Consider the following 139,473-nt stretch of genomic DNA (forward strand, 5'->3'; position numbering starts at 1 on the left):
GTCGAAAGTTTTTAAAGCGCTTTTAATGACGGGGCCAAGCGAGCAACTCGCAAGGCGTTTTATAGTTTTTGCTTCATGCTTTTTCTCTGTGCGCTTTTGTCGCCTGGACACAGCCAGTGGTGGAGACGGCGACGAGGAGAGGGTACAAAGGACATTGAAGCCGACCGCAAATCATAATTGTTGCGGCAGCAACGACAACAACAACAAGATGAAGCTGGAGAGCCAAGAGTAACAATAATACCAACTGTGGCCACACAAAAAGCACATTAGCCTGGCTATCTCGCCTTGACTGTCTGACTGGCTGACTGTCTCCAACCTTCCCTACCCCCACCTCTACACTGAGAGAAAATCATTTCATTAAGTATTTTCGATTATTCCAAATTACTCAAAATGAACAACGACAATTGTTAAATAGTCTTCATATCTGAAAACAGAATCTTGAATCCTTTAAAACAATAGATTACTAAAAATAAGTACGAAAACTCGCTATATAAGTTCGTAACTCGGATTTGAAACGGTTTCTCACAGCGAATACTCACAAGCACAAAATTACAAAATTCATAAAATTGCAAATCAAAAACATTTTCCACCTACAAATTAAGTTTACACTATTTTTATTCAAGTCATGGTCAGCAGTAGGCATAGATCAAGTATTATGTTATTATTTTCAAATGTTTTTGTACTCAGTTACAGAGTTGAAAACTTTTAAGAATTTGGATCAAGTATAGTATAATAGAATTTCCTTAAATCAAAAGCTCACTTTTAAGTTTGACATAATAAAAAACAAATACTTTGATTCATTTTTCAATGTCTAGCTAAAAGATTTTTGGCAGCTATGTTTCACGCAAAATGTATAGAAATCAATGTGAAATTTAAAAATATCCACTTGATAAAACTTAAAACTTTAAAAGATCGGTCCTTAAATTTGTAAACTTTTACAATACTTAAATTAAATTAGGATCCGTGACTTTTAAAATATCTATCTTAGTGGAAATCAAGTTTTAAATGTAGTGTGGATTTCTGTACGAAACGCTTGATTTGTTTTCTCTCTGTGTACCTTTTCCCCTGCCCTGCTGCTTCTTCTCTAATTGTTGTTGTTATTATTATTATTTTCATTGTTTCATGCATTTTGTTTCTGTTTGATGCTAGAGACCCTGACTCTTGTCCTGCTCCTGTTTCTGTTTCTGCTCTAGAACTTCCTTTTTGGTCCTGGCTGGCTGTGTGCGATGCGTATCAGCGAGTTTGTTATAACTTTTGCCGCGCAGCGCCTAAAAGTATGTTACAGCATTTATCTATTGCCCTGAGACGCGACTCGTGTCCTGTGTCCTGTGTCCCGTGTCCTGTGTCCCGTGTCCTGTGTCGCGTGTCCTGTGTGCTTGGGCAATACAAAAGCAATCATAAAGTTACTGCCAACATTTTGACGTCCCCTCTCTCTGCTCGTTAAATGGGCCTATCTATTCCACCTAGGATGACTGGAACTGAAACTGGCGCTCAATAGAAGCGACAAATTTATTGCTTGCTAATAGGAAAACAGCCCCAAAAATGGACAAAGGACCAACTTTGTTAGCCAAGCCGCCAAGCGGAAGCAAACAGTTTTTCGACATTTTTGCCGCTTTTGTTTTCTCTCTCCCTCTCTCTCTCTCTCTCCCTCCCCTCCACCCTCCCTTCATTCTCTCTCGCTCGCTCTCTGTCATCTTGGGACACAAAAAATATGTTTTCAACATAATTTCATTCATTATATTCGAATTTTCATTGTTGTTGCCGGCTTTGCTTGGCCTGCTCATTTTCAGCGGACTCATTATCATGCCACGCCCCATCCCCAGTTCCCCTCCCAACTGGTCCCCCTCACCCACACTTTGCCTATTCCTCGTCTGGTCAGAGCCACCACCTTGGGCGACATTTTTGGCTAATTTGAATTTAATTTCATTTGAAATGTTTTCGTTTGTTTGTTTGTTTGTTGATTTTGCCTGTTTGTCCGTTTGATTCACATTGATTTGATTTGCGACAAGTGCGAATGATGGCCAAGTGCTTCGAGTGTATGTACATGAGTATTGAATATTTGAGTTCGCGTTTGCGTTTCTTAATTGATTTTTAGACGAGCCAACGTTAATTGATTCCCTATCCCTCACATTAATAGAAAACTTACTTCAAACTGCGCTCTGGGCAATAGAAATAAAATTTCTCAAAAAGAATTCAATGGAATATTTAATTTTCTTGGTAAACAAGTTTTCAAAACATTTTAATAAAATGAACACTCATTTATTGAGAGTCTTTAAGTTGATTGCTATGAATTCATTCGGCTTCAGTTTTACAGCAGTTAAGCTGATCGCTATAACATTGTGCTGCCAGATTTATCTCATTTAAAGCTAATTGCTATGCTGGTAATCAGCAAGAATTGAGAAACTAAATGACACAAGAATTGATTCGGTTTCATTGTAAGTTAATTGCTAATAATAATTCAACAGTTTGAGATTAATTATGTTGTTGTTAGTTAATCTGTTGAATGGTTTGATAAAATGTATCAATGAGTAAAACTTGTAGAGCATAAATGATCCTATCGTTGTAATTACCTTCAATACACTTACAAAAACTTCTTTTTTTTTTTATTTCTAAAGACAGTGGCAACTCTGCACACAAATTTAAAATTCATCAGTAATTTTAAAAAGATAAGAAAGCCATCAAAATAGCAATTTCAGAGCATATACATAGATATCACTAGTCATTAAACATAAATCGAAGAAAATCGAGAAAATTTAATAAGAAAATATATTTAAACTTACATTGTTTGGGCGCAGAGCAGAGTGTAAAAATGTTGAAATATTTTTTACCAACGGGAAAAAAATTAAACTAACAACACATGCAAAGTTAAAGAACCGAAAGAGCAACTAAGAGAGCGGGAGAGAGCAAAAATTTCGAATATTCTTACTGAGGTACAGTCACAACAAAACATTGTGTTATGCATTATCTTACGAAAATGCATATAAAGTGGGGGGTATAACACGTAATATATATTATAATATTATATAATAATAACAAAAAAAAAAATAACATTTTTTTTTTAGAAAGTACCTTTAAAATGCAAACTTTAAAACAAACGAAAAAGAATAGAAACAAAATATAAGAAAAAATGAAGAAAGAGAAGAACAACTAACATTAATTTTAAAAATAAATTTAATAGTAAAATTAAATTTAACATTAATGAAATGGTAAGCGGTATACACAGCAAATTGTTAACAAAACTTAGAAAAAATTGTTTAATAAATACAAGAGAAATTATGAAAGATTATAAAACACACTGAAATTAAGAAAAAAAAAGTAAAAGAAAACGCAAACACTAATTGAATTAATTTGTAAGCAATGAGAGGCATAACAAAATTATTAAAAAAATAAAACCAAAAAGTAAGAAAAAAAACCAATTAAACATACTTACACAAAACAAAAAAAAAAAAGAAAGAACAACTAACTAAAAACTATACGATTTACAAAAAAAAACTAAAATTTAATTGTAAAAATCCCAAAACACTTTTTTTGGCTCAACAAATGAAAAATTTTAATGGTCATTGGAACGAAATGAAAAACCAATCTCCGAGTTCTATGCAAATCCCTTGTCCCCGCCCCCTGCACTACAGATAAACACAAAGAATGCACCAACCTCCGTATCAACCTTGAACCCACTACCCCCATCCCGAAAACCAACCCCAACCGAACACACATGAGTATTTTTGTGGCACCCAAAAACGTAAATGAATAACGTAAATTTGTTCGTAAAGCTGTTTGAGAATTTTCTAAAAATGCAAATTGGCATCACAAACGTCTAAAATTAAACAAATGCAAAAGTAAACAATGCCAAAAACAAACACAAAAAAAAGAACAACTTAGCAACTAGTGAGAATTTTTAATGCAAAATGAGGTTTAACACAAAACAACAAAAAGATTAAAAATAATGATTACTATAAAAATACAAAATAAAAAAAGAGAACACGATAGAAAACAGGAAACCGCTAAAACCGAACAGAACTACAAGAAACAAAAACCCAAAAGACATCGATAAGAAAAAACCAACAACAACAACTACTTATTTATAACAATTAATGGAAAGTGAATGAAAACAAAACCAAACGAAAGAAAAAAAAACAAAACAAAAAATGGCATACAAGAAAAAAAATTCAAATAGAAATTCTTTTCAAATATCAATAAAGCAAGAATAATATTAAAAAAAATAAAAATAATAATAATAAAAAAAAAAAACAAACAACACAAAGTCACATTTGTTTCAATTTTCAATTTATTATGCGCTTTATTCAAAATGTCATTAAGTCACAGCGAAAAAAAACCCAACAACAATTTGTTGAGTTAAGGCCATTTTTTTATGGTTGCATAAATTGTACGTATATTCTCATAAGTACATAAATAATTAATTGCTAACGAGCTGGGCGAGATATATAGTACATATTTTTTATAATTGAGAACTAGGTGCTACATAGAGAGCGCTTGTGTATGTGCATGTGTGAATGAGTGTGTGAATGGATATGTGAATGGGTGTGTATGTGTGTGTGTGATGTTTAAGACTTGGGAGGTAGTTTGGAAAGCAGCGCAAGAAGCGCCTAGCCTAGGGCTTTGTCTTTTATAAGCAGAAGAATCAAAGTATTTGGTTTTGTGAAAATCGCAAACAGCAACAATCTTAAGAATCGCCACTGAGCTCCTCCGTATCATCCTCCGGCTCGGCACCACGTCCCTCGCGTATACGCTTCAATTTTCGCTTCAGCATCATAACGCCTATGAATAGATGGAGAGAACACAAAAGTTGAGCTAACAAAAGAGTTGGAAAATCTTAAATAACTTGAGGCTTACACTTAATGGCCTGATAGGTTTTGGCCGAGGCGGATTCCGTGGCTGGCAGCGGATTGGACGTGGTCTTCTCATGGGCGAGCTTCACCTCAATGTATGCTCTTTTAAGGGTCTTGTAGTGTCGATACTCACTAGTATCCTTCAACAAGATGCATCTGCAAAAAGGAAAGTGAAAACATGAGTTATACGATTAATCAATTTGAATGTCAGCTCACTTAGCCGCTGATCCCTCGCCGGAGCAATCGGAGGGCGTTGTATGATAGATCTGATGATAGAAGTATTGCAATACTGGAGAATTCCAAATGGATAGGCCATACCACAGCCAAATGGCCACATTCAGTGTCAGCTTAAAGTTCTTGGCAAATAGCGTAGGTATGAAATAGTTAAAGGGCAGCTGATTGATAAACACCTGCACCCAAGCAGCTATACGCAGTCCCATAAATATCTGATAGATGACGCGATTACGATTGGAGTTCTGCAATGCCACCAGGGACAGGCACTCGGCCAGTATGCTGTACAGGCCCAGTGTGAGATTTAGGCCAACAAAATAGTTCTCATATCTGCAGGTAAATTAATTAGTTATCTATGTATGTGTATATAAATATTTGGACATGCCTGTACACGTCAATGGCGATGAGGGCGACCAGGTAGAGTCCCTTGGATGCAGCCTCCAGAAAGTCAGCCTCCTTAAAGTCCAGCATTGCCCCATGCAGATAGAACGTAATGATGAATATCGAATAAAACTGAAATTTCTCATATTGATGCGAGCGGTAAAAGATGAGATTATCGGAGCTATGGAAGAGCGAGTAGCGTCCCTGGTTCTTCATCAGATGCGGCAGTATCATAAACTCATTATAAAAGTGCAAAAACAGACAGCACGCCGAATAGAAGGCAATATTCCATATTAAGCGAGCAAATTGCTTTCGTTTAAAATACTTGACGTTCGACGACTTGAGAAAGAACTGCAGGGATAATACAGATAAGCATCAATTAGTAAATGATCAAGCAATTTCCGTGTGCAAATATATGCATATATATAATATAAATTGAAATATACTATAGAAGTAAATATGAAATTTGCCTATGGTATTGAAAAAATGTTGTAATCTTTATGTTTATATACTCTTTCAGAGAGTAAAACAATTTTGTCACTACATTTAAAACACTTAAAGAGAGGCGTGTCAGACCTCATAAAGCATTCGTATATAAGACTGCATTAATTTTTTTCACAAAAAAGGTGTTAATCCAAATTCGTAATCTACGGTCAAATCTTAGATGTGTTAATTAAGAAACCATAGCTCTAAAATCAATTTCTAGTCACCGCTTTTTGAGTTAAAAAAAATTGGTAGTCCTTGCATAATCGAAAATAATGTTTGAAAGACAATTTGTTCTTAGATTTGATAAAATTTAATGTCCTGGTCCTAACAAGCGTTTTGATATCAATCTTGTCAGGATAGGACTTAAAACACTTAAGATATGCTAGTAATGCTCACAATTTCGAAAAAATACATTTTTCAACTCAAAAAGCGAAGACTATGAATTGATTTTAAAACTATGGTTTCTTGGTAAGCCCATCTTAGAATTGAACGTAGATTACGAATACCATTTTTTCAATTATTTTGGGCCCATACAAATCGATGCACTCTAATATATATTCTTGATCAGGTTTTAAGGCTATTCTAATAAAACTTGGTGTAGACTTGTCTTTTTGCCACAAGCAGTACATATGTGGAAATCGGATGGATTGGAGAAAGAAAAAATCAATCGTAAGTTGAAAAAACTTTGTTGTTTCTTACGATATCTCACAGATTGGATAGTTACACATCTTGATGAAATTTAGTTAAAATCGGACTATATCATATGGTTAACATGGGAACAAACGGTCAAGAATTAAATTTCGTACTCGGCAAGGGTATTAAATCATCGGCTTGCCAAAGATAACTATTTTCTTTCTTGTCAGTTGCGGCTGTCGGACGGTCAATCGGTCGCATTGTGTTCGCCTTATCGCTCGAGTGCCTTGTTGTGGCTGTTGTTGTTGTTGCCGCTGTCGTCGCCAGCAACGTCGCCTCAGCAGCGGTTTACAACTGGCTGCCGACTATTTATAAATGCCATATGAATTGAGCAGCAGCGCCAAACGAATTGTGATTGTCATACTGCCATATAGCCAAAATAGCAAGTGCTCTCCTCAAGTGTCCCTTGTTTTTATTTTTGTTGTTTTTTTTTTTTGTTTACCTGGAAGACACGTTGAAAGCCATAGAAGCCGCAGGATAACGCCACAAATATCCAGAAGACCGCATTGATCAGGTAATGCAAGTCGATATTCTGCACAAGTGCATCGAAACGATCGTTCGTGATTAGATACTTGAGCGGCAAAAAGAAATTGCACACTTCCGACCAATAATCCGGCGGACCGGCCTTCATATCCAGTATGGACATCTTGTGATTGAGATTTTGATTTTGATTGAGATTGAGATTGAGGCTGACCCTGCGCCTGTGGGTCGCGCGAGCAGAGTCCTCAAGCAATCCACCAAGTTTAAACGTTTGCCATGCACCGATTTCGTTGTCAAACTAAAATAGTGTGCGATTTATTTATAAATCGTTTATAAACAGTAACAATTTTGTGTTGCCTTTTGAAAGATGTTGCCACCTAGCAGAAAAAACGTTGCTGTTTATTTAAACGCTGCCAGACCTTTGGAATTTGTTATAGATTTCAATCTTTTCGAGAGAAAAGTATCTTTTGGCATTTTTGAAGCTCAAGCTTTAAAGAATTTTAATTGTAATTATGTTGTTTTATTTATTACTTAATGTTTGCCAAAAAATATAAAAAAAATTAAAAATGCTCGCGAAAATTCACAATTCATCCCTAGTTACCTGAAAAGCTCCATTTCCACATTCAAATCAAATTTCGCACATAGCCATCGATATATCGATAGCTCTAGATTCGATAGTTAATGGCCTGCCAACTCGTTTGCTGCGCGTGCTCAATTTAAATTTGAATTTTGAATTTTTTTTGCAGTTAATTTTTATAACAATGTCAAAATCAACTGTTGCCCACATAACCAACAATCCGGATGAACCGGTGACGTTTTTCAAGCAAATAACTGAAGCCGCTAAAAAACAGTCGACTGAGGATGTGATATTCATGAATCTGGCCACCATTGATGAGGAATTCGGTGTGCTCAACCGTACAGTTGTATATCGAGGACTCAGCGACGATAACTGTATTATATATGTAACTCAACGTTTTACCCGCAACTTTAAGAATATTCAGGCGAATGCCAAGTGTGGCATTACATTCTTTTTGCCCAATGTTGTGGTGCCCTTACAGGGTCAAGATCCGGCCATCTGGCAGGTGCGTCTGATAGGCGCAACGGCTGAGGAGCTGCCCGAGTCCCAATTGGACGAGTGGTGGAACAAGGAGCTGTTGTCGGCACAAATACGTGATCACATCTTCCCCTGTGGACAGCCGGTGAACTATGTGGAACTGGTGGAAAAGCATGACCGTTTTCTTCACGATCATCTAGAGAGCAAAGTGCCCCTGCAGCGTCCTGCCACCTAGTCTGTTATACCCCGTAATTGAAGGATATATAAAACAAATATTTCCCCCCTCTCCATTACAGTACCGCCTTCAAGTTCCGGGCTCAGCGCTGGGATTTCCTCAAGGTGGGCAGCGGACAGATCGCGGATCGTGTGCAATATCGTCGCCTGGAAAATGGGGATTGGCAATCCATGCATGTGTCCACATAAATGAATGTTTAATCTTTTTTATTCAACTATTATTTGAAAAACAAAACAATCGCTTTCTACAAATATAAACAAAATTACAGTTACAGCAACTTAATGTAAAACTAACTTAATTTGCTTGCTTTTTTCATATTTCATATTTTGTTTAACCTTTAGCATACAATTAAAATAGTTAATAAATATTACACAAAACAGAAAAAAAAGAATTGATCATAACAATACATAATAAGATTAGATTACAGTATAGACAGAATAGTTAGTTAAATTATGATTATGATTATGATTAGGGTTAAGCTTAGGGGTCGAAGGTCACTTCTCTTGCTTTTTACATAATACACGTTAGTTTTATTTTATTATTTTTTTTTTTTACAAAATACACGGCTTTTACACCGCATTCACCGTCTCCCGAATCCAATCTGCATTGGAGGCAATCTTGTCGTACATTCTTGGACGCTCCACGCCCGTCGGTCCACAGGCAATTCGCCAGGATGAGACACCAATTAATGCCCACTGGTTTGTTCCCGGTATGAGGCATTGCACGGGCGCTCCAGAGTATTCCTCTTGCTGAAAATATTAAATATTAAAAAAAAAAACTTTATTATAAAAAAATAGATTAGGAGACATTTTAAAAATGTTGTACTTGTTTTTTCTTGATTTTTTTAATATTTGCAGTCAAGTAAACAACAAGAAATAATAGAAAACCAAAATATATATTGACTTTATCTCAATTAATTTCCCAGTTTATTAAGGCTCTAGCTCGTGTTGATCGATTTTTTCTTTTATCGATTATCTGCTTCTGAACGGAAGAAATATAAAATGGCACAAAGCTAACAAACATTTTTTAATTTATTGTGTTATCAATATCAATTGAGCGTATTAAAAAGAGCACCCTGTTTATAGGCATTGTGACGTCACGTATCAACACTGACTAAACACGACGTGCAGCGACGCGTTCGCAGCAGAAAAAATAAATAAGCAAAATAAAACGAATCGCATGAGTAACGCCAAGCATACAACAACAACAACAACAACAAAGTCACTCTCACGCTCTCAGCATAGCACGAGCGCACGCACTCAATAGGTAACTGCTAGAAACAACCCTGTCGGCAACTACCTAGAAATGGAGTGCAACAGAGAGCGAGAGAGTTAGCATAGGTAATGGAGCCAGCTGCAGCCTGCAGGCAGATCACAACTCAGCCAACTGTTTCCATCCCCCTCTCTTACACTTACACTCGCACTCTCTCGCTCTATCTCTGCAGGGCATAAATTTAACAGCGCGCGCCAACTGCAATTCATTTGAGCGTCAACAAGCGAACGAAGTACAACAAAGGAAACGCGAATTGTGAATTGTGGCATTCTTTAAGAATAAGCAAAATAAAAGAAAACCAAGAGAAACAGTTACTCATTAACGAATTTCAACATGTTGGATATTAAGAGCTGCCTGAAGATCAGTTTCCAGGGCGAGGTGGGCTTCATCATTTGTGAGACGGGCAGCAGCTACGACCAGATTATTGGCCAAGGTGAGTGAATCAGGACTGTGGAATCAGGATTATCAATAATGGAATAATTTACATAATATTTTTTTTTTTTGCTACAGTCTGTGCCCGCTTTAACGTGCCGGCTTCTCAACGCGCCGGATTGGTGCTGACCAATGGACAGGGCTATGTGTTTGAGCAGCAGCTATTGGAATACTTTCTGCTGCTCTTTCCCTGCCCCGAGCTAATTTTCTATCTGCGCATGGATTGGCAGAAGCTGCGACGCGCTTTGATTGCTCCCAGTGTCAAGCGTCGTCGTATCCACGATGAAATCACCGATGCCGATGCAAATGCCGATGCCGATGCCACCAGTGAAACGGACTATGTGGCGGTGCCAGTGCATCGGCAGAATTGTTTTCTAGGCGCACTGCCCAGCAGTGCCTCTGCTTCTTCTGCCGCTGCTTCAGTGCGTCGCCAGAACTGCTTCCTGCAACAACGTCAACAACATCAACCACCTCAACCTCCGTCGCGAGCCTTGCGCCAATTCACCGTTGTTCCTGCCGCACGTTCCTATTCGCAACCGAAACGAATGCGTCTTCAGCTGTGCAACAAATCACGACGTTCCGTTCCAAATGCTGCACCGCATGTGGCACTCTTGGCAGCGGCAACAGCTCCCCGCTCCATACGCATCTGAGGGCCAAGGACAAGGACCAAATTGTACATAAAGCATTAAGGTTGAACCATAATTCCTATCATAGATTCCTATCTATCCAAAAATACTCGTATACTCAAGTGAATCATTTACAAATAAAACAATAAATATTACTCACTCTTTTTGTTATCTTTTTTAGGTATTTTATGGAACTTTCAATAGAAAGTAGATTTTTAAATAATAATTTTTTTCCATTTTAGTTAGCTAGAGATAGTTCCCATATAGACTAATAATATGCAATTAAATAAATTTTAATAATTGTAAAAATAATAATACTCATTCAAATTGATTGTTTTTTGCTAAGCATTTTATGAAATATCCATTACATAGATTTGGTAATCTTTTATTTCCTAAATATTATTTAGATAATCCAAAAATGGAAGAGATATTTTCAAAAATTACTGATAAACAACTGACAATCATTATTCAGATAATCCAAAACTATTCTCAACTAAATAATGACATCATTAGGAAATACTTGATGGGTATAACAATCTAGAAATAATGCCAGAACCGATACCGTTGTTAACCTATATTTGTTTCGATTTGATACCCGGATAAAAATGTAACTCTTCTTTCTGGTATTTTATAGAGGGTATTACAATTTTGTCACAAACTGTGTAGGAATTGCCATAGGAACGATCGGCATAAATAAAGTTTTAGTATGAAAATATTTGTTCATTCGTAAGATATGTATCTTAACCAAGCTTGCAGATTATATATATTATATATATTATAAATAAATCTATATACCACATGATTTATATGTTTTAAGGAACCAATGTAAACCAAGTCAACGAAGCATAAAAAGCTCGACTGTATTTAAAAAAAAAAAACAAACAAATAAATAAATTAGCGATTAGGGTGCTAAAGGAGAAAATTACAACTTCAAATCCAAAAGAGAGGACGTAGAGAAGGGGAGAACAGACAGAGGCATAGAGTTAGTGTAAAAATATCAGGGACTGTAACTGTTACAACATTTAAAATAAAAAAAGTTACGAAAAAACTAATAAATATATAAAACTAATAAAATATAATAAATAATAAATATTATTTTGAATTAAAAAAAAAGAGATTATTAAATTAATAATAATAAAAAATAAGTGTTATTTCGTAAAATTTAATTTAAACTAGTAATATTCCGTTATATATAATTGTTTATATGGATTGAAAATATAAGTATGTTTTTGCAGATTTCGGTAATATGTAGAAAGTAAAGTATGTAAACTTTGCTGTTATCCATATTTAACATTCAAATTAATTTTTGGATTCGCTCAACTGTTATTTTCGATCCCTGATAAATCTGTTTATCGGTCCCTGATAAATCTGTATCTGTCACAGTGGCTTTCAGGTTATTTTTACATGTTACAAATTGTTAATTAATTTATATTAAAATGGAAAGGACAGATCTTAATTTCATTTTTTGTAGATATTATTTTTGATTTAAGGATAGTTATAAATACAGTGGGTCAAATCAGCTGTGAGCCACTGTATGCATGCATGTATTTAACTCACCGTGCAGTCGTACTTCTGGTAGGTAGCCTCCATGCACATGGAGTTCACCGTCGTAATGGAGACATTCTCGCAGGGAGCCATGTCTCCAATTTTAAGCTGGACGCGTTGCAGATGATCGCGTTGCCGGGACCAGCCGAGCGTGTTGCAGTTTGTCCAGATTTGTTCAGGTGCACTGGGTGCTTTGGTGGCTTTGGTTGCCTGCGATGAGGATGACGAGGAGGATGAGGAGGAACCGCCATAGTAATTGACCTGCGGCGCTTTGTCGGGCAGGGGGTATGAATTTAACTGGGATTGCTGATCCAGCGTCTCGGGTACCTGCTGCAGTGCCTCGGCATGCGGCATATGGGAGGCAGCTGCCTCGGCCAGCGGGTAATCATAGTCAGCGGGCTCCCCCTCCTCCTCGGCACTGTTGCCGCTGCCACCCCAGCCTTCCGGCTGCTCCTGCTGCGAGGGTATGAGGAAGAACTGTTGCGTCTCCTGCGCCAGACGACGCTGACCCTGCGTCGGGGCAGATGGAGCTTCCAGGCGTTCCGCCACGGGCACATAGGCACGCCGTTGCATGGGCGGATGCTGTTGCTGGCGCTGCAGTGCATCCGGCAGGCAAATGGGACGCACATGATCCGAGTAACTAACGGACGTCTCCAGACGCACCAGCGCAGCCGTTGAGCCCTCGACAGGACTCTTGATCATGCCAATGATGCGACGCCGTTGGGTCCATGGCGCTTTGGCCGACAGACGCACTGCACCCACTATGGCCATCCAGGTGGCCCTGGGCTGACCCTGGAAACAGCTTTCCGTGGTCAGCACCCAATCGGGCGATATCAACGTACCATCGCAGACATGTATATCCTCGCGGAAAAGTGCCACCAGCCAGGGCCAATCCCCGGGAGCGGACATCTTGGGCAGCGACAAATGCTGCTTGGCATTTGGCAGTGCCGATTGCACTCCGCATCGCAGATCCCCGCAGCCCACATAAAGCACCTGCCTCTTTGGACAGTGCGTACGTATGAAGCTGATCTCTGGAGCATGTGGATCCAAAACACGCACATAATCCGACAGCTGTTCCGTATCATTTTGCACATCAAAGATTTCCACAGACCTGAAAAGGGATTCAACGATACGGATAACGCTTTGCATGTCAATTGGCTTACAACGGATGCACTTACTCATAGCCCAGGGATTTGCACAGGGACTCGGAGACGGTCTGACGCACCACCAGCTTGGCATCACCTTCCAGGCCTTCGGCACAGAGCTTTCCCACGACGCCCTTCTCGGAGAAGACCGCATAGCCGGCGGCATGGAAGCGCGGCAAATATGGAACCATTGGGTCCGGCTGCAGCAGATCCGCGGCCAAGGGAGCAATCGACACTGTGTGCAAATATATAATTGTGTTGTTTCATTCAGAATATACTACAACAAATACTACTACAAATATCGTTCATAGTCTCACATTTTTATAAAACTACAATTATCATTATAAGATTCCGTAATAATACTGGATTTCTTCATTATTTGCTCCTGCTGCTCCGAGTGCTAGTTCCGTTAAACAAAATAAATGCAGTGCTGGCGCCATTCAGTCGCACAAGCAAACTTTTGCAAGCTTCATTGAAGCTCACGCTGACTACCCATTAAAAATGGCCCAAAAACAGGGTATTTTGGTTTTGTTGACTCCTTTCCGTCTGTCTGTCCGTCGGTTTGTCCGTCCGTCTGTTTGAAAGTGTCTATCCCAGAGACTACAATAGCTAGGGACTTTAAACTTGGTTGGTAGGTTCCTGAATACCGGACGCTGATCAAGTTTATTTTTATTTTTGAATCGGAACACTATATTATATAGCTGTCATAGGAACGTTCGGTCGAAAATTAAGTTTTTGTGTGAAAAATTTTTGATTATCGAGATATCTCAACCAATCTGACAGAATATGTATTTAAGTTGGTCGAACATGTCTTGATCGAATTTGGTTCAAATCGGTTCACTATATCATAGGCTCAAAAACTAAAGATTAAAACTGAAAATCCCAACTCTAGTGGAAAATACCAGCGACTGTAATCATTATGAGTTTTATTATAAAACTCAAGATATAATCATTATTCTATGAGATTTATTATTTAACTTATGATTACTTTTGGGCAAAAAATAAAATTTAAGAAGTAATCATTATTATTGAGAAAAAAATAAAACTCATGAAATAATGATTATTTCTTGAGTTTTATTTTTGATTGACTTTAAAAAAAAAAAAATTAAAATTAAATATCTTAAAGTTTTTTTTGGTTTTTTTTTTTTTTAATTTAAAAATAGTTCACTGGCTAGGAATGTATATAAATTTTGTTCATATACATTCAAAAAAAAAAAAAATAAAACTCAAGACATAATCATTATGCTATGATTTTTCCTCAAAAATAATGATTATTTCTTAAGTTTTATTTTTTTGCTCAAGAATAATGATTAGTTCATGAGTAAAATGATAAAAATCATAAATCTAAAGATCATGATGAAATTTCATAGATAATCCTTAAAGAAAAATGTTGGTATATTTCACAAGTGAATGATATTTCAATAGAAAAAAAGGGTCATTATTTACTGGAAAATACTCAATGGATGAGATAAGCTTTCTACTCACAGCAATCCTTCTCGTCGGCGCCATCCGGGCAATCGGCTTTGCCATCGCAGCGCGCCTTGCGCGGCACACAGGCGCGGCCACGCCCACAGTACAAGGCATTGGGAGCACAGAAGGCGCAACTGCGCTCATCGGACAGATCCGGGCAATCGGCATAGCCATCGCAGAGTCGTGGACTCTGCACATTGCTCTGCATGTCGCCCACACAGTGAGGCTTCTGCTGACACGACTGTGTGCCCGTGGACTCCGGGAAGCGTTCGCAGTCAAAGTGCTGACGGAAGCGGGCGGGCAATCGACCGCCACAGCCGGCCATGAAGGCTTCACAATACTCCCGACAGATTGCGCCCGGAGTGGGCTCCACGCTGATGCCGTGCGTTTCACAGGGCGGCTGGAGGAGACGGCAGACAAAGTCGTAGGCTTCCCGGAAGCATTCGCCGTCCACCAGTTCGCGGAATACAATGACATCTTCGGCCACCTGGTCGTAGTTCGCATGCCCCAGCAGATTTGGATACGTGGTCACATTGTAGCCCACATTGCGACAGTAAGTCAGCTGCAAGGATTCACAGCGACGTGGCAATGGACGTGGTGTAGTGCTCGCCGGCTCCGTGGTCTCGTCATTGCCACCCAGCGGTGAGCTGGACATGATGGGCTCCTCAATCAAGCCGGTGGTTTCCTTAATGCTCACACTGGACACGTCCACTGTCATGTTGGCGAAGTGGCGACTCTGGGCATCGCTCAGCTCCTCGTGGAACAGTGCTAGCAGCTCCCCGCTGCTGACCAATCCAGCATACGGATCAAATATCATATTGAAGTGCACGACAATGTTGTTGTTGTCCTCGCTGCTGTAAGAAAGACGACATCAATATGAGGGGAATCTCCTCGAGAAAACCCAGTGTCATCTGCTTACCCATCCAGAGCCAAAATCTCGCTGCCCTCGTAGGCTTCGCGCAGGTCGGAGCGACGCAGTGTGAGATTGATGCGTTCCCTGTAGTCACGGGCCTTGTGTTGGAATCGCAGCGAGTTCTGATTCGCCAGCTCCATGCTCCACTTGTCGTTAAGCACCATGAACTTGCCGCGGAACACGCGATCCGGCAACGGTTCGGGTCGAAAGTATGTATCTAAGCAGAAGAATTGAGCAATTTTAAAGGTCATACTCAAGAATGATAAACAAGATTCATCACAAGATTGCCAAAGGCATCTAAAAGCAGGGAATAACAGCGGAACCGGAACGTTAACCGAAACTTATCATTTCATTTTTAGTACCGGAACCTTAACCGAAAAAAATTCTCTGTCAAAAAACGCATACCGAAACGTTTGTACCGGTACGGTTGTGGTAAAGTTGCTAGCTCAAAAAGTTGACCAACTTCCAACTGTCATAACTTGATCGAAACTGAACCGATTTTCAAGCGGAATGTCATTTTGATCATGATTTGGCCTCTAAATTCATTCTGTATTCAATTTTTGTTTATTTAGAAAATTGAATGATTTTCGCACAAAGATTCGATTTCGATGTTAAGGGTCCCCCCTTTGAAATTTTGAAAATTTAAAATTGTAAATCTCAAGTTTCCACTTTTAATCAACTCCTTATATCGTAATTAGTATAAATCAATACTTTAAACTTGATTCAGAGACTTTTCATTTTTTTGTAAAAAATAATGTGAAATTGGACAAAAATTTAGACTTGTAAAGTGGCTAAATCCGAAGTTTGACCAACTTCACACTGTCATAACTTGATCAAAACTGGACTGGTTTCATTTTGATCATGTTTTGGCCTCGGCATTCATTCTGCATTCATTCTGCATTCAAATATTTTTAAGCTCGTTCAATACATTTTTTGCTTTAGGTCTACTGATACCGAAACCGAAAGTAAAAGACTTAAATAGAACCTTTTACCGAAATAGTTATTTTGGGTCGTACCGGAACTGAAAACGTAACCTATATTTGTTTCGGTTTTATTCCCTGTCACGAAAAATGGAAACTTTCTAGTCCGATCTAATCGAATTTTGGTAACTCGTCTGGTTCCACAGTATAAATCTACAAATCTCTAACAGCGCCAAAGCAACCCAAATGCAATTGTTGACAGATTTGACAAATGAAATATTTATTGAATTAAATTTAATTGAGTAAAAATGCATAAAATACATTTTTTATAATTTTTTCAAATTATATAAAATATTCCTTCTAAAATTTCAAAAACTCCACAGTATGAAGTTTAAATTTAAAAAAAAAAAAAAAATTATCGAATGATACCATAATTATCCAACTCCATAAAATTATTCAAAATATATGAAAATTTTACATTTCTAGTGACCTTTCCCGAATAAGATGAAAAACCGGTTTATTTGCATTAAAGCGTGAAAATACCGTTTCTTTTCTATAAGAAGTGAGAATAATATTTTAATTCGAAATAAAAATCTAAATTAGTTTAAAAAACGCTAAGTACACCACCACAAGCTCCTTCAATTTAAAGCCTTTTAGTACCGAAACTAGCCGTTATACATGAATCGGTTACTCATCGGTTGTTTCGGAGCACAATAGATCCGGAAGATCGCAGTGCAGGTTGCCCCCATTATAATAATAATCTGTTATTTCGGTATACAAAATTTTAATTAATCGGTTTCGGTATAATAAAAATGATTTGTGCCAGTTACGGTTTCAGTTAGGATTAAAAATGTTTATCGGTTAATACCGGTTATTTTTAGGTACAAGTGAGCTGTACCTTTTCGTGCAATGCGCGAAAAGCAAAAAATAAAGTTTATTTTAGAGTAGTATATATACTAAACTGAATATTCTTCGGCACTTAGTTTATATCCGATATTTTTGGAATATAATATGGGCAGGTAAATAGTTTAAAGGTTTTCTGTTTAAATAAGTACTTACAGCCCACATAGACAAAGGCGCCGGCCACCAGCAGGGCAATGAGGAAACCGGCTATAACAGCGCATCCACATTTCTGGCTGTCGCCCAGCTTGCGTCGGGTGAAACGTATGTCCGAGTCGGTGGAGAGCACGGATTCGGATTTGCGACGCAGTCCATGATGTGCATGGTTATGACTGTGACTGTGCATGTGCAGGTGGTGCTGTTGTTGTTGTTGTTGCGGTTGCTGTTGCTGTTGTTGTGGTTGATGGTGGTGCTGCTCCCGATGCTGTACCAAATCCGCTCCAGCTACAGCTGTGGCAGCTGCTACGCCTCCTCCGCCTCCGCCATTGGTGTGAGTGTGATGGGGCTTGTGGTGCCGCGTGCAGCGGGTATTGTGGAAAACCTTGGGTGGCTGAGACACTGTTGATGCCGCCAGTGCTCCATTGCCATTTGGATTGCTTTGGACGAGACCCTGTACAAAAACAACAACAACAACAACATCAACAAAAATATAACGAAAAAGAAAACAAGTTTTTAATTAGTGACAAAGCCGAAACGGATTTTTTTTAAACCACAGGTTGCTGGTCATTGACCACAAAAGCGCCTTAAAATTAGACGCTTTGATTTTGCGCCAAATCATGCCGTTAAATCAGCCATCGAAACGAACGCTCTCCATCACGCTGAAGTAAGTGCCTTGGTAATGCACTTGAAATTGTTTTTAATTTGCTTTGTTTTTTTTTTTTTTTAGCGCTCCTGTTGTTGTTGTTGTTGCTGCTGCTGTGCATGCAAATGCAATAGAGTTTGCATGCAACATGGATGACCACAACATACACGTAAAACCAAGGAAGAGGCGCTTTTAATTGCATTTTACTCTGCATTAATTACGGAACCAAATTAGCTGTTTAAATATATATATTTTCAAATACTTTTCTTTTCGCAAACAATTAGCGATCTGGCAGCGCTGTGCATTGACGTTAAAGGATCAACAGTCCGGCAGCATTGAAATGCTAAGTTGGCCGCGCAGCCACAGGGTGTTTTGACAACAGAGAGCATTATAACATTAATATCATTAATTTCTGCATTTATAACAGTTGAAAATTGGCTGTTTTTTTCTTGTGTGCAATTTAGACCTACCAGAACATTTTCTGGTCTACTCAAAATCTAGTTATTAATTCGATAGCAAATGAAACATTCTGCCGGCGCTGTCGATTGACATTTAAGGATCAACAGGCTGACAGCATTTGAATTGAAACGTAAGGTTGGCTGCGCCACAATTGGCTCACAATGTTAAATAACGGACAAGATGGAAATTCATGCGGTCGGTTTAATGTTGCAATTACGAAAGCCACAACACACGAAGAACATACACACACATATGTATGCACATAAACACACTTTAGAAAATTAATTAAAGCGCATGTAAGGCAAAATGAAAGAGCAACTGCCAAGACGGGTGGGCCGGGGCGGTCCGGGCCGGGCCGCTGGCGGTAAACAGGTCGCGTCGCGGCCTACTTTTCTCTTCGTGATGCTGCCGCCTGGCGTTGCAAAGCGTCATCAGATGAACGTACATATATATACATATGTATGTATGTGCGTATGTGTGTGCACATATAACAATAATAAAATAAATGAGCAGCAAAAAAGCGCAAAATGTAATTAAACATTGCGAGCAAAGAGAGTGCGCGCGAGCGCGTAAATGGTTTCCTCATTTCATAATCAACATGTGCGTTTATTGACCATGTCGCAGATCGGCAGCAGCAACAACAATAAACAGACACACACACTCACAGAGTCATGTGTCAGTTTTGGGTTAAATTATTAACTCCATTTGCATTTGGTTATTGCAGCATTTCACTCACTCGCTCTGAGCTTTTGAGTGCTGTCTGTCTGCGTCCGTCTGTCTCTGTCTGTCCGAGAGAGTCAGTCGGGCAAAAGTCACTCGGCCGCGTCACAAAGAGAGTACGCACGTGCAAACATTTCGTTTCTTTTCTTTTCGTTTCGTTTCATTTTTGTTTTTGTATTACCTAATATGCACTACACGCATTTCCTTCTTTCATCTTTTCCATCTTCTTTAATAATTGCACATCATTGCACAAAACAATGTGAGTATGTATTTTATTACGCTTTTTATGTATGCAACTCATTATTATTACCTTCCAATTGGTTTTGCCTCCATTTGTTTGTATTTCTTTGCTTTTGTCTTTGCTGGCATTGCGATTGCTACAATTGTTGTTGATGTTCTTTTTGTCAACAGCTGCTGCTGCTGCTGCCGCTGTTGTTGTTGTTGTTGTGCCCGATGTTATTGTTGTTGCTGTCGAATTGCCACCGCCAACATTTTTATCCGCATCGCGAGTTGATTTTTTAATCTGCAAAAAAACAAACAGAAATTCGCAAATTAAAGTTTTAAAAACATAATACTAAATACATAACATAATAATAATAATAATAATAACATAATAATACTAAATAAAGTTTAGTAATTGAAATCATTTAATAATGATTAAATGCAAAATTAAATTTGAATTGATTTTAATAATTTATAAAAATTAAACATTTTATAGAGGTAAAAATTTTATATAATTTAAATTTCTTGTTAATTTTTCAAACTACATACTTTATAAATATAAAATTTTTTTAAATAAAAATAGTTTTAATTTCTATGTAGTTTCATTTCAATTTTCATATAGAAAAAATATTCCCTGTTGATAATAATTATAAAAATGTATGAATGAATGATGATATGAGTACATACATTTTTTAAAAGAATATTTAACTATTAATTAAATTTCAAATTTCATATAGAAATAATTCAGTAATAATAATTATTATAAAATTTCAGTTATTGATTATTTTTTATGGTAGATACATTTAAAAAAATTGAAATTTGATTACTATTAATAAAATTGAAATTTTATTATTTCAGTTTTTTATCTATAATGTAGATGAAAAAATCAAACTTATTATTGAGTTTATCAATAAAAAACTAATTTTTATTTTGTAGTTTTTGTTTTAATAGTCTTTTAAGCGTAAAAATCGTATAAAAAAGGTAAATAAACCATTTAAGTTTTACAGATACGGTAATTGGCACAACATGCGCCGGACAGGTGTTAATTGTGGCGTGGTCGCAAATTTAGCACGGTAACTGAACAAATACCCCGGTGGTGGGGGAAGGGGAAGGTCATGACTCAAAGCTTCAATAACTGCTCCAGTTTAGTTTAAGTTACCGAAATAATAACGACACAAAAAAAAAAGAGAATAGCAACAACAAGAGAAGCAGCAGAAATGACGGACCATAAATGAAGCCAATGTCAAGCGATCAGCGTCCCAAGTCGAAGTCGAAGTCGACGTCAAAAGAAAGTTGCGCCAGCGTTTCCCTTGGTCATCTTTATATTTACATACATACATACATAAGCACACAGAAACACATGCATACATATATAATATTGGCGACGTTAGCGTCACTGTCGCTGCCGCTGCCACTGCTGATATGAACTTTTAATTTCGATTCAGCAACTTTTACTTTGCCTTGTTATGTTGCTATCAACATTTTGCATCAACAAAGCTGAGGTGACAACAAAAACAACAACAACAACCTATGCCACGTTTCGTTTTCGCTTTTCTTTCACACGACTAATTAGGAAAATTCATTAAAATCCATCTATACACACACACACACACACACGCTAGCGTCGCGTCGCGACTGCTTGTAAACATGTTTGGGCGCAACATGTTGCCAACGACACACAGTGGAGCCTTGTGCCCAACTTGGTAACAGCAATAGAAAACGCATAGTTAAATAAAATTATGACTAATAATTTACAGAAACCAAGAAAAAAAAAAATGTAAATAAAAATAAAAAACCAAAATGTTAATTTTCAATTCCCTTGTGTGTTTAATAACGTGCATCTGCATTTTAATTTGTCATACGTGGGAATATATTTAATGCCGCCCACTGTGCAGCGCTTGCAATGTTGCCGTAACGTGTTTAGGGGACAACCAACAACAACAACAACATAAACAAAACACTTTCATTTTACTGGCGACGTTGCCGCATTTATTTATTTTTTATTTTTTTTTTTACTTTGCCTTGGCTTTGAATTTTTGACTGCAATTGGCACAAAAAATTCGCTTTCGCTGCGGTAGCAACAACAACAACAAGAAGAAGAAGAAGAAGAAGACGATAAATGCAACAACAACATGTGCTGCAAATGGCAAACAAACAATTCAAAATGCGCCTCTTCCAAATGACACTTGTCAATGGCAAAACAAGTTCGTGGCCTAAGTCTTTTGAACTCTATCGCAAGCTGCACTTTCACAGTTATACTCGTACTCGTACTCGTACTACTTATTCCTCCTAGCCCTCACCTCCTGCTGCCTGCTGCTTACGCTTACGCTGACGTTGACGTCGCGTCGCTGCGCCAGCTGTCTGACCTCTATGCCACAAACGAAAGTCGCAATTGCATTGGGGAAAATTCACAATAGGCCACCATTTTCATATATTTCCAAGCGATGCTTAGCTGAAACTCTTAGATGCTCTTAAAAGGAAGTTTACATGAAATATTTTTAGTATAAAGCAGATTGGAAAATGTCTTAAATTGTTGTAAAATATAAAACAACAAAAAATTAAGTTCGAGTACAAGATGGTAGAGTGTAAAAAATTAAGCAAGATATCCTTATTTTCTAGTTATCTTCCTAATTTTTCTACAATCCACTATCTTTGACTCATGCCGTAAAATTAAAGAGTCCTGAGGATTTAATTATGATATCATGCATTAGATAAGATTGACTTAACCGAAAAACTAAAGATATTTAATATTAAATAAAAGGAAATGTGATATTTCATACATAAAAATACATTAAATGATGATGTATGATGATGTAGTTATATAATAAACTAAAAAAAATTAAATATCAGCTATTTGTTTTAACAATTAATTTATTATTATTTAAAGAGAAGTTTTGTTTAAAAATCAAAAAAACTATTAATGACAATACTAATTAGATCGCAAGATCACGGGTCGCCAAGTTTTAAGATTAAAGAAATCTAATAAAATGTAATAACATGATCAAGATATTGCATAAGCTTTTGTGTTAGAGTATTAATCGGAAACCGTTAGAGGCGGCAACAGCAGCCACGTGCGGCAGCGGCAGCTGTGACTTGGACTCAGATTGGAGACTGGAGACCCGGGACTGTGACAGTGACAGTGACAGCTTTTCACTAATTTCCCTTTAAGCAAACAGCTGCCGGCAACGTCGCGTCGCGTCGCTTGGCGTCGCTTGGAGCAGCAGCTGCCATTCAATCGTGACGAATTAATAACGGCCACAAAATGTTGCCAGCAACAAGCAAAAGCGACCTCAACGGCGAAAGCTTTAAAAACAATGCAACGGGGCAGCCTCAGTCGCCGTCGCTGCTGCGGCTGCACCTCAAGCGGGACACGCCCCCATGACGTGCGTTGCAGCCAAAATTAACGCCTAACGCTAGATGGCGCCCTCTTGCACTGAAAAAAAGACCAACTTCTCAAATCCATAACTTCCAAATTAAGACAATTTTTAAAACAAAATTACTAAAACTACACTGAAAAGAAAGACCAACTTCTAACATCAAGAAAATTATTCTTAAATATTTTATTTTTAAAATAAGAGCATTTTAAGACCACATTTCTTATACTAAGAATACTAATATAAAAAATCAAAGTTTTTAATACGCGAATAAAAAACTAAAATTGTTAGGAAAGTTTAAATATGTCATATTTTATTAAAATACTTAAGTGATCCCGTGGCGCTCTGGTTAGAGTCGCCGCTTTAGATAAAAGCAAGCACGGGTTCTAATGCCACTCAATACAAGGAAAAAAAAACACTTTAAAATAACATTTATAAAATTTACCAAAGCAGAATTAAATGTTAATATATAATATTAAAAATAAAAAATTATAAGTTTTTTTTTACTTAAATTTTAAGAACATTTATTCTTATAACAAGAGCTTTGGTCTTATTTCATGATCTCGACGCCTTTTTTTGAAAAAAAAAATCCTTAGTTTTGAGACCAAAATCTTAGTTTTAGAAAATTTTTTCCATCAGTGTAGGAATATTTATTTTAAAAATCGCAGTTCTCAAGATATGAATAAAAATCTGAAATTGTTAGGAAAGTATCATTGGCCGCATTCACCAGGTGAGTTTGCTCCCTGATATTTTTTGTGATACCTCTGACACTTCTGGTGAACGGGACTGATACCGCATCATGATACCGAATTTTGTGTATCATGATACCTGAGCATGTATCATAAAAAAAGACTGCTACTTTGTGCTACTTTTCTGTTCCCGTCAGATTTTTTAATCGAAATATATGAAATGTTTATCGAAAGTTTTCTTTGTTATCAATGTGCAACTGCAGCAGCGGTTTTTCAATTACAAATAATTTATTTTAATTTGTTAGATAGTTTTAACTTAATTTCCTATCTACGCTGTTCATAACTTTTATTATCGATAATTCGATTATCAGGTGGTGGCAGAAAAATGTATCAAAGCGTTCACCAGGAAGTAACAGTAGCATAAAGTTTTTGTGATACTTGATCAGGGAGCATGATTTCTGCTGAATGCGACCATTATGTCATATTTTAAATGATGCCAATAGTCGCCCCGTGGCGCTCTGGTTAGAGTCGCCGCTTCAGTTGAAAGTTGCGGGTTCGAGTCATACTCGTTCCAAGGAAAAATATAGTAAAGGAATATTAAAAAAAAAATACTAAGCCAAAAAAAATGTATTTATATATCCAATTATAAAATTAGAAATATACCTCATTTTTTAAATTGTTGATTTATATTTTAAGAACATGATGCTTATTATAAGAACTTGTTCCGATTTGAATTGTTTTCAAAACCACGATGGGTTTTCTAACTATACGAATTTTATCAGTGTATTTATTTTTTTTTATTTTAAACCAGACAAAAACGACGTGACTGAGGCATCAACAAATCACAAACTGATTTTTCCAAGCGCCGACAATTGTTGTTGTCACTGTTTTTGTTGCTATTATTGTTTTTGGTGTGTGTTTTGGGTGTGTTTAGAGCAGAAACTAGCGAGTTGAGTCATACCAAACAAAAGCTAAATGGGCCTGGCCAAGTTACACCTACATAAACATGCGTGTTTGTGTGTGTGTGTGTAAGTGTGTTTGTAATATATTGCAAATCAGAATGCAGCACAAACTGCTCATCTAGAAATCTACAGTGGCTCACAGCTTATTTGCCCACTACATGTTAAACTATGTTTGATTTTTATTGTTCAATGGACATGATTTCGGTTTACAAAAAATAATAAGTAGTGAAAATGTTATATAATAGTTAATTTTAAAAAATTTTGATTTAAAAAAGTTCTATTTAATAATGTAAAATCAAAACAAGCTTGAAAACGATAATTACGCCATGAAAACGTAATTGAATTTAACGCTTGAATGAAACGAAACTGTTATACATGAATCGGTTACTTATCGGTTATTTCGGTATGAATAATTTCGGTTTTCGGTTTTGATATAATAAAAATATCTTGTCTCGGTTAGGGTTTCAGTACGGTATCCAATTTCAATCGGTTAATACCGGTTAAGGGTTACGGTTTCGAACACGGTTTTATTCCCTGTAAAAAACTAATTAACAAATTTTAATTTTAATTTGATCTGTTTCCCATTCAAATTCATTTAATATGTGTAGCATGTAAGACTAAAGGTTTAAATAAGCTGGGAGCCACTGTACATACATACACATACATACATACTTTTCACATATAAGCACATTTTGAGCCCACTGTTTTGGCCTCGTCTGCTTCTGCGCCTTTAACTTGTCGACGCTTTTGTTTTGCATTCAAATGAAGTAGAAAGTTCTGCTTACAACAAACAGCAACAATAAATTCACTAGCAAAAGGTGAGCATTCGGCATGGGATTTAAAAATTATACGAATACCAATACAATTAATTGAAATGCCGCCGGGCGCTTTCTTGGCATTTATCTCTCTCTCCCTCTCTCTCTCTCCCCATGTCTCTTCCTTTCAGTCAAATCGGACAGAATGTCTTTTATCAGACCATGTAAATTATTTATTCAGAATGCGACTGAAAAGGCTGGGAATAAATGGATTTGTAGGTGGATACTCATTGGTATGGATAACGAGTGCCTAAAATATCGCTTAAGCAATTTATCTGTATAAATAAATATGTATAGAGGTCGTTGAATTTATGTGAAAAAGTTCAATTTTGTAAGCTTATGAAATGAACAGCATACCAATCCTGCTATATACGGATCAATCAACAGCATACCAGTCCTGCATTTATTACTCGATATCGATACCACTAATCGATGTGTTGTATCTTGTTTGATCAATTGGCGGCTGCAGAACTTTAAAACAGCAATTAAAAAGCTCGCTTAATACACACACACTTAGACCTATACATACATACATACATACAAGTTTGTATATCACATTTGGGGTCATGCCAAGGACGCCACCAAATTGCTTTAATTGTCTGCTCTTGTTGCCTTAAAACATGAATATTAATTTCCGCTGACAAAAATTTGCATCGTTTGTCTATTCAAATTTCATTAGTTTTTGCAAATAATACATTTGTTGCAGCAGGAAAAGCTTAAATGTAAATAACATAAGGCAACAACAATTTGGTTCAGCTACGCCAACGCAATGCGTCGCTGCTGACGTCGGCGCTGGCGCAGTTCAAGGCTAAACGAATTGCAAGCAGCGCGCTGCGGCTGCGCGTAAAACTTTCGGCGCAGTAGCGAAGCGAACCGAAAAGAAATAAGGCAAAACACGAAAGAAAAGAGGAAAAGGTAAATTGGCAATAGGGCGGTCAAAAATAATAATAATAAAGCACTGCAAATTGGAAAGTAAAGGGCGCCGAATGTATGCATGTACATATACATATATATGTATGTAGATACATATGTATGTATGTATGCATATTCACAATCGAAAGGAAATTCAATTTAAAAGACATTCTCAAACATTTGTTTGTATGTACTATATACATACATATGTACAATAAATCGCAGTTGTCGGCAGCAGCGCCTCGGTCGGCGTCTCTGCTTGAAGCTGACAACAACAATAACAAAAAAACATCAGCGATGATGATGAACAAACAAACAAGCAAAGCAAATGAATTGTGCTACTTTCTTTGCCAGCAGCCGCCGCAGTCGCTGTTGCTGTCGCAGTCGCTGTTGCTGTCGCAGTCGCAGTTAAAGCCGCAGTTACCGCGCTGTCGACGTCTTTGTTAAGAGCTGTTGCTGTTGCTTTGCTGTTACTTTGCTGTCATTATTGTAGGCTGCCCGTCATTGTTGTTGTATTGCTGTCTACCTTTTGCTTCTAATTTATTTCAATGACATTTTCAAAATAACAAAAAATGCAAGACAACAGAGATAAAGAGTCAAGCTGTTGCTGCTGCTGCTGCGTGATGTTCTTTCGTCAACAGGCAGAGAAAGTTCATGCATCCATATTTTTGTTAGTATGTGTGTGTATGTGTGTAAGTGCATGGCTTTGCCATTAGCGATCGTTTAGCGGGCGGCAGAATCGATGCAGGTAGCCGCAATGAAAGGTCACTCAAGTTGCCACTCAACTTGTGCACTCAAAATAGCAATTGCGCTCAAAACAGAAAATCACAATAAAATTAAAACGGAGCATGGCTTAGAAAAAATACAAAAAGTAGACAAAAGTAGACAACACTGACTATTATTATATTGTTTTTTTTTTTTCAAGTTTCTGCTGCTGCTGCTTTTGTACTAAGTTGTTATTGTTGTCTGTCGTGTGGCATTTGGCAAATGGCAACAACATTTTATTATGGTTGTTGTTGTTGCTGTTGTTGCTGCTGCTGAACCTGTTGCAGCACATGACTGCAAAATGTGAGTAGAAAACGCGTTGCTATGGAGGCTACAACAACAAATCATACTATGGAAATATATACATATATATATATATATATATATATATATGTACATACATACAATATGTCTAATAATTTCGTATTGAGAAATCTGGATATGTAGCTTTTTTTGTGCATTGTTCACCACCCCCTCTTGCCAAAAAAGGAATTTCTCTCTTGCCGAATACGTCACACTTACATCGACTTGAGTGCTAGTTGTAATCGATATCTTTAGGGACTTGTATCTTTTCAAGGAGTGTTCGATAAAAATACCTTGTAGTTTGTGAAGTGCTATCGGGAAATATCCTATCGAATTGTTGAGTGGGTGGGGGTGGGTGGTTTATGGCGTCAGCTTAGCCGCTGGCTGCTCTTTCGGTGATTGTGCAAAAAAATAAAAAAAAAAAGCAACAATAATGCCAAAAGCAAGATAAGCATAGCTTTAAGTCGCCGCAGACAAACCGACAACTGAAAGTTGTTGCGTTTTTGTTTTTTCTAAGCCAAACGAGTTTGTTGTTAGTGTTGTTGTTGTTTTTGCTGTCGCCGCAATCACTTTTGGCCGTGCGCGACTTTAGAGTCTAGACTAGACCTATTGGAATGTTCATACCACTCATACTCATGCTAAAAACATATGTACATATGTATGTATGTATATCTTGATACATATATACAAACAAATCGATATCGCTGCAGCTTAAATTACAGCGGACGATCAACAACTGCAACAATTGCTCAACAAAATTATTACATGCCCTGCAATACAAACAGCAATTGCAACAAATAACAAAATAACCATAACTGTCAAGTAACAGCAAAATTAATTAATAGGAAATACAAACTCGACAGTGAAATACCCAGTACTTATTATCTAAACAAATCATCTGTCAAATTGCAATTTCGTTAACTCAACTTTAATTCATCCTTTCAAATTCAGTTTGCTACGGCATTCTGTTGAAGCTGCCCGCCTTCTACACTGAGAGCATTTTTTAAAATGGACGATACAATATTTGAAATGGATGCCATCAAATAAAGTGATACTTATGTTGATTAAAAATAAATAATAATTACATGTGATTTTCATTGTTTATCGTTTCAATGTTATGATTATAGTCAGCTTTTTATTTAAAAATTACTCAAAATTAATCATGCAAAGATTTCTTAGAAACAATGTTTTTATTAAATATAATTAAAATATTCAATATTTATTATCTCTGGTATTTATTTTGCAACGTAAAATAAGTGAGTTTATATCTTTGTCGAAAAGGTGCGCATTTCACATTTGAAAAACTTAATAGACCCTTTGTGCTTTGTAAGTACAGGGTCTTAAAAATTTGGTCAGTGAAAACCTTGGTTTAGTTGCTGCTCTCTGCATTGTTGTTGCTGTTAACGGCGACATATTTTTTTGTCTTGGAAAAATTCTCACCGACAGCTAAACAAAAGCCAAAAGTCTCCAACGTTTCATTTCACAAACAAATTTATACACTCATTCATACACACTTATATATGTACATACCATACATGGCATAAAGCTAGCAGTCAAGAAAAAGAAGAAGAAGACGCATTTTGCATTAAAACAGTTGCAAATTAAAATAACAACAAACAATAGATAAAGACAAAACTTTTGTTTTCTTTTGATATAAAACAGCAGCGCAGCAACAATAACAAATAAAAGCAGCAACAACAATACAAGAAGCGGCAAGATATTTAACGGCCATGCGCCCAAAGCTAACACAACAACAATAACAACGGCAACGCATAACAGAGCTGCCAGCAAAAGTAAGTTACTAAGGCAAATTGGCTTGTAACGGGGCGAACTTTCACTAGATTGTGGATGCTGCTGCCTGCCCATCAGCTTTCTGCGGGGTGTGTGACATACCAGTCAGCTTTATAATTTCCATAATTTGTTCGCAGCAGCAACAACAGCAACAGCTCGAATGTACTCGATATATGTATGTACATACAAACATACAATTGCAGAGCGGTTAATTTGTAGCAAATCAAGATGTTATCGATAGGCCAGTAAATAGCATACCGATTGCATAATCGAACATCAAATTGACAGAGGTATTTTTAATGTTGTTGGTCGTTTTTGCGCTTTTACTTTTGTTTCATTAATTATCGTCACAAGCGATTTCCAATTATGTTAAATGACAACAGCGATTGGAAAACCGTTTAAATTGAACAAACATTCCAAAGTTGGCAGCGTCTTGTCTTTGTCGCCACATTCGTTTCAAATGAGTTACTGCATAACAACAACAACAACAACGAATGCAACAGATTACTAAAGGGGAACCCAACAATTTGGTGGTAAATACCTTAAGCCTCGACTGTCTATAAATCAAGCTATAGACCCCCAGCAAACGAGATCATAATTAGTAAACCTATTGCTATTGTAAAAGTGCAACCATAATCGATTCCTATACAAATTTGGACAAATAATACTAAGGACTGTTTTTTCATAGTTCAATTAAGTTTAAATTGAAAATTATTTTTGAATTCCACTTTAAATTCTATATCTTTTCTATTATATGTTTTCTTTATAATAGTTTTGACAAAAAAACTGTTTTTCCATAGTCCAATTGTGTTTTAATTGAGAGTTTTAAATTCGATATCATCTTCTATATATGTTAATTAAAATATCTTTCCTTAAGAGTTTTGACAAATAATACTAGGACCTGCTTTTTCACAGTTCTTTTAACGGAAACTGATAATTTGATAATCAATATTTGGAAACTAAAATTAGGACAAAATTAATTAAAAATACAAATATGAAAAAAAAAATTGCCAGCTAAAAAATTTGATAATTTTGCAAATTTAAAAACTACTATTTAATATATTGTTTAATTCATTAATTCATTAATAATTTAATTTATTAATTTCAGATCTTTCTACTTTTTAGTGCTACGTTTTGCTTAATTTTTGTACTCTAAATTTTTTTTGCTCATGTTTAATTTGTATTTGCTTCTCCTCTATCCTGTCTTAGTCTTTTGTTTCGTGTTATTCTCAAAAATGTATAATAATTAAGCAGGCAACTGTATTGATGATCGATAATCCGGCGAATACCTTCGCGTAGAACTGAATTAGCCAGGTTAACTGGAGAGCAATTTCCTGACACTCACCTGGCTATTACTGCAGTAGTAAATGTCCGACATCCTGGAGCTGTGTTGTTGTCTTCAATGCTTGTCGTTCTGATGATGCAGGTGGTGATGTATTTTTTTTTCTCTTTCATGAAATGAACATGACCGCGTTCTTCGCGACGCAGGTGAAACGAGGAGAAGCAGGAGGAGAAGAGGCAGAGCACGGTGCTTTAGGGCAGCGCATTCAACCAGTTTTTCACTGGTCACTTTGAAAAGTGTCACACGAGTGGAAAATGTAACTGATATTGTGATACTGATAGCGATACGGTTTCTGTTTAGGCCGCCTTGCGCAATAGTTTTCAAGCCTTTTGCAGTTCAGATTTTCCGCATGCTTTTGCCAACAAATAGCAGATAACAAAACAAAAACAAAAACAAATACAACAACAACAAAAACAAAAACACACACGCACACACAGTGCACTTCACGCTTCGTCTTGCAGAACACTCACTCGACTTCTCGACTTTTTCCCTCCCAAACAAACGAGAGCGCACGGCGCACGCGCACCTTTCCAAAATGAAGAAAACAAAGCAAACAAGAGTCAACAACAACAAAAAAAAAAAGCGTTGCCTCGCGAAATTGAACAACGTGAGATGCCGAATGCTAAATATATTAATACGAGTGTTATACGAGTATTATAAAGCTTGCGCGTCAAGCAACCGACTTTGGCCAAGTTAAAATGCTGACTGTCTTAAGCTTCAACTGCTAGCTGTTGTTGGCGAGCAACTTCTTCTTCGACGTTGTCTTCTTCTTCAGCGCAACCGCAACCGCAACGAAAGTTGTTGTAACCAGTTTGACGCTGCCGTTCAGTTGGCTTAAAAACGTCATTGACAGGCGACCGATTAGCGCAAAGGACATTTAAGCATTTAAGCCGGTGATTTATGGTGAAAACTTATTAGCCAAACGAGTCTCACCTGTTTGCGGCCTGTGCGGGAGGATACCTCGCAAGGACGCTGTAGCAAAGCAGACAGTGCCTGTCAGCTATGCATTTTTTGGGCATTTTAAAAAGAAACGCATATTTTTATTTACAACAAAAAAAACCATTTCTTGGATTTTTATTTATTTATTTTTATTCTAAAGTAACAAGATATACGATCTCTTCGTTGCCAAAAACCGTTACATTTATTCGTACTCTTAGTTGATATACTAAAACGATAATTGTTTTATAGTTAAGTTAATTTCAAATGATTAGAGCACTTGTTTTGAAATAAAGCATAAGCATGGAAGCATAGCTTAAAAATAAAAAAGAGCCAAATTTAAACCATTTCTAACAATCTAATTTACCGTTTTTAATTTGTTTATTTTTTTTTTTAAGTATATTAAATATAAGATAAATATGTACTTTAAAATTTGGGGTGTACGAATATGTATTGTGCTGAGTGTATGCATTGAATTTGGTCCTATCAAATTTTGTACAGAAAGCAAACAAACAAAAAAGTTACATATTTTTATCGTGGTATAGCGCCTATATATTCATTTGATAATAATAAATATACCTACTTTTATTCTGGTTTTAGTTATTCACTATTGTGACCTCGTTATTTGAATTATTTTGTTGGCGTTGCCACCTATGGCACTGCAGTGCTGCCAATAACAAATAAGAAATCAGCTGTTTGCACATCGATTGCTTTGATGTTCAGTTGTTGTGCTTATCGATTATTCTTAAGCACCTGGATGCTTTTATTTTGTTGTTATTGGTTTGTTGTTTTGTTGGCACTTGATTTGATTTCGTGTCCTCTACGCTATGATAGCAGTTTATGTCCACTAAGTGACGAATTGTAATGGCGCGCAATGTGCTGCAGAGCAGCCTGCTTGGCGCTGGCTTCAGTATCATCTTTCAGGTGAGGGCTGCTAGACCATCAAATTCCCAGGGGGAGCCAACAAGAAAAATACAAAAAAAAAATAATGTATGAGTCAGAGAATTTGTAATCGTTGTGTCGTTATCTTTTAGATATTGTGCCGCATCCTAACGTTCGGCATCAATGCCTACATTGTACGGAATGTAGGTCGCGAAGTGCTGGGCATTATGAATGTGCGCCTGCTGCTGCTCGAGAGCACGTTGCTCTTCTTGTCGCGGGAGGCGATCAACCGGGCTGCGTTGAGCGCCAACTCTCAGCAGCGTGACAAGTGCTCTTGGGCGCAGCTGATCAATCAGATGTGGCTTACGTAAGTGCTTAATAATCCTGTTTACACACTCTCCCACTCTCTCTCTGTCTCTCTCTTTTTCTGCAGTGTGCCCATTTGTGCCGCTCTCTGCCTTCCCTGTCTTTATATCTGGCTGCACTTGCTCTCGACAGTGGATGCTCCCTATAGTGCACAATATGTGTTTGCCTGCTATGCGGTGGCATTGTCCTGTGTCCTGGAACTGCTCGCCGAATCGACGGTTTATGTGTCTCAGGTCTTTTGCTTTGTCAAGCTCAAGATTGTCCTCAACACGCTCCACATTCTGGTGCGCTCCGTCATCTTTCTGTGGATTGTCACTGGCGATCGCAGTGCTGCAATTACCGCCTTTGCCATTGCCCAGTTGGCCAGCGCCGTTACCATTGTCCTGGGGCAGTATGGATTCTTTTATTACTACATCCGACGTTTCAACGCATTCAAACTCCAACAGCAGCAGCAGCAGGGACGCAAGAGCAAGGCAGTGCCTGAGTCCAGTTCCTGGGAGCGTTCACTGTTTGAGAATATGGATGATTTTCCATTTACCAAATTATCCGAGCTGCTGCCGGGTGTCATCAGTCGTTCCGGTTCCGGCGACGGATTCTTCAACAGAGAGCTACAAACACTGACCCTAAGCTTTGTGAAGCAGGGCGTGCTCAAGCAGATTCTAACGGAGGGCGAGAAGTATGTGATGTCCGTGTCGCCGGTGCTCAGCTTTGGCGAGCAGGCCACCTACGATGTGGTCAATAATCTGGGCAGCATGGCAGCCCGTTTCATCTTTCGGCCCATCGAGGACAGCGCCTATTTCTATTTTACGCAAACGATTGCCCGGGACACACGATTGGCCAAACAGCCGCCGGAGCGAGTGCGTCAGGCGAGCAGTGTACTACACAATCTACTGCTGGGTGTCAGTTCCATTGGCCTGCTGGCATTCACCTTTGGTCAGAGCTACTCGCAAACCTTGTTGCTGTTGTACGGTGGTGAGGATTTCGTTGCCGGCGGTTTGCCACAGCGTTTGCTCCAATGGCACTGTCTGGCCATCTATCTGCTGTCCGTGAATGGCATCAGCGAGGGTTACATGTTTGCCACCAACACCAGTCGAGACATTGACAAGTACAACTATTTAATGGCCATATTCTCCGTAAGTTTCCTTGTCTTGTCCTACATTCTGACGGGTATTTTTGGACCGGTCGGTTTCATCTTCGCCAACTGCATCAATATGCTGGGTAGGATTGTGTACAGCACGTGGTACATACGACAGCAGTATCAGCCGCTGTCACTCAATCCTCTCCAGGGTCTCTGGCCCGGCAAGCTATTTGGCGGCACTCTGATAATTGCCGGTCTTATCTGCTACTGGGTGAGTAGTAATCTCTAACAACTCTTTCATTCCATTCCGTATTTATTGTCTTTGTTTATCCGCAGTACCAAGATGCCATCTTTGCCACGCATCTGGGCGTCGGTCTAGCAGCTGGAATCCTCTGTTTAATCGCCTGGGCACTGGCACATCGCGAACTCGTCCACTTGGCCTGGAAGTATGGCCGTCGCATCAAAATTGAATGAAGTTAATACCAAAAAAAAAAAGAAAACAAAAGAGTTTGTTAATCCTCTGTTGCTGATGTTACATAAGCTCTCTTTCCTCAGCCTGGAACACAAAATTCACTTCCTGTGACCACAAAACGCACACAACACAAGAGTTGAAGTTGGAATTGGAATTGAAGGAGGAACCAACTGTCAACTACATATATTTCTAGTTGAAAATAAATTAAATGCTAGTTAAGTTATTGTATATTTATAATTATTAATTCTTTGGCTACAAATTGTTAAAGACGCATCAAAAGACAACGAAATGAGATAACATTTTAAAATCAACAAAACTTGTAGTTTTTCAATGGGAACTGGGGAAATTTTAAAGTGCTGCCAGTATTTCAAAGGCTTATCGAAACAAAACAAAAATCTATAAATAGCTTAAAATTTAAGAATTAAAAAATGGAAAAATTAGGAGTTGTGTAGTTGCACAAATACATTATACTCTTCAGAATTATGAAGCTATAAATTGTAATATACACAAGTTTAAATATTTGTACATGTTTTTTATATGAAACTAAAGTAACATTTAAAGATTTCAGTAGTATTTTCTCATTTGGCAAAGCAGATTTTTCCATAATACGATCTAATATTTACAAAACTGGTAAGTCTAGCTACTTTAAAGCTAAAGGAGCAACACAATCTGCAATTTAGAATTAAAATACGAAATGTCTTTATTTTTTTATGTATGTACATATGTCATGTGATATACATATGTATGAATATGCAACTTTTATAAATTTAAATATATGCTTGTATCTTGGTCACTTTTTCATATCTTTACCAAATTAAAAAATCGCTGTTCCGGATATTTTGTGATTTGTTAAATAAAGCATTGGTAAAAGTTCTTTATCTTAAAAAAATACTTAAAAACCACGAGGAAAATAACTAAGAATTGCAAATTTTGATTTTGAAAATGTATGTATTTAAGTAAATGCATACATGCATACAATTAGTCAGAAAAGTATTTTGACTAAATAAAATTTCACATTTTCTAATTTTTTTTTAATAGTTAACTTCAAAGAAAAATGCTCTTGTTTTATTAACTTGCATTAAGCCAAGAATAATAAAATAAGAATTTAGATTAAGATGCAACATTTTCTTGACCAAAAGTATGTGTGTACATATGTATGTATTTTATTGTGGCATTCTGCAGAAATTTCAAAAGAAGTACTAACTCGTGGTTAAACCGCGCGTTTCGTGTTCGATTGCCGTAAAGTGCAAAAATCGCACCGATAAGTGGTGCGATAGTTGTTATCGATACCATATTGGATTGTACGTTAAACAAGCGGCGACCGCGCATTGCAACAATCAACAATTTTGTTTGGTTTTTCAACAAAATGAAGCGCAGCAAAGATGAGGATAAGGATGATGCTGTGACGAGCACAGTAGCTGTTGCCAACACCAACAACAACAATAACAGCAGCAGCAGCAACAACAACAACAATGGTAAATTGAACAGCAACGTATCGCCGAACATTAGCAGCAGCAGCAACAACAACAACAACAATGATGCCAACAACGCCAACGGCGGCACAACAGGCACGGCAGGCACTGTGCGTACTACGGGTCGCGTTAAGGTAAGTAACGACTGTATGTTTAGTGTAAATGTATGTTTTCTCACATTTGGCATTTGCATAGAAACCCAAACAAGTTTACGATCCGTCCGATAATTATATATCACGCGGATCGCGCAGCTCGTTGCCGGCACCGACACCAACACAGACACCGCCAACGCCACCAGCTCCAACCCCCACCCCAAGCACAGCCCCGACTCCGGCGTCTGTTCCAGCGCCAGCAGCATCTCCAGCTTCATCAGCACAAGCAGCAGACTCAACGTCACCCGCACAGAGCAGCAGCGTGTCACAGCAACAACAACAGCAACAACAGCTACAGCAGAACCCGCATCAGCAAACTGGACATTTAAATGCCAACGAGATCGCTGCAAACTCAAGTGTTAATGAGGAATCCACGGATGCAGTTGCCATGCCCAGCGCTGAGCAGCTGCGTAACTATGATACCTGCATCAAGTGCCACAAAAGTGAACCCAAACGTGGCTCTGGCTACAAGAGTAACTATCTAGCCTGCAAAGCCTGCACTTTGAAATGTAAGTACTCTTTTCATACTCCTTGAACTGCATATTGAACTCCAGCTCTTGTTTCATCTACAGGGCATTTCAACTGCTTGCCAATCACCTTCGAGATTCTGACTAATGCCCGCAAGCGGTACAAGTGTGAGGAATGTCGTCGTTGTCGCATTTGTGTGTCCAACAAGGCTGACCCAAAGCTCAAGCATCTGGTCATGTGCTGTGTGTGTGTCAATGTTTATCATCTGGAATGCCATTGGCCACGTGTGCTGCCCGCCAAGCTGACTGATCCCAACTGGAAATGCTATAGCTGTGATCCCAGCTACAATCCGCTGGATACGGACGATGATGTCGCCCAAATTGAATCCGAGTCACCGCCGCGCAAATCAAAAGCTGGACGCAAGAAGCGCGCCACTTCCGATCCAGCTCCTCCTGCCAATGCAAAGAAGTTGGCCATTTCCAAGCAGCTGATAACCAAGAATGGCAAAGATGCTGCTGACTGTATTACCGATGACAAGCCCGTCGTGGTGCCAAATCAAGAGAGCGAAACAACTAAAACCACCGATGAGGAGGCTGAAGAATCACCAAAGAGTCCGGCACCTGCGGCATCGATCGTTGAGCCAATTCCGCCGCCAATTACCATAGAGGATAAAGAGAATGAGAATGAGAATGGTGAAGTCACCCAAACGGTTGGAGCTGAAATGCCGCATGGTTATGAGAAACCTGTCCAGTCCTGGACCGTAGATCAGGTCGTTAGCTATGTTGAAAAGTTTTATCCGCAAGAGTCAAACATCTTCAAGGTGCAGGATATCGATGGCGCTGCCTTAATGGTACTCTCGCGCCAGGATATCATCGATCGCTTTGGCTTAAAGCTGGGTCCGGCATTGCGCCTTTATGAGCTCATCCTTAGCTTGCAGAGCTCCAGAGATGATGTAACCCTCGGCTGGTGTAATTAATTCAATAATACACCATTCAATAGTTAATTTGCTTAATTTTAAAAGAAAGAAGAATCGTTTCAGAAGAATCAATACTCCTAAGTTCGTTATTTAGGATCAAAGAAGGTCAACCATTTGATTTCCTCATTACACTAAATCATTACCGCTAATGAAACATACATTAATTTTAATTAAGTCAGTTCATTGTTGCAGCATACTCCTGTTCGGAGTACGACTTACATGCTACTTTAATATTAATCTGAAAATATATAGATAAACATAAGTTAGAGAAATAAATCGAATTCGCTCTAACGATTCCGCAAAATCTAAACCGAAATTGATTCATACTTTAAAACATTTCTTATTTGGTAAATATCTTACATTTCAGCTCATATTAGATTGAATTGTTAATGAGAAACATATTTACTAAACATATTTCTTTTTGGGGAAATGTTTCCCAATTTTGACTCTAGATGTGATTGAATTCGTCTTTAACATTTGAGATTTAATTGATCTTATTTGCTTAATATATTTTAAAACACTTTGATAAATTTTAAAGCGTTTCTCATTTAAGAAACATCTTGAATTTTAGCTCAGAGGATTGCTCAAAATGTCTCTTCTGGAAAGTCCATTTAATTTCAACTGTTATATAAAACACTTTAGATATAATTTTATTTTTTTTAATATATTTAGAAACACTATGACAGACGGCAATCGTTTTTTATTTGGGAAACATTTTGAGTTTTAGCTAAGGTAGAGTATTGCTAAAAATATCTAATTTTCGGAAAATCCTTTTAATTTCAACTGTTAAATAAAACACTTAAGATTTAATTGGTCTTATTTGATATATTTTGACGAAAACAAACTTTTAAACATTTTCAATTTGGGAAACATTTTAAATTTCAGCTCAGTTAGAGGATTGCTACAAATTTATTTTATTCGGAAATACCATTTAATTTCGACTGTGAAATAAAACACTTTAGATTTAATTGTATTTTTTTTTTGTTTAATATATTTAGAAACACTGATAAACGGAAATTGTTTTTTTTTTGGGAAAAATTTTGAATTTCAGCTCAGGTGTAGGAATTATAGATATATCTTTTATTTGAAAAATCTCTTTCATTTCAACTGTTTAATAAAACACTTTAGATTTAATTGGTCTTATTTGTTTAATATTTAAAGACAATGACATACATTTCATTTGTGTGCTGTCGCTGGCAATTAAGAACTATGTAAATGTGTAAATACATAATACAGGCTTGAGCCTATTGCAATTCGATGGAACTAAATGTAAGTGTATGGTATCAGGAATGCATAATGCTTCCTCGTACAATATCAAAAGCAGTACAAATATCTAGTAGTTGAAGTACACAGATGATCAATCACACGGGCTTGGAGTTGCCCCATAAAAGAACGACAATATAATTAAAAAAAAAGAACGAAGAGAAATGAATACTGTTGGCAAACTGTTTTGCTGATTTGCCAATTGATTGGATTACATGCTGATCTCATACACGTGGCAGTAGCTTCTCTGCATCGCCAGATCCTGGTCCCATGTGCGTCGACGTCGTCGGTTTAACCGCGGATCGTGCCGGATCATAGCCGTAAAGGAATATGGAGGCAATGACAAGCATGGCGCCGGCACTGAACTGCAGCGTGAGATTAAAGTTGAATATGTAGATGGATGCAATGCAGGAGATGATGATCGCCAGCGATGTGGCAAAGCCTTTAAGTATATTGTCCGCATACTTGACCACAACGGCCACGATGAGGCCACCGCCTGCCTGGAGCAGCACCAGATACCAAACGAACACATCGTAGCCGTGGAAGAATCCCATATTGTAGATGCGACTGGCATCGTTCACAAAGCACGTGATCAGTCCAAATGGTATGCTCAATAGGCTGAGCTGTACGTTGCGCATCCACACCGAGATCTCGGCACCCTTCAGTATCTTCTCAAAATAGATGCCAGCAAAGCCGGACAGAAAGCAGGCGCCCAATGCCGCCCACAAGCCCAACATGCGATTCTGTGTGGGCAACGCATCTGCTGTGGGCAAAGTGGTTGCTGCTGTTGGATCACCACTGCTGCCAGCGCCGTCACTGCCACCGCCATCGGTCTGGGCCAGCTGGACCAGGACAATGCCCAGCACGAGCAGCAACAGTGCACCCCACTGTGTGTTGAACAGTCTCCGGCGTAGGATGACCACAGCGAACATGGCCGTGGTGAGAATCTTGAGCTGGTATGTAACCTGATACGTTGCCGCGTCCAAATGTGACGCAGACACGTACAGCAAATTGTTCTGCACAATATACACCAGCGATGGCACACACACCTTCAGTGTGTCAAGCGGATTGGCAATGATTGTCTTGTGCAGCGATCTCACAAATCTCTGCGCATCCTTGCCCTCCTCATTGAAGACCAGCACCAGGCAGGTGATCAGCTTGGCAAACTCGGCCATCAGTACGGCTGTAAGAAACCAAACAAGAACAATTAATGATAATGTCCAACGATAACATAGCAATAACATAGTCTGTAAGTCTACTGTGCAATAGCAGTTAGTGTTCTCTCAACAGGCTTGATAAGAGAGAGCACATAGGGATATATTAAATATATAAATTGAGAGCGAGATCATTCTGGATCAAGCTAAGAGCGTGCATTTCTCATTACTACATGAGTGACAAATTGATAACATGAAATTGATAATATAAAAGTATTGTACCCCATTAGCGGTCATTCACTTAGCGGCGAAAAGATTTTAGGTGCATAATTTAAGTTCACAAAATACATTTGTATCTACCCAAAAAAAAACTATTGTAGGAAAATCTACAGTCGAGGAAACTTGAGTGTGGGAGACTGTGAAAAGTAAATAAATACAAATTGAAAAATAGAAATATGCGGCAGCCTATCAGGTTTTTAAAAAATTCTAAAAATGTATTCAAAATTGAATGCAGTCGAAGAAGGCTCTATTGTTGAGTTAATAACGCAGAAATATATTTTTTGGGTTTTCCTGCAATTTCAATTTAAACTTTAGGATTGTATAGAATTAAATGATCTACTTATATATGTACTTTTGTATAAGCTCATTTATACCTCATGTGTTCATGGGTTAAAAATACTTTAATACTAAAAAAAAGTCAAATTTTGCCAAACCATGTGGTAATCGTTTTATGATCACAATGTAGGCTGTTAACCGAGGCATAGGTGCACTTAGTAAAGCGATAAATCAGTCAAAGCGACACACACAAACACACATACACCCGCATACAGGAAGCAAATAACATATTTCGCTTATCAGCTGGAACTGCTTGTTGCTGTTGCTGTTGCTGTCTCGACTGTTGCGAGTCTAATTAAATTAGAAGTTTCTTGCGGTTCCATTATGAATAAAGTAAACATTTAGATAATGTAAAATGTATTTATGCACGTGAGTGTGTGTGTGTGTGTGTGTGCCAACATTGCATCCGCCTTGAGAATCTCACCTGTGGAGCTGAGGAAAATTTCGCCGGGCCGTGTGCGAGCATAACGCATGCTAAGTCCCAGAATTGCATTCTGTAAAGTCAATGTTAGCAGACTTATGTACTTGAGTGTGTTGGCATTCACTAAAAGGGGAATACAAAATGTAAATATATATGTATAATGTAAATCGAAATGAATAGACTCAAATAAAAAGCTAGTGTCCACTTACCGTGTATATTCATCTTGCTGTCATGTGTTCCGGTTGTTGTTGTTGTTGTTGTTTTGCATCCGGCAGAGAGAGAGAGAGAGAGAGAGAGAGGGAGAGAAAGGGAGAGACGTGCGTTGTTAGCAGAACATGAAATGAATATAATTCTTGTTAGTGACCTTTTCTTGCTTCTTAGCCCTACACTTAGCCGGCTTGGGGTCAAGTGTATAGCTTAAGAAATATAACACATTTTCAAAGAAAAAAGAAAAACGCGGCTACCGTATTTAGAGTGCAATATTTACACGTCTACACAGTGGGACGTTTAGTTAAACACAGTGCATTTAATGCAGTTGAATGTAAGATAGTTAATATATTCACGCTGCACATTTTGGGGACGTGTAAATACATTAAAAAAACATTTATGCATAAAAATAACAATATTGCTTTCTGTTTGTTTGCTTTGTATACTTTAATTTCTTTTTTTTCTTATAGATCACTTCAACTTGAGCCGGCTAAATATAATCACAATAAAATGTATTCAATTCAACAAAAAAATAAATAAAAACACCTGTTTTGTAGATAAACAATTGCTTGCACAATACGCGCTGCCTGCTGTGCGCGTTGCGTCTTCGTCTTCAGCGATTTTTTGGCTGTGAGGGAAACGCGGACACGTAAACAAGCTTTTAGGTCATTTTGTCCACAGTTTTATCGGAGGAATTGTTGTTTTTGCTTTCTAATTATTATTGCCCAATGGCTTGTGTCCGATATCGATAACGATTGCAATAACAAATAAGTATCGACTTGTGCTGTGATTTCGAGTACGAGTACGAGTACTTTCCCAACGAACGGCATCGATTACATATTGTTATTTTTATTATAACAACGTTGCCTGCGGAATTGAACCGTGTATCTAGTTTTTCTCTTTTGAACATAATTAAATATAAAAAATGCGGGAACAGCCGTTAAAGGAGGTAACACAGCTAATACACGCCGTCAAAATGGGGTAAGATATACAGATGCACACGTGCAACAACAACAAGAAGAATTTCGTTGATTGACCAGAAAATTGCAGCTTAGTGGAAGGTTCCTACAGCATTACAAACAAAACGCTGGACATTTTCAAGTACATCATCATGAGCAAAAGCTGGCAAAGTGCAGAGTAAGTTGCTGACAAATGTTGTTGTTGTTGTGGTTCAATTGTCAGATTAACACGAGTATTAATTGCAGTGCACTTATGCAAATTGTACGTGCTCAGTCGAGAATCATGCAAGCAGCGCTGCCCCAGGAGACCGTTACGTCGAATATTGCACGCCGGATACTGAAGCTAACACGGGAGGAGTTCGATTTGCTGCAGGCAAAGGTTCAACACTTTGCCGACGACTCTCAGGCTTCGTTGTCGCTGCACAAGCTGGTGACACAGACCAGCGAGAATAGTGTCAGTGTGGATTACTCCTTGCCACAGCAGGGATTGCGGGAGGCGCTGCTCGATCATCTGCAGGAGGTGGAGACGGAACTGGAGACCAGTTCGGAGAACATCAGTGTCCAGGCGGAAGAGCACATTCACTCCTCGGAGATAATATTAACACTGGGACACTCGCGCAGCGTTGAGAATTTCTTAAAGCGTGCAATTAAGAAGCGACAATTTCTTACCATCATTGTGGCAGAGTGTGCGCCAGCCTGTCGCGTGAGTTGCCACACAATCCACCTGTTTGTACTATGTTAAACAATGCATCTTTTTGTGCCACACACAGGGTCATAATCTGGCTGCCACGCTGGCGAATGAGAAGAATGTGGAGATTATTGTAATACCGGATGCATCCATATTTGCGATGATGTCGCGCGTTAACAAGGTCATCATTGGCACACACAGTGTCCTGGCCAATGGTGGCCTGCGAGCCGCATGTGGCGCCTACACCGTTGCCCTGGCCGCCAAACATTACTCCGTGCCCGTCATTGTGCTGGCTCCCATGTACAAACTGTCGCCGTTGCATCTGTGCGAACAGGATGCCTTTAACATGGTTGGCTGTGCTGAGGATGTCATTGCCTATGATTCGTTGCCGGCTCGCGATGCCAAGGTCTACAGTCCCAAGTTTGACTATGTGCCACCGGAATTGGTCACGCTCTTCATATCCAACACGTAAGTCACTCAAAATGTTATTCTCTAAATTGAATTCTAATTGCTAATCCATTTCTAATAGTGGCGGTCATGCTCCTTCTTATGTCTACCGGTTGCTCACTGAGCTCTATCATCCCGAGGATCTGGAACTCTAAGATACATTTTGCATCAACTGACTGTGTTTACATATATATAGATATATTTTTTTTAATTCAATGAAACTGGACAACACGAACAACAATAAGTAATAAAGTTGACAGCTATGCTGAATTCGCTTTAAGTCTATTGTACATTCTTCAGCAATTGGACAAAATCGGCCAGACTATCGGCATAATAGTCTGGCTGAGCTTCTGGTGGCGCCGCATCCATATCATCTTTGGTCAGGCTGCCGGAGAGCACAAGCAGCGATTGGAAGCCGCAGGATTTGCCAAATTGCACATCCTGTACCAACATATCGCCCACAAATATGCAACGACTGGGATCCTCAATGTTGTACATGTTCTTAAGCATCTCGCCGAGAATGGGCGATGGTTTGCCAAGAAAGGTGGCCTCCCGATCCGTATAACGCTTAACATGCTGCAGGAAATCATAGAAGCCAGCCACATTAAGATTATCGGCCAGTGGCATAATGACATCACTACCACCGGCTATCAGCTGGCAGTTCTCATTCATCTGCAGATGACGTATGGCCTTGGCCAGCTCCACGTATGACAGATCCAGATGTATATCAAAGAGCACTGCATCCACAGGCTCCTCAATGGTCAGATAATCCACCAGCGTGGCCGAGGTTAAATGCTCCTTGATTTGCTGCATTTATATGTACATAATTCAAAGATTAGATGTGTTCAAATATAAGGAATATTTCTTAACCCACCAGTGATTCGTACTCAATCCCGTGCTTACGCAATGTCTCATTGGCCTCCAGGGACATGAGCGAGTAGACACGTTGTCCCGGCTTATTTTGATGCAAATAGCGAACAATACTTTTCACCGGATGCACAATGTCATCGTGTTGCACATTGCGGGCACCAATTTTATCAAATTTCTCCATGTACTGTTCATCAGTGCGGAAGCTGTTGTTGGACACGAATTTGATAGATTTACCGGCATTTTTAAGCGCATTAATTGCCTCGCCGGTACCGGGTATCCAACCAACCAGGAGCCAAACAACTCCATCGCAGTCACTGATCATCAGATCGAAGGAGTCGATGAAGCGTCGCTGCTCATCCACACTGAGTTCAAGTATATGCCTTGGTGCCATGATTCCAACTGAGACTCACTCACTCTGACTGTGACCGAGCAATGTTTCTGTTATTATCAATAACGTTTATTACCTAGATACGAAGGCGCTGGTGCTGGTGGTGGGAGTGGGATGCTGCTGCTGCGCGCGCAGGCCAATTAGCCACCATTTAACCTTGAACGTCACATTGAAGCTCCTCCACATGCTGTCTCATGTCTCAGTGACTGCAATAACATATATGTATACACGTACATGTACATACATATAACTATAATGGTTTAACTCGTATTTGTTTAACGTTAACTACTTGGACTATAACTGATAAGATTCCCTTATATAGAAATGAGTAACGGAGATGTCTTGCGAGCACATGCAACACTCGTGCATTTGACACGACGTTATGTGTTTTTTTTACGCGTTTACATTTAATCGCAGTTAAATTTATAACGTGCGACATTTCGTTATACGCGCTTCAAAGTCTGAGCGTTGCCAGATCGTCATAAAACATTCATGCCAAGCCTTGCACTGTTGCATTTTAATTTGCAGGCTGCACCGTGCTGCCACAATTTGACCGCTCAAACCGGAAGAAAAAGTTTGAAAAAAGTAAAATAAAACAAATAAAAATGTTAGATGTTAAAAGATATAAAAAATGTAAGGCACTCAAACACAGAACAATTTGTACTTTTAGTAAAAAAAAAAAATGAATTGGCAACGGCAGCCAAAAGATTTTAATTGACGGTTGACTGGTTGCATTTAAAAAAAAGGAATGAAGTTAAAATATTTGTAACTTTGCCTTTTTTAAATTTTGTCTTTCAATTTATGTTTCCCTAATTATTATTTCCCAATAAAAACTTCCTAATTTATGTCTTTCCAAATTTTGATCTTCCGAATTTTGTTTACCTAATTTTCGCTTTCTAATTTTTATTCCAAATTTATACTTCCTAGTTTTGTTTTCCAATTTTTTTTTCTCTGAATTTTCGTATTCTGACATTCGACATTCGTAGAAAAAATCCTTAATAATAACTAATGTATATAAAAAGCGATATAAGTTTTTGATTTGCTTTTTTTATTACATAAAATATTGTAAAATTTGTTTTCGTAGTATAAATACGAAAATTTTATCATTGAGAAATTTGATTTTAAAGTGACTTTTATTCCTGGAACATGGTAGTTTTCGGAAAAAGTAGTAAAATTATGTCTGTAGATAAATTGGGCATAGAAAGCATTTATTTTGAATGATTGACAATGTCAGCTTGTCAGTGATCCATCAAACAAACAATCTATAGATATGAATTTCTGTACATATAGGGAAAATTATAAATAGAACAGTTCCCAGTTCTATGGGGCTCTACTTAACTATATCATATCTACATATGTACATCTATATGTATATGGGCTTAACCCGCAATAACCCAAGTAAAAACGACAATTACCTTGACATTGGAAATGATTTCCACGGCTTTTCCGGCCGCAAAACAAATGCAGCGATAATAGGTAGAAATGCTAAAAGCAGCTAACGAAGAATAAAGAAAGAGAAACGTGGCAAAATCGGGTATGACAATAATTGACAAAATACATTTCCATACATATATGTGGCGTAGTTGTTTCCAATATATAATTGACTGCAGACGCAAGTGAGACGAGCTGCTACTAACTTTATTAAAAACGAGTACAAACTAAGCAATTGTGGGTTGCATTCTTTATATATTTACACTCAGCCCAAAGGTTATTCGTACACCCGAAATATTGAAAGCTTTTCTTTCGTATAAAGAGTACAATTGACTTATACACATATTTTTTTTCTACATGATTAAGGAGTATTTACAAGTAATTTTTGAAAATAAACAAAAAGATTTTAAAATATGTAAATATGTTTGAAATTGGTGTACGAATAATATTTGGTCGTTTTTTCGCGCTCATTTCATGGTTTTCATGCTATACCGTTTGTGAATGTGAAAAAAGTGGTTGAAAATGGTGAATTCTATATAAAAATAACTGCTCTCAAAGTGAGTGTAAGGAAATTTGTTGCTGAAAATATACGCTTACTTCGTTTTTTTTTGTTAAAACAGTTACTTGAGTAACTGTACGTGTACGAGTATATGTAGGTATATCAAAAATCCAAATCGATTGGCCGCCTAGTTAGGCAGCTCTGATAAGATAGAAGAAACACACAGAGTGTTATACACACACTGTTATACAGGCAGTGATATTAGCTTTGTATATAACTGGACTGAGGCGTCGAGAGCTGTTTTTGCCTAGTTCTAGTCGCGATTACACAATTATTAGGCAGCAAGCAGGAAACATGAGTGACTCTGTTGTCATCAGCAATGGCCATACCACGCAGGAGAACGGCAACTCCTCCGTCTCCGCCTCAGTCTCCGGCTCCGCTTTCTCCCCCACGACAACAACAACGACAGCAATTCCCATCACAGATGATCTGCCTGCAATTGTGGGACAGCTGAAGAGCATTGAGCAGATAAATGAACAACGTCGCCTTTTTCTCAAGAGCACCATCAAGGAGATCCAAGAGGAGACCAGCCCTGAGTTAGATACGGATAAGGATAAGGATACGGAAGCGGAGCCACAACTAAGAAGACAACAGTTGCCGCCCAACAGTCTCGCATTGAATGTGAAATATGCAACGCTGCCGAGTCCATCTGTGGTCACATCATCCATATTGCGTTCGCCGCTGTCGCCGCCACCCAAACCGCCCATGTTGAGCCGTACACGCAGCACCGGCTCCGGCGATGGACGCACTCCGTTAACCAATGGCGAGACAATCGCACAGCGTCACAGTGTTGCCGAGACAGCCATCAAAGCGGAAGTGGCCACAACTGAAACCACATGCGGAACAACTGAAACACCAACAAAAACACTTAGCGATGAACTGCCTCAATCACCGCCGGACTCCGTATCGGCCAAACACTATGAGAGCCTGATTGAGGAGCTGCGTTGTCCCGGCTGTGCGGGTCCCATGAAGGCGCCTGTCCTGCTCTGCAAGAGTGGTCACAGTATCTGCGAGCAGTGTACACGCATTCTCCTCATGTGCCCACTGTGCAAGGTATGTGAATACAACTACACTGCAAACACAAACGAGCTGTTTTTAATAATTAAAACAACTTAAAGACAATAATATACTGTTATGTTCCGGAATTGTTAACAAAAAACCCATAAATTGTTCTTTGGATGTCAGTTGATTAACATTTCTGGAACACCCCTGATAAAAAACACAGTCTTACAATTAAAAAACTTTCTCGTATTTTAAGATTCATCTTTTTCATCTTAAAAATGCGTCGACAACAACATTTTCTATTTTATTTAATCAGTGTAGACATTCATTGCATAATTTTTATTCAATTTCCAATTCATTTTATTAAAAACAACTTATTTTGCTAAAAATTAGTTGGTTCCAATTTTGGGCCTCAACTGGGGTAAAAGTGTAGTTCAACTCAATACAAAAAAAAAATTATATGTATATATAAAACTTTAGCACTTCGTTGGGTCGTTGACGTCAGCGTTAGGTAAGCGTTATCTAAACCCTGATCTTCACCGCACCCCGTAAGCCGTTGTGTCCTCTTATCGCACCGGGCCGTGACGTGATGGTGGCAGATATCACAGTGGAACTACATACATATATGAAACTAGCTTTCGTTTCGAATATATTTTATCTAATCGAAATTCATAATCTATTTTTGAAACACTCGTAGACAAGCTAAATCTCTTTAAAAACAAAGAGAAAGTATGAGAAAGTAATTTATTTATTTAAAGCCGATTGTTTCTACGTGTATAACTGAAGTTTTTTAACTATCTTTATTTTTATTATTCAAAGATGAAGTCTTTGAGCGATTGTTCCCATGATAGTTAGTATTCCAAATCGGTTTAAAATTATCTATATGTTCCACTTTAAATACGATTTGTTAACTACATTTTTGCTTAAAAAGAATTTGTATAGGCCAGATACTGTTACCATACTATTACAAAGCTAATGTAGATAAGATTTCTCATAGCAAAAGCAATTGAATTACTGTTTATACCGTGAATTTGTCTATTCGATATTCTTATTATAAGACTCTCTTTCTCTCTTTCTACTTTAATGCTTTAAAAAAAGATAGTAGAAATTCGTTACAGTTGACTACACTGAAAAAAAAACTTCTAAAATCAAGAACAATCATCTTAAAAATGTTGTTCTTAAAATAAGAACATTTTAAGACCATATTACTAATACTAAGAATATTAATTTAAAAAATCAAAGTTCTTAACACAAGAATAAAAATCTTAAATTGTTCGGAAAGTATAAATATGTACTATTTCATATCAAACAAAACGGTTTGAATCCCACTCGTAAGAAATATTATTAAGAATAACACAAAATAAGCACAAAATCTACATAAAAACTAAAAAAAAAAAAAAATAGAAAATTAAGAAACAATTTTTAATTTTTTTATTTTTAGATTTTAATTTCAGAAACATTAATTCTTAAAATAAGAACTTGGTCTTATTTGTAATGTTTTAAAACCAAGATGTGATTTCTTAATTTAAGAATTTTATGTTCTCGACGCATTTTTTAGATTAACAAAAATGTTTTTTAACAGTGTAGTTTTAAAAAATCATTTAAAATACAAAATTGAATAACTTGTTATGAATTCTTATAAGAAACCATGCTAAAATTGTTGCGTAACTTTCAGGAGGTATTCACCAATTCACGCTCGCTGACGATAGAAGCGTTGTGTGCGAAGGCGCACTTTGGATGCAGTCACTCGGCTGGAGGATGTGCGGTGCGGATGCCGGTGGCATTGTTGCCGTGGCACGAGCAACAGTGCATCTACAAGCCGATGAAGTGCTTCATGGGACGTGTGTGGGGCGATTGTCGATGGCATGGCAGGGAGGTGCAATGGAAACAGCATCTGGAGGATCAGCACATGGACAAGTTATTTCAGTCACCGAGTGCGGATCTCGTTTGGAATATGGGAGTGCGACGCAAACCGCTCACGGGCTATTATGTATTCCAGGCCCACGATGAGATGTTCAACTTTTATGAGATTTACGACAAGCAGAGAATTCTCTTTACCATGACATGCACCTCGAATCGGCGGGAGAGTAAATACAATTACGCCTACGAGGTGACACTGCTGCAACCGGACAACGAGGCGGTATCCTTGACCCAGAAGTTTCCGGTTCACAGCGAATACGACAGGGACATCCTGATGGAGGGCACCTGCGTCTCAATTGGACTCAACGAACTGGCGCGATTCGTGGACGATGATAAGGTAAGTGAGCCAATGCAGAACATTTTTTTTCTAAGAGTATTTTTTTTTTAAATTATTTTTTCTAAAATTCAAAATTTTTCTAAGACTAAGGTCGATGTCACTCTTTAAAATTGAACCACAAAATAGATTTCGCCACACACAATTTACCATGACTTTTTTTTAGTGCAATGGCTTTTAAGTTTTAGAAATATGTTACTCAACTTGATCCTAATTTATATTTACAAGGAAGACCACATAAAAATAATTAAGAAAAACATTCCTTTGCTTGAGTTAACTCGATTTAAATTTATTAAAACGTATTAAAACTATATACATTTTCTAGGTTTTTTTTATAAAGCAATGGGCTTTAAGTTTTAGAAAAATGTTACTCAACTTAAGCCTGATTTAAAAAGAATTAAAAAAGGAATACCAATTGAGAAAAACATTTCTTAGTTTGAGTTAATCCGATATAAATTTTTGATAAATTATATTTATATTCAAAGTGCCCTAGAACTCTTAAAATTCTTTGTAAATCTAAAATCTTCAACCTTAATTTTAAAAGAAAATCATTCTGATTTTTTTATAAACAAACTTCATTGCATTTTGCTTCTTTTTTTTAAAAGCGATTTTCTAAATATTTAGTGCCTTAAATGTATTAATGTTTGCTCAAACCTCATTTTTCTTCTCCTCCAGCTACTTCACTATCGGGTGAGCGTAATGGCGGTCAAATCCCCGCGACATTTGAAGCCAGCTCGACAGAGTTTGCCGGTGAGCGCGGATTACCAGACGAGGAGCAATGGCGTCAATGCCAAAAGTGTGCCTGCTAACATGATCATCACAAGAACCTACAAGGAGGCGCTGGGCGAGCCTGTCACACCATCCACACCGGATGCCGAGGAGGAAACCGGCTCTGGTGTGGATCTGGAACGCAAATGGGGCACACCGCAATTGCACTTCAACCGAAAGTACTTGAGGAACACGCTCAACGCCGAGGGCAACGTTGTCGATTGCAAGGAGGACGAACTGCGTCCGCTGCAGGAGACACGTTCATCTGCTGGAGCCAATGAGGATAAGCTCTCCCTGTGCAGCAATAGCACCAGTTACACCAAAAAGGTTTCGGATTCACTGCGCAGAAGTTTCCGCTCGCTTAAATCCGATCTCATCGAGCTGCGTCCATTTGCCAGAAAGAAAACTCCAGTATATACAACGACAACAGCAACAGAAGCAACAACTGCGACAAAGGCAACAGTAAAACTGTAGAGCGACAACAATTATTTCGTCTTTTACACTTTATAATGGGGATTCCCAAAACACATTGTACGAGAATCTTGTGATCAAACGTCTTGGTTCAGATTGATGCCCTATTTAAAAAAACAAAATTTAACGAAAGAAGCCTCCTATAAACCATTTAAGCCGTATATTGAAATGAAAAACTAAATAAACACAAGCAAAATGTATGTACCTAAATACAATTCTGTTCATTTTTGCAGTACATGTGGGCAAAAAGTTGCACTTTTTTAGACACTTTTAATTTTGTAAACTCAGTTTGAGACGTTAGGATTTGACAAAATTACAATTTAAACGTGAATAAAACGAATCAAAAAGATGTATACTACTTTCTCAATAAAAGAATAGTGCATTCAACAAAAAACACAATTACCTTTCAATAGAACTATTCCCTTTTTTTTAATTTTTGGTAACTACTTTGAAACTCAAAAAAATGTTATAATTAGCAAGGCTGCAAACCTCCTAATTTTGTTAGGGGTTTGGTTCGGCGGTTCGAACCATAGAGCAAGACATTGGTTTGGTTCGCGAATTGATTTATATACCCCCTGAGCACAAGCTTCGGGTTCGAACCTTAAGTCAATTTCATACAAAAATATATTTATATTATACACTTTAAAGTTTAAAACAAATAAATTTTTTTTTAAAAGAAATCAAGTTTTGATGATAATTTAAAGTTATTTGAAGATTTAAGTATGACTTATTTTAATCCGAAGTCTCAAGTAATGGCGTAATACATATTAGAAAACCATAAAATTTATGTAAATACCTTTTTTTTTGAGCCGAACCTTTAATTTTAGAAAGAGGTTCGGTTTAGGTTCGGGTTCGCAAAGTAAATAATTTCATGGGTTCGGTTCATGATCCGGCTCAGGCTGCTTAAAAACCCAAACCGAACCGGTTCTACGAGATTCGGTTCAAAACCGGATGGCAGCCTTGATAATAAGAATACAAAAAATTGTTATTTTAAATATATTTGAATGTATTCGTAAATTTATTTATTCATTCATAAAATTAACTGCAGAAAAAAAGGATATCGACATTTACTCAGGACTGAAAATTAGTAGTTGATTATGTATTTAATTTATGTTAGTAGAGAAATTGCTAAAGACGCTTTGAGCTCGTTAATTTTATATTTCCAAGTTTTCAAATAGCACACGGAACACACAGAATAGAAAATAAGTTTTCTTTGCATCGATAATATCGATTCCTCACAAAAATGCAGTGAGGAAATCATATTAGTGCAAGCTTAAAGCTGAGCTCACATAGAAGCTTTCAGCACTGAGCTTTTTCTGCCACAGCATCAGCTAAAGAATGTGCGCACAATGAACTTAGTTAAAGATCTTTTCACTTTCATTCGTTCAGTATCTTTTCTTTTCTCTTTTTTAATTCAATTTGAACTTGTTCTGAACGAAACGACTTAGCTATCAACTTAGTTCCAATCATATATTCAAGCGTTACATACGTTTAGTGCTGATTGAATTTAGGGGGTCTTTGGTTCTGCTGCTCCTAGTCAGATCAGCGTAACATAGTATAGTGCCAACCCTCGAAAGTCCTCTAGCAAAACAAAGTACGCGAGTGTTGTAAAATGTTTGTTGCATTAGCAGCGCTGCTACTGCTCTGCTGCTGCTCTGCCCCATGTGCAGCTGCCGATGAGTTGCCACACAAATTGCAAGATGATTCGAAACATGCACAGGTGAGATTGAACAGATAGAACAAGACGTTTAAGTAAATAATGTAACGCAAAGATGCCGAACCATGATCAAAATGACATTCCGCTTGAAAATCGGTCAAATTTTGCAAAAGTTATGACAGTTCGATGTGGCTCAAGCCTCTGACCTAATAACTTTACAAGTCAAAATATTTCCTAATTTTGACATGATTTTTTACAAGAAAATGATAGTGCTTAGAATCAAGTTTAAAGGGTCGTTTTATACTAAATACGATATAAGGAGTTGATTAAAAATAAAAACTTGAGATTTAAATTTTGAATTTTCAAAATTTTAAATGGGGGAGCCTTACCATCAGCATAGAACCATGGCTATGATGGTCGAAAAATAATAAAATTTTCTAAATGCGAAAAATTTAAGTGCAGTGAGAGAGACCGAATAATTATCAATATGGCATTCCGATTGAAAATCGGGTCAGTTTTCTTCAAGTTATGTGGGAAGTTTGTCAACTCTTTGGCCTAACAACTTTACCACAACCGTACTAGTACAAACGTTTCGGTTTTCGGTTCTTGAAAGAGAATTAATTTCGGTAACGGTTTCAGTTCCGGTACTAAAAATGAAACGGTTAGTTTCGGTTAACGGTTGCAATACCGGTTACGGTGTTATTCCCTGATATATAGTCGATCAATATCAACAGCCGAGTCGATTTAGCCTTGTCCGTCCGTCTGTTTGAACTCGTCAATCTCAGAGACTATAAGATTCTTTGTTTTTTTGAAATATCACAACCAATCTGACAAAATATGCACCGAGGCTAGTCTTATACATCCTGACCAAATCGGGTTCAAATCGTAAAACTATATCATATAGCTAGCATAGAAACGCCCTGTCGAAAAGTAAGTCTTAGTACGAAAACTTTTTGTTTCTTGAGATATCTCAACCAATCTGACAAAATATGTATCTATGATATTATTTATACACATCCTGACCAAATTTTTTGAAAATGTAACAGTGTTTTGCAACTCTTGGGCGTGTCAGACGTCATCAGAGTGCCTGGGCACAGGGTATCTTACTGTCGAGCGTGCTCGACTGTAGACGCACTTCACCGCGAGGGAAGCAAGCCGGGGGTTGGCGAGAAAAGCGAGAAGGGCGCACATCTCCCTTGTTTAATTTTATTCTAAGCAGCAACTTTTATAAAATTAGGTAGATTAGATTAGATTATATGTACATACACGGATGTATATGCTTAATATACAAATTACCTCTCCTCTCTTTTTTCCATATGCGGGTGCTTAACTTCTCCTCTTTGAGCTCCAAGGTTGACCCCGAATTTAAATTCAATTTAATTTAATTTAAGATTACAATACCCCTCATACAATTTATCCATATGAAGAGGCGTGATATGGAACGTCTAGTAGTGTTATATGATCTTCGGAATGAAGAAAGAGGCCTTGATTGTGAATGATTGTCAGACATCAATTGAACGGCAACATAAAACTATGGTATATACGAGATGCAGTACAGATCAAGAAGAGAATGCTCAAATTAGGAATTACGAAATGATCACTGATCAATTAAAATATTATTCATTTTAGGAGATCCCATCTAGTAAGCCAGAGAATCCCAACCCGCTTCTCGCCATTCCCAAGTGGATAAACGAAGACTATTTTCGTCCAATAATTGAAAAAGATGTGACGGACTTTGTGAGGATAAAGAACTTTACATCCATAGCAGCAACGAAAGCAGGTGACAACTTCTCCTCAATCATGGTGAGAGTAATCGTTGACATTGAGCTTAAAGGTAAGTCGGGATACATTTTAAGCTTACTCAAATAATATTCAGCTAGACTTTTAATTCTTAGATGGCAGTGAGCAGGAAATGTCCTACATTCTAAAGACGGTTTTAGAGAACAGTAAAGGAGGTAGTATGTTTCCCAGGGAAACGAATATGTATCAGACCCAAATACCCAACTTTATCAGGCTCTATAAGGAGGCAGGCGTGGACGTTCAACTCGGACCCAAATGTGTCCATATTGATGAAAATCCGGATGGTATAACAATCGTGATGGAGGATCTGAAACGACAGAAATTTCAGAACGTTGATCGCACCAAGGGACTCGATATGGAACACATGCGTGGGGTTCTACACAAAGCGGCCGAGTTGCATGCCGCCTCTGCGGTAACCTACGAACAAAATGGACCCTTTAACGAGATGTACAATCATACCCTGTATAATGAAAACCATCGTGAAAGATGGGAGAAAGTGCTTAAACTTCGAAATGTGCAGTATATTCAGGCAATGCGGGAATGGCAACTTCCGGATGTGGAGAAATATATTGCAAAGGTTTTATCTCCAAGGGAGACGTTCGATATTGGAAAAAGACTGTCGAAAGTCGACGAAAATGAATTCAATTGCTTAAACCACGGTGATCTATGGTGTAACAATGTAATGTTTTCTGAAGATCGCACTTTGCTTATCGATTTTCAACTTGTAAAATGGGGATCTCCTGCCCATGATCTTTGGTATTTAATAGCATCGTCTTCCTCACTGGACATTAAGATCACGGAATTTGATCATTTCATTGAAATCTATCACACGCGTTTGGTGGAATGCCTCAAATTACTAAAATATTCCAAGCCCATTCCCACACTGAGGGAATTACACATCATGATGCTCAAATACGGCGATTTGGGTAAGTTAATTGTAAATAGATTTCAATCAGTATAAGTAGAAAACTATTGTTTTTCAGGTATGATCACGGCGACTGGTATTTTAGTGATTGCACTTTTGCCACATGATAAGAATTTCGATATAAATAATTACTATGCCCAGGGCCCTGAAGGCGACGATTTTCGTTATAAAGCTTTTTCTAATCCCTACTACGTGAAAGCTATGCTCCAGCTAAATCCGTTCCTCAACAACAAAGGGCTTCTATGAAAAAACCGTCGTTATATTTTTTCGGAGGATTGCAAATAAGAGTTATTTTTAATTATTAAAATTAATGTCAACTTTTAATATAACTCTTTTTTTATTTAATAAAAACAAAAATAAATGTTTATTTTAAATATTTAAAACAAAAATAAAAATACCAATTATTTTAAAGTTTTTATTACGCTGAATGTGTCCTTTAAGGACATGAATGCATCATATGAAAGGTATTGAGCTACACATAGTAAATTAATAATTGCAATCAATTTTAATTTTTAAAGATCTTGTTGGCTGGGAAAGCATCCGAAAAATAGCTAAAATTGCGGTGACATAGAAAAAAAAAAACAAAATGGCAGTCGTGATTTCGAAAACAGTGTGGCAGCCTTGAATACAAAAAAAAATAAATACCGAAGGTTTGAACGTCTATCAAAAAATAAACTTTCGATAGATATATCGATAGCGTCATCCATAGTTTGGGACATAGCACGCACTTTTTTGAGCACTTTTGTGTGCGCATTTTAAAAGTTGTGACATTGTTTAAAGCGTGAGGTTTCGTTCGTTACATCAAAAGGCAATCAAATTTTTTAATTCTTCATTTTGTAGGGATATTTTGTTAAACGTAAAACTGTGCAATTTTGTTATATACAAATACAAATTTTTGCGCTGTTTTCCTACTGCAGTTTCGCAGATACTATAAACAACCGTTAGGTCGGCCATTTTGGGTTGCGTATTTTCTTTACACCGCGTGTTCTGTTCATTCATTCTTGGAAACGTCTGATTTTTGTGCAACAAATGTCTTTGGAAATGAGTAATATGCCGTGCGTTAGATGTGGAAATTTATCCGGATTGATGTGTCAACGTTGCGGAGAAAATTACTGCAATGATGCCTGTCAGACGAAGGACTGGCAACGTCATAAATATTACTGCATCCCAATGCCGTAAGTACTTAATTGTTGACAACAACAACAACAACAACAATGACAACTAAAGCACAAAAATGCAAAATAAAAGAAAACGACGAAGCAAACGCTTTTTGACAAATAATGTACATATGTATGTATGTGAATTTATTAATATGTATAGTCATATGACTAACTGTATGTATTTGTGCGAATTTCTAAGAATGCGTTTTTTGTTGTCATTTCATCCATGTGCACAAATAAGTAAATATGTATTTAAATGTGTACCAACCACGGATCGTAACTGTTTTACATAAGTTTAAAAAATTAAAATGGGACTTGACAATTATTTCCAAACTTTTATTTAAAAGTTACGAAATAACACTTATTTTTGATTTTTATTTTAAACGTGCAAAATAATAATAAAATAACAATTTTTATGTAAAAGTTGAAGAATAACACTTATTTTTAATAATTATTTTTTTTTCAATAAAAATTTAAAATAAGAGTTATTTTTGATTTTTATTTTAAAAGTCACATATAGGAGTTTCCTATAATTTTTAAATAAAAATAAAAAAAAAAAATAAAGTTATCTTTTGATCCAATACATATGTATTTCTATCATATTCATTTATTTAGTAAAAATTTGCTAAAATAACTTATTTACGGTCCCTCGTACCAACTCTTTTAAGGCCGTTGGTGCCCTTGAATTCAGGAACTGCTTGCGTTGATGCTGTCTCTGATATCGCGCCACTTTCACTGAGAGTTGCAACGAAATCGATGACCAACGATTTATCGATACATGAGGCAAAAACTGAAGAATTGGCCGTTACAAAAGTCGTGTTGAGTTCGGAATGGCGCGAGCATTTGACTCCAAAAACAAACGAATTCTTCGATTGTCGTGTCACGCACGTCGAGAAGGATGGTTCCATTTGGATCGTCGAGAAGGTCAATGCTGATCGCATAAAGCGTCTAAGCGACAACATGGCCCGCTGCATGCAGAAGAGGGAGCCATGTAAGCTGGAGGAGATTGCCATTGGCGACCTGGTATGCGTCGCTTTCGATGAGCAAATGCATCGTGGCGAGATCATGGACCTCAAATCGAATTCCAAGCGTGTTGCAGTGCGTCTCATTGACAATGGCACTGTGAACACCATCGATGTCCAGGACATTTATTTGGCGGTGCCGCAGATGGCCGAGACCAAGGCTTATGCCGTCCGGGTAATCTTATCCTCGAAGACTGGCATGGATCTGAACAAGCTAACAAATGTAACATTGCGTCTTGTGGGTGACAAGACTGTCAATGGCATCCATCAGGCTGAGCTGAGGACCTTCAAGACGATTCCCCTCGATTTGCCGATTCAAATGCTGTCCAGCCATCCGGAAGTGATCCTGCTCAAGGCCTTTCAGCACAACGTTACGCTCAATGAGCCGCAAGTAGCTCTCGTGCAAATAAAAAAGTGGAACAACCTCACCGACGATTTGAATCCGAAGAATGTTATGAAATTTATCGAACCCTTTCCAAAAACGGTGCGCATATTCTTTCTATTGGCCCGCACCGAACGAGGCTATCGTCGTGCTTTCTTAATTGACTATATCGAGGAGGCATCCAAGTTTTTGGTTTATGAAATGGATGAGGGTCGCATCACCATCACTGATGAGGTTCGTCGCATTCCCAACCATCTCCTCGAACATCCACCTCGCGTGTTTGCCGTCTCGCTCACACCTGGCAACAAACTCTCCCTGCGACAGACAATATCCAAATGTGGTCGTCGTTTGTCTATTAAATTTCAAGACAATTCCAATATGGAGAAGCAGCGCTCGGTTCAGGCGACATTATTGGCCAAGGACAACAAGGAGCAAGTGTGCGACGTGCGCGTTGACAAATTTCTTGGAAGGATCGCCGAGCTGGGCTTAAGGTACTGGCAGGAGCCCATTGAGAATGGTAGCCTGGTCTACATCACGCACGTCGTCAATTATCACACGATCTGCATAAGCTCGGTGCGGACCAAACAATACACTGATATATTCGAAAGTCTCGGCACCAAATGCTTACCCTTTGGTTCGACTAGCAAGATTCCGAATGGAACCACTGTCCTCGTAGTGTGTCCTGCTCAGGGATATTATCGTGCAGAGGCAAGTTACATAATTTACGGCATATTCTTTTATTTGCATAACAATTTAAGCCAAATTATGTATTGAATAGTAGCATATGTATATATTTAAACTTGATTCTTGATTCTGGACAATAATTTTGACTTGTATGTGAAGGGTTTGACCAACTTCTAACATTCAATACTATATTATAAATCTCAAATAGTTGTTTTGGGACGTAGGGGACCGATATCTAGAATTTTCTAGCAATATAATAATATAATATATACTCTGTAATTTTACAGGTGATAGACAAGGAAAGTGACCTTTATGCTGTTCGCAACATCGATACTGGCATCGATACTGCGACTCGAGTGCCGTTGTCATATTTGCGTAAATCGTGCGCATTTCTGGATAACTTGCCTATTAGCCAATGTCGTGGTAGTATCAAGACCTTACATATCATTAAGGGGGATGCAGTGCCTCCAAATTCAGCAGCTTATCAATTGTTGATGCAGCTGTATGAGAATAAGTCGCAACTGAAGGTTGACTTTGCCGGCTCCGAGTGTGGTTCTCTGGATTTACTAGATGTCAACGCCGAACCGCCCTCGCTCTCAGCTCGTATGCTGCCTTTGTTGTTCACGGCTTCTTCTGCCAATCTCAAACATGACTCGGCTCAAAACTCACCTGTAGCGTTTGTCGATGATGGTCTGAGTATTGTTGGATTACCGCCACTGCCACCGTCGCCTCCTGATACTCCGGGAAGTAAGGCAATAGGACGTCATTATTTTGATGACCTTAAACGTGAATTGATTCCGCTCGGCGATAATGTCTGTGTTACAGTCATATTTGCCACGAATCTCCACAAGACTGGCTACATAATGGCTTGCTCCTTTCCAAACTCGAAGGCGCGTGATAAGTTCCAGTACCTGCTAAGTCACGTGAATGACTTTGTCATGAATGAGGACAAGAGTTTTCCGGGTTATCTGCCCCAGTAAGTAATGCAAGTCTCTGTCACAAATGAATTAATTAATTTATTTGTCATTCTAACAGCGTTGGTGAAATGTGCTTGACACTCTTTTCGGAGGACAATTTATGGTACCGTGGCGTTTGTGTGAACCTGGTCAACGATAATCAACAGGCGGAAATTTATTTCTGTGATTTTGGCAACACGGAGGTGGTCTCCCTGGAGAAGATCAAACCCATCTCCCCCGAGTTGCTCTTTACAGTTAATACCACCAAGTGTTTCATAGATGGTGAGTTGAATATTTAGCGATTAATATTATTTGTTTTAATTTTAATTTTCTTTTATCCATTTAGGCTTCAACAAGTCCAAGGACTTTAAGATCCTCGAGGAAAAGCTTGCTATCAACAATACTATCGCTTGCTCTGTGCTGCAAGGACCAGAACGCAACACTCGTACCCTTAAAATTCCGAATTGAAAAAAAATATTATTCAAGGAATCATGGAAAGCGTCCTTATGTTTTGTTTAAAATGTTAATTGTACACATTTGTGTATTTATTCTAAAAATTTAGTGTTTTTGTTTTTTTTTTTTTTACATTTATTTGACTTCAATTTAAGTGATTTATAGTCTTTCAAGTGAAATAGTTACTTAACGATTTTAACTTAAATTGGTTGCCGGGAACTATAGCCTGTGCCTGTAACATACCGAAGAAAATTAAAAAATGTAAATTTGTTGACTGAATGACGAATTTGTTTTTAATTTTATTTAAGACTTTAAATATATAACATAAATAACATTTTTGCTTATTTTTAATAAAAATTACTTATTTTTTATTGGCGCATTTATTTTCTTTCAAATGGCAACTACTGTTGCAATTCTGTTTTTGTTTTAACTGTTTTTAGAACGTTAACAGTTTTTTAAATTAAAGCGGAACCCTTTAAATTATACTTTTTTTTTGTTTTTGTTTTAGTGCAATTATGATAAGCCTTAGCATTACGTGTATTATTTTATTTTACCTATTATTTTTTAACGGTCAAATTGTTCAATTAATATCGATAAATTCTTGTACCATGGAGGTAGTGATCGAAAACAAATTCGATTTTAATTTTTTAAACATCGATGTTATCGATGGTCAACTTATTTTGTCGACATTGCAAATTTAAAATTTAAATTTTTTTTTAAACGCTAAAAACTCAATAAAAATTGATTAAATTTGATTAAAATGTAAAATTTGAAATTGGACAAAATTAAGGCTAACATTTTAATGAAGATCGTCAGAGCTCGGGAAGAGAAGTTAGAAAATGTAATTTAAAAAAATATATATATATATAAAAAAAAACCGAGAAAATTCTAACAATAATTCTGAAAATGGAATAGAGCAGAATTCAGAAGACCTTATTTCGGAAATGTACTTATAATTTTGAGAACAAAAAACCAAACCAGATCACGCGCCGAAAAACAACGGCACTTTTATTCACTGAACAACCGAACACTATTAGAATTCAAGTCACTGAACTAAATGACCTAAGATCAGGAATTTAGTTCGTTCGTTCACTTTAGGGATTAGTTCAATAGAACTTAATCCGAACGATTCGATACAACTCTATTTAAATTTTAAATGGCATCGTTGAGCAATTTAAAGAAATGTCCGCAATTTTCGTCGCCAACTGGCGCGGGTAATCGTTATAACTCCACACCGGACCTGGACCATTATCCGGTGATTAATTTAAAAAATGAGCTGCTCAGTACGACCTCTCAGCGATTTACAGTGGGCCAAAGTTTCATGCCGGTTGAAAGCGAGAGCGTGCCGAAGCGCATATCGCGAGCCTTTTTTGATGGCGGCTTTTGGGAATCGCTGGCCGAGGCGCGCAGCAAAAAGACGCGGGAACAGGCGCCGTTGATAAGCAATACGGCCGATCATCTGGCACAGTTGCTGGAGCAATATAAAGCACTCAAATTGAAGGTATTTCCACACACACAGGAGCTGAGCGCCGAGCGCATTGCACAGTATGCCGAAACGAGGTGCGATCTGAGAGTTCTACGCAGCTGAACAGAAACTATAGATAACATATTGTGTTTTACTTAAAAGGGACTGGATTAATAGCGCCATACGCTGCACCGCCTGGCACTGTCATCTATTTAAGCTGGCCGTTGCCGGTGTGGACGATGTGGTGCGTATCTATATGAAGCGAACGGACAACAATGGGCTGACTCCAGTGCTGAAGAGTCCCTCGCAAACTCAAATCACATGCATGGCCTGGCGTCCATTGTGCGCCTTTGAGCTTGTGGTTGGATGTCGTCAGGGCATGTGCTTCTGGACAATTGACAACAATCTGCACTTGGGACGCACCATGAATCCCAGTCACATATTAAAACAGTAAGTTCCCATTGCAGACCATAGTCTCAATTGGTATTCTCAAGTAATTTGCTTTCAGTCCCGCCAATCTGCCCATCACAACGCTGCAGTGGAACAAGGACGGCACACAGCTGGCGACCGCTTCGATTGGAGACAGTGCCATCCTTATTTGGCAACCGGACAATGGCATGATGCAACCATTGCGTCGTTTAGGTCCGCCCGGATCGCTGCTTAAATGGTCGCCGGGCAATGAATGGATCTTTGCCAGCACCGTGGATCGGGTGTTTCGTGTGTGGAAATGCCATGATCGCTGGACCACAGATCGCTGGGTATGCAACAAAGGCAACGTGCAAGCCGCCTGCTGGTCACCTTGTGGACGCTTCCTGCTCTTTGCCAGCACATCAGAGCCAATCCTTTATCGTCTGCAGTTCGTGAAGTTGCTTCTCGGACCCGGTAAGTAAAACTCTTTGCATTCTAACTGACTATGGGCACGGTTGGTGCAGTGTTTGTTTGTTAAGTCCAAGACACACACTGCTCCTTCTCATACTCATACTCTGCCCAAGAGCAAAGCGGACATGCAACAGGTAGGCGGCTGCTTAAGCAACCAGACCGTCTGTATAATGCTGCCCACAATTGATGACTTCAATTCAAAAGTTTACAGAGTACCTAATGATACCTTTTGTTACTTTCCAGTGAAAAGCGACGATAAGGAGGTACTGCCTGTGGCGGATTTAAATGCCATCAACTTAGATGGCAGCAATCAAACTTTAATTGGCGGCACTGCCCAGCAGTTGGCTTGGGATCCACATGGCAAATATCTGGTGATCACCTTCAAGTCCACAAACTCGATTGCTATCTTTCGCACATATATACAAAAGTTTGATTTGCAAATCTCTGGTGGATATTATCTGAGCGGAGAAACTCCATCGGAATATCCCAGCTATGTGTGCTTCCAGCCGTTGAACAGGGAGAATGATCGTTCCATGTTGACCATTGGCTGGTCAAGTGGTCGCATACAGTTCCATGCATTAGATTGATATCAATTTGTATTTGTATTTATTTGGTTCTCTTTTATTATAAGCGTGTTAATAAAGGTACACATATTACATAAATATTGGAATTGAAATAACAAATCGCAGACACCTAAAAAACATTTGATCTTGCGGATCTTCCGCAAAACTAATTGACAAAGATCTATACTATAACAGGGATCGTAATGATTAAAATTTTTAAAATAAAAAAATTGAATCTAAAATTATTTGTTGATTGTTGATCAAAAAACTATGAAATTAGTGCATTAAATTTTTGCTTTAGAAATCATCTCTTTGTCTACGGTTGTATAATAAAAAATGTAAAAATAATTAATTATAAATTCTATATGATAAAATAAATTATTTTTAAACTAAATGCATATATCTTTTAAGCTAGGAGGTGTATTTCTTTGAGGGAATTATTTCCGATTTAAAAGATATTTGTATTCAAATATAATTTGTAATTTTCATAAAAATATTGAAAATGTATTTTAGCACAAATTTAGGTTCAATTATTTCACAAATTACAGTAAAATGAATTCAAAAAGCAAAAATATCATATTAAAATTTATCCTTTTTCAGTATCCGGGATGGATTTTTTTAAGCTTTTAATTCTTACTTTCGGTCCCTGTTATATAATATTTTAAGATCATCTATTTCGAATACTCCTATTATAGAACGTTTCGAGAGAGATGTATGTAGGTGTGTGCTGCGTCTATATAATTAAGCTGGGGTAACGGCTATACAAAATATATAATATAGTAAATATATATATACCATACACAAAAATATATAACGATTTTGCATAAATGCAATAATTAAACATATTTATATATACTTGTATATACGAGTAACAGAACAGAAAATAGTTTAAACGGTTATCAAAAACAAAAAAAAACAAACATAATAAGGATACAGAAAGGCTACGCCAAATACACAGCGTATGCAGGATCACATTAGGGAAATACTAATTATAAACAATTTATATATATATATAATTATATGACTGCTCCTCTCCGTGTGTTACTCAGCTTAGAGTTGTTTTTCCATTGGTCCCAATTCAACCGTCGTTTGGTCCATTTTTAGATGTCTCCAAAAAAGTAACCCAAAGCCTGTGCCGCCCTTATTCGCACCGTGGGATGCTCATCCTTGAGCAGCACGGCAATCTTGTTGGCCACCGATTCGGTTTGTGTGTTTCGTTCGCTCAAGAAATTATGCAATATGCCTGTAAGTAAAGTAAGGTTGTTTAACATTAGATGGAAGAAGAGATGGGAACGACTTACCAATTACAATGGCTGCACTGCCTCGCACTTCGGGCCATTGGCTGCGTAACTTGGGCATACACGAGTCTACAAAGTCCTGGGTATGCTCTGTTAGCTCCAAGGCCTGTAAAGTAAATAAACCGATTCAATATCAAAAAAGTAAGGAATCTTATTTAAGTTTTCAATAAAATTTTACAATATAATTATTATTTTGAATGTTGTCATATTGCTTATGAATTTTGTTAAAAACTGGTACTTTAGTTCTTATTATGTAAAAGTTAACAGCTCTTTCATAACTTCTACATTTAAAATCCAAAATAAATTGTAATTTAAATAAAATAAAGAATATAAAGTATGTCAAGTGATTGTTACATTGTTAAAGAACATTTTTTTGAGTAATTATTATTACAAGTTAATAAATAAGAAAAAGTGAGATTCATTGGGTTTAACTATTTTTTAAGAGAAATATTAATACGTTGTTCCTTTTGAAAACAATTACTTCACATATCATCTATCAGCTTGTTACGCACATAATATTAATGGACACAAATAAAAAATAAGTATATATTTATTAAAAACTCACAATCACTTTGACAAACTCGACGACAAAGCTGTTGTACTGGAGTTGATGCAGTGCATCCGCATCCGGGCAGAGCTGCTGCTGGGCCATCTCATTGACTCGAACGGCGCGCAACAAGCGACAGACACGACGCAAGGTGCCTTTGCAGGCGCTGGCAATGCTCGATTCGTTCTCGCTGAGATGCAGCAGGAGAGGAAAGAGATTGGCAAAGAGCTGTTCTCGCAGTGCCTCCATGGATGAGGTGGGTGAACTGCTGCCATCGTCGTGTTTGGACTCACAGAGATCCCCAAATAAGATGATGGCAGCCTCACGCATCTCCATCGAGTAGCTGCCAAAGAAGGGACGTATCCTAATTGCGAGGGAGACATGGAAAGGCTCGACACGATCACTGGGCAATGCCTGCAGAATCCGTGACAATCCCCGCATGCTCTCCAGCGGTACATTGATGAGGCAATCACCAACAGTATCGTCGACGCCCTTGAGCAGCGCCTGTATAGCCATTTCCGAGTAACGAGGCGCCTCATGCTCCCCCAGTTGTCCCACATATCCCATGCCCTGCAGACTCAAACCTCGCACCACAGCATTGGGATCACTTAAAGCCGCTCCAAGATGCAACATTATGGTGGCAGCCAACTCGCCACACGGCTTGAGCGGCACCAAACGCGAATAGAGACCAACGGCTGCCACACGCTGTCCATCGTGCGGGGAGGCAACATATTTGCTCAATGCATTGATGAGCTGCCTCATCGCTGGACTGTTCAACTGCAATTGATTGGACAATCCAATGGCCATGGGCGTCAATAGCTCGATATAATTATGCCAATCCGTGCTGGAGGCCAACTGTATATTCACTGTCAACACCGTCGCAATTTGTTCCATCTCCAGATTGTTGAGGAATGCCTGAAAAGTTTCCAGCGCTATTTGACAGGGATTTAATTTCACCAGCTCCTTGTTGGGCACAAAACCAAATTTGCTTGACGACTTGCTTGGCTGACTTGGACTGGATGGTGCTCCCACTGGCATTGGTGGACCCAGATTTGTATAGCTAGACAGCGAGGTCAATAACATACAAAACATGTCCGCAAAACGCGTTTCCAATTGCTGCAAAATAGATACAAATAAAAATGAATTAAAGATACTCGGTAGGCAGTATAAAGTAAAGGCAAACTCTTGCAGTCTCGGGTCTATCGGGAGGTCAGTTGTCAGAAAGGAAGACGTCAACTCACATTGTGTATATCCTTGCAGGGCATCATCTCGTGGAGCGCACAGAAGATGGCAAATGGCGGCACACTGGCCAATCTCTGTCGATCTCCTGCCACTCCATCCTGTGGCTCCGACAAACACGCACCGCTCAACAGTTGCAGAAAGTTGTCCAGCATCAATCCGGTTAAATCGGGATCATTACACACCAGATGCCAGTATTCCACGAGATGTTCATCATAGGGCAGCGGTTGTTGCAACATCTCGGCGCAAACCAACTTGGGATGATGCTTTGTCAATGCCACGAGGGCTTTAAGTACTCCCGACTTGGCACGCGGCGCATCGCAGAGTTGCAATGCCACGAGGCTTCCTTTGACCAGATCGGGGATCGCATGGAATAGTTCCGAACCCTTCTGCTGAATGAAGAACTTGAGCACAACGCTGGCGCCAATTGTGGAGCTTTGTTCCGGATCACGCAGTGATTGCAGCAAGGTTTTACTGTAGCAAGTGAAGAGATTATTCAAATTATTATGGTTTTTTAATTTGGAAATGACGATTTAAAACAGAAAAGTCCAATGGGGACTGCCTTTTTAGGATGTTATAGCCAAGAATCATTTTGCTTTTGCTTATGGGACAATTCTTTATGAAGATTGTCACTGCAATTGAGCAATAATCCCTATTGTACGAGTTATTTACTATGAAATAAATTATGTGAAAGCCTCCGTTTCGTTCTCCTATAAGAAAGAGATGGAAATAGTAATTCTGAATAAGAGAGAGACGGAGATAGAGGACAGACATGCCGAAATTGCATCTTAAAAGATTTCCTTAGATCCAATGAATAAAAAAAAAGATTTTAAAGTTCATACCCAAAGATTGCGCGAGATTTAATTTAAAAAATAAAATGTATATGATGTATTACTCTTACATTTGGTCAAAATCTATAATCCTAATGCCAACTATGCACAGACATTGTAAAACCACAGCCTGCATTTTCTGTAAGATTTGTAGATGTGTTCTAATAGTTTTCTTTAGTTGGACGAAATGTAACATTTCTAAATATGAATAATAAATCTAAAAATTTAATCTTTATAATAAAACTATTCATAATTCATAATAAATAGTTTCCTTCAGGGAATCAAACCGAAACAAATATAAGTTACGGTTACGGTTCCTGTACGTCCCGAAATAACTATTTCGGTAAAAGGTTCTATTACAGTTTTTTTCTTTCGGTTCCGGTATCAGTACCGGTACGTAACGGTACAGCAAATCAATTTTGAAACATTTTAAAATTGTACGTTGTCGTTTTATAATAATATGACATCAAAACAAACAGAGCTAGGGCGAAATAATTGTTTGAACGAATTTAAAATTTTATGCAGAATGTATTTTTTTTAATGCAGAATGTATTTAGAGGCCAAATCTTGATCAAAATGACATTCCGCTTGAAAATCGGTTCAGTTTTTATCAAGTTATGACTGTTTGAAGTTTTTCAGACTGTGGGTTTAGCCACTTTACAAGTCCAAATTTTTGTTCAATTTCACATGATTTTTTACATAAAAATGAAAAGTCTCAGAATCAAGTTTAAAGTGTTGTTTTATACTTACTACGATATAAGGAGTTGATTAAAAGTGAAAACTTGAGATTTAAAATTTTGAATTTTCAAAATTTCAAAGGGGGGACCCTTACCATCGAAATCGAGTCTTGGTCGAAAATAATTAAATTTTCTAAATGAACAAAAATTGAATACAGAATGAATTTAGAGGCCAAATCATGATCAAAATGACATTCCGTTTGAAAATCGGTTCAGTTTTGATCAAGTTATGACAGTTGGAAGTTGGACAACTCTTTGACCTAGCAACTTTACCACAACCGTACCGGTACAAACGTTTCGGTATTTGGTTCTTGACAGACAATTTTCATTCGGTTACGGTTTCAGTTCCAGTCAAAAAAATGAAACGGTTAGTTTCGGTTAACGGTTCCGGTACCGGTTCCGACGTTATTTCCTTGTTTCCTTTTACAGATATTATAAACCCCAAAGTACAAAACACTTAATAGACGAGTTGAAAAAAATTAGAAATTGAATCTCAACGCTTTTCTTGATCTCCAATGCGATGAAAATTCTATTGTGTAAATATTATACTTAATACTGATCTGTAATTCTTATTTTGAAAATGTCAGATATCATCCATACAAAAATTGAAGAAAATGTATCCCAGAGAAATTTCCTTACCAAAATTGCAGATATTGAAAGCTAGAGATGCGCTGGGCTATAATCTTGGCTATATCGCCAGCCAGATTGTAGATCTGCTTGGGCTCATCGGTTATGATGTGTTCTTTGATCGATTCAATTTCCTTCAACCACTCGGCACTGCTATCGATGCTGGCGATGGTCAACGTTTCATAGATGCACGCGATTTCCAGTGTCTTTTGGAGTATATCCACGGACACTTGACGCACAGTTCCATTTGAATCGATGCAACGGGGCACAATCTTGCCCAGCATTTGTCCCGTCTGATTGAACTTGGAGGGCGCTTCACAGCCGCCGATCTTCATCGATTTGATGTACACTTCGAGGGTGTTGTTCAGCACGTGACTGGCACAGATTCTCACCTCGGAGTTCTTATCCCTCATCCAACATTCGAGTATGCCAATAATTAAATCGAGTGTCGATGGTGACGGATCCAGTTCGACAATCACACGAACGAGTGCATTTAATTGGGGTAACGATTCATTCAGATGCTTGGCCAGAAAACTATTGTGCTCATCCTCCTCCTGCGACTCGAATTTCATTTTCAGCTGCTGCGCACAGCCAAAGAAGTTTTTACACGCAATCTCAAAGATGACACTGCCATCCACGCACTCCGAACTGTCGCTGCCGCCTGCGAGAAAAAAGAAACGAATTATTACTAACTGATAGTTGTGGCGAGTGAAAGCTCGCCAGTATTTAATTTCACTTAGCAAATATTTATAAAAAGAATGTAAGCCAAGTAGATTCAATCGTTGATAGAATCTTTACCGAGTAGAGCCACTTGTTGACTTGTTGTTCGTTGGAAAATCACTCGTTACGTCTGAATTGTTGCTTTATTAACAACTACAGCCACTCGCTAAATAATAACGAGTAAATGGCTAAGGACAATAGTCACTTAGCACATAGAGGTGTTGAGCCGCAACGAGTTTAATCCCTCGATACTTTGAACTATTCACTCGTTAGTTGTTAACATAAGCTGTACTCGTTGTAATGTACTCGCTAAGAGCGTTTTATTCACTTTTTGTACAGGGCAGTTTGCTGTACTGTTACTCGCTATAGTTGCTGCACTTGTATCTTAAAGTTCTAAGTTGCGAGTGAAATCACTCATGAAGTGTAGTAACACTGGTTAAGCTTATAATACAAGCTTTTTGGCTGGTCAGTAAAATAACTCGTCAAGAGCTAATAAAGGAGATGTACTCGTTAAACTACCTTACTTGGTGTAAGGCACTCGCTGAAGTCTATATAACACCTCTCATTACTCTTAACGAGTAATCACTTGTAAAATAAATACTTCACTCGCTACAAATGCAACGAGTAAGCAGAAACAGCAAGTACTCGACTTACACTCACCGATGCGTATGAAATCCGTGCCCAACTTTAAGATGGTTGGCAACAATGGCAAATCGTGGAATGGCGATTCAATGGGTATACTGAAGACGGTCTCCATGATTTGCTTGCGATGCTTCAGAGGCGCTGGAAGTTGCTCTTTGGTCACAATTAGCTGATTGCAAATGCTGAGCAGCGTTTGAAGAATGGCCGACATGATGGTCTGATCCTTATGTCCGGCCAATTGGATCATTAGAAAGTTAAGCATGGCATCGTCCAAGTGCTGCAACGATTGCAATGGATCTGCCTCGTCCATAATTCTGCCAAAGGCTTTTACAACAAGTAAATTGCTTTTGTAGTTCTCCAGCTCCTTGTGCGTGTCCTTGATGAAATGAAGATTGCTAAAGAAACCAGTTGAATGCTTCCGTCCGCCCATCTGGGCCAGTTCCGATAGCTTTTTGATAACATGCGCCAAATGCTGACGAGAAATGTAACCCAAGGCCCGAGCACAAGGCTCAATGCGACGTTCGTATTCCGCATGCTTGACATGCTTATCGAGACGCTCCTGGCGTGCCGTCGTCACAATCAGATCGATCTTTGTGTGAATGCAGGCGACATCGGTGACCTGGCAGAGTGTTAATGCCACCGCTTGGAGCAGCATGCCACGCTCGGCACTCAAATCCGGCAGCTGCCACTCAAAGTGTGGCAAGTGCATGGGATACAAATACATTTGATCGGCCAATTTGCTGGCCAAACGTTGGGCAAAGTGTTCATCGCGTGCGTTGAGAAACTCGTTTGTCTCGAGCACAAAGTCATGCAACTGTTGCAGATACGCTTCCGGCTTATTGATGTGCAACAACATGTCGGAGATGCGACGCTCCCAGAGCTCCTCCAATGCGGGATTCAATTGCGGATGATAGTACTTGAGGAAGCTGAGTATATTCGAGGCGCGCTTGATGCACTGTTGATTCCCCAACAGGGCCAGACAACGTGCATAGATACTCTCCGCACTGGGCACAATGACCTTGCCACGTTTAATTACACCACCACGATCCTCGACAGCAGCAGCTGCTCCTCCTGCTCCTGCTCCCGTTCCTGTTCCCGATCCAGCTTCAACTGCAGCTGCTGGAACACTTTGCTCATCATCACTGGCAATGTCGTATTCAATGTGCGGCGATTTGGCAAATAAGCTGGCCAAACATTTAGCCAAGTTCCCACAAATATCCGTATAATCCAAGAGCAGAAAATAATTGAGTAACTCACGCTTGAGCAGCTCATCCAAAGTGCCCACGGTGGAGGCGAGCATAAAGAGTGTATTCTCACAGCTGAGCACCAATGTGGCATGCTCCTCCAGAGTGCCATGCTCTTGACTAATCTTGCTATACTTGCAGCTATGTCGCACCACAAACCACACAAATTCCTTGTCCCGGATCAGGGATTTCTGTGCCAAGGCCACAATTGTCTTCAGCAGCGTCAGTTTCATTTTAACGCTACGCTCCGTGAGAATCAATTGTTTGAGGCACTCGATGAGCGACTGGAGGCGACTCTCGATTTGCACGGCACAGCTGTTGAGCAGATGCGTCAGGATAAGCAGCGCTTTAATTCTTTCCCTTTCGCTGTTGGTGCGCAAATGGATGAGCAGTGTGTCCATGATTTTACCAGCATATTTGCCCGCCAAGAGATGAAAACAGCGCAAGACCTCGTAGTGTCCCTTCACCGTCTGCGGTTTCTCATAGTCCGGATAGACGCAGACGAGATCAAAGAGATGTGTGATTAGGGCATCGATGACACCATCGAGCACCTGGGCGTCCAGCGAGAGATTCGTTTTGAGCACCGAGCATAGGAACTGTGTAACCGCATTGCGATCAACGCTGCGACGATAGAGTGCCAATATTTGTGGCACAAGCCGTGGCGCCTGATCCAGAATTCGATCGGTGGGCAACAATGGATACATGCTGGACAATGCCTGGAGTATCTCCATGCACACCTTGATCTCTCGCGATTGCAGCCATTGATTGAAGAGGACATCGTAGGCAACGCTTATTTCTATGGCACAATTTGCCGAGGCCTTCGTTTCCCCCGTTGGCGTATTCGTTCCATGCTCCAGGAGGGCTTCACTGAATCTGCCAATTGCGTAGGCATAGGCCAGCTTTATATGATCCTGCTTAATGCCACCCAAGTGGGGCTGACAACGTGACAATATCGTCTTGATGTGCGGCACCAGACCTGCCGTATTGGCCATAGCCAATTGGCCGAGGCACTGCATCAGCATAAAGTGTGGCACGGTGCCAACGGGACCACTGTGCGTCAGCAGCGATTCTACGACCAGAGAACAATCCTCACCCCGGCCAATTGAAACGAGTATAAGCAGTGCCGGATTCTGTACCAATGGAACATGTTGATCCACGTTGCGTGTCAACTCCTCCAGTGCCAGCAAAATCAATTTCTCATTGGCTGCCGTTGGTAACGGCGTGTCCGTTCTAACTACACGATGTATACAACTGCAGAAATGACAAAGGAACATTAGTACATTCTGTTTGGGATTCTGGCAAGGATTAGCACTCACTCCAATAGCAGGGCAACGGTTTGTTCGCTCATTTTGGCATTCTTGGCGCGATATTCAGTCAGTATGAGTGTGGCACGCACTGGATGCGTCTCCACAATCTTCACAATCGCCTGTTGCATCGCCTGACGCACTTGCTCATCCTTGTCCGTCAAGCTATCAAAGATGTTGTGCATTACGCCTGCCGAGAAAAAAATCACAAGTTAAAGTTTTAATTTTGGTAACTGTGATGATCTATACATATATGGTATATTTTTGTTGTCCCATTTTCAAGTCTGTTCAATTAAATAGGTTTAAGACAGACTTGAATACTTGAATTTAGACTATACAATTAAAAAAAAAATTCAGTGAAAATCTTTAATTCGGAACGAAATTGTGAAATAATAACTGTATTGTTGAAAATATATATTTATACTTTCCTAGGATACTTAATTAAAAAAGTCAGTATTTATATTTGGGATTTTCTCAATCGTCCCGATTATTCGGTCTTTAATATTTCTGAACTCGTAACTAGGGTCCGTTACTTTCACGAGGAATAAGTTTGTTTAATGCAAAAATAACTTTCCATTAACTGGAGTATGAAGATAGGAATTTATAGTAATTTCAGGACTTTAATATCGTTAATGACAACTATTTGAGACTTTTTCGAAAAATAAAAAACTTTAAAACCTTTGTAATTTATTTTTAGCTAAAAATCTTATTCGTCCTGATCAGTTAAGAAACACCCAAGTATTTAAAGGAAAAATTATTCCCTACGTAAAAACTAAACTATAGTAACAATTCTATAGAATTGTTTAATACTTGTAAATATTTATTCTAATTTTAATTAAACAAGGTATGCGATTTTTGTAATTTAAAGTATTTTTTGGAAACAGTTATAAGTTTACTTATTCCTCATTGTATCTTAAAAATTTCAAAAATATGATTTTTACATAGTAATTGCTAGTCGAGCACTCCCACTGCGCCAGTCTCTCAGCAATTAAATTAAATACTATTCTTTTTGCTAGCGCTTTTAAATTTTTATAGATAATTGCTATCAGTTGGCTTAAATAAATATCACATAATTTTTCTATGATGAGTTGAAAAACAAACAAAAACAAAACGAAAGAGAAACTCTTTGTTAAAAACTGCGAGAGTAAATAATCAGAGAGTGGGGGGATAAAGCTGATAATCTGAAAATACTTTTAGTTTGAGAGGAGGAGGTTTCGCATCAATGTGAACATTAGCATTAGCATTAACATTAACATTGACTGGGCAATGGGAAAATGAAAGAGGAATAATGTGTAGCTTGCCATTCATTAGAAAGAGGCTCAAAGTCAAGTGTTGTGTGTGAGTGTTTGTTGCATACAATTGCAAAGTGTGCCATACAAATAGCTTAATCAACAGGTCACACATAAAGACACACGTATGTCCTTGTTTCTATGCATGTGTGTGTGTGTGTGTGTGTGTATCCTTTTGAGCTAAAGCGTAGTTTTATTTATAGACAGCGTAATTTGGAAACTGGAGCAGGAGCAGGAGCAGATGCCTGGCGCCTTTCCCACTCACTCCAATGTGACCTGATTAGAGCAGGCGCTGATAAAAACAAAGTAAAAAAATAAAAACGCCCAGACAAAAGTGGACACGCATATACTTTTGTTTACATACATATGTATGAATGTATATACATATGTATGACTACATGTACGGGAGCTTGAAGCGGCTGGTGTGTCATATACACAAGTACACATACAGATGTATACTTATTATTTGTTATTATAACAGAATTTTGCATGTACCTTCGAGAACTGTTGGTTTATCGGCATTTTGTGCTGCTGCTGCCGCTGTCGACGCCGCTGCTGGCGTCGCTGCATTTGATGGAACGCCCGATGGACTGCCCTGGCGTTTATCCATCTTTTTCGTGGAATTGCGTGTTCTCTTCCACTTCTCCAGTTTGACTGAGATGTTTGACTTTTTCCAATTGGTTTCTTTGTATTATTTTTCTTTTGGTTTCTTGCTAAATTTAATTTCACAATTTTACGCTGACGACTGCTCAGTCGCAGTCTCAGTCTCCAACTGCGTCTCCGTTCTTGTCGCTATCTCAGCTGTAAGCAACAAGTTTGGTTGTCAATTGGCAAAGGTTTTTTTATGGGCAATTTAGGGCTTCTTTTGCGTTTTTACTCAATCACTATGCACAATTATTAAGCCCAGTTGCTGCAACAACAACAACAATAATAAACAAACGCCTCCGTTAGCGCTGTTGCTACACCGTGCCACAAACTATGAAATGCGACCGCTCTGGCCAATGACGTTTTTGATAAATACAATATTTGTGGTTGCAGCCACTGCCGCTGCCTCTGTCGTTGTCCAACCGCGCAGCGCAGCGTTGACGACAATTAGTATATGGAACTTTGCCTCTGTGTGTGCGTGTTTGTGTAGGAGTGTGGTAATGTGTGACGTTGGCATGAATCAGACGCTGACGCGACTTCTACACGCGCGATTGATTTCAACACAATGGAAATCAAAACACTAAAAAATGCATTTGTTTTGCGTTTTTTATGCAATTATTTTGGTACGCGCGGGCAGCGCTGTTGTCAAAACAACTCTGTAATTGTGATTGATATCGATACGTGTACCTTAAATATATCGATGCGAATGTAAGTTTACCATAAGATCGTTACCTTATATCGTATCACGATATCTCTTATGCCCGCCAAGTTTGAATTTAATCGATTAATAATTTTGCAATGATTGCGCTTTGAAAAAATGTGCTTGTAAGTAACTTGTTGTTTATTTTCCGTTTTGCAAATGTTGAACTTTACTTTTTGCTTAGTAGTGCGGCTAAGAAATCTTGAAGTATGCATCTTATTTAACCTATCGATAGCTTCATGTGGCGTAGTATTTTAACAGCTGATTTTTGTCAAACTATCGCAACACAATACCTTCGATAAAAATTCTTAAGCTTATAAAAATAACAACGTACGTACAAATTTTTGGAAATTTTTGTTTTCGTTGCATAAACATCAATTAAAAAATCAATTTTAGAGTCAAAAAATGCGTTTGCTGAGAGTGGGCGACCGCATGACAGCGCTGCGTGTGCGTTTGGAGGAGAAATTGACGCTACCGGAGCGCTTTAAGGGCACCGTCGTGGAGAAGTGGACAAATTACTGGAAAGGATTGTTGCGTGATTACACAGAAGTGGGCGTCGGTGTCGTCAAGGAGTCGTATGCGAAGCCCAAAAAGGCACTGCTCTATGGTACCGGTGGACTGGCAGTATACCTGGCTGCCCGAAACAATCCCGATGAGCGTGCCTTTTTAACGCTGTTGCGGAAACAAACAAATCGCATGGTGACTCTTCCGCCGGAACAGCAGAATCGCGAATCTGCCGACTATCTGGTTATGCTGGAGCGTGCTGTGAATCAGAAAAAGCTGCGCCTACTATCACTGGGCATCCTCACTCTGATGTGGGTGGATCTGTACGACGAGGATGATTGCACCTATCCGGCCATCTGTGAATACACCTCGGTGGGACTTCTCAATTTCCATGAGCGCATCATTGACGTGGGCTTCTGGAACGAGTTCTGGCGTCTCAAGTACAAGATGAGCAATTACGACATCAACTATCTGTGATAATGGCTTCATCAATCGACGAATTGTTTGTTACCTCTGTTTAATATCGCAAATTGTACATCAAAAAGGAATAATAAATAGTACAAATTATTGTTTGTAATACAAGTTTTCTTGGTTTACGATGCACTCGCTGCTGTCGGCTCCACAGTCGATTTCTTTGGCTTGAAGTGGGATTCCAGTAGTGCTGTGCATTCCTGTAGATTCGCTAGATTGTTAATCTTGCCCTGGAAATTGTTCTCCTTGCCATTGCCCTTGCCTTCGAGCAGCTCGAGAAACTTTGGGCCCATCTCTTGAACCAACGCCGGTTCTCCCCGCAGCACCATATGTCCCTTGGCGCTGCTGCCAGCTGAGATGCCCTCGGATACGGTTAGAAAATAGAATATCTCCTCCGGCGCATTGCGCAGAAATGTGTTGATGAAGTCCACCTCGATGCCGTCGCGTCGATGCAATACAAAGTATTTGGGACGCATGGATTTGGTTAGATTCTCGAGACGCTCCGCCTCAGCCGTGGCGAAATCTTTGAGCAGCTGTTGAAACGATTTGCGAGTGGATTTCACATTCTGCTGCAGCTTCTGCACCAAGTCCAGATGCTGCTGAGCGCCGCCTCTGTGGAGTTGTGAATTTGTAAGTTTATGGAGCGGGATGAATCATTGATGTACTCACTTGAGGGCCACCGTAAGCTGTTGCTCCCGTTGAAAGAGCTCGCCGAGCTTTCGCATTGCACGTTCGCCCACCACAAAGTAGACGAGAATGTTTGTCTTGACCTTTTCGGCGTAGAGCAGCTTGATGCACTGCAGCTGGGACAGATCGTTGACGTGAGTGCCACAGCACATGTTCGACTCGATGCCCTCAATGCGCACCACACGCGCCAGTCCCTCGTGATCCTTGGGCAGACCACGGGGAGCACGTGCATCCTGGAATTCCAGGGCAGCCTCTGGATCCACCAAGACAACGCTAACTGGACGACCCTCGCGTATTAGATCATTTGCCTGTCGCTCAATGAGGTCCAGTGACTCCCGGCTGATGAGATGCGGTGTGCTCAATTGGATGTAGGAGACACTAGAGCCCAGGGACCATGAGGTTGTGTCGTATTTGAATTCACGATCGAATAAAGCGGTTATCAGATGCTGACCGGAATGTTGCTGCATGTGATCCAGACGACGCGACCAATCCAAGCGCTGTCGCACCTCGGCGCCCTCCTCGAAGCTGCTGCTCGACTCCACAAAGTGGACGGCTGTGCTTCCCTTGCGCACAACGCTGCGCACCTGCTGACCATTGATCGTCCCATAGTCGCAGGGCTGACCGCCGCCCTCGGGGAACAGAATGGTGTCCTCGCAGACCACATTAAAGCCCCTCAACTTACGTTTCTCCGAGCTGTTGTTGTCCTCACCGCCCAAGTCTAGGGTGGCATAATCACAGGAGACGATCGTCGTCTGGAACTGCACAAGAATCGAATTGAGTTGAGTTGCGATAATTAATTAATACACTCCACTTATTCCATTCACATGTGTACCTCCTTAAGGAAGCTGTCCTCCTGGCATTTAAAGACCATGTTGCCAGCCGCTTTTTCTGCTTGGGTTAATTATGAAATCTTTTGGCAATTGCTGTAATTTACAGCGGCAACAACAATAACAAACAGCGCGCTGCTTGTTGACTTTCGATACGTTAAAGCGCATATGTGAGTTACGTGCTTTGTTTTTGCGTTCACGTTACATTACGTTTGAGCTTTTGCGCTTAAGTTGCTGGTTTTGCGTTAACGTTGCTCTTTATTGCGTATGCTCTCTGTTTTGTTGCCTACGTTATTACACACTGTGTTATTATTAGGGGTATTCTCAAACAGATTATGATTAGATTTTGATTATATTTAACCAAATCTTAATCAGTTGCTGGAACGATTGGGTTTTGATTTCCTGAACTTAAAAAGAAATGCGCGAAAACACAATATGACAAAAATGACTATTTATCCATATTAAAATCATAACAGAATGTAAACAAACTCCAAGTGTGAACAAATAGTGTTATTGAAGTGAACGGTCAAACATAAGTATAGTCGAATTATAATCTAATCGAAATTTGTCTCATAACAGTTTATTTATAAACTTTAAGTGTGACCAGATTTCCCTAATTTCTAGCCACACTGCACATTTTGTATGACGCAGCTGTGATTATCTGAACGCTGAAATCAAACTTTAAATAAAGTCCAATCTTAATATGTTTCAGGAAAGCCCCTAATTTTTGCTGCATTTTCAAATTTGTTTTTCAATTTACCCGTTACACATATGCCTAACAGCTGGCCCAATTTGTTGCTGACCATTTCTCTGTTTTGAACTTTAATGTTTACACAATAAGCATTTCATTCATAACCCCAGCCCCCGTCAGCCCTCATAATACTGCTGCCATCCAATTTCAACTGTCGGTTCGTTGTCGTGTCCCGTTCGTTGACTGCGCGCGCGCTCAATTGAGCAGCGCAGCAGCAGCAGCTGTAACCTGAGACGACGACGACGTTGACTTCTCGTATTCATGTTCCTGTCCGCTCAACAGTTTCTTGCCAACGTCCTGCAGTTCCAGCAGCACGTCGCGTCCTTACGTCCCGTAACTAGGTTTTACGTTGATTAGATTATCATGTAATACATACATATGTATGTGTGTACTGTATATATTTACTTTTGTATGGAAGTGCAGATATAATAAATGAACACCAGCGCGAATGGCGGTTAATAAAGTTTAAAGAACCACACCATCCACCTGCCAGACACGTGCAGCATCCGCAGTCGGGCAATCATTCTAGTGTCCGTTCTTCTCTCTCTTTCTCCCTTCGTTATCAGAGTCGTTGTTGCGTTGTAGCTGTGTTACGTTATGTAAGGCAAGCAAATTTGCGTGTACGTTGTATATGCATATTTTAGTGCCAGCCGAAAAGTAGGCAACAAGAGTTTCTCAAATTAACGTGCTTACTAATTCAAACACCGACGGTATGATTAAAATATTAATAAACAATTTACTTTCATAACAATTTAAATAAATGTGCAAAAATGCATGAGTTGAAATACATTAAATATCGTTAAAACGTATACAGTTAGTCATGTAATTGTTTTGACAAAGAACAACATTTACATACTTCTATTCTTATATTTTAAACTTGTTCTTAGAACAACAAGCAACTTGTTTTAATACGTAGAAGAAAATTTAATAGTTAATTATTTTTGTCAAAGGAATAAGTTGAGCTTCAGTATATGTATGTAGCGAAAATAGAAGGTTATTATCTCTATGTCAATTTACGCACTGACCTCAACCCTAAGGCTATCAAAATATTTTTCAAGGCAAAAATAACTACTTTATGTGCTTTAAATTATAACAAAACCCATTATGTTGGTCTGATTGAACTAGGGGACAATGGGACAGAGGGCTTGTCTAATGGATATTGTTCATTTTATCAGCATGTGTAGCTAAAAAACACTGCGGCATTAAATATCAATTGTTGTGGGTGGACATGTGTGTGTGTGTGAATGCGGAATGACTTTCTGTGTATTAGTGTGAGTGAAGTTCAGTTGATTGATTTATTATGTTCGGACTCTCACGCTTCGCATATAAATGTCCTGTATCGCATGTCTATAAAATCTATAGTATAGATTGATTGAAGTCTGATTAATTTGTTATACGCATGATATGTTTAATTCGTTAAGTTACATACATATATCAACTCTTTGATCACGTTTTGTTTAGCACTCACCAAACACCCCAAAATCAAAGTGAAACTCACAAGAAAGAGAGCGCAAATGAACAAAATGGCGCCTATTGATATAATTGCTTAGCGCAGAAAAGTATGCAACGAGAATGCCGATTGTGTCGTTAGTTACGCGCGCAGCAAAGCTAGCAGCTACAACACTCGCACTTGCACATGCACATGCATAAATATTTGACCGATTTGAAATCGCAATTACGCACTCAACTCTCGTACTCGTAATAATAGCAATATAAAATTAATACAAATAAGTTGTAATAATTAACAAAATAACACCAACTACAACACAACTTTTACCCGTTTGACGCACGATCAAATAAAAATGGCAAATACAGCTCAACTGTTGCGCCGTCAAAGCTCGCGTGACATTGTGCTCAAAAGTCAAAAGAGCATCGATCAATTGGAACTCAGGGTGAGTGATTAAAAATATCAATATCAAATATCAAAATATCAAATATATTAAATATCAAAATATCAAATAAATAAAAAAAAACGATAACATCAAATCTAGGTGCGACTTTAAATTAGTCTTTATTTTTTATTTATTTATTTATTTAATTATCTTGCATTCAAATATTTCCTGTTTTTTATTTAAAAATGTTACTGCAAAGTTTGCCCTTAAATGTAGTGCCATCAATTTAAAAACAAAAATCGTTATTAACATTGATATTATTATCAGAAGAAATATCGCTCTAACATATATTTTTACAATGATTATTATTACTATTGGAAGTTTATTAACGATTTATTATCGTAGGAGCTGCGTGGCCGTTTGGTGCCAAAAGAACATGGCGTCAGTCATCATCATCATACGTCGCTGCACCATCATCATCAGCCCATGTATGGAGCCACAAATCAGGGCTTCATGTCCGATGCCTTCGATGAGTCCTCGGAGCTGGAACAGGAACCTCCATTTGGCTCCGATGCTGGCACCAGCAAGACAAAGGCCGAACTCGCCGCCGTCGTTGAGCAGCAGCAGCAGGACATCGTTGAGGGCGAGAAGGAGGGCGAGGAACGCGAGAGCTGGGATAGTAAAATTATGTTCCTGCTGGCCACCATAGGGTGAGTTGATGTACAATATTTTACGAAATATACAAAATTATTGCATCAAATCTTTCCCCTATCCTAAAGAAAGTGATTTAAAAAAGGCATCCGAAGCTATATCCACCAGACCTTTAATGCTACTTTGTGTAAAAATGCTAAGAAATTTGTGATCATTTTGTTTTTCAATAATTCAAGTAGTTATTCGAACCTAACAGGGACTTTTCTGTAGACAAAAAACGCTTTTAAATAGTTGAAAAATGATTCAGACCCGATAAAATTTGGACCATAAAGCTGAACATTGATACGCAGGGAGCTGAAATGAACATATTTAGATACATAACGGTAAATTACTTTAGAGCCTTAAATTTATCATACCCAGTTAGGTTTTTGAAGCGGCTCGGAAGATTTTCAGCTTTGTTGCTTGAATTTAAAATTAAAACAGTTTGAATAGAAATTAATGTATTAAAGAACATACACTGATAAAATAAATGTTCTAAAATTAAGATTTTGGTCTTAGAACTAAGATTTTTGGTCTAAAAAATGCGTCGAGAACATAAAATTCTTAAATTAAGAGAACACATCTTGATTTTAAGAACATTTAAATAAGACCAAAAATAAATGTTCTTGAAATTAAAATCAAAAAATAAAATAAATTAAAATTATATTTATAATTTTTTTGATTTTTAAATTTTGATTTATTTACATTTTATTCTGTTTTAGTAATTTTATAAATGTTATTTTAATTTGTTACTGAAGCGGCCTCTCTAACCAGAGCGCCATGGTGCCACCATTTGTTTGATACGATATACTACCTATTTAAACTTTCCTAACAATTTAAGATTTTTATTCTTATATTAAGAGATTAAGATTTTTTAATTAAATTATCTTAGTTTTAGTAATTTGGTCTTAAAATAATCTTATTTTGAGAACAAAATATTTGAGATGAATGTTCTTGATTTTAGAAGTTGGTTTTTTTTTCCAGTGTAGTTGCAAAGTGGTTTAAAAGCGGTTTGGAGGTATATCTTCGGATCTATTCAGTTGTAATGATAAAATTTGATATGCAGACAGTTGTATGCAAAATATGTATATTTCCGACACTGTACATTGTTGAACCTTGATCTTACCAAGCCTATCTGTGTCTCTTTCTATTTTATTTCCTTACAGCTACGCGGTTGGACTGGGCAATGTCTGGCGCTTTCCGTATCTAGCACAAAAGAATGGCGGAGGTGCCTTTCTGGTGCCGTACTTCATAATGCTCTGCATTCAGGGCATACCGATCTTCTATCTGGAACTGGCGATCGGCCAGAGGTTGCGTAAGGGTGCCATCGGAGTGTGGAGTCAAGTGTCGCCGTATTTGGGGGGCATTGGCATCTCATCGGCTGTGGTCAGTTTCATTGTGGCATTGTATTACAATACGATCATTGCATGGTGCCTGATCTATTTGCTGCACAGCTTTGAGTCGCCGCTGCCGTGGGCAGATTGTCCGACGCGTCTCTACAAGAACTATACCTACGATCATGAGCCGGAGTGTGTGGCATCATCGCCCACACAATTCTATTGGTATCGAACAACGTTGCAATGTTCGGAGAGCGTTGATATGCCGGAGAGTTTCAATTATCATATGGCAATTGCTTTGATTGTCTCCTGGTTTCTTGTCTACATCTGCATGGTACAGGGTATCACATCGTCGGGCAAAATCGTCTATATGACTGCGATCTTTCCGTATGTTGTACTCATCATATTCTTCTTTCGTGGCATTACACTTAAAGGTGCCGCCGATGGTGTTGCACATTTATTTACGCCACGCTGGGAGACGCTTCTCGATCCCGTTGTTTGGCTGGAGGCGGGCACACAGATCTTCTTCTCATTGGGACTGGCATTTGGTGGCTTAATCGCATTCAGCTCTTATAATCCAGCCAACAACAATTGCTATCGGGATGCCATTCTCGTCTCGTTGACCAATTGTGGCACCTCCATGTTCGCTGGTGTCGTTGTCTTTGCCGTGATTGGTTTCAAGGCAACCGCGACCTTTGACCGCTGCACGGAGGAACGAGCCGGACTTGTCGCCCAGAATCATACACAAAATCTGCCCATTTGCGATCTCCAACAGGAATTGGCCAATGTAAGTAATATTCTAATTATTTTAGGAAACATATATTGATTTTTGAAAGAGTGATAAAATTATAGATAAATAAATAACTAACAGTAACGGTTGTCGGCTATGTTTTGGTTAAACAAAAAATTTAAAACTATTACTCTAATAATAAAAAGTGTTCTAAAATCCAGATTTTTTTCTCAGAGCTAAGATTTTTGTCCTTAAAAATTCGTGGAGAGCATACAATTCTTAAGCTAAAAGAACACATCTTGATTTTAAGAACATTTTAAATAAGAATATTTATTTTTAATGATTTTTCATTTCTTGTAGAGCGCCTCGGGCACTGGACTTGCTTTTATTATTTTTACGGAGGCGATCAATCAGTTTCCGGGTGCACAACTCTGGGCCGTGCTCTTTTTCCTCATGCTCTTCACGTTGGGCATCGATTCGCAGTTTGGGACACTGGAGGGCGTGGTTACATCCCTGGTGGACATGAAACTCTTTCCCAATCTGCCCAAGGAATGGATCGTTGGCGTCAGTCACATCTTTCTTTTTTTTTTTGTGAAATCCCTGTAACACTTTGTTGCTTTTACAGGCTCTTTGCCTCTCCTGTTGCCTGATTTCGATGTGCTTTGCCAACGGTGCAGGCAGTTACATTTTCCAGCTGATGGACAGCTTTGCCGGAAATTTTCCGCTTCTGATTATCGCACTCTTCGAATGCCTCTCGATCAGCTATATTTATGGGGTGCGACGTTTCTCGGATGACATTGAGATGATGACGGGCTCGAGGCCGGGTTTCTATTGGATGTTCTGCTGGAAGTATTTGTCGCCCTGCGCCATGGTCACCATCCTGTTGGCCTCCTTCTATCAACTGGTGACTGAGGGCAGCAGCTATCCCGCTTGGATTGCCGCCAAGGGAGCAACCGATTCCATGGAGTGGCCCCATTGGTGCATTGTCGTTGCCTTTGTCCTGATACTTTCCTCGATTCTGTGGATTCCCCTCGTTGCTTTATTGCGGTAAGTTTTTCAACTTGTACCGACAATCGAAATGTTAAGAAATGATTTTATTGTAACAGAGACTATACTTTCTTATACAAAAAATATTAAATAAATTTGATTTCTTGCCTTGCACAGGAATTTTAAAATTTTTATTTAAGTTTTTATTAAATTATTAAATAATATATAAAATTCAAATAAAAAAAAAATCATAATACAATCATTTTTCGTTCAGTTTTTATTTATGTAAAATATTGTCTAAGCTATGTTGTGTAAAAATTTCAGCCTCCTAGGTCTTATGGTTTGCGCTGTGCAATGATCAGTGAATGAATAGATGAATCAGGACAAAGAAATTTACATATATTGATATATTTCGTATTTTTTTTTTTTTGATAATTTTGGTATATTTTATTTTTTGAATTATTTTTAGTAAATAAATTTAAAAATACCTTTTATATTAAATTTGTTTAATAATAAATAATATAGTAGTCATCTATGCTATAATCTATGTGATTTTAAAATTAACCAAGTCATATATCTTACTTAACCGTTTTATTTATTACCGGTTCAACTTAAAAAATTTGTTTGTTATAATTTTTAATGCAAGACCTTAAAAACAGTTTCAAGGCAATTCACATCGTTATACAAGGTCAGATTATTCATAGATCTTTTTCCAACTCTCACAGCCTTTGCGGCATCAAGGTGGTGGAGGATTCGGATCCCGCCTGGTTCCCCGAGGCGGAGCTGAAAGAGGTGCACGGAATTGTGCCACACGAGCCCACAGAGCTGGAGCGCAGCGTTTTCTGCTTCAACATGGATGGAACGGAGGGCATGTGTTGTCCCAAGTACGGTCTGCCCGAGAAATCGCTCGAGGAGGAGGAGGAATAAACGAAAATGTTTAGAAATAGACAAAGACAATAAAAAGCGAAACACAAAAATGCAGACAAAAGTCAAATGCAACTAACTGTAAATACGGACAATAACTAAAGCGAAAAAGCAAAACAAAAAAAAAACGAAAAATAAAAATCGAGAAAACGAAATGAAAAACTCGCTCACCGATGAAAAGCAGTGTCGGTAACGCAATTTAATACCCTAACTATTGTATGCAATATGTTTCCAAAGACTGCTCGAAAAACAAACAACAACAATAACAACTAAAAGAAGTTAATTATAATAGTGAAAAAAGTAAACAAAAGAAATTGAAAACAGAAAACTGAAACAGGAACTGGCAGAAAACAAATGGTAAACTCAGCGCCAAGTGCGCGGTTTCAACAACAACAGCAACAATAACAATTACAACAACAACAATTACAAAAAATCTAGAAAATATTTCCGCATAACTTCATTAGTATGTTCAATATACACTATGATAATTATGGCATAAAAAAACAACGTGAAAATACAACAAAAATTAGTAAGAAAAATAATAACAAAAGTCAGTTTGTTATTGTTATTGTTTTTGTCTGTGAAATGCATTCCATATAGCATATTACGGTATATCTAGGCTTTTTTTTTTTTGGTTATGGTGTAACCCACATACGTATACATATCCGATTTCGTATACCCGTCGTATGCCATATTTGAATCTGATTTCTATACAACAACCCAAAAGCGAAACGAAACGAAAAGAAAAGAAAGCAAAGTTTGAAGAAAGAATGGAACAGCTGAATATTAAATACTCTTGCAGATTATTTCTTAAACTTTATATTTATCGAACCTGTCCCAGAAAATTTCAGAAAACATGCAAGATATTAGCGATATTTTCTTTGACAGAATCGAATAGATGCATTTGTCCAAAGTCTTATTTAAATATCCTCAAATCGGATGAACAATTATTATATATTTTTAAAAGAATCGTTCTCCTCCGCAAGATTATCGCAATAAGCTGCAAAAGATTGCTGACTATATCTAATATAATTATATATATAACTATTTACTAGAAAGTTATATATCTATAAAGGTAACTTGTATCTGTATTATTATTATTATATATAATAGTCATATATTGTATTGTACTATTGTATGTTGATGCATCTTTAAGCATTTAATGTTGTTTAAGTTTTTTAAACGGTTTGTGTTTTTGTATTGATTAAGCAATGAAATTACCTATACCATATCATATTCGGTTTAGTTATAACATGATCTATCTTACGACAGAGCACCACCTACAAAATGAATAATCCATCTCGTTAATATGATATTTATAACATTCTCAGCTTTCTGTGTTAATGTTGGCAATAGTTATTTGATAAGAAAATTGAAACCAAAATCATATCGCATTCTAAAAAATTACTATTAATTCTAGCTCGACTAGCAGATATCCTGTACCAGGCGCTTCAAATATATTAAATAGTTTGTTGTCAATCGCGGAATTCTCCTATGTTTAATGCAAGAATCAACTAGCTTAAAATCTGATCGCAATCTGATTTGAGTCGAGTATGTCTGTTAAAGCCTGTTGCTTGGATACAGGGTATACAATATATTCAAATGTTCTAGTTGTTTTACTCAATTTTCTTTGTTATAACGAAAATAATTGTTAATGCTAATAAGAAAAGCTCTTTGATTTCCATAAAACTTATGATCTGAACGTTGACTAAAACAAATTACAATAATAACATTAAGAAGAAGAACAGGAGTAAGAGAAAGAAGAAGAAGCGAAAGAGACTAGTTAGAGCCTAAAGTGATAAGAGCCAATGTAGTTTATATCCAGGAGTTTCGATCAGTTTTAAAACACACAACTAATTACGAGTATGTGAGAGAAATATCAATCTATAGAATACTCGTATATTTCGAGCTGTATACTCGTATTTTAAAATGCCTAACAAAACGAAACCGTTCATCTCTAGCCGAAATCGAAATTGATTTATCGATTTATCGAATGTACTACGAATGCTAACATATACATAAATCGGGAGTGCCGATAATAATTATAATTGATAAGATACAAAAATATCATCGCATATTCCAGAAAACTATTAAAAAAAGAGATTATTCTATTATATTATATTAACTTATATATACATACATACATATATATATATACATATATTATATTAAATTATATTACATTTATGTGTGTTAAATGTGCAAAACAATTAAGAATCAATCGATTTATTTACTGTATATTTATACATATACAAAATACATCTATCCATATAGATAAAGTATATATTATATAGTATATACATGCATACTCGCACATATTTAACTGTATTAAGTGTTATCGATGTTGACAATAATGAATATATGAATGCGGTTTTAAAGCCATATACAAAGAAAAACTCTATCCCCATATTCCAAAACCGAATTGAACGCAACCCACAGTTCGCTAAAAAGCTCCACTTATACAATTATTAAATCGGATCTGAAGAAATACGAATTCAAATAAAAAAAAAATAATAAATCAATGAAGAAAAAGAAAACGAATGAACTAAGTGTCTAGCTAAAGGCGATATCATCTTGAACGAGCATTAAACATATGCCTAAAATGTACTAATTTATACTTAATACTGAATGATATACAATAGTTTTAAAACTTATATTGGCATTATTTTTTGCATAAGCATTTTTATATATTTTATATTTTATATATAATATATTTTCAGATATTCATTTGCAGCATTGTTATTTCTTATTGTAATTTTCAAAATTTCTGCATAAATTCTTTTTATTACTTTTGTCATTAAACTTGTTGGTCTTAATATGTATTGTATAAGAAGTTTGACTTGTAAAGTCGCTAGGTCAAATGTTTGACCAACCTTAAGCTTTTAAAATTTTGTCAAAAGTGAACCGATATTTAAGAATATCATTTTGATCATAGCTAAGACTTTAAATTCATTCTGCATTAACATTTAATTAATATCGTTTATAAAATTTTTCTCTCTGGATCTTGGTTACGATTTTAATGAATTCTTTGGAATTATGACAATTGAACATTTTAAATCCCAAGTTTTCACTTTTAGTCGACTCTTTACATTTTATTATTAACATAAAACAACACTTTAAATTTGATTCTCAGACGTTTCATTTTATTTGTAATAAATCATGCCAAATTGGAAAAAAAAATAGCGTTAATAATTTTATTGAATTACCCAACAACTATTTGATTTTGCATTTTATTTTTATCATTAACAATATTACTAGTTTATTATTAAAAAAAGTGCAAGAAATTGTACTGATCATCAGCAATAGATAAGTTGTATCTAAACTACAATCTATGTTAATGTTACAAATACGTATATGTATATAAATTTAACTTCAATAAAATTACGACTATGTTGCAAATTTGCTAGGGATGAACCATTACAATAATTTACCTAATGACAATAAAGAAATTGTGCAAAAAGTTCAACAAAACTCGGTGTTTAATACTTTAGCAAATTATTTCAGTATTAAAAGAAGAGAACCAAACGGTTACGGTTTATTAACAATATTAGAAAAAAGGTTATTGTTATTATTATATTATTTTTGAATATAAAGCAAAATGATGCATACTGAAAATAGAAATAATTTTTGAAAAAATATAACGATACCGTATCCGTATCCGTATAAACGTTTTGGTTTTTGGCTCCTATACTTAAAAATGAAACGGTTAGTTTCGCTTAACAGTTTGGGTAAATTTCTCAGATTAAAATTACGTGCAAATTCGAAAAAAATTCACTTTCTTTCTGTAGTGGAAAGAGACTATAAAAGGTGTTTTAATTTTAATGTTAAATTATATTTATTCTGTTTAAAGATTGATCTAAATTCATTTGAGTTTATGAGAACAACAGGATAATTGGTACATAACCTAACTAAGTCAAAGCTTTGAAAGCTTTTGAGCTTTAGCTGTTAACAAAGGAATTGTGAGCTTTTAATGCTGGAACTAGAAGTGAGTCTGCTTCTGTTTGTGGTTCAATTTGCCGGTATTCTATTTGCAACACAGCATGACACGGCGGTTGTGCATGCCTAACGGTAAGTAATAACGCCACTGACTTGTCCAGCTATGGGCGCCTTTGCACCTGAAACTTGCCCCTGCCTTTGCCCCTGCCCCAAGTTGTCCCTGGCCTTGCGCTTGGCAACGAAGCGCAACAAGCGGAAATCAAGTTGGCCAAGTGACCAGCTGGGATGGGGAACTACGAGTACAAGATGCAAGATGGGGATGAGGAAAAGGGGGAAGGATGGGGCAGTCAGGCGGATGGATACCATAGGATAGTCTGTGGGTTGGCTAGGCTGATAAAGTCGTCTTTGGCCGCAGATTGCGCATCAAATTAGCGGAAAATTACAAGTTGCAACAAGTTGCAAGCTTAGCCATTTGCCGTTTCGCTAACTTGGCCAGCAGGCGAGCATAAGTACATATTTTTTTTATTTATCGCTTTTTTTTTATTGTTTTTGTGGCTCTCTGTTGATTGCACACATAAATTTGAAATGTTTTGCATAAATGTAAAATGTAAATTTCGAATGTAAACGTAAAAGTAAATGTTAATGCGAGTGTGAATGTAAATGTAAATTAAGAATTCAGCCAGGCCAACAAAATTTAAAACAAATCCAAAAAATGCATCAAAAAACAATTGACGAAATTTGTTGTCGGTTGTCAATTATTATTATGTTGTTGTTGTTGTTGTTGCCGCGACACCTGCACACAAATAGTTGGCATAGTTTCTGTGGCAGCTTCAACAACAGCAACAACAACCGACAACTCCAATCGATCGATAACAGACATGTTAAATGGTAAGCCAACATCAGCAGCGACGCTAGCTGCGACGTTGACTGCAGCAGCGGCAGAGCCAGCGACAGCGTTTGTAAATGCACCGTGGGCAATAAATGCCATTTGATGAGATTTTAATTACTTCAAAGCTAAATATACTTTCGATATATTTAAGTTATCGATAGCAAATACTTATGTATACAAACATTGCAAAGTAGATTTGTATTAAGTATTAATTATAGGTTAGTACAGAATTGATTGTTCAATAACATATAATTAGATAGCATGGGCTATCCCTACTAATCTATCGATAAGCTCAACACAATACACAATTCGATATGTCAAGTAGAGTTTTACAGCTAGTTATACGTATGTTGTTCCACTGTGCGACAACTAGTCAACCTTAGATAAACGAACCTAGACGAACCTCAGGCCAACAACAACAGCAACAACAATGCAGAAATATGTAAAGAGCAAGCTAAAGACACCGAGAGGGAGAGAGAAAGTGAGAGAGAGAGATAGAAAATCCATTGAGCCATGCCCAGGTGTACACGTGTGTGTGTGTGTGTGTGTGTAGAATGAGGCAGGCAAAATAAATGAAATAGCTGAGACGAATGCCGCAAAAGTCGACGTTTAAAGTATGTGGCCGACAGTGGTATGCACAGTGGTATGAAAGAGCGCTTAAATTGCAGGTAACTGGTTCTATTGAGTTGTTGCACTTGTTGCAACAAAATGATTGCCACATGTAAGCGAATTTCCAAATAGGTGTATTGTGCTTCGAAATGTTTATTTTACTAGCAATGTAAAGAAAGGAATTTTATCGTTGATCGAAATAAATGACAAATAGAGGAAGGCAATTATGTTTTAATTTAACAGATGAGTTAGGTTTAAAGACTTTTTTCACGAATTCAAGACATTTTTGGAAATATAAATTATTTTTAATAAAATTAAATTTGAATAAATTTAGATTTGAATTAAATGGCATTATAAAAAAGTAGAAATAAGAAAAATGTAAATAAGGTTAAGCTTTAATGCAACCAAAAATATATTTCATTTTAGCATAGTATGTCTTAAGCTTTACAGTTGAGTTTTTAGCCGGTAATATCGACAAGATTAAAAAAAAAAAACATTTAAAAACATATATAATGAAAATAAGTAGCAAAAAGAACAATGTTAAAAGGCTAAGCTTTATTAAGCACCCAAAATATTTGAGTGTAGTGTATTTTTTTTTTATTTACCAAACTTTTAAATTGCTAGACTAGCAACAAATTAGTTATAATATTAGCATATTTATTTTTTTTTTGACCAGTGGGCTTAAGTAGCCGGCTCCCTCTTATTCGATAACTAATCCTGATGAGCTTCGATAGATTGAGCAATTGGAGAGTGAGAGAGAGAGAGAAGCTTTTATTATTTAAACACAATAGTCACACTGTGCAGCACTTTGGGGCAGCTGTGGCAGCCGCACACAATTAACTTTGGCAACAAACGAGTGCTACAACAATTTTAACAACAACAACAACAACAACAGTAACAGCAACAACAACAACAGTAGTAGCAACAGGTGGGCGGGGCAGTGCGGCAAGGTTTTTGCTGGCAGAACAGCGACGTCAACGTCGACTGCGCGCCTGCGCACGTAAACAAATTCTCAGCTGGCATTGTTTTTGCTGACGTCGCTGTTGACGTCGCGTCGCTGCTGCGTCGGCGCAACGTTTATGACAGCGACTGCGACTGCGACTGAGAGTGCTGCTTGCTGCTTGGCTGTTGTTGTTGTTGTTGTTTTCGCTGTGCTTGTTGTTTTAAGTAATTTCGTTGTCGTTGTCGTCGTCGTCTTTTGGTTGCTTGAAAGCAAAAATTAAAAAATAAAAGAAACAACAACAACAAGTAGCGTCGACAGAGGCAGCAGCAGCTGCGGCAGCACCAGTCGCAGTCGGCACGTAGAAAACAACAAAAAATAACAACAATCGACAACAACAACAACAACGAAAAATCCCTGGCAAAACACGCCAACCCAACGCGACTTTGTTGCTGCGGTTTTCAGTTGCCAGCGCGATTTTGAATCGAGTTGAACGCGACGCGTCGTCTTGAGGCCTCCAATAATAAAAAACACGAACAACCAAAAACACCAATAACCAAAAGCTGAAATCAGAAAATGTTAACTTAAAAAAGAAAAAACGAAAATCAAATCAAATCAAAAACTCCAAAATCTGTAAACGAAATTGAAATCTCGTTCAAATCTTTGCAATAGAATTGTGAGTGCGTGTGTGCGTGCTTTGTTCCATCTCTTTCGCACTCACACTCTAACACTCGTGTGGTGTTTCTGGTGTGTGTGTGGTATGTATGGTGTGTGTGTGTGCTGCACTTTTTCTTTATTTTTGTTTTTGTTTTCGTGCCGCCCAAATGAAATTTATGTGCAATAAGCGGCGAATGCAGGCCAACAACAACACGAACAACAACAACAACAGCCAAAACAACAACAACAGCAACATCAGCAACATTTAGAGGTAAGACTTGTCGACTTCAAATATATTTGTTATCTGTGAACTGTTCATCCCAGTAACTGGTCAGCCGGCCAGGTTCAAGTGTAACCAGTTAACCACTTCAGCCAGTTTATCCCCTACCTCCCTCCTCCCTCCCCTCTTCCTAGCCCCTCTATCTTCCTTTGGCCTCGAAAAAAAAGCCGCAGGCCCAGTTCCACTTGACGGTAATTCAAATGTATGTAAATCTTGTTCTTAACAGCGCCCCTTTTTTTTTTTTTTTTTGGGATTTTTTTAAATTTTTTTTTTTAATTTGATTCTTTTCGATGTTGTACGCTCCATTAACTGGGCCTATTTGCTTTGCTCAGCAACTGAAAAACGAGTCGTATCGATTGTTGAGGTGGCGCCATCTCTTGTTGATTGTTTCTCCTATGTTTACAATCAACTAAGAACATTTTCGAGGCATTACCTTATAATAATAACATGTATTTTGTTTAGAAAAAACTTAAAAATTTGTATTTTTTTTTATGTATTACAGTTGCTTATGATTTGGAACAAGTAAAAAAACAGAAATAATGCGATTTATTGAACTATTTTTATTAAAATAAAATAACAACAAGGTATATTTATTTATTTTTTGTCAAGTCAAATATTTGTTTAGCTTGTCTTTTATATTGTGCAATGACATTGAGAAGGATTAACAAATTTGACTAACAAAAAGCTGAATGCTACAAGTTTCGGTTGTCAAGCTAGTTGTCGAACTAATTTTACCTGGTCTATATGATCAGTAATTTCTCTCGACGCTGCGTAAAATCATGAATTATAATTTTTATTTTTTTATAATAGAGAAGTTTTTTATAAAGAAGGTATAAAAAAGTCCGCTAGCAAAAGTACCTTAAAGATCATTTAATTCATTAGGACCTTCGTTTTCACTAAGCTTGTAAAAATAAGTATAAATGATTTCTTAACCTTATCAAAACTCGAATTAAAAATTAACTAAATTTAATCAACGGCAATTCTATTTCTATTACCTAATACCCTTTCTCGCTTAAGTGTATAGCAAAGTCGTCTATGCTTTGCCTACACAAATCGCATGTTTAAAAGTTATCTTGTTCTTCTCGTTATTGTTGTTGTTGGTGTTATTGTTTTTGGTTGCTTATTCTGTTGTTCTGACTGCTTTTTGTGCGGTTATTGTGTTTTTTTTTTACTTTTTTTTATCGTTCTTATGATGATTATTGTTATTTCTCAGCTGCTTCTTCAGCTTCTTCTTCTCAATCTCGAGCTTTGTGTTGTTATTGTTGTTGATTTAGCTGCTTTTAACATTTATTGTACAGTCAGTCTCTCTGTCTGTCTGTCGGTTTGTCTGTTTGTTGCTTCTTCTCGCATCTTCTGGCTTAAATGTCAAGCTCATGCTGTGAGCTAACATATAGCCAAAATCCAGTCAGTTGGCCAGTTAGTCAGTCAGTTGGCCAAGTCTCTTGTAGGTGTATCGAATTGCAGTGCTGTCATGTTAACTTTTTTATAGCTAAACTTTTGTAATAGCAGCATTTTTAAATTTAAATCAGTCGACAAAAATAGTTTAAATTAAAAATAAATTTAAAATATGTAACATTCAATTTTATATCAGAAAATTAAAAAAAAATCAACGAAATCTCTATTGAAAATATATAGTATATCGGTCAGAAATTAATTATAATAATAGAATTATAATCTGAATTTTCTTTCATAATAAAAAGCTATAATACATATTTAATGAATATTAGCTTTTTTTTGTTTATTTTTTTAAAAGTGTTGTTTCTTTGTTGGATTAGCTATTTTAGAACATGAAATTCTGACAACACCAGTAGAAACAGCAGCAACTTCTCTTTCTTGCCTCCTCTTTTTGTCTTTATCGCTCTCTCTCTCGCTCACTCTTTTTCTTCCTCTCTTATTTATCGCATTCTGTTTCTTTTGTTGCAGGCATATCTGCATGCGGCCAACTAACTGTAAAACGTTGCAACGGTCAGCGGCAACTAACAACTGGAAATAGCACAACAACAACTTGCAACAACAACTTACTACCTGCAACCTGCAACCTGCAACGTCAAGCTGCCAACGACAATTGCATAAAAATTGAAATTAGATATTGGCGGCGCATCAAATTACCAAATGCTGTTGCTGCTGCCAGAACTATGGCAACGACAACAGCAACAACGACAACGGCAGCCACAGTTGCTCACTTGCAGCAACAACAACAACAACAACAAGAGCAAAGGCCGCTGCGCGGTATTTCAATAATAATTGAAGCGGAGCCAAAGGCAGCAACAGTCAACGGCAACGGCAACAGCAACAGCAACAGCAACAGCAACAATATCAACAACGGCAGCAACATTGAAAGCGACGAAATGTCGCTCAAGTCACAGAGCATGTTGTTGGCATTTGGCGACAACAGCAGCAGCAACATTGGCAATTTGCAGACGCTACAAGTTGACCATGCAACTAAAGTTGATTTGGAAACGAGTTGCAACACAGCCGCAACAACAGCAACTAAATTGTATCCACAGCTGCTGCTGCGCATTGGCCAAGCTGATATCGAAGCTGAAACAGAGACAGCAACAGCAACAGCAACAGAGACAGAGGCCGGGGTTGAGGCTGCAGCAGCATCAACTATAATCAGCTGCAATGTTGCTGCTGCTGATGTTAGAAACGTGTTGCCAGCTGGTGAAATTGCTGAGAGCAACAATGGCAACGACAACGCTAGTCAGTTGATGTTAGTCGATTGGACAACGGCAACGAGTGCGTTGACCAATGCACAGCACACGGTCAAGATACAAATAGCCAACGGTCAAAGTGCGCCCACAGCAGCAGCAACAGCAACAGTTGCAGGTGCAACAGCAGCAGCAACAGTTGCAGATCAACGCAAGTTGGGCAAACAAATAAGTGTGGTCAAATTGAACGACAGTCAAAGCAACAGCGAGATGTTGTTGCAGTTAAAGCAGCAGCAACTATTGCAAGTGCAGCAGCAGCAGCAGCAACAACAACAACAACAGCCCTATCAACTGTGCTATTTGGTGTCAAGTGGACAATATTCACCTTGCGAGACGCTCGACAGCGGCACGGGCAGCGATCTGGAGAGCATCAAGTCCCCCGACAGCAACAGTTGCAGCAGCAAGAGCAACAGTTGCAACTTGAGCGGCAGCAACAACAACAGTGCCACGCCTCAATTGCAGCTACATTTGAAGACAACACGCATACGTGTTAACAACTCGAGTGCGCCAAGTGGCATGCCACATGTGCAACGCGCCTACAGCTTGACCGACGACAGCGAGGAATGCGACGAGAGCAGCAGCTCCCTCAGCTGCGATTCCCTGCACTCCAATGAAGCAGCGCCGCCTCACAAACTGGGCTCACTTCTGCCCAGTTCCTTGTTGCACGATATACGCAACCGCGAGGGCGATGGGGAGGGAGAGGGGCAGCGGGAGTTGCAACATGTGATGACTGCCACAAAAATTGATGGAAGACCGCTGCAATTCGAAGCAGATCAATTTTATAATTTCCATGTCAATGAGCATGATAATTATCGCAGTTTTGGGCAATTGTACGATTATACGACGCACAGCTTGCAATCAGGAAATCAACAGCAACTCCTGCAGCCAGAGGGGGAGGAGGAGGAGCAGGAGGATGCCTTTGTGGGCTACAAGGATGTGAGGCGTGCCTCGCAGGCATCCACAATACGCTCCTCGAAGGGCACCGTTCGCGGCGTCAAGAATCGTGTGCGCAATGGAGTAGCCACCTTCTTGCAACTGCAACAGCCCAATGCCAAGGTGAGTGCCCCAAGTGTGTGAACAATGAGTGTGCGACAACGTATAAATATTCGCGCATTAAGAAAGCAACAAATTTATAAGAAAAATCATAAATTGCGTTTAGAATTTCCTTTTCATTTTTAAAGATTGACAGTTAAAAAAATACGATTTTAAACGAAAATCGAAGATTGAAGTGAAAGTAGATTTGCTTTTAAATACCATTTTTATGAGTGTTTTCAGTGTATGAATCAGCAAACCAATCTTCGGGAATTTTCGGGATTTTTCTTTGATTGTAACTGCCCGTCTGTAACTTAAATTATGAATAATGAGTTTGTGGAATTAAAGAATATTTGAGAATACTTTGTATAATAATTTGTTAAGCAAATCAAAGTTAGAAATGAATGAATCTTTAAGCTTAACTTTACTACATATACGTGTATTTATAGTGAATTAGGGAAATACAAATGAGTGTGTTTGAATCGATAATGAAACTGGTGAATATTAAGAAAGTCTTGTGAAACATAGATTGAAATTGATAGAGCTATCAGCTTTTTATTCGAGAATTTAATGAGTTTATCTTTACAAATTTCTTGTAAATCAATTCAAATCTAAAAAAAAAACATAATATATATTAAAATGTTCGAAATTCAAATATATTCAAAATTATAGCTCGATGAACGAATATAAGAACTTAAAGTAAATACTATACATATTTTTAGAAATTAAAAAAAAAAAACTTCATAGATAAGTGTATAATTTATTTCCTTGGAATATTTGAAAAGTTAAGTTATAATAAGAAAAGTTAAATTGTAGCCGATTCTAGGTTTGAAGATTAGCTTGTTTTCTGAATTTCCTCAAAACATGTTTGATAATTTATTATGATCTTGAGAAGTTGCATTATAACTAAAGTTATTTTAAAATAGCCTAAGTCCCAATAATCCCAAATAAATATGAAGCTATTAGAATTTCATTTTTTTTGTTAATCAATTCTTTACCGTTTTCCTTCGTTTTGGCATTTTTGGAGTACATTCACATTGCATAAGTGTATATCTATTTGTAGAATGATCAAATGAATGCACTCACATGCTCGCTTTTTTTTTTTTTATTAACATTGTAGTCACATTTTTGTTTAAATAATTTATTCATGCGATTCATTGAGAAAGTTTTGATATTTTGGCTTTTGTTTGTAATTTCAACTTTTGTCTGGGGGAATCTCTCCAATTGTGTGTATGTGTGTGTGTGTGTGTGTGTGTGTTTGTGTTGCGTGGGCGGCTGCTTGGGTCGCTGACTCTACACACACACACACACACACACACATGCATTGCATAACTGTATGTGTGTGTCGTGCCTGTCTGGAAATCTACAGAGTCTTCAGCTTGACTCACGCTTCGTCTATGTGAAAGTAAAAAGGCTGGCCAGTTGTTGTTGTTTTTGTTATTTTTAAAACTTATTAAAAACCAAAACAGCTTATAGGCAAGTTAGAACACTGCAATCGAGTTTGCTCGACAGTAAGATAGTCTCAAGTCGAAGATTCGCAACAAACGAACGAAGAAAATAAAAATAATAAAAATACTACAAAAGTATTAACTACTATTACTATGTTTATTAATATTATTTGGATTTTAGAAAAAGAAATGTGTGTAAAACAGGATATTTTACTCAATCCTACTTTTTAATCGTCTTCAAAAAGAAAAGACAAGACGTCAACTTCGAAGCTAATAAAAGTAAATAACATCCATTTAATAATTAGTAATTAAATTAAAATTGAATTATAAATTTTAATTAATTGCACAAATTAAAAATATAATGAAAATTTTAAAGTTAAATATTACATACACTGATAAAATAGCTTAATTTATTAATAATTTTGTCTAAAAAAAAGGGTTAAGTTCTAAAAAAGAAACAAGTTTCTAACTTGAAGAATTTCGAATCTAAAAATATATATTATTTAGGACAATTGCACTTGATTTTAAAAACGAATCATATTTATCACTGAACATATCCATAAAATTATAATACTCTTGTAGCTGTAGGATGCTGGGTATATTAATTTGTTGCGCTTTTTTATTGAGATATGTTCCAAAATCAAATTAACACCTTGCTGTCTATTTACAAATTGTATTAAAGTTGTTGCAGCTACGCTGTTTCCTCTTCTTCTTGCACGTCTTCTTCTTGCTTATTTAAATTAACCGTTAAGTGGCTTAATAAGTTGAATACGCGATTTGCCGCCAAAAAAAAAAGGCAGAAAGAAAGCCGTGTCTAAAAAGGCAAACAGAATTTCCATATGTACAGTGGCACAAAATGTTGAAAGAACAAGGTGAAAACGCTATCAAAGGGGGAGGCAAAAAAAGGTGTGAAATGAGGGGGGTTGGGGGAGTGAGAGGGTATGTGTAATATAGTATAGATAGGTGTGCAAATTTGGCGATCGCTGAGTTAAGAAAGTTGTTGGTTGTTTCGGTTTGGTTGTGTGTGTGTGTGTGTGTTTGAGTCGGAAGTTGGCAGTCAACATGGATAATACATAGATGGTTCGACTTGTAGATAAAACGGTATAGATACGACCCCATCAATGTGGGCTTAAATGGCAAGCAGGCCCTGACTAATTGCAGCAGTTGTTGTGGCTTGTAAGCACTGTAACTTTTGATTTCTATTCGGCTTTCTTTTGGCCAAAAACATATTTTGAAAGTTCTTAATGGGTCAAAAGCTGTTTGGCCCTGGCACGTGTACGCTTTAGCATTATTATTGACTGATTGTCTGACCGACAGACTGATTGACCCATTTTGTAAAGGCGATTGAGCAACACATGGCCGAAAGCAATAACAACAATAAGCAGCTCCAATTGCAGCGTTATTGAAATTGCATTAAACACGCATCGGTCACAGCATAAATAAACTGTCGACTCATCGAAAGATACGTGGATACTTGGATACAAATGTATCTTTATACGAGTATTGTTTTATTTGTACTCGTATTATTTGTTGTATGTGTAACGATGATTCGCTTGTTTCTTTATTTTTTACCAATGCTGTTACCACCTTTATTTCTTATTTTTGTGCGGCCTTATGCGAAATCAATTACACAGTGGTACAATTTAACTGAAATTGACAGACAAATGGTCAGGCATAAATTGACCCGAATATATTATATTTAACCAATTCTATTATAAACTTTGTAGTTAAGCTGCCTTTTGGTTTAAGCTTGAGTACATTTTGCAAAAATTATCATACCCCATTTTACACAATTTTCATTGGGTATAAAAATTGACAATAACTAATATGCCATCAAATGATGTTAAGCAGTTAAGGCCAAAACCAATGACTTTATTTAATGGCATTGAAAACGCTGTTACACATATTATTGGACATTAAAAAAAATAACTGTTAGTTGTCTGTGTGGGCGTGGCGCCTAGTCATTATGTGAACTTTCATTTTCCTACATAGTTTTTTTCTACCGTTTCAGCGATTTCGTCACTCAACAAATTTGGCTAAATGGCATAAAGCGGCTCGAAAAATGCCAAAAAAGCAGGCTAAATAAAAACAGAAATTAACTAAATTATATTTTAATGGGAGCTCGACTCGTTTTGGCTAAATACTTGTCGATCAGCTAAAAAAAAAAAAAAAAACTACAACAAAATTGAGTCAAGTCTCTGCTCAGCAAATATGATTAGATAGATTTGTTGTAGATGCGCATAATTAACGCATTAGTCGCTCTTTATTATTATAATTTGAGTTGTGTTTGGCATTTGGCTTTTGACTTTTTGAAAATTACAAAAAAAAAAAAACAGAAATACAAAATACAAAATAAATTAAATAACAAAAATTCAGCACAGAAATTATGCAATCGATTGTTTCGCCAGCCTCTGTGTTGTAGTCTCTGTCAATCTGCAAATGATTTCAATATAATTATAATATTGATTTGCCTTTCAAGGTTAACAACGCCAATTCGCGTGTTGTTCTTTTTGTTGTTGTTTCTTTCTATGCAGGTGCCATAAATATTTCATTGATAGATTTAAATTGTCCAAATCATCATTTGATATCATCCCATCCTCTTAACTCTCCGCAGGGTAAAAAGCATAAATTATTATTTATTTCTTGTCTCCAAAGAACCAAGCCGGAAACTGAGATCAGTTCTTAAAATAATTCTTTATTTCCTTGTCGTCTTTAACTATCGAAAACTATTCACAATCATTTGAAAGTATTTGCAAATCAACTAGAATCAAGTTTGAATAATTTCTAAAATAACTAGTGATTTTAAAAAGCTATAGATGAATTTGAAATATTTAAATTATTTTAAAATTGGCTTAGAGTAGAATTTTTTTTTTATTTTTTAAATTGTAGCTAACATAAATATAAATCAGATCTTGTGAACTAACATGAAGCAAAACTCCATGTTAAACTTAACATGAACATGAGGAAAACTCTGAAGATAAGTAGATAATACCCGAAAGTCAATTTCAAAAACTAAACGCAACTTTCTCAAGACTTGAAAACTGAATTATTGGTGAACCAAGAAGCTTAAATCTAACAATTTGAACTAAATATTAAGAAAGCAATGCAATGCCTTTACTATATCTCTTCCTCTTTCTCTCTCTATCTATTTCACTCACTCTGTGCTTTATTTATATTTTCCTCTCTATCTGCTGATCTCATTTTGAGGCTAATCACAGTGACAGTTTGTAAAGTGAAGTCATCATCTTAATTTCAACAATTAAACATAAAAAAGAAAGATAATAAAAAAAAAATTAGAAAAAACTGTGATATTAATACTGTCGCTAAAGTGATGTGAAGAAAGAGCAAAGAAGACATAAAGCAAAATGCAAATGATCTCGTTAAGAAACAATTTGGCATTTGAGAAGAAATAAAAATAAAATGCCAGAAAAAATAAAATACCAAAAAAATTGTTAAAGATATGCAAGACAATGCACAATATTTAAAGTGGAGAGGGACAATGGGGGAGGGGGAGGGGAAAGGGGGAGGCGGTAACAGCACCAAACTCGAAACATAGTTTGAATTCGATGAAAGTGAAAATGAAAATGAGATTTACGTGACCAGGCACAGATTTATGGCTTTGAAAGATTTTTTTCTCTTTCATTTTTGCCTTTTTTCTTTTTTTTTTTTTTTGCTGCAACAGATGGAGGCGCCTCGCATTGTTTCAGATGCGCCATACACATACAAATTGTTGGCAAACAATTAAACAACAACAAGTCAAGTTGTTGGGCGCGTCGTTTGCTGCATTTTAATTTCGATTTGCATTCAGGGCCAAAAGAAAGCAGCAAATGGGCTTATTAAAATATCCAATTATTGCCAAATTGAAGCTCGCTTTTGCCCAACGAAACGAAAGTGAAATGTTTCACCTCACACACATGCATGACTGTATGTGTGTGTGTGTGTGTGTGCCAAGAAACCCAATGAACCATCAACCATCGCACCTGAAACTCGCCAACTGAAATTCAAACTGAATGAACTGAAATTTCAGCCTCTTGGCCGCATCGAGTGGTGCCATGAGAACCCGTCAACAAGACGTGGCTCAAAGTTGTTGATTCGGCAACGCCCTACAATGCGCTACCATTTGCAGGGTATATCAGCTATTAAGTTCCGATTGTAAACTAATGAAGCACTTTTCAATATTTTTTTTTAATTGGTTGAAAGCATTTTTAACTATCGATAGCTAATGTAAGCAACTGTGATATAAGTGTTGGTAATAGATATGTGTGCTACGTGTGATAACTTTAAGATACATCGATTCATCAGCATTATATTGCACTGCTAACTATCGATAACTCACAATATTAATTGTTTAGCTGTAAAATTTATTGGTTTTAGATTTGTAAGCTTCGTAGAAAGTTTATTTTAATCAAATTGGCATGAATCGAACAACGATAAGGTGTATTACCATTTATCGATAACAGTGCTTATGTGGTAACACTTGTAGACAACATATTAAGTTAACTTCTCGAAGTTCCTGCATTCTTTTGTACTACATTAGGAATTTGACTAATTAACTATTCATTCTTTAATTGAAGCGATAACAAATGCAATCAATCTGTCAGATACTTATCGTTGTATTAGTATAAATGCTCTTTCAACTGTCTATTAATTTTGCTCTTATCGTTTCTTGTATAATTTCAAAAAAAATTTGCTTAAAATATTTCTTGTTGTTTTTTCAGTCATGTTCACATTCATTCAGAATGTCACATTCAATGAATAATGGCTTTTTGCTCTTACAGTGGAACTACAGGAACTATACTGAAATTTAATGCTAATGTTCCATCTTTGTTTGTCTCATTTTCTCTTTATCTCCATAAATTGTCAAAATATCAATATCAGGTTTACAACTATCATATTATCGATAGAAGAATAGTCGATGGCCATTAATCAAATGGAAAACAACATATAAAATGAGAGAAATGATATCATAGGTATTCGTATTCGTAGGGTATTTAGGTTGAGACACTGTTGTGATAGTTGTTGTTGTTGTTATTGCTGTTGCTGTGGCATGTTCAGGGCTTTCCCTTCTGATTAGTGGCATTCCCATGCGCCCAATCGATTGTCGGCATCGATGACTGAGATCTCAAGCATTATGTAAGCGTGTTCAGGCAACGTGTGACGTATTAATTGAACTTTATGGAACCAAAACGATACGCAACAACATGTTGTAAATACTAGTAGTTGTTGTTGCTGCTGTTGCTGCTGTTGTTGCAGTTGAATGTGCAACTTGTTGCTGCTAAAGTCAACTGCTTTTTGCTCACATAATCGAATGTTTTATGGGGTCTCTTCTCTTCTCTTCTGACCATGTCGATGATGCTGTCGCTGTTTCTCGTCTTGGCTTCGATTGCCAATCCTCCAATCGGCTCTTGTCGATCGCAAGTGACCTGCTTTCTCTTTTGTTTTTGTTGCTGTTGCTATTGTTGTTGTTGTTACTCACAAGCTCTACCTGTTGCCGCGTTTTGTTTACCCTGTGCCGAGAATACAACAAGTTGGTATCTCAAATCTTGATGTTTCTTAAACCAAGCAATCAATGCTCTCAAGTGTCCAAAAATATTGTTGAAAAATGTAAAATGAATCAAGCTAAATTATCAAATTTTTGAAATTAAATAGAAATGCTTTAAAGAAATTTTTGATTGAATTTGTAAATTATATGAAATATACTTAAAATTAATCATATTGCTGAAATTGGAAATAAATTTGTGGCAGTCTACTTTTGTGACTTATGTTCGAAATAAGAAATCTCTGAGATTTAACGGCTGATTTGCTTAAAAATCTCTAGAGATTTGTCTCTGGGGCATTTATCACTTTTGGATATTTCGTATAATAAGAAGATTAACTTGATTTTTTTATTGTAAGCCAAAAATAAAACTCCAGGAATAATAAATATTTTTGAGTATTGTTCTTTTCCCAAAGAGATTTTCGGTTGTTTTCGCTATCTGTGCCCTAAATATGATTTTTTGTGTCTGGGCGCAGGGTATCTGTCAGTCGGGTCCTCTCGACAAAAGCCTACTTACTTGTATATCTCTCTCTCTCTTTTACTTTAAAACTGACTCTGACTTTGGCCTGTCGACGGGTTCTGCAAGCGCACGTGTTAATTGTGAATGCTGGGAAGGCCGCCATTGGATCACAGTTCAAATGTGCAGAGAAGTCGTCCAGGGGGTGACAGGGCGAGGAGGAGGAGGGGGTTGGCAAGCCACAAAACGAGTTTAAATTTGAAAAAACATTTTTGCCGCAAGCATCTTTTATCACTTAACATGGCTTTGAACTTTGTTTGTTAAAGAGACACATCACATAAAATCACTTCACATCACATCGCACTTCACATCGCAGTGCATTGCAAACATCGTCTATCACATTACAAATGACGCTTAATGGCAATTATTACTGTACCAGTTTTTGTATTGTTTATGTTTTTCATTTCTTATTTTAAATATGGCATATTACTTGTAAATAACTAGTTAATGCCTCGCTGTCGCGGATTATGCAAGTCAATGAGCTGTCCGACCAAATGCAAAAATATGCCCAAAATTAGAGATGAACGTGAAGCTAGAGATGTGACATGCGTTACAACATGAAGTTTAATATATTTCATATCACTAAAACAATTGAAAAGAATAGAGTTAATAGGTAAGCGATCGATATATCGACAAGATTTTATTCTGGAGTTGATTAAAAAAAAAGAAAAGTGTAAAAATCGATATTTATTAAATTCGATATATTTCCATTTGAAAATTTTGTGAATTAGAGAACGCAAAATAAGTTAGTATAATAATTTTTTACAATTTTTATAGGTGAGAATCAATAAGGAATTTGACATATATCGAAACATCGATAGCTGTTTAGTTGTAAACGTTTTGTTTATGGTTCGAAGATTACATAAAACAGAGAGCTGTCTTTGGCATAAATAAACAACAGATTAGAATTAGTACTTACTCTAAAGTTCCATACATATCGAAGTGTCGATAGTTCTAAATAATTCTTATTTCTTTCATTCTTATTTGTCAGCTACAGACGATGAATTAGAAATCACTATCGAGAAAATATTATTTAGGAGGCAAATGTCGTAGACATTGATCGTCTTCTATCTTTTGCTCTGCTCTCTAGAAGTCTTTTAAGAGACTGAGAAAGCGGAGAGACTTTTAAACATATTTATCGCATAGCTACAGAAATAGTTTCAATTCGATAAAATTAATCGTGTTGAGCTTATGCTCATCACTAGCAACAGTTTTATTAAGATGCATGGTAGAGGCTTAACTTAATCGAGTTAATTAAATTGTTAAACAAATTTGTGTTGCTGCCCACTGATGACGTGAGATATCAGTAAGGTGTAAAGCTGAAAGACCCGCTATCAAAGATATCAACATATTATATAGCATGTAATCGAACAGTTTGCATATGTAATACAGTTTTTATATAGACTCTGTCACATCTATAACAATTTATGTTGTCATTTATCACTTGTATAACTCATAAAATTGACAGCAAACTTGCTCTCCTCTCGCTCTTAATCTTCCTCTCTCTCTCTCTCTCTCTCTCTCTATTGATGGCTGTAGCGGGAGTTCAACGATATCTATCGTCTATCGATCGATAGGCGGTCCGGTTAATTGGACCGCCAACTTGGCCAGCTAACGGTAATGCTTTGTGGCAGCTAATTAATGCGGCGCGAAAAACAAGTTGCAACTGGAAATGAAAATGGCAATTGGCAATTGGAAAATGGCCGAGGGGGAAATGCTTGATTGCATTGCATTGCCTTCGAGTTTTCACTTTGCTTGCGCCGTGAAAATTTTGAAATTCGAGACGCCTCGTAAATATCGTTAGATAATTTTAATGCCCATTTACACAAATTAGTTATGCGTAATTTTCAATTGGTTTTTCATTCGACGTTGCGATTCGATTTGATTTGATTGCTGTTATTACTTATTTAACAACATTCAGGCATTCGCCTTGGCCTGTTCTCTTTTCTTCTCTTTTTACCACTTCTCCTCTCTATTGCCATCTTTTTCTCTCACTCTTGTCGATCATTTTTTGGAATTAATATCGTCAATCTTGAAACTGGTTGATACCCTGTAGTCATCTTTTAAGTATTCTTTTACACTTATCGATAATTTGCTTAATATTAATGTTTTTTTCTTAGAATCTTAACATTAAATATATTAATCCTTAGATAAGTCAAGTTGCATCTGTTTCAATTTGAAATCTACGTGCCTAGTTTTACGGAGCTCATTCAATTCTACCCTATTATTTATTAGCTACAGGGTATCTATAGTGTATCCGCTTCGCATTGGGGTTGACTACGATCAATTCTTTTGCACTTGTTGATATTGGCAATTAAATAATCAGCGGAATGCTGCAAATTGTCGAGCCTCGAAGCGATGCTTCAAAACAGTGGAACAATTATGAATGAGAAGCGCAAAGAAAGGCGGGGCAGCAAGATAAATATAGAGAAAGATAGAGAGAAAGAGTGCTGAAAAAGAAAGGCTTATTTATTTAAAGTAAGATCATTTGTCGAGCTGTTTATATATTTAAATTGAGGCACATTTGAAATTTAGAGTCTAGACTGATATTCGAAGAATTTTTTTTTTTTTAAATCATAAATAATAAAATTATAAAAAAATTATTATATTCAGCTAGATTTTTTGCAAAATGCGCAATTTTATTTATTTAACAATTTTATCGATTAAAAATATCAAAGAAAATTGTAAAAAATTGGGAAAACAAATTTTTTATTCAAATCAAATGGAAAATTGAAAACCCAAATCACAAAAATTAGATTAATAAGAATTTTAAGCCAAAGTTTGCGTCATTTTTAAAATTTCACATAGCTTAAACAAATTAATATAAAATACTTTATTATTATTTAGCCATGACAAAAAGAGGCCTTTGTTCTTTGTGTTTGTTCGTGTTTTGCCCCACTGTGCACAGTGTTGCTTGTTCAATTCTCAGTGCTTTGTTAATCGCTTTTATAAAGTGAACCACACAAAAGCAATCTTAACTTGACTTGGTTTCTTTACAAATATTTCGCTTGTCGCAATTAGCAGACAATTATGTGTATCTATGTAGCTGTAAATGTATGTATCTATGTATCTGTATTTGTATCTTTGTGTTTGCTCAAGGTCGCAACTAAAAGAGAGAGAGAGAGAGAGAGATTAAGATTGTGTGTTGTAATAATTGTTGTAACTTGTCTTTTATTTTTATTGTCTATTATTTTAGAATTACAAGGAGAAGGATGTCGGCAAAGTTGTGTTATATACGACGAGCATGGGCATTATACGAGATACTTACGGTAAATGCGCGAATGTCAAGCAAATACTGCGAACACTGCTCATCAAGTTTGAGGAGCGTGATGTCTTCATGAGTCTCGAGTATCAACAGGAGATGCGAGATCGCATGCAACACGAAACGATACGTGTGCCACAATTATTTGTGGAAGGCCAGCACATTGGTGTAAGTATCTCACAGATAACACAAGTATATGTAGACAAATCTATAACTGAAATACACAGGATGCCGACACTGTGGAGCGTCTAAATGAAAGCGGTGAACTGCGTCAACTGCTGAGACCATACAAGGTGAGTCTGAAATTGATTATGTATTGTGTATATATATCCTTACCCTATAATTGTATCTCTCTCTCTTCGCAGTCCATTGCCACGGCGTACACCTGTCAAATGTGCGGCGGCTATCGATTGTTGCCGTGCCCCTCGTGCAACGGATCCAAGAAGTCTGTGCATCGAAATCATTTTACCACCGAATTTGTGGCTCTCAAATGCATGAACTGCGACGAGGTGGGTCTGGTCAAGTGTCCCAATTGCTAGGATTCCACAAGGGACAACTTTTAACCTGCAACCTGCAACTGGCAAATCAAACCGAACCGAAGCTGTCTAAATTTAATTTATTCACTCGCGTACCATTTTTGTTTCGTATCTTCTAATCTTACGATATCTATCCAGATTAATATTTTTTTTTTTTTTGAGATATACCATATATTTTTTTTGTATGTATCTGCTTATGCTACGAAGCGCAAATGTAGTCGTTTGTTATTAACAGTTGTGATATTTGAATCAGTTATGCTGCAAAAGTTTCGCATATTTGAAACTTGAGCACAGCATCTGACAGCAATGGCCCTGGGAAAGTGAGCGGAAGAACTGCACAAGAAATATATATTTACATACTTACTCATACACACATTTTGTTTTATTCTTCATTATCAATTATGATAAAGATACTTTTTGCAGGACAAGTTTCATTTTTCAACGGAGCTGAAAACTTTGTTGCATACTCTGCGGCGGAGCAGTAATGAAATTTTAAAATTTTTGGTTTGCTTACATTTTTGGAGATATTTTTTTTATTAAAAATGTAATGCAATTTTTACAAAGTTTGAATGTCCTGCTACCTTACAAGGCAACTTAAACTAATCTGAAATTAAACTAGAAATAAAAACAAAATTATTTATGATAGAATATAACAATGAATTAAAGATAACTTATAAGGGGGAGGTTTACGGGGTGATACTGGGGAGATCTTCTATATTTTGGTCGGAGATCTTTATGTCAAGACCCGGTTCAGGAGGTCTTGCGGGTGGTACTTTCTAGTTGAGCGCCAAATGAGAGCTAAATACTGGTCTCAATAATATTGACTGCATACTTTCAGGCGAAGCGTAAAAAAGTTGCACGTTTGCTTATTAAAAAAGTATGTAATAAAATTCATTGACTTTTTTAGGGAGCTGTTCGGTTAATTAGTACTGTTTCAATTAGGCAAGCAGAAAAATAAACTTTCAGAAATATGTTTGCATTGCCTACTTTCAGGCTGAACAAATAAATATTGCTTATTCATTAAATACTGATGTTAAAAATCAAAAGGTTACAATTATGTTAAATATAATACATTGCTTGCTTTTAAGCTGACTTTAAAATAAGTTGAGCGTTTGGGTAATAATGATGAAAGCTTTTAAAGAAAAGAATGACTGTCGTAAAATTTAGTGCATACTTTCAGGCTGCATGCAAATTGAAAGTTAGATACTAGCAAATAAGTACGTAAAATCAGTGTTGCATTGCCTGCTTTCAGGCTAGGAAGGATTTATGGAAGGAAATTTATTGAAATAGAATTAAAAATAAAAAAAAACAACACTCGCTTTGCCGCACATTTTAAACAATCTCTCAATATTTGTTATAATTCGTAAATATATTAATATATACAAGCAATTCTGCCTGGTAATCGCAAGCGAATCGGGGGCTGATTGATTAAATGATTGATTGAATGGTTGATCATGTCTGGTCAAAGGAATCTAACGGAGTCGGCGGCGATGTTGATGAGAAATGGAGAAAGGGAAGCGGATACGGAAATGGAAATGGAACGCACTTGCTGGATATGCTTTGCCACTGAGGGGGAGAACCGTCGTGCGATATGGTTGCATCCATGCCAATGCCGTGGCAGCACCAAGTGGGTGCACGAGAGTTGCCTCTATCGTTGGATCGATGAGAAGCAGAATGGCAATTCACGAATGAAAGTGTCTTGCATGCAATGCCGTGTCGAATATATCATTATCTTTCCCACGGTCAGTCGACTGGCCATCGTACTCGAGGGCTTTCAGGATCTCATCCGACAGTGCAGTCCATTTGTTGCCGTCAGCGCCTTTTTGGGTTCCGTCTATTGGACAGCTGTCACATATGGCGGCATTACAATCCTGCAGGTATTTGGCCAGCAACGTGGCATGGAATTGATGGAGAGGGGTGATCCCATCTTTCTACTTGTCGGTCTGCCATTCATTCCAGTTGCCTTGATCCTCACGCGCCTCATACGCTGGGAGGATGCCGTGTTGCGTTTGTGGCACAATCGTCATGTAATTGTGAGAAAATTGCCGCTGATCAATTGGTTATTCGATGCCCAGAACGATGCTGCTGATCTGGCAACGCCAGCGGTACCCGAAGAGCCCATCGACTTTGCCCGCATCTTTTGTGGCGCGATTCTGCTGCCCAGCGTTGCCACCCTGATGGGTAATCTCATCTATCGGCACATGACAACGCCACTTCATCGCACTCTACTCGGCGGACTCACATTCATTGGGGTGAAGGGCATACTCAAGATCTATCTGCGACAGAGGCAATATCTCAACAAGACACGACGTCATATCGTTGACTATAATGAGGAAAATCTGCGCATCTATTCAAACAATCAGCCCCAGTCACGATCTCTGGCAACTCTGCGACAACATGCGGGCTTCCAGGATCTTGATTCTGAATATGAGCAGGAGGAAGAGGAGGAGGAGGATGAAGATACGCACGAGATGACTTCATCATCATCGTCAGCATCATCGTCATCATCATCATCATCATCATCGGATACGGATGATGTTCGCGATCATGTAATCATCAGTGTGCCAGATCGTCCGTTTACATTGTTTTTCTAAATTGCCATCAGCAAAAACAACAACAACAACGTCTTCTTCTTACCAGACCAGGCAGATGGATGCCTTCGATCGAAACAACAACAACAACAACAACAAAGAAACCAACAAACTAAAGTAGTGTTCATGCATGCAAATTTCAAAGGGATATCTAAATTCATTTGTCTTTTAATTACATACTCTATTTATTTTTTTTTTTTTTTGCTGCGTTTATCAAACAAGATATTATCGAGTTTAGTTGCTCTGTCTCTCTTTCTAGCTCTCTCTCTCTCTCTCTCTACGTGTATCTCTCTGACTCTCTCAATTCCCCCCAATTATAGAGCAGTCTCTCTTTCTATACATCTATCTATCTATTAATATACCCATTTATTCACCTATTTTAATTTATCTGTCTGTCTATGCCAATGTTTTTTTCATATCTTTACTTCATTTATATCTTCTCTTTTTTCTTTAATTGAACAATCTGTATCTTTACTGTCTAGAACATAGATTTAAATTGGTTCAGATTAATCAATGAGATATTTACAAATAAGAGACAATTTTTTTTTGGGATTGGCTCTGTTTGAGTATTTTTGCATTGAGCAAACTTTGTCAAATTGTCCAAGATTCATATTTTAATCGATTGTCTTAAATCAGATTTAAAAGCCGTAAGCTCTTCATTTAGCTACTTGAGATCAGTTTGCCTTGCCTATATCAAAGCTTTCAGAGCTTATTTTACTCCTATAGAATTTCAAATTTTCTTTCAGGTGTCGCCATTTTGGATCCCAGCAAATTTGGAACAAACGCTAATCAGAGAATTATAATTATTGAAAATAATTCAACTATTTCAGCTCTTTTGATGAGAGTCTAACAAAAATAAACGAAAAACTAAAGAATACTCAGATACTTTGAGATGATATTATTGCCGAGTCATAATACACTAGTGTTGGGCAACGTTAACGCTAGCAGTGAATGCCCCTTAAAAATACATAGCATACTTTTTTGGACCACAATAAAAAGATATGAAAAAAGTATACATAAATAAATTAAATAAATCGACATCAGAGCTAATATTGAGAAGTTAATAAATAGTCGTTATTATCAAGGAAGAGGTAATGACCTGGAACATGATTATTTAAAAGAAAATGCAGAGTTAACTGAGATTGGATTTCTGGAAATATATTGATGCTGAATTGTGTCGAGTTGCCTGGGTAATTTAAATCTTAGTAGCCTTCGAGATATTCTAGCTGGGGTTATATCATAATCGCAGAGCCATTTTAGCTATTCGGTCGACATATTGAGAGTTAAAACTACAATAAATTCCAATATTTTGTAAATTTATTTTTTTTTCTCTTAAACAATTTGAAAATTTCACGTGCTCGTTTTGAAACCATACAAACAAAAATTTTAAGTTCCATTTGCAATAATAAAAGATAGTCTGAAGAGAAGCGCAATTATGTCGGACAATTCGGCGGTCTCGGGAGTTTTGAATGCCTTGCTATGCGGCGTTACGGGATATGGATTCTATGCAATGGGTCCCATGGATCATCCATATGCGTTCTCGGCCTGTGTGATTGGATTCTGTCACGGTCTTTTGGGACTCGTCGATTGTCTCACTGGTGATTCGAATGTGAAGAGCGCCAAGGAAACAACAAATGCAATTATGGAAATCGTGCCATTGCCCTTGGTCAATATCGAGCTATTCTTTGGCGGTGAAAGCAGTAATATTGCTTTAGGCCATGGCCTATTCATAGTGCCAATGGCGATTTCCGTGCTGGTCGCCTTAATCAAGGGAGGCGAAGAGGCCGACGAGGCAACCGAAACTTTGAAGCTACTCACCATCTTGGGCAACATCACATCTCTGTGCTACTTGGCCGTTAACGAGGGCAGCTGGGTTATGGGCGGAATGGCCTTTTTAGCCTTTATGGCCAAATATGGCGCTGAATTCAGTGAGACACAACTCGAGGGCTCTGGCGATCCAATTAAATACATCAGCTGGTCTGGATTCTATTTCCTAACCACCTTGGCCGTTGGCGGTGAAAAGTAATCAATCAGTCGAAAAGAAATGCAAAACATGCAAGGACATTCAACCGGAATATTAGACTTATTATCTAGAATTACTATGCGAATAAATAATTCCCTTTGGTGATTAAAGCACTGATAATTATAACTCTCTTTTCATTTTTTAATAACTAGCAACTCATTAGAATAGAAAAAGTTTCTATAAAAATGAAGTATATTTATTTCTTGTATTTTTAGTAAAATTATACTCTCATGACGATAGTTGTGTGAAAATCCGTCAAAAATGAAGTGACTCATATTTATATTTCTTATTAATTAGAAGTGTGAAAAGTTGTTGTTCTTTAATCAGCAGAAATCAATGGCAAATTAAGCCAAACATTTAAAAAATATACAATAACCTTGGTAGAAAATGTTTTAAGTAAGAAAATGAAAAGTCTTAATATTTAAAGGGTATCTCAAGAGCTAAATACATAATTCCTTGAGTCAAACAATTGTAATCTTTGAGAAAATCATATACATAATAACAAACCTTTCATTTTCTATATGTTGAGTGTCTAGGTATTAACGTATATACTTCCTATATACTTGAGGTCAAAGAGTTATGTCTTTTCCAAGTTTATAGTACCAGTTTCAATAGTTATATGTTTTTTTTATGGCCACAGGTTGTAAATAAATGAAAAGAAAAACTTGCAGTTGTCGATTTGAAATGGAATTCAAGTTGGGAAGTATGTATTTGTAGTTTGAAGTATTTGATAACAATTGCAATGACTTGACAATGTCAGTCAGTTACAGAGATATCCAATTGGCCCCGCCCGGGGCTTGAGAGTTGGAGGCCCAACCTAAGCCCATAACGCTAGCCTCAATGACAATAAGAACTAATAAATTTTAAGACCTAATGTCAACAAATGAAACGAGTACGAGTACGATTCCAAATCTGAGTATTGTAAGTACACGGACCACGCGTCACACAACAGAATTGTCAACAATCTCTCTCTCTCACTCTGCCACTTCCACTTCCACTCTCCCTCTCTCTATTTCTATCTGTCTCCTTTTCTCTCGATTGGTTGAAAAACCACAGAGCGTGCTCAATGACCATGAAGCCCCAAAGTTGTCGTTGTAAAATTCATTTAGTTGCGTCTTGAGCTTGTTTATTGTTTATTTTATGACTTATGTTGCTAAAGCTGAAGCTGAAACGAAGCTCGAGTTGATACTACCTCACCCTACCTCATCGTCTGAGGGGTGTTCACTTTGTTTTTTTTCTATTTCTCTATTTTTATATTTTATTTTATGATTGGCAGCTGACGAAATAGTTAAATCAAGAACTGGTTGTTACAAAACTGTCTGTTATCATAAGTAATTGGCCCTCATTGTCTTGGCCCGAGCTACAACTCCAGCTCCAGCTCCAACTCCAACTCCAGTTCCAGTTCCGCGCACTAAGCTCAACTAAGTCTAGCATGCCCTAAAAGACTTAGACAGAGAGGGAAAAAAAGACGAGAGAGAGCGAGAGCGAGAGCGAGAGGGGAAGAGAAGCTATGAAGTCATCTGCAGTTAACCGATTTGCCATTTGACATTGATTTAACTGGCCCACGATAAGGTCCCAGACATGGCAGCTTATTGTTCTATCTATTCCACATTATACAATGATACCCAATACTCTTTACCCCATAAAAACTACACTGCAAGAAAATTTTGAAAGTAATTTGCATAAGTACCTTCTTTAAACATTCTAATTAATCCTGACAGTTTTAAGACACACAATCAAACAACTTGCAAGCAACGAGCGCTAGATGGCGCCATCTCTCACACAACTGGAACTATTCGATATCTTATAAAATCAAATTTTCTTTTTCTTTTGCGTTCGCTATGATGTCAAATATATTTTGTCCAATTAATAATATAGTCTTATAGGTAATATAAAAATAGAAAGTTACATAAGATCAAACGCAAACTTGATCTTCTGAAATTTGAATACACAAATTTTTTTTTATCTATTTTATTAAGATTAAGATATTGGTCAGAAATGCCTTGAATAACAGCATGTAAAGTAATTGTTTTGTCAAATATATAAATTAAAACACATATATTCTCTATATTATTATATTTTCTTAATTTATTATAGTTGCTTATGGTTCTAAGAACATGTAATAAATATTTTGGTTCATTTTACATCTGCATAATTATTCGAAAATATTAAAAACAAAAATCAATATATTTGTCGTTAAGCAAAATGGACTGAAAAAGATGCTTAGGTTGAAATAATAATTCTGAAATTATAGAAAACGTATCATTCAATAAAAACTTATAAAATTTTTGCCAGTGTAGCTACTCATACATCCGGCTGACTACACAGTGAGTGGCACTCAATTGTCGAAACCCTGGGGCGACCCTCGGCCACACAGCTACACTTGGGGTCGTTTATTGAACCCTTCATCGAACCAAAGTTAACTCATTGTGGGAAAATTAGATTTATTACTTGAACCAAAAAGAAAAAGCAAAAACCGAACTAACGAGAAACATAACATGATTAAGGGAATTTCGACTACACTTGAAAAACCAGACTGTGTTCGGTTTGGGGAACATCACAAAACACCCACTGTATCAGTATGAGAATGAGTACGAATACTCACTCGCACTCATTCCATTCAGTTGATTCTTGCAAATATCTTTCATATTTTGTCTATTGTTGTTTTTTTTTTGCTTTAAGCGCTCTTCAGACACTTTGAATGTTTGCCCCATGAATCTGCCCCAAATACTAGATAACAATACAATATAGGAGACGAGTAATAAGAACACCAATATGTACTACGAATATCTATAAGATCTATGAACTGAAAACACTTTACTATTTATATTTAAAATTTCATATAGTATATCATTATAGATCCTGCAAATATAAAATAAATTTTTATAATAATGGTTAAATATAATAATTCTTTATTTGTATTGCAATTAAGAGTTAAAATTTAAATTAAAAAATATACAGGGGAAATCAAAACCAGCCGAAAATCTTCCAAAAATATATGGAGATTTTACAGTATATCTGGGATACTCCTATATATTAAAATATAAATTTTCGTATGCTCAAATATTCTATTTGTTCAGTTCAGTTGTAATAAAGTTATAAATTTAGTACCTTAAAGCTTATCATATCTATAGGCCCTCTTTCACTTTTTATTTCTATTCTCATCCGTTTTCTATTTTTCTCGTTTTAATTCCCTAATCCCTTAATATGTGGCTCTTTAAATTGACATTTGGCATTATTTGAAAAAATTGTTATTATCCGTCTTTTATAAAATGTTGCAATGCATCTGATAAGACTGCCAGTTTATCTTGCTGCCAGTTTCATTCAGAAGTCCAGCCCAGAACTGTAGCGGATCAACTGTAGCTCAAATTGTAGCTATTTTGTTTTATAGTTTTCAATTTCTTAAATGCTTATCATGGTTGCGGCTGGTTGTGGTTATCGGAAAGATGTTGGAGCTGTCAACGCACTCTTGAACATCCTTATCTATGAGTATATCTTGGGGAGGTGGGAAATAAGTGCTATACACACACTCGCTATATGTACTTCCAACTGCTGCAATCATATTTCTATAGTAAGTTTGTTTTATTATTATTTATTAGATCGTTTCTTTTAAAATGGGAGAAGCGATTTCACAGTTTGTATCGCGCTCTCTTTCTTATCAGCAATGCTCCAGTTTTACCTGCACCTATCTTATTTATACATTTTCGTTTGAATTTCCATTTTCATTTCCATTTCCATTCCCTTTTCAATGATTAAATTAAATTGAAATTAAAATTGAAATAGTATTTGAAATCGAAATTGAAAATCATTTAATAACTGCAAAGTATATCAAATTATATTAATTGCATGGCTTCAACTATTTGACATACACTCTAATCAAATTGGAAACTAACACATACACACACATAGACACCTGTTAATACTCACAATTCACAATGGAATAAATAAAGACATTTTGTGGTATTTATTATGTTCTAAAGAATGTCAATTTAAAGTATAAGAATTACATGACTTTTTCTGATATACCCTTACATTTATATATTTATACATATACACATATGTTTATAAAAAAAAATATATTATAATACATCTGAATCTACAGACAGATATCTGTTCTATAAAGGTATAATTCTTTTTGGTAATTTCAAGCTCTTCTCTCAATAAATTCTATAATAATTATGACTAATCATATAATTTAAAATCAAACTTAATTGCTTATTTACCACAAACAGTGTAAAATGCTGCCCACAGGTTTTATTGATTGTTAACAACTTGGGGGTGTTTTTAAATTAACTTGATGGTTAATAATGCATATCAATTGGGCAATTTAATATTTTATTTGTGCCATCGATTTGGCCGCATTCAAAGTCGATCGATACTCGCTTATATTGTTGTTGTTCCTTGGGCCAACTCTCATGTTTATTTGATAGGGCCAAGAGTAAACTTATTGGCCATATAGCAGCTGAAGCATTAACATTCATCAGGCATTCCGGTTTTATTTTTATTCTTTTTTTTTTTTTGTTCTTAAGCCTGCGCGAGAAGAATGCCGACGAAGAACGAAGAGTGGAGAAGACTAAAGACAATAGACGATAACGATGACGATGACGATGACCCATAACGAGGCTGTGGCAACAACATTGTTCTTGGAGTCGTAAAATTCTCGCCCCATAGCTAAACAAATCGAAAACTTAAGAATGCGAAATGCTGTAAACTTTTTTTTTTTTTTTTTTTTTTTGTGGAATTAGAATGTAAAGTGAAAGGAGTTCTACAGGTTAAAGACAAAAATCCCCACAACAACAAGAACAAGCAGACTGAAGATGGAAGACAGCAGAGACTGAAGAATGAAGAACGAAGAATGAAGAATGAAGACTCTGGGTTGGCAAAGTCAAAGTCAGAGTCAGAGTTAAAGTTGTTGTCGGTTCAAAAAGCCTACTAAGTTGTGGGAATTGTGGGGGGAGTTTGTTGGTCGCTGAGAGGGAGGAAAGAGTCATATCCCTCTCTCTCTCTATCCTTTTCTGTCTCTTTCCCTCTTGTGTTCACGCCGTTGTTTTAATGAATGAGAAACGAGAATGCATGAAAATTGTATGGACACGATATGAGCTTCAGCCAGTTCAGCCAGTTGGAGAGTTAAGCAACACACACACACACACACACACACATACACCCCTTTTGGCCAACTGTATAAATATTCGCATGCAACAAACACAACTTGCAACAAGCGGCACTTGCAGCCATTTCACTTGTTAAGACAAATTAACGCGACTCGACTAAAAGTCATAAAAAGTAGACAGAGATAGACAGGAGAAAAAAGGAGAGAGAGAGAGAGAGAGAGAGAGAGAGAGAGAGAGAGAGGAAATGCCAATTTGATGTGTAGCATCAAATATGTTAGAAAAGCCGATTAAATCTTAAGAAAAAAAAATTTAAGAAACATAATTGTTAATTAGCAGAAGATTAACATTTTTGCAATTCTCATCATTATGTTACTTAAAAGGTCAAAGTACTTCATTAAAGTCAAAGACAAAAGAACTATAATACAAGAAGGTATTTTTCCATCTTTTAAAGACCAAAAATATAATATAAAAATATTGGCAAGTAATTATACCTTTTAATGAAAAAAAAAAAGATCTATAGCTTTTTTACTGCCTTATAATTCCCTTTTACCAACTGCTTGCTATTCCTTAAAAAAAATAGGAACACAAAAAAAATTTAAGGAACTACTAAATAAAATATAAGTAAAAGCCGATATCAAGAATATTTTAATAGAAATCGATCAATTTTTTTTTTATATTTTTTGTATGTTCGTGAAATACTCTAAAAAAATGGTATTACATTTTTTGTATAATCAATTAAAATTAAAAATAAACAAATATTATGAAAAGAATTTCACGAAAAATTCAAACGGAGTCAGAGGAATTATTTCGGCATTTTCCAATTATAAATGATCTAGATTTTTCCTTATTTTTGTACTCTCAATGTTTTTTAAATTTCCTAGTATTTTCTTACCTTTGTCCACCATTATTTTAGTTTATTTTAAAATTATTCTTAATTTTTAAAAATTCATTCCCATTTATATGCTTTAAAGAAGATGAAATCATTTGAACAGAAATGGTAATGAAAATTTTCCGACTGCACACATATTTCCTTATTTAGCTTGTCTTCTTCTTTGTCATTTTCGGCTTTAATCTCAATCATTATCATAGAAAGCCAGGCCATATTAATTGCTGGCCTAAGCGATGGATTGGCATTTAGATAATTTTCGATTTAAGAAAATGCAAATGACAGCATGTCATGTTCAAAGTGGAAAGTGTAGGAGATTGGGAGTGGAGCAGACAGGGGGGGGGAGTGGGAGGGGTAGGGGTAGGCGAGGAGAAAGGAGACGAACAGAGCTATCATTGAGTGAGTTGACAGATTGGATGGACGAGGCCTATTGTGTCGCTTGTGGCACATATCGAATACAAACTTGTAGCAGTGGCAACAACATCAGCTTGCGGAAGCAGATTATTAACACCGAAATAGTTTTGTGTAGGATTACTGACAAATATTTCAATGGAGGGGTCAGGTAGAGGGAACAGACTGGCAGACGGACAGACAGACAGACGGACAAACGGACAGACAGACAGACAGAAATATAGGCGTGTGGGCGGCCGCCGAGACGGAGACAACGGCTGTCACAATGGACTGGCAATGGGGCAACTACAAAACGCAACACACGGCAATAGCAACAGCAACAACAACAACAACCACAACCACAACAACACCAACAACGCGTATCTACAACAATTAGAACAAAAGTGGAAATGTATTTTCGAAGCATCGAAGATTGGATACACTTGCAAAATTAATCGCTATAATATTTTTAACAACGAAAGAAAAGTTATAAAAAAAAATAAATCATATCCTTTTTAGCAAACAATTTTATTGGCTTTAAAAATCAAAAGAGATGAAATAATTGAGAAACTGAAATAGTTTTTTGAATTAAATTGAATTTTCGAATTCAATTCAGTAATTTGCGATCCAAACCGAAATCTTGCTCCATGAAAGGCCTTAATAAATTTTAATATTAAATAAAATTGTACAGAATAAATATAAAAATATCTTCAACAAAACTTAAATGATCATTCCGATTTCCTTCAAATTTATTTAACAGTTTGACCGTTTTATTGTAATATCTCAAGGAACGAAATTGTTTTCATGCAAAACTTGAATAATCTACCAATTGTTACTGTGATAAATATTAATATTTATTATATGATTATTGCAATAAAAAGCTACAGATATTTAAAGTTTCAAGAACAAGTCTTTAGAACTGAGAGACTTAATCATATAAATATATTATTATATGTATTCTATAAGATCTGCCACAACTTTCTTTAAGTGTGACACATTTCGTGATGAAATTATAATACCCTCTGCAAGTGTGTGGATCGCGGCAACATTTGTATCTTCCGCATGTCTGCGCTATTTATAAGCAACTAATCGCCTAGAACGCTGCCAGCGACTGGGAAAAGCGACTGGGAAAAGCGAGTGGGAAAAGCGTCGCCAAACGCCAAAAACGCCAACGCCAAAAACGCCAGACCCCATCAAAATAAAGTGAAAAGTGTTGGACCTGAGATGGGTGTTACGGGAACAGAAGACGGGGCGTGGGGATGAAGGAGGGGGCGGGGCACGGGGTCGTTGAAATACCTGAATAGCGCGTTCTGCGTTCTTCGTTCTTCGTTGTTTGGTTTTTGTTAATTTTGGAGTGAAAATTTTCATGTTGCCATAGGACGCACATAAATTAATTGAAATTTTTTCAATTTTATTCTACTTTTTTTTTTTTTTCAATTTGGGGACAATTTTCATCCGTCGAAAAGTTGGGGGAAAATTCCAAAAAGCCAAAATGTGCGCTGTGTGTTTCGTTTTTATTTTAAGCTGTGCATGGAATTTCTATTTGTCAGCGCCATAACATACCGCAAGTATCTCTATCTTCAGCTGTAGCCGTATCTGTATCTGTATCTCTATAAATGTATCTGTATCTGTTGCTATATATGCTTGTGTGTCTTTAAGTATTTTTCCATGGACTCTATTTTATTTTTATGCAACAAATATTTGTACGTAAACGGGGCTACATTTGCCACACATATTTCACACACACACGCACACATGTATAGTTATAAAGGTGTGTCAACTTAAACAATAAAAGAAAATGTTATATAAAATATACATTTATTTATTATTTCTTAATATTGATACGAGATACTTAGAAAATTATAAATCAATAAATTAAGTTGAAATGCGATAAAATTTAAACTTTAAGCGTTTTTAGATGCATCGATAATTCCATTTTTAATATTATGAAACTCTGCAGAACAAATAAAAAAAAAAATAGCAAGAGTAAACAAAATATATTTGTTATTTATAAAGAATAATAAGAAAAAAATTTCTTGTATAAAACATTAAAATAATAATAATAAATTGAAACAGATATCAATCAATATTATTATAATATTTTTAATAATATATGAATAGTAGAATAAACAAATTTTAAAGAAAATGACTAACAATAATAATACTTAAAATACTGAGTCAGTATTATTTTAATGAAAAAGAATAAGAATAAGTCTAACCTGTACAAATGAAGAATGACTACAAACATAAGAGATAAAGTAAATAGTAGCTACTTTTTAATTTATTAAAAATTTTAATAATAAAATAAATAATAAGTATAAATGAATTGTGAGCATTTGAGGGATAAAATGATGGGCATGTTGTCAGTAAATAATGCCAAATGGAGTTGCTTTCATATTGACTTTTATTATTTAATAAGTGAGGAGTGTTGAGTTGAGTTGAGTTGAGGTTGAGTTTTCACTGGAAAACTTGAGGCCAAAGCAGCGACGTGACTTCCGTTGCCCATGCGAAAAACTTTTCTTGCGTTGCATGTGTGTGTGTGTGTGTGTGTGTGTGTGTGTGTGTGTGTGTGTGTGTGTGTGTGGTTGTCAACAGGATATGTCTACTATGTCGACGGTTTGTTGATGGCATAATTAATGCCTTGCTGTGACAACAGCAACAACATCTAAAACAGCAACAATAATTGCAACAACAACAACAATCGCAACAGCAACAATGTTGTTGATATTCTTCTTGTGGTTGTTGTTGTTGTTGTTGTAAACTCAGTTCAGCGTCGTCTCTTTCGGCTTTCGGTTTTTGAAGTTTTCCTTCAATATGAGCACACGCTTTTCCGGTTTTCCTCCATCTCGTTGCTGTTGTTGTTGTCGTTGTTGTTGTTGCTGCTTGCTTTCCATTTGCTGCCCCGCTTGTCACCAGACTAGCTGCCACAAGGAAAAGCGTTTTGGAAAATTGAAAAGCAAAATGCAACTTTTGATTGACAGGCAACAAAGTCACAACGCCTCTAGCAATGTTTCCACCTCTTCTCCTACTCTACTCCTTCTGCTTCTTGCCACACGAACCTACCTCTTAAGCATTTAAAGAGTTTTCATTTAATTTTCAGTTCAGCTTTACAGTTGTTGTCAGAATTTTATGGAAAACTTTCGTCTTTGATATATGATAAGGCCGAAAACAAACAACTATTTCCGATGAGCGACAACAACGACATTCAATCAGGGCATTTTACTGGAGAGAGAGTGGGTGGAAAAGAGAGCAAGACGAGAGAGAGAAAGAGAGAGTGAGAGGAGGACATTGACAAAAAAATCTGTTTCGAAAATTTTAATTGTTTAGTTGCAAACTGCAAGAAATTGTAATTATGTAGAAATTGGTTTCAACTCAAATTTTTCTGTAACAACTATATGATATTTTAAACTGAGCTACCTATAACATGCCTTATCAATAACACAATAATAAAGCTTACAAAATTATGGAAGAATGAAAAAGGACGGAGAAAAAGAAAGCAATAAGAATTGATTTCCACATTTCATATTGATTACTATTGAATAAAAATATGGAAAATAATTGTATTAAAAAACCAAATTGATAAACCAAATTTTTAGACAATGCTTCAATTACAATAAAATACATTTTTATTAGAAATTCAATTTCTACATTCAACATTCAACATACATTCATCTTCCCGCAAAACCTTACAAATTCTATCCCAAATTGTCGAAGTTATTAATTGGATTTTTTTTTAATTTTGATTTTTATATTATTTTTTTTATTTTTTATTTTCTTAGGTCTACCTCAAATCGTATACTTTCCATTGTTTGACTCAAAATTGCGCCCAAAACCAAGTTCGTCAACAGTGCAGCATATGGTGGCATGCCACATGCATTGGCAGCCTGCTGTGGCGCCCCAGCCATTGAATTGAGTGCTTGTCGAAAGTAAAAACTAGACCCACCTAGAAAAGCGAGCAAATCTCAGTGGATGCTGAGGAAACTAGTTTGCGCTGAGCGGCGCCTTTTTATAATACCCTGTTATCAAAAGATGCTTAAAGAGGGTATGCATGTATACCACAATATTTACTAGAAATTGTGAGAAAAGTAACATGTTTTTTTTGTGTGTCAAGGTGATTACAGGGTATGTAATGGTTATCTACTTTTTAAAAAAGCACATCAACAAAAGATCCATAATTTGTTATATATTAAACAAGTGTTTGGGATACTTTTATACTTCTCAAGTCTGTTGGTTAATTAGAGAGTATCTGCAAGTCGTGCACTGAATCATTAACTGCAAACTGTTTGGATATCTGTAAAGAGACGGTATTGTTTGGATGGCTTTGGTAATAGTTACGACTTAGTAAGTTAGTTACAGGGTATCTACTACTCGCGCAACTTCTGAAATGTACAGAGGGTGTTTGAGCTACTTATTAATAGTTACAGCTCGGTGTGTTAGTTACAGGGTATCCGCTAGTCGGTCACTATCCGTATATAACATCTATTGAAGAATCTTTAAGTATATTCTAAGATCATTTTTAAATAGATGCTTCTGACCTTGTCAGTTACAGGGTATTTGCTAGTCGTGCATTTACTTCCACATAAAAATACCTGGCATATTTTGTGAAGTAAGCGTGTTTTGTGATACATTCGTAATAGTTTTAGTAAATTTATAGCAGTTACAGGGTATTCCTTAGCTAAGATATCTACACGGTTACTGCTAGTTGTACACTTTCATGCAATTATTGAGAGAACCTCTAAATCAATGCAGAAATAAGCTTTGATTTGACCTATTTTAGCTATTTTAGCTTACAGGGTATCCGTTAGTCAATAAAAGTTCGCCTTGTGGTTATTTCTCTTCGTAGCAAAGCCAAGTCGAATTTCAAGCGATCAGATCTGTTGAATGCCGCCTCAAACTGACAGATTGTGCTTGCCGCTTGCCACACGCTGCACAGTGGGCCATTTGGCTATTCTAGCGGATAAAAATGAATAAACTTAAGAAATAATAAACATTTTTTTTTTTAAATACATTTGTATTTTTTCATTTATTTTGTTTAGTACACACATTTAGTTACAAAAAAAATTCCAAATCAGTAGCTAAAGTAGGGAAATAAATCTATTTAATGTTGTTTGTGCTTGTGAATAATGCATTAATTTATAAGGATATTTTTGTAGCACTAGGAAAAAAGATAAATAAATATACAAATAAAATAATTCTTCAGTATGAATTAATATATAAATATAAAAATAGTGCATTAATTTATAAGGATATTTTTGTAGCACTAGGAAATAAGATAAATAAATATACAAATAAAATAATTCTTCAGTCTGAATAAATATATAAATATAAAAAAAATGCATTAATTTATAAGGATATTTTTGTAGCACTAGGAAATAAGATAAATAAATATACAAATAAAACAATTCTTCAGTATGAATAAATATATAAATATAAAAAAAATGCATTAATTTATATGGATATTTTTGTAGCACTAGGAAATAAGATATATAAACAAAAAATAATAATAATTTTTCAGTCTGAGTAAATATATAAAAATATAAAAAATAGTTCAGTTTAATTTGACTTATCTGATTCTTAAATAGCATCGTGTTACACTGCAAAAAAAACTTAAAAACTGCTAAAATAATAAGAGGATAAGAAAAAATATTTTTTCTTTTAAACGAAATATTAGAATTTTTGGATAGTGTAAACTTTTGATCGAAATTGAGGCGCAAAACAAAATATTTGATATAACAATTGATATTTTTACAGCTCTAATCAAATATATGAATTTGTTTTATGCGGTAAGTCGGCTTATTTGCCCACTGTGCGGTGCTTGCCGCTTGAAACTTGCTGTGGCCCGGCTGTGGCAGACACAGCGACGCAGCTAGCGACAACTTGGCCCAGAGGCCATTACCGGTTGCCGGCTTGGCAACAATGCGGATACGTGCCTCAAGTGTGTGTGTGTGTGTGTGTGTGTGTGTGTGTGTGCGTGTAACTGTTGTGGCCTAGGCGAGGATCGTAGACAAAATGCGGCAAGCAAAAACAATGCTTGCCACATGCCGCACCACGCTTTGCTATTGCCTGCATCAGATAAGTTAATTGGCCATTTTGGCCCAAAGGGAAACGGCTGAAACAAAACTCGTCGTCACTTTGGCAAGGTTGGGTGGGGGGAGGAGGGGCAGAGAGGCTGGGTAACTGTTGCCGTGCCTCACGAGAGTGGCAACAGCTTTGTGGCACGTTGCCGGCCGGGCCATTGGCCGACCGACAAAACGTGAACAATGTGAGCCACGTTAACACCGCCAACAACAACAACAACAACAACAACAGCAACATTGGTAACCCAGTGACACAGTTTTTCAATTCAATTCAATTCAATTCCATTTGTGCCCCCCCGCTGTTGCATGCCTCCGATCAGATAGCGACCTGCATTTGCCATTTCGATTTCGATGAATGCATTTCGATAATTCCTGCATTTGACAAAAGAACGAATGCATCGTTTGAATCGAATACTAATGAGTGCATACAAAACATTCATTCATTCCAAAATTTATTTTATTTATTTGAATTTAAAATTTACGAAGAGCTTTATAATTTGACTTTAAATTATGAAAATAATTAAATCAAATTATTCGATTACGCTTCGAATATTCTGATAATTGTGTGTCAAATGTGATGTATTTGCAAATGCATTTGAAAACTCATTATTTGTTTGAGCTTGAGAAATTTGCGGAACCTAAAAGTTGCAGAAATGTTGTAAAATAATCTAAAGGAATTTAAAAATATTTGAATGCAAAATGTATTTAAAGCCCAAATCATGATCAAAATGACATTTCACTTGAAAATCGGCTCAGATTTGATCAAATTATGACAGTTTGAAGTAGGTCAGACTTTGGAGTTTGACACTTTACAAGTCAAAATTTTTATCTAATTTCACATGATTTTTTACAAAAAAATGAAAGGTCTCAGAATCAAGTTTAAAGTGTTGTTTTATACTAATTACGATATAAGAAGTTGATTTAAAGTGAAAACTTGAGATTTAAAATTTTGAGTTTTCAAAATTTCAAAGGGGGGACCCTTAGCATCGAAATCAATATCTAGTAGAATCTGTAGAAAAATATTTGTTTTTAAGAATTTAATAAAATTTGAATGCAAAATCAATTAAGAGGCTAAATCAAGACCAAAATGATATTCCGCTTGAAAATCGGTTCAGATTTGATCAAGTTATGACAGTTTGAAGTTGGTCAGACTGAGGGTTTAGCCACTTTACCATGTCCAAATTTTTGTTCAATTTCACATGATTTTTTACAAAAAAATGAAAGGTCCCAGAATCAAGTTTAAAGTGTTATTTTATACTAATTACGATATAAGAAGTTGATTTAAAGTGAAAACTTGAGATTTAAAATTTTGAATTTTCAAAATTCAAAGGGGACCTTAGCATCGAACCCAAGATTTAAAGGAAAATCATTTTTTTTACAAAATGAATTAAATTTGAATGCAGAATGAATTCGCAGACCAAACTATGAACAAAATGACATTCCGCTTGAAAATCGGTTCAGATTTGATCAAGTTATGACAGTTTGAAGTTGGTCAGACTGAGGGTTTAGCCACTTTACCATGTCCAAATTTTTGTTCAATTTCACATGATTTTTTACAAAAAAATGAAAGGTCCCAGAATCAAGTTTAAAGTGTTATTTTATACTAATTACGATATAAGAAGTTGATTTAAAGTGAAAACTTGAGATTTAAAATTTTGAATTTTCAAAATTCCAAAGGGGGGACCCTTAGCATCGAACCCAAGATTTAAAGGAAAATCATTTTTTTTACAAAATGAATTAAATTTGAATGCAGAATGAATTCGCAGACCAAACTATGAACAAAATGACATTCCGCTTGAAAATCGGTTCAGATTTGATCAAGTTATGACAGTTTGAAGTTGGTCGGACTGCGTGTTTAGCCATTTTACAAGTCCAAATTTTTGTTCAATTTCACATGATTTTTTACAAAAAAATGAAAGGTCCCAGAATCAAGTTCAAAGTGTTATTTTATACTAATTACTATATAAGGAGTTGACTAAAAGTGAAAACTTGAGATTAAAAATTTTGAATTTTCAAAATTTCAAAGGGGGGACCCTTACCATCGAAATCGAATCTTAATCGAAAATAATTAAATTTTTGAAATGAACAAAAATTGAATGCATAATAATAATAATTGAATACAAATAATAATGCAGTTCCTGTACTAAAATTAAAACGGTTAGTTTCGGTTAACGGTTCCGGAATTCGACTAATACTTAAGCATTTTAAATCAAAGCATTTATATTTATCGATAACAATTTTGTTGCTATTACTAATAACTTACTAGTTAAATCTTTTTTTAATGTTTCTGTATTCGGTTCAATGTCAGCTTGTTGCATTGTGTTAATTTAATTAAAATGACACGACAATTTGCAAATTGATTGCAAAATTACAAATGCACACACGCACACACAGAGATAATGAGAAATGCAAAAAATTATTTCAATTATTGCTCTAAAAAAAGATGAAAAAACAATTGACAAAAATGTTGTTTGATAATATAATTGGCGTATGCAACAAGCAGATGAAACAGGCAGTTAAATCAGTGAGCGTATCATTGTGTGTGTGTGTGTGAGTGTTGAATGCACCCACACACACACGCACACTAACACACAAATAGAAAAAATAATAATAATGGTATTTTCATTCATAAATTGCAATTGTGATTGTCAATGAATTTAAGCGCCATTTGCATGCCACAGCCAGCTTGCCACAGGAAGTGACGTAATCAACATACACACACACACACACACATACGCACACATACATACAAATGCACGCATCGCTGGCAGCGAAAAGTTTGTGTTCAAAGTCTTTCGTTCTGTGCGCTGACCTCGTGCTGCATTCGAAAGCGAATTCGAATTGAACGATGTTGTAATTGCGAAAAACAACAGCAACAACAGCAACAACAACAACAGCGGTCGATTGTCAATTGTGTGCGTGTGTGTGTGTGAGTACCATTCACAAAATAGACAGCATGCGAAATGAGTGCGAGCGAGAAAGCAGTCGAGCTTTGGCAACTGCTTGGAATGTACATAAGTGGACTGCAAGAGTGCAGTGTGAGAGCGGAGAGCGGGAGAGTAAGAACTAAGCTAAGAGAGCAGGAAACGCATTTGCATTGATGAATTGCCAATTGGAATTGAAGCGAAACGAATAAAGTCACATAAAAAAAGAGTATTTTGTATTTGTGTTTGGAATGTGTCGCATAAATAACTCGAATAACTGTCCGAAAATGAGTCGCGTTTCACAGTAATCACTCATTTGAAAGGCATTGAAAGCCTTTTGGAATGCAGTTAAGTAAATATGCAAATCAATTGCGGGGAATTCACTCAAATAAATCACCTTAGCAATTCATTAGAGTAACAGTTAGCAACACACACTGTTAAATCCAACATTCTATTACGTAGAATTTTTACATGGAATGTTAATCGCTTAAGTTTGCAATATTCAAATGATTGGAATGTTCATTTTATACGTAAATTAAACTGGAATGCAATTAATTTGCCTTTAGTTTAACAACGTATTGCTTGTTATGACGTAAGCATAACGTTACGTCTTTGCTTGAACAACAGTTTAAAATTTCAGTTAAAATGTTGCACAACATATAGGCTTAGCAACAATGCTGCAGCAACATTGAATGTCAATGCCACTCAAAAGACAAAACGCAAACTCAAAGCACTCAGACTATTGTAAAAGCACTCAAAGCTGCTCAAATGCTCAAACGCTCAAACACTCAAGAGAGCACACAGCACGTGAGAGCGGGTGTGTGAGAGCAAAAGCTTTACGCCAGAACCGGCAAACGCAAATATGTAGTATGTGAGCGAGAGAGTGAGTTGTACAATTTGGCGCGAAGCAAGTCGCTTTTGTGCTTGTGCTTGTGCTTGTGGTTGTGCTTGAGCTTGTGCTTGGGTAAGGTAAAGGCAATGCGACGACAGCGGCAGCATTCGCTGTCGGCGTCGCAGTCAGCGCAGATGTCGTAGTACTCACAGTCGCAGTAGTAGATTCTCGTAGTGTAGAAAGCTTCGCTCCGTTCACTGAATTGACGACGACAGTCCGGCAAAAAGTGCAAACATTAAGTTGATGTGGGCAGGTGACAGGCGGGGCGTGGCATGCCGTGCCGTGCCGTGGCGCTGCAGTCTCTGTCGGCGTTGGCGTTGCCGTTAGCGTCAGTGTCAATATTGTCTGTCTGCTGCGTTGGCGTCGACGTGGACGTAGACGTAGTCAGTGGGGGAAGTGGGAGGGAATCAGACACGGAACATGCGCCCTTACTCTGTCTGTCTGCCTGTCTATGAGTGTGTGTGTGTGTTTGTGTGTTTGTGCGATGACGTGAAAGCAAAAGTGACCGTTAGCTGGTGTCTGTCTGTTTCTGTTGCTCTCGTTGCGGTTGTTGTTGCTGTTGTTTCAATTGCCCAAAAATGCAGACAAAAGCTAATTGCAATTTCGACGACCTACATCAAGCGGGGTGTGTCCACTGTGCGGCAAGTGGAAGGGGTTGCAAGTGGGCAAGCGGGCAAGTGGGGGAGGAGTTGGTTGTTGTCTGTCTGTGTATTGATTTCCAAGTTGTTGTTGTCACACCCATTTCTGGTCATATTTTTACAAGCAGTTTCATTTTCATTTGTATCTCGTTTAGATACAAATCTTGCAGATACACAAATACACACACACACACACACATACACATATACAGATGTTGTATATAGACAGCGCTCGTAAATGTGCTCAAATTTATAATTTGACATTTATGCATTCTTTATGATTATTTATTACGCTAATTTTTGATTAAAACTGGCGTCGACTGGCAATCAACCCCTACCCTACCCCTCCCTCTCCCCCTACCCCTTCCCCTCTCTCGTTCCTCTTCACCAACCCTACTCATCTAAATAGTTGTATCTTAATTCATGTGCGACATCTTTAACTGTTTTATCATTGAAGTTGAAGTTCATGAACTTGAAATAAAAATTGAATTGAACATTTAAAGTGTTAACGTAACGTAACAGCACAACGTATGCTTTACAATACGTTAAATAAATGTACATATATTGAAATCAAGACATTTTCAATAGTTTCTTAATTGAAGTTGAAGAATTTCAACTTGAAATTGATTTTGGAAATTTAATTGTGAATTAAGAGTAAACAATTACTTTATGTAAATTTCATTAAAAATATGTTTAATTATATTTTGATTGACGTTGAAACTTATGAATTGAAATTGACATCGAAATTTAATTAAAATTTAATGGTATTGAACTAATTTTCAATTCTATTCGAAATTTAACAATTAACTGATCAAAATTGTAGTTTCAATTTTAATTTTTTGGTTTTATCCAAACAGAAATATATATTAGCTTTGAATGAATTTGAAATTTAAGTTTCAGTTTTCGAGGTATTATTATATTTTAATTTTTACTGTCTTAATAAATTAACTACAAATTTATTTATAATTCAAATATTTTCGCTATGTTTCTTTTACGAACATCCATAGTTTAAGTAAAAGTTATTCACAAATTTTCAAGTCACTTCCGGAATGCTGATTAACTCAAGAGACCTTCTACGGGTAGCATGCACCTCTGCTATCTCTAGAATTATTTGAAATACTCCTCGACTCGTACCGAAAGTATCTCGCCGGGGGAATCTATCAATAACGTTGCCAAGCAGCAAACGCATAATCAGAGACTCATAAATAAAACACATATTGTACATTTAGTTGCATGTGTGTGGCATATGTTATATGGAATATGGTATATGGTATTGGGCGTGTTGCATAGTATATGCCATTACTATATATATAAACTATAGACTATATAAGTAGATTCATTATCTGTCTGTTGAAATTCAAATTGCTTTGAGATAATTTTTTAAATTTCAACTGTGAGATTTATTAATAAAACAGACCAAATTGATACCATATATTAAATATCACATATCATATCGTATTAAATTATAATTAAATAAACTTTAAAGAGTGACGATTTTGAAAAAAGAACAATGAAATTCAGCAATTTTTATCATGTCATCATCTTATGACATTTTTTTGGAAGAGTTTTTAAGATTAACAAAAAATACTTCACAGAGAACTTAACTTACATTTACAACTTAACTTGGCATTTTTTTAATACAAATTTTTCAACATGTTTAAAACTCTTTTTAAAAATGGAATTGTAAGAGTTGGGAAAATGTGAAAAATATGTCAGACAATTGCAATGATTGAAGGGATATGGATGCTTTTAGGTTATGATGTGTTTTTCATGTACGACTCAAAACATATTTCGGCGGACCATTAAACAGAAAAAAGAGGAAAGAAAAAAGTTTGGACATTGCCTGGTGGCAGTGGGGGGGAGGGGGGGACTGCCTTGCAATGTTGAAGCTGTAAAAAATGCAAACTAAAATATGATATAAAAATAGTCTAGAAAATCAGCAAAAAATAGAATTTAAACATAAATATAAGATTAGCTAATTAGAAAGAAAATTATTCTTAGTTCTTTATAAGGCGTCCTCAATCAGATTTAAATAGAACTTAACATTTTCCCAAGTTTATTTTCCGTTTTTCTTACAACTTATTTTAATAACCTCCCCCACAATAAATACTAAATACTTTTTTATGAACACGACAAAATGAATCATGACATTTGACGTATAACAAATCTTTTCAATAGACATACACGTGCATATATACAGATGTAGTATATATCTACTTATTCAGGTCTGTTCCGGTTATTGCTTGTATTTCGCATTCGCAATATTTCGCAGAAATATACTAAGTATATACACATCAACTTTGGGATTAGCTTATATGATGAAATTTTAAAGGCTGTTCAAGCTAATAAAAGTTATTTTTAAAAATACTAAACATTTTACAATTCGAGAATATATATGTATTCAATACAGTATAACTAGGTTTTAATCGTAGTTCAAGCTATAAATACCCTGTAAACAGCTGTAAGGAATGTGTGAGGCTGATATCAATATTTTAGGATTATTTTCATATAAGAAAATCAAGTGAAAACTTATTAATAAAAATGAATAAGCTATCAAATACCCTGCAAGTTAGTCTCATAACATGGACATAATTTATAATCTCGTAAGAGTCTTAGAAATATCAAAGTCAACAAGTAAAGTGTGCTCGACGGACACATACTCTGTAGACCACCACAGAATTAAAATTAGCGTTTGTTTATATTTAGTAAATTTGATCATCTAATGAAATTCGCGATATCATGATTTACATGACATAAACAGAGCACATGATCATGATCATGATCATGATACACAAACATGTCCAATATTTCAACAGTCAATTAACCCAATCTCCCCTCTTCGTGGATACATCCAGACATACTATATGTACATATGTATCTTGATCCCATCAATAAGTCCATGTGTAAACAAAAATAGGAATTAAGAAATAACAAACAACAATTTATGATTACACTTTGTTTTTGTTATTATTGTTGTTGTTGTTGCTGTTGTTGGTTTTGTTGTTACTGAAAATTAGATGACAATTTGTTGTCAAATTTCAGATTCAATTTCAAAATTGGCGCGACGGCAAAACGAGACGATTGTTTACCTGTTTACCTCATGTTATTGTATATTCTCATTCCCATTCCCATTCTTCTTCGTCTTCTTCGTCTTCTCAGTCTTCTCAGTCGTCGTCTTCTTCGTCCATCGCGTTTTGTTTTGTTTATATTCTTGTTGCTGTGATTTTCTTTGTTTTCGCGTTTTATTTTCACTTTTTATGTAATTTTATTTACTTTCAAGTTGCAGCTGTTGGCGTCTTGCACTTTACTCATGTATCCATCTCACTCACTCCCTCTCTCCGCTCTCCTTTCTCACTCTCACTCTCTCTCTCTCTCTGTCTTTCTCTTTATATTGGTTTATCTTGTATCTACATATCTTTTACTCTGTTGTGCATTTCGCAAATTGAGTTGACGCCAAAGACGCGTCGCTGTCCAAGTTCCCGCCCTGCAAATGTCAGCACATGCCGGACGTTCGAGATACCCCTTGATTTATGTGCAGTCATCGAGTATATTAGTTTTAGCAAGCATTTCATTAACTTTTACTAAGCACATATTAAAATAAAAGTTGGAAAATCTTCTCAATAATCTACTGTCAATAATATATCGAAATCGATAAGTTGGCCTATCGATATATACAATTTTCGCATTTAATAAGCTCTAGTTGCATCGATTTATTGATGTATCGATCACATCAACATACCAATACAATTTTTGTTAGCAAATATATCGATTACTCATTTTTCCATTAACTTTCAGCATTTTATTTTTAGGATGCTCTATTTACTAACATAGCGAGTGTAGCCTGTTTCCTAAAATGAATATCGATATACGACTGACAATAGTCAAATCGATTATATGTTATCGATAAGACTACAACGATATTTGATCACATGAATGCTACATACACACATCGATATACGATTGCATGTATATCGATAACACATTTTTGGACACTAGACACTAGAAGTTATCGTAAAGTTTCATTTAAATGCAGGGTATCTGACAGTCGTTCAATCTAACCGGCAATCGCTTTTGTTATTTATACATGCACATATGTATTTCATTTAAAGCTCTCGTTTCTAGCTGCTTTTGTTTTGCTTTATCAGCGCTTAAATGTGGGAACTAAAAATGTGGGCAACCGATGTGTTGGTGTTTTTGTTGTTGTTGCCAGTGCAGTGGGCGTGGCAGGTGGCATTGTTGCTGTTGTTGTAAATGGCGCAAAATGTCATTGCTTGAAATTTCACGCGTTTTCCGACAGCTAAAAACAAATGCGATCGACGCCTTGACGACGCGCGAAATACAAACACACACACACACACAGTCTCACACAATAACACTCACATACGGAAGAGCATTCAACGTTGCCACCTGGCCTCAAATTGAAACATTTGCTCCCGCCAAATTGATAAGTGCATACTGTTTTCTCCCCCCTCTATCTTTCTCTTTCTTTTCCACCTACCCTCCCTCTCTCACCCCCTTCGCATCACTCTCGCTCATCTGTGTGACGCATGAATGACGCTTGTGGCGCTTTTAATTATCAGCGCATGTGGCAAACATTGTTGTCAAACGATCTTATTAATGGCAAACGACGTCTGCAGTCGTTACTGGTTACTCGTTACTCGTTCCACATTCGACTCGTTACTCGCTGCAAGTCAATGAATGATTCCTTGTCTTTTGACACGATTAGCACGTATTCGCCCCATTAGACGGCAGAGCATGTTGCACTTCTAATTATGCATATTTGTCAAGGGCGAGGGTAGTTTGAGCAATCAGACAAAATAAAACTTGTAGGCCGGTGCCTCAGTCGAGCATACCAGATTGTCGGAGACCCCGTACTTACTATGACAAAAACTAAGAATGGAATAAATTAAAAAATATTTAGTTAACTATCAGATTGGTTACGATGTTTCATAAAACATAAAAGATTTTCATACTAAGACTTGATTTTCGCTCGATGGGTCAGCTATATGATATGGTGGTCTGATTTGCTCCAACTTCGGTAAGGATGTATAATACTAACTTAATTGCATATTCTATAAGTTTAGTTATGATATCTCATAAAACAAATAAGTTTTTCATACTAAGAATTGATTTTTGCACGATCGATCCTATGACAGCTATATGATGTAGGGGTCCAATTTGAATCAACTTTGGTCAGGATATATAAAACTAAGTTAAATGCATATTGTATCAGTTTGGTTGAGATATCTTATAAAACAAAAAAGTTTTTCTTACAAAAAATTGATTTTAGACCGATTTTTCCTGTGGGCGCTATATGATACTTAAATGAATATTCTATAGGTTTGGTTTTGTATCTGATAAAACAAAAAAGTTTTTCATACTAAAACTTGATATTCGACCGATCGGTCCTATGACAGCTATATGATATAATGGTCCGATTTGAACCAACTTTAAACAGGATATATAAAACCAAATTTTAGGTATATTCTATCAGTTTGGTTACGATATCTCAAAAAAAAAAAAGTTGTTCATACTAAGACTTGATTTTCACTCGATCGGTCCTATGACAGTAGAGCTAGAGCTACGACATTTGAGATGTGCATGTGAAAATATCTTATATACCAATCAAGAGGTGTATAGACTAGGTAGAAGTCTCAAAACTATCCTATAATCACTTACGAGTATGAAGAATAATATCTTAATTAGAAAAATCAGAACTTCGAAGATAGATCAATACTTACAATAGTTAACACCGTTCTAGACTTGTCAGTGTTGTGTACTTTTAAAGCCAACCTCGTATCTAACAATATGGCTACTTAAAGTTGTTAGAGTTATGATAAGGTACAGGTGGAGGTACAGTTACGGGCAGTTTAAACGTCTGGCAAGCTCGTGTTACTTGTAACGTGTAACTCTAGCTGCATTATGAGTTTAGTAATTGGTTTTGCATATATAGATATTCATACTTATATGCATGTATGTATATATATATATATGTATATGCATTTTTTCCGATAGTATGCTAATGGGCCGACTAATGCGGAACCAAACCCGCAGCTGCAATTTCAGAATAAGTTGACGTTTCTACCCATAAATGCACATTATTCATATGCAAATGTCTGACATGTTGACCGGATTTTTTTTGTAGGCCCACAGTTGCCTGATAAAGCTTATCTTTTGAGCAGCTCTATATATTTACGACTAAATACTCTCGAATTCACGAGTATTTACACGTTAAGCACTTTGTCACTGTCATAGCCTCAATGCAATTCGTAGAAATGTATTTCCGCTTGGTATACCTTAACACCAACTAAGTTGCGACTATGTGAATGCAATTGCAATCAAAATCAATCGATTATGTATCTAAAAGGATTATACTTACATACCGAATGTATTCGATTATAGCAAATTCTATCAGAGAATAATTGATGAAACTTATTTATCTTTTGAATTTTAAAATAGTGGAAAGTATTCTTATTTTATGACAAGGAAAATTATTTTTTACATAATAATCGATAAAGTATTCTATAAAATATCGAGTAACTAATCGATAAATTATATTATAGGCGCAGAACTTCGATCACTTTATAATTCGATAGCTTCATCGATAGCTGTGTTATCGCTAGAGAGTATCATGGCTTCGACTCATCGATATGAAAATTTTAGAGGTCTCATTCCCGATTTTTTACTACTCGAAACAGCAAAAGCAAATTTAATTTGCAAACAGCCTTTCGACTAATAATAGGCATCTCGTTGTAGTTGTTGTTGTAACTCCCCATATCTCTAGGCTAGGCTAAAACAACCAGTAACAAAAACAACAACAACAACAAGAGAAACAGATGCCAAAGTCAAGTTCATATTTCAATTTCAAGGTTTTGGGTAAACATTTGCTAATAAGTAAACACACTGTGAAATATCAGCAAAAAAAAAGTCAAGCAAATTGCGAAGAGTGCAAAAAAAAAAGCGAAGGAAAGAGAACAATACGAGGAAAGAAAGATGGAAATGAAAACAAAAAAGAAAACTAAAGACATAAGACAGCAATAAAAACAACAACAATTAAACAATGTTACTACTTGATTTTTTGCACTGTATTGAATATCCTATACCCTGTAAAATAATTGGAATAATATCGCGTTAATCTCTGGCTGTGAAATAGTTACAGCTATGAAATTTGGGATGTAGATGTGGAAATATCCAATCTAATCAATAAGTCAACTACTCTATAAATTCATTTAAAGATAGATCATATATGAGATTATACAGATACAGCTTATAGAATAATTTTAAAGCGTTTTTTAATTTTCTACAAGGTATTCATATGGGTATTTTTTACAACTGGCTACAGGGTATCTGTCTGTCAAACACTAAGCTCAACTAGAAACCCTTTTTTTTTTACTTGTTGTCATTACTACGAATATTACGAGTTATTTGTTTATATGTTTTGCTTTCGTCTTTTATGTGCTCGCATTTAAAGTAAGCCTCTTCAAGAATTTATGAATAGGCAATAATTTACTACTCGACTTAAAGATAGAGCGTGTGAGCCATAACTGGCGATACGATACGAAACGATACAGATACGGATATATATATTTCTGTAAATTCTGACCAAGAGATGTGTTGGCAAATGTTATTTCCCTTTCCACAAGGTTCGCGGAATTTCAGAAATTGCCTGGCGCCAATTCTTAACTATTCGTGATAATCGCAGCGCCGTCTTTAGACAAGCAAACCGATTCACAAACGGTGTGAATTACTATAATGAAAAAAAAAACTTAAAAAAAGAGTTGTTTTCGGCACGCGGAAGACTTGATACGCTTTAGATTAGAAAAAAAAAATAGTTATACAGAGCTTTTAATTACTTGCCTCAAATAACTTATAAAACGATTTCACAAATCAATTTTTCGACCAATCGTTCCTATGAGAGCTTTATGACGTTGTAATCCGTTAGATTTGTATCTTTAAAAGCACAAAGATTTTCAGTTGACGTGTTTTACACTTCATGACAGAATTATAATACCCTCTCCAAGGGTATATAAATATAACTAATATCTGAATGGGTACTACTATTTAGTTGGGGATGAGAACTAAGAGGGAGGAGCGGGGCAGGTTTAGAGAGGTGTTTAAAATATGCACGTTGTCGCTTTCTAGGAATCAAAGTCAATTCAAGTGGCTTGGGAAAGTGAGAGCGGGAAGAACGGTTTCTCAGGTGTTATGAGATAGGGAGATATCAGATATTAGATACCGAGATACGAGATAGTTGTAATAGACGATTTGATTTTACTTATTGGTATATAGAGAGTCTCAGAGTCTCTCACTATAGAGTCTCAGTCTCAGCAATTTCCTTTGAATTGCTTAGTCATTGATGTTGTTTAATATTATACTATTTGCAATAGTTGCATTCGTTCAAATGAATGAATAATTGTCTGAATAATTTTTTGTTTTCCTCTATTTTATGATGCACTCGATAGTTGTGTATTTATTTATGTGCCTAAACCTTCACGCCTAATCAATGAGACGAATTCACTGTGAATACGAGTACTCGTACTCATACTCGCACTCGCACTCGATTGGATGGGTAAATACTCGATTAGCTGGAGAGTTTGAACTGAAGAAGGGGTCGGTTCACACACACGTGCGTTACGTCTATTGAACTTTGGGTTGACATTACGTATTGAATAACTGGAAGAATTACTTTGACTATCAACAAATCAATGGGATTTTATAGCTTCCGGGTATTCAAATTATTCACAGGCATCTAAATAATACACTATGATAATGTAATTTCAAGTCAGCATACAAATATATTAAGGTGCACATTTAAGCAAAGTTAACATGGAGAATATGCTAAGGATATTTTTAAATTATAATGCGACATTGTGTTCTTTCATTATTAAGTGATTGTAAATTAATTACGTAACTAATTCAAATTCAATTATCACTGAAAACTTAAGTAAATAAGTGTTCAGTCTGTACACTATGTATATATATACATACATGTATCTGCATAACTTAAATAAATTTAACTTTTACTTAAACATTTTTATTAGAAAATTGCATTTGAGTGCTAAATACATAATGTAAAGCGAATATGGAGGACGTATAAAAATAACATAACTAAATTTTGACTCCAAGTAGATAATATCTCAAGGGAGAAATAAGTACTTAGTAGATTCTTACGATTACAATATGTTATTGACAATTAAGAGTTATCAGAATTGAACAGAGCTAATGACGCGGGAAAATCGAGTACAATCTGTCGTCAGTGTAATCATGAGACTCTAATGACAGGTCAGGTACAGGTACTTAGTTATCAATGGAATGCGATTAGCCCGATCGACCATTTGGCATTTGCCTTATCAGCTACACGTACTCTTTTTGACACGGATCGAAGCGTCCTAGTCCTAACTGAAGCCCCTCCCAACAACAGCAACAGTACGAGTAACAGCATTAGCAATTATTGTTGTTATCAGTTGGGGATTTGGGGCTGGGGCTGGGGTCATGCCAAGTGTTAGCTCAACCTGTCAAGCGATCGCCAACAAAGTTTCAGGCAATAGCTTTTAATTTTAATTAGGTTAAAATTCGTTCACATTCTTTTGTTTTAATGACTACAACTTTTTTTTAGATGTACTTTTTTTTTTTAACTTCTTTTTGCGAATTGTTCGTTTTCTTGATTTTTTTCTCATTTTCTTTTTTTATTTTTGCGAATTGCTCTTATCAAAATTAGGTCAGCGCACATTTCGTTGATTAGTTGGAAATTTGTTGCCGTTTTGGCGGCTGCCTCTAACATTTCAAGTGCTTGGGCGGCCTGATAAGCGGCCACCTTATCAGTATGGTCTCTGGAAACAAATCACGCTTCTCTTTTCTATACTCTGTAAACATAAGAAATGCCTCATAAAAATTCCAAGAGTGGAGTTATTACCAGCTTACGCAATTATATTTAATTGTGAAACGTTTCTAAAAATCTACATATATATATTTTTGTCGAGCTTATAATTGGGCTAATCATGGCCTGTTCTCTTATATTGCTATGAGGTATTCCACAGCTATTTGTTATCGATAAAAAAGGTACAGTTTTTAAGAAACATTATTAAAGTGACAAATTGGTCATAAGCATACATTTTGGAGTATCAAATAACTTCAAAATTCACCATAGCGCATGAGTATCAAACTATCACTCAAATTACAGGGTATTTATCAAGTCTTCCATCCCAGTTTCTGCCGTTGTCTGGCTGCCGTTGAGACCGTTCAAGTGTTGCCGTGTGACAATAAAAGTAAAAGAAGCAACAAATCGACACATAAGTAGATTTTACCATGTCGCCAATAGTTTATATTTTTATTATTATTTATTACTATTGGTTTTTTGTTGATAATTGCAAATGTTTAAGTTTAGTTCGAAGGTGCTGATAAAATACCTCAATAGTTGACTAACTTTAACTGTTCGACTGCAATAAATATTCCTAATGTTTATTTTTAGCCACGCGACAACATTTTTTAATGGTTTTCCAAACACTGATTTGTAATCAGTTCTTGGTATTGAACTTACTTTAAACTGAATTTCGAATTCTTGATTTGCGTCTTAAATCTTGCGTCATGCTTAATCTGGTGATTCGTTTTGTTCTGATTAAAGGCACTTCCTGTACATAAATAAAGTCGAGGTATTTCATTTAAAAAAAAAAAATCCATACTTTAATTTCAATAAAAATTGATTTCTCTTTACTTTTTAGTTCAAAGTTAAAGAGTATTTATCAAAGAATACTCTTGTTTTGTACACTGGCAACTGACGTCATTTGTTCTAGAATTTTTGCTCGTAATTTAAATGTTCCTATTCGCCGATTTCCTCTGCAAGGGGGCTGTGATCACACGTGCCACATAACTGCCGGAATATTTGTTTAATTACCATTGTATGCGATGAAAAATGTTTGAGTTTCATTCCGTTTCGACTGCCAACAGAATAAATAACAAAAGAACGGGGAAAGAAGTACTCACATCTGGGTTCAACTA

The 139,473-nt window shown here is 36.9% G+C and overlaps 20 protein-coding genes and 1 long non-coding RNA gene across 25 annotated transcripts; 15 read left to right on the plus strand and 6 right to left on the minus strand.

Annotated features, from left to right (window-relative positions):
- Positions 1–4,362: 4,362 nt before the first annotated feature.
- LOC117783397 lies at positions 4,363–7,450 on the minus strand. Its single transcript, XM_034620800.1, has 5 exons — positions 7,081–7,450; positions 5,464–5,810; positions 5,064–5,408; positions 4,852–5,003; positions 4,363–4,776 (listed from the first exon to the last, which is right to left on the minus strand). Exons 1-5 carry the CDS (start codon positions 7,282–7,284, stop codon positions 4,682–4,684), a joined length of 1,143 nt encoding a protein of 380 aa, XP_034476691.1. The 5' UTR covers positions 7,285–7,450; the 3' UTR covers positions 4,363–4,681.
- On the plus strand, positions 6,955–8,705 carry LOC117783419 (pyridoxine/pyridoxamine 5'-phosphate oxidase). Its single transcript, XM_034620824.1, has 3 exons — positions 6,955–7,152; positions 7,865–8,406; positions 8,469–8,705. The coding sequence occupies exons 2-3, from the start codon at positions 7,880–7,882 to the stop codon at positions 8,593–8,595; spliced, it is 654 nt and encodes a 217-aa protein (XP_034476715.1). The 5' UTR covers positions 6,955–7,152; positions 7,865–7,879; the 3' UTR covers positions 8,596–8,705.
- A 215-nt stretch (positions 8,706–8,920) lies between these two features.
- Positions 8,921–31,246, minus strand: LOC117783393. The gene is made up of 8 exons (XM_034620786.1): positions 30,790–31,246; positions 19,922–20,134; positions 17,790–18,240; positions 15,817–16,027; positions 14,913–15,751; positions 13,461–13,662; positions 12,295–13,393; positions 8,921–9,156 (listed from the first exon to the last, which is right to left on the minus strand). Exons 1-8 carry the CDS (start codon positions 30,820–30,822, stop codon positions 8,977–8,979), a joined length of 3,228 nt encoding a protein of 1,075 aa, XP_034476677.1. The 5' UTR covers positions 30,823–31,246; the 3' UTR covers positions 8,921–8,976.
- On the plus strand, positions 9,866–10,896 carry LOC117783408. The gene is made up of 2 exons (XM_034620812.1): positions 9,866–10,112; positions 10,190–10,896. Exons 1-2 carry the CDS (start codon positions 10,013–10,015, stop codon positions 10,759–10,761), a joined length of 672 nt encoding a protein of 223 aa, XP_034476703.1. The 5' UTR covers positions 9,866–10,012; the 3' UTR covers positions 10,762–10,896.
- Positions 31,247–32,487: 1,241 nt separating the features above from the next.
- Positions 32,488–34,836, plus strand: LOC117793418 (protein RFT1 homolog). The gene is made up of 4 exons (XM_034633729.1): positions 32,488–32,646; positions 32,757–32,971; positions 33,038–34,319; positions 34,385–34,836. The coding sequence occupies exons 1-4, from the start codon at positions 32,587–32,589 to the stop codon at positions 34,520–34,522; spliced, it is 1,695 nt and encodes a 564-aa protein (XP_034489620.1). The 5' UTR covers positions 32,488–32,586; the 3' UTR covers positions 34,523–34,836.
- A 995-nt stretch (positions 34,837–35,831) lies between these two features.
- Positions 35,832–37,898, plus strand: LOC117786382 (supporter of activation of yellow protein). The gene is made up of 3 exons (XM_034624600.1): positions 35,832–36,126; positions 36,188–36,653; positions 36,717–37,898. The coding sequence occupies exons 1-3, from the start codon at positions 35,887–35,889 to the stop codon at positions 37,586–37,588; spliced, it is 1,578 nt and encodes a 525-aa protein (XP_034480491.1). The 5' UTR covers positions 35,832–35,886; the 3' UTR covers positions 37,589–37,898.
- An 819-nt stretch (positions 37,899–38,717) lies between these two features.
- On the minus strand, positions 38,718–41,952 carry LOC117794241 (UDP-N-acetylglucosamine transporter). 3 transcript variants are annotated; one of them, XM_034634820.1, is made up of 4 exons: positions 41,793–41,952; positions 41,251–41,267; positions 41,045–41,164; positions 38,718–40,034 (listed from the first exon to the last, which is right to left on the minus strand). In XM_034634820.1, exons 2-4 carry the CDS (start codon positions 41,261–41,263, stop codon positions 39,076–39,078), a joined length of 1,092 nt encoding a protein of 363 aa, XP_034490711.1. In that variant the 5' UTR covers positions 41,264–41,267; positions 41,793–41,952; the 3' UTR covers positions 38,718–39,075. The 3 variants fall into 3 exon arrangements, with proteins under 3 accessions (XP_034490711.1, XP_034490710.1, XP_034490713.1); XM_034634819.1 differs by lacking the exon at positions 41,793–41,952 and adding an exon at positions 41,506–41,646; XM_034634822.1 differs by lacking the exon at positions 41,793–41,952 and adding an exon at positions 41,406–41,421.
- A 98-nt stretch (positions 41,953–42,050) lies between these two features.
- On the plus strand, positions 42,051–43,622 carry LOC117794242 (translation initiation factor eIF-2B subunit beta). Its single transcript, XM_034634823.1, has 5 exons — positions 42,051–42,229; positions 42,299–42,385; positions 42,454–42,910; positions 42,978–43,363; positions 43,425–43,622. Exons 1-5 carry the CDS (start codon positions 42,174–42,176, stop codon positions 43,495–43,497), a joined length of 1,059 nt encoding a protein of 352 aa, XP_034490714.1. The 5' UTR covers positions 42,051–42,173; the 3' UTR covers positions 43,498–43,622.
- LOC117794243 (glycerol-3-phosphate phosphatase) lies at positions 43,534–44,954 on the minus strand. Its single transcript, XM_034634824.1, has 2 exons — positions 44,217–44,954; positions 43,534–44,149 (listed from the first exon to the last, which is right to left on the minus strand). Exons 1-2 carry the CDS (start codon positions 44,601–44,603, stop codon positions 43,625–43,627), a joined length of 912 nt encoding a protein of 303 aa, XP_034490715.1. The 5' UTR covers positions 44,604–44,954; the 3' UTR covers positions 43,534–43,624.
- A 1,840-nt stretch (positions 44,955–46,794) lies between these two features.
- LOC117794240 lies at positions 46,795–51,237 on the plus strand. Its single transcript, XM_034634818.1, has 3 exons — positions 46,795–47,643; positions 49,268–49,849; positions 50,522–51,237. The coding sequence occupies exons 1-3, from the start codon at positions 46,885–46,887 to the stop codon at positions 51,086–51,088; spliced, it is 1,908 nt and encodes a 635-aa protein (XP_034490709.1). The 5' UTR covers positions 46,795–46,884; the 3' UTR covers positions 51,089–51,237.
- Positions 51,238–52,674: 1,437 nt separating this feature from the next.
- Positions 52,675–55,779, plus strand: LOC117789639. 2 transcript variants are annotated; one of them, XM_034628709.1, is made up of 4 exons: positions 52,675–52,805; positions 54,372–54,576; positions 54,638–55,468; positions 55,526–55,779. In XM_034628709.1, exons 1-4 carry the CDS (start codon positions 52,698–52,700, stop codon positions 55,711–55,713), a joined length of 1,332 nt encoding a protein of 443 aa, XP_034484600.1. In that variant the 5' UTR covers positions 52,675–52,697; the 3' UTR covers positions 55,714–55,779. The 2 variants fall into 2 exon arrangements, with proteins under 2 accessions (XP_034484600.1, XP_034484608.1); XM_034628717.1 differs by lacking the exon at positions 52,675–52,805 and adding an exon at positions 54,208–54,278.
- A 1,604-nt stretch (positions 55,780–57,383) lies between these two features.
- On the plus strand, positions 57,384–60,403 carry LOC117788114. Its single transcript, XM_034626786.1, has 4 exons — positions 57,384–58,739; positions 59,003–59,691; positions 59,751–59,953; positions 60,018–60,403. Exons 1-4 carry the CDS (start codon positions 57,384–57,386, stop codon positions 60,137–60,139), a joined length of 2,370 nt encoding a protein of 789 aa, XP_034482677.1. The 3' UTR covers positions 60,140–60,403.
- An 844-nt stretch (positions 60,404–61,247) lies between these two features.
- Positions 61,248–63,130, plus strand: LOC117794111 (aladin). Its single transcript, XM_034634598.1, has 4 exons — positions 61,248–61,684; positions 61,752–62,039; positions 62,098–62,471; positions 62,712–63,130. The coding sequence occupies exons 1-4, from the start codon at positions 61,281–61,283 to the stop codon at positions 63,053–63,055; spliced, it is 1,410 nt and encodes a 469-aa protein (XP_034490489.1). The 5' UTR covers positions 61,248–61,280; the 3' UTR covers positions 63,056–63,130.
- Positions 63,131–64,097: 967 nt separating this feature from the next.
- LOC117794109 (maestro heat-like repeat-containing protein family member 1) lies at positions 64,098–74,791 on the minus strand. The gene is made up of 8 exons (XM_034634596.1): positions 74,004–74,791; positions 72,232–72,409; positions 69,690–72,166; positions 68,322–68,970; positions 66,118–66,589; positions 64,895–65,992; positions 64,333–64,435; positions 64,098–64,274 (listed from the first exon to the last, which is right to left on the minus strand). The coding sequence occupies exons 1-8, from the start codon at positions 74,116–74,118 to the stop codon at positions 64,132–64,134; spliced, it is 5,235 nt and encodes a 1,744-aa protein (XP_034490487.1). The 5' UTR covers positions 74,119–74,791; the 3' UTR covers positions 64,098–64,131.
- A 422-nt stretch (positions 74,792–75,213) lies between these two features.
- LOC117794113 (mitochondrial import inner membrane translocase subunit Tim29) lies at positions 75,214–75,934 on the plus strand. The gene has a single exon (XM_034634600.1). The coding sequence runs from the start codon at positions 75,259–75,261 to the stop codon at positions 75,832–75,834; it is 576 nt and encodes a 191-aa protein (XP_034490491.1). The 5' UTR covers positions 75,214–75,258; the 3' UTR covers positions 75,835–75,934.
- Positions 75,828–77,500, minus strand: LOC117794112 (alanyl-tRNA editing protein Aarsd1-B). The gene is made up of 3 exons (XM_034634599.1): positions 77,348–77,500; positions 76,498–77,273; positions 75,828–76,440 (listed from the first exon to the last, which is right to left on the minus strand). Exons 1-3 carry the CDS (start codon positions 77,384–77,386, stop codon positions 75,951–75,953), a joined length of 1,305 nt encoding a protein of 434 aa, XP_034490490.1. The 5' UTR covers positions 77,387–77,500; the 3' UTR covers positions 75,828–75,950.
- Positions 77,501–78,379: 879 nt separating this feature from the next.
- LOC117794114 lies at positions 78,380–79,806 on the plus strand. Of its 2 annotated transcripts, none has more exons than XR_004618362.1 (2): positions 78,380–78,473; positions 79,555–79,806. It is a non-coding gene; the product is annotated as an uncharacterized LOC117794114 (long non-coding RNA). The 2 variants fall into 2 exon arrangements; XR_004618361.1 differs by lacking the exon at positions 78,380–78,473 and adding an exon at positions 78,608–78,803.
- A 32-nt stretch (positions 79,807–79,838) lies between these two features.
- On the plus strand, positions 79,839–84,721 carry LOC117794110 (sodium-dependent neutral amino acid transporter B(0)AT3). Its single transcript, XM_034634597.1, has 6 exons — positions 79,839–79,985; positions 80,331–80,635; positions 81,782–82,739; positions 83,043–83,246; positions 83,308–83,729; positions 84,395–84,721. Exons 1-6 carry the CDS (start codon positions 79,896–79,898, stop codon positions 84,594–84,596), a joined length of 2,181 nt encoding a protein of 726 aa, XP_034490488.1. The 5' UTR covers positions 79,839–79,895; the 3' UTR covers positions 84,597–84,721.
- A 9,531-nt stretch (positions 84,722–94,252) lies between these two features.
- LOC117788170 (glutaredoxin domain-containing cysteine-rich protein CG12206) lies at positions 94,253–107,315 on the plus strand. The gene is made up of 4 exons (XM_034626846.1): positions 94,253–95,671; positions 106,345–106,578; positions 106,638–106,703; positions 106,776–107,315. Exons 1-4 carry the CDS (start codon positions 94,253–94,255, stop codon positions 106,947–106,949), a joined length of 1,893 nt encoding a protein of 630 aa, XP_034482737.1. The 3' UTR covers positions 106,950–107,315.
- Positions 107,316–108,400: 1,085 nt separating this feature from the next.
- LOC117788178 (E3 ubiquitin-protein ligase MARCHF5) lies at positions 108,401–110,326 on the plus strand. Its single transcript, XM_034626856.1, has 2 exons — positions 108,401–109,434; positions 110,284–110,326. The coding sequence occupies exons 1-2, from the start codon at positions 108,401–108,403 to the stop codon at positions 110,324–110,326; spliced, it is 1,077 nt and encodes a 358-aa protein (XP_034482747.1).
- A 438-nt stretch (positions 110,327–110,764) lies between these two features.
- On the plus strand, positions 110,765–111,680 carry LOC117783747. The gene has a single exon (XM_034621294.1). The coding sequence runs from the start codon at positions 110,973–110,975 to the stop codon at positions 111,561–111,563; it is 591 nt and encodes a 196-aa protein (XP_034477185.1). The 5' UTR covers positions 110,765–110,972; the 3' UTR covers positions 111,564–111,680.
- The last annotated feature ends 27,793 nt before the right edge of the window (positions 111,681–139,473 follow it).

Source organism: Drosophila innubila, chromosome X, assembly GCF_004354385.1.
Source record: "Drosophila innubila isolate TH190305 chromosome X, UK_Dinn_1.0, whole genome shotgun sequence".
Taxonomy (NCBI): Eukaryota; Metazoa; Arthropoda; class Insecta; order Diptera; family Drosophilidae; genus Drosophila; species Drosophila innubila.

Excerpts from the sequence above, each read along its gene's own strand:
- LOC117783397 (XM_034620800.1), bottom strand. The coding sequence starts at position 7,284 with ATGTCCATACTGGATATGAAGGCCGGTCCGCCGGATTATTGGTCGGAA. Across the intron at positions 5,811-7,080 it reads GCTTTCAACGTGTCTTCCAG|TTCTTTCTCAAGTCGTCGAA; the intron begins GTAAACAAAAAA and ends TTATCCCTGCAG. Across the intron at positions 5,409-5,463 it reads ATCGCCATTGACGTGTACAG|ATATGAGAACTATTTTGTTG; the intron begins GCATGTCCAAAT and ends ATTTACCTGCAG.
- LOC117783419 (XM_034620824.1), top strand. The coding sequence starts at position 7,880 with ATGTCAAAATCAACTGTTGCCCACATAACCAACAATCCGGATGAACCG. Across the intron at positions 8,407-8,468 it reads CTGCAGCGTCCTGCCACCTA|TACCGCCTTCAAGTTCCGGG; the intron begins GTCTGTTATACC and ends TCTCCATTACAG.
- LOC117783408 (XM_034620812.1), top strand. The coding sequence starts at position 10,013 with ATGTTGGATATTAAGAGCTGCCTGAAGATCAGTTTCCAGGGCGAGGTG. Across the intron at positions 10,113-10,189 it reads CGACCAGATTATTGGCCAAG|TCTGTGCCCGCTTTAACGTG; the intron begins GTGAGTGAATCA and ends TTTTTGCTACAG.
- LOC117783393 (XM_034620786.1), bottom strand. The coding sequence starts at position 30,822 with ATGTCGGACATTTACTACTGCAGTAATAGCCAG. Across the intron at positions 13,663-14,912 it reads CGCCGACGAGAAGGATTGCT|TGTCGATTGCTCCCTTGGCC; the intron begins GTGAGTAGAAAG and ends ATTTGCACACAG. Across the intron at positions 9,157-12,294 it reads ACCAGAAGTACGACTGCACG|CAAGAGGAATACTCTGGAGC; the intron begins GTGAGTTAAATA and ends TAATATTTTCAG.
- LOC117793418 (XM_034633729.1), top strand. The coding sequence starts at position 32,587 with ATGGCGCGCAATGTGCTGCAGAGCAGCCTGCTTGGCGCTGGCTTCAGT. Across the intron at positions 32,647-32,756 it reads GCTTCAGTATCATCTTTCAG|ATATTGTGCCGCATCCTAAC; the intron begins GTGAGGGCTGCT and ends GTTATCTTTTAG. Across the intron at positions 32,972-33,037 it reads ATCAATCAGATGTGGCTTAC|TGTGCCCATTTGTGCCGCTC; the intron begins GTAAGTGCTTAA and ends CTTTTTCTGCAG.
- LOC117786382 (XM_034624600.1), top strand. The coding sequence starts at position 35,887 with ATGAAGCGCAGCAAAGATGAGGATAAGGATGATGCTGTGACGAGCACA. Across the intron at positions 36,127-36,187 it reads GTACTACGGGTCGCGTTAAG|AAACCCAAACAAGTTTACGA; the intron begins GTAAGTAACGAC and ends GCATTTGCATAG. Across the intron at positions 36,654-36,716 it reads CAAAGCCTGCACTTTGAAAT|GGCATTTCAACTGCTTGCCA; the intron begins GTAAGTACTCTT and ends TTTCATCTACAG.
- LOC117794241 (XM_034634820.1), bottom strand. Across the intron at positions 40,035-41,044 it reads AATTTTCCTCAGCTCCACAG|CCGTACTGATGGCCGAGTTT; the intron begins GTGAGATTCTCA and ends GGTTTCTTACAG.
- LOC117794242 (XM_034634823.1), top strand. The coding sequence starts at position 42,174 with ATGCGGGAACAGCCGTTAAAGGAGGTAACACAGCTAATACACGCCGTC. Across the intron at positions 42,386-42,453 it reads AAAAGCTGGCAAAGTGCAGA|TGCACTTATGCAAATTGTAC; the intron begins GTAAGTTGCTGA and ends TATTAATTGCAG. Across the intron at positions 42,911-42,977 it reads AGTGTGCGCCAGCCTGTCGC|GGTCATAATCTGGCTGCCAC; the intron begins GTGAGTTGCCAC and ends TGCCACACACAG.
- LOC117794243 (XM_034634824.1), bottom strand. The coding sequence starts at position 44,603 with ATGGCACCAAGGCATATACTTGAACTCAGTGTGGATGAGCAGCGACGC. Across the intron at positions 44,150-44,216 it reads GGATTGAGTACGAATCACTG|CAAATCAAGGAGCATTTAAC; the intron begins GTGGGTTAAGAA and ends ATATAAATGCAG.
- LOC117794240 (XM_034634818.1), top strand. The coding sequence starts at position 46,885 with ATGAGTGACTCTGTTGTCATCAGCAATGGCCATACCACGCAGGAGAAC. Across the intron at positions 47,644-49,267 it reads TCATGTGCCCACTGTGCAAG|GAGGTATTCACCAATTCACG; the intron begins GTATGTGAATAC and ends CGTAACTTTCAG. Across the intron at positions 49,850-50,521 it reads GATTCGTGGACGATGATAAG|CTACTTCACTATCGGGTGAG; the intron begins GTAAGTGAGCCA and ends CTTCTCCTCCAG.
- LOC117789639 (XM_034628709.1), top strand. The coding sequence starts at position 52,698 with ATGTTTGTTGCATTAGCAGCGCTGCTACTGCTCTGCTGCTGCTCTGCC. Across the intron at positions 52,806-54,371 it reads ATGATTCGAAACATGCACAG|GAGATCCCATCTAGTAAGCC; the intron begins GTGAGATTGAAC and ends TATTCATTTTAG. Across the intron at positions 55,469-55,525 it reads GCTCAAATACGGCGATTTGG|GTATGATCACGGCGACTGGT; the intron begins GTAAGTTAATTG and ends ATTGTTTTTCAG.
- LOC117788114 (XM_034626786.1), top strand. The coding sequence starts at position 57,384 with ATGACCAACGATTTATCGATACATGAGGCAAAAACTGAAGAATTGGCC. Across the intron at positions 58,740-59,002 it reads AGGGATATTATCGTGCAGAG|GTGATAGACAAGGAAAGTGA; the intron begins GCAAGTTACATA and ends GTAATTTTACAG. Across the intron at positions 59,692-59,750 it reads TTTCCGGGTTATCTGCCCCA|CGTTGGTGAAATGTGCTTGA; the intron begins GTAAGTAATGCA and ends TCATTCTAACAG.
- LOC117794111 (XM_034634598.1), top strand. The coding sequence starts at position 61,281 with ATGGCATCGTTGAGCAATTTAAAGAAATGTCCGCAATTTTCGTCGCCA. Across the intron at positions 62,040-62,097 it reads CCCAGTCACATATTAAAACA|TCCCGCCAATCTGCCCATCA; the intron begins GTAAGTTCCCAT and ends ATTTGCTTTCAG. Across the intron at positions 62,472-62,711 it reads GAAGTTGCTTCTCGGACCCG|TGAAAAGCGACGATAAGGAG; the intron begins GTAAGTAAAACT and ends GTTACTTTCCAG.
- LOC117794109 (XM_034634596.1), bottom strand. The coding sequence starts at position 74,118 with ATGGATAAACGCCAGGGCAGTCCATCGGGCGTTCCATCAAATGCAGCG. Across the intron at positions 72,410-74,003 it reads TAAACCAACAGTTCTCGAAG|GCGTAATGCACAACATCTTT; the intron begins GTACATGCAAAA and ends TTTTCTCGGCAG. Across the intron at positions 72,167-72,231 it reads ACCGTTGCCCTGCTATTGGA|TTGTATACATCGTGTAGTTA; the intron begins GTGAGTGCTAAT and ends TCATTTCTGCAG.
- LOC117794113 (XM_034634600.1), top strand. The coding sequence starts at position 75,259 with ATGCGTTTGCTGAGAGTGGGCGACCGCATGACAGCGCTGCGTGTGCGT.
- LOC117794112 (XM_034634599.1), bottom strand. The coding sequence starts at position 77,386 with ATGGTCTTTAAATGCCAGGAGGACAGCTTCCTTAAGGAG. Across the intron at positions 77,274-77,347 it reads AGGACAGCTTCCTTAAGGAG|TTCCAGACGACGATCGTCTC; the intron begins GTACACATGTGA and ends ATTCTTGTGCAG. Across the intron at positions 76,441-76,497 it reads CAGCTTACGGTGGCCCTCAA|AGGCGGCGCTCAGCAGCATC; the intron begins GTGAGTACATCA and ends ACAACTCCACAG.
- LOC117794110 (XM_034634597.1), top strand. The coding sequence starts at position 79,896 with ATGGCAAATACAGCTCAACTGTTGCGCCGTCAAAGCTCGCGTGACATT. Across the intron at positions 79,986-80,330 it reads TCGATCAATTGGAACTCAGG|GAGCTGCGTGGCCGTTTGGT; the intron begins GTGAGTGATTAA and ends TTATTATCGTAG. Across the intron at positions 80,636-81,781 it reads TTCCTGCTGGCCACCATAGG|CTACGCGGTTGGACTGGGCA; the intron begins GTGAGTTGATGT and ends ATTTCCTTACAG.
- LOC117788170 (XM_034626846.1), top strand. The coding sequence starts at position 94,253 with ATGTCGCTCAAGTCACAGAGCATGTTGTTGGCATTTGGCGACAACAGC. Across the intron at positions 106,579-106,637 it reads TGGAAGGCCAGCACATTGGT|GATGCCGACACTGTGGAGCG; the intron begins GTAAGTATCTCA and ends TGAAATACACAG. Across the intron at positions 106,704-106,775 it reads AACTGCTGAGACCATACAAG|TCCATTGCCACGGCGTACAC; the intron begins GTGAGTCTGAAA and ends CTCTCTTCGCAG.
- LOC117788178 (XM_034626856.1), top strand. The coding sequence starts at position 108,401 with ATGTCTGGTCAAAGGAATCTAACGGAGTCGGCGGCGATGTTGATGAGA. Across the intron at positions 109,435-110,283 it reads GAGATGACTTCATCATCATC|GTGTCGCCATTTTGGATCCC; the intron begins GTCAGCATCATC and ends ATTTTCTTTCAG.
- LOC117783747 (XM_034621294.1), top strand. The coding sequence starts at position 110,973 with ATGTCGGACAATTCGGCGGTCTCGGGAGTTTTGAATGCCTTGCTATGC.